Source organism: Bufo gargarizans, unplaced genomic scaffold, assembly GCF_014858855.1.
Source record: "Bufo gargarizans isolate SCDJY-AF-19 unplaced genomic scaffold, ASM1485885v1 original_scaffold_998_pilon, whole genome shotgun sequence".
Lineage (NCBI taxonomy): Eukaryota > Metazoa > Chordata > Amphibia > Anura > Bufonidae > Bufo > Bufo gargarizans.
Window position 1 is genome coordinate 44,196 of NW_025334788.1, and position 144,179 is coordinate 188,374.

Genomic DNA, 144,179 nt, shown 5'->3' on the forward strand with positions numbered 1-144,179 from the left:
TGCTTGAGGGTGTCAATGATGGCCTTCTGGACAGCAGTCAGGCCGGAAGTCCTACCCATGATTGCGGTTTTGAGTAATGAACCAGGCTGGGAGTTTTTAAAAGCCTCAGGAATCTTTTGCAGGTGTTTAGAGTTAATTAGTTGATTCAGATGATTAGGTTAATAGCTCGTTTAGAGAACCTTTTCATGATATGCTAATTTTTTTAGATAGGAATTTGGGGTTTTCATGAGCTGTATGCCAAAATCATCAATATTAAAACAATAAAAGGCTTGAACTACTTCAGTTGGTGTGTAATGAATCTAAAATATATGAAAGTCTAATGTTTATCAGTACATTATAGAAAATAATGAACTTTATCACAATATGCTAATTTTTTTAGAAGGACCTGTAAATAAAGTAGACAACTCTTTAGCATTGGGAAGTTTTTTTTATGGGATAAGATTACACATCTTCGAAAACCTGTCTATCACAACCCAAATGACCGACCTACCCTGGGAGGGTGGGAGGTCAGTGATAAAGTCCATAGAGATGTGAGTCCAGGGCCTCTGAGGAATGGGCATTAGGCAAAGCAAACCCGCAGGACGTCTCCTGGGTACCTTGACCCTAGTACATACGTCACAGGCAGAGATGAAGGCCACTACATCACGTGACCAGGTAGGCCACCAGTATACCCGAGATATTAAATGCTTAGTCCCCGCAATACCTGGATAACCTGCCAACACAGAACAATGAAATTCCTCCAGTACTTTTCCAGCAGGAAGATCACTGGGAGCTGAATCCTGACAACCAGCTATCTCAGTGGTCAAAGTGGTAAGCACAATCAAAGGAGGCAGAATATTTTCAGGCTCTGTAACAACACTCTGCTCCTCAGAGAAAACATCCTGATAGTCTTTAATAAACCCTGCTATGGAACCCTCCTCCATACCCAGGCCAGCAAGCTGAATAGACAGACAGTGACTAGAGCACTCGGAGCCCCACTTAATCAATTCTCCAGTACTCCAATCAAAATTTTGGGAATGATTCTTTAACCAGGGCAACCCTAAAAAAACATCAGACTGTTGTGCGGGGCTGCCACAGTACAAGCACAGACTGTTCTTTAGGCGATGCTCCGTCCGCTGCTGAGACGCCGCAGCGCCAATCTGCATAGAAATCTCAGATTCTGCAAGTGCTCTGGTGTTACTGACAGAGGAAGAAAAAGAGGAATAGACACTGACAGACCTCTCACGCTTGCATTCTCTTATATGCCTATCAAAACGAATAGCCAAAGACATCAAATCTTCAAGGGAACCTGGGGTGGGATAACTAACTAACAGATCTTTTTAGTTTGTCAGACAGACCCAGCCTGAACTGAGACCTCAGAACTGGATCGTTCCACCCAGAGGCAGTACACCATTTGCGGAACTCGGGTAAGGGACAGAAGCTGACTCTCAGCATAAGCCGCCCTATCCGGCTCATCATATAACAAGCCCAGAGATGAAAAATAAAACAATCAACAGAACATAATTCAGGGGAGTTAGGGGCCATGGAAAATGCCCACTCTTGAGGATCTCCCTGTAGCCATGACATAATAATGCCCACCCTCTGAACTTCCACCCCAGAAGAGTGAGGCCTAAGGCGAACGTACAGCTTACAACTCTCCTGGAATGTAACAAAATTTTTAGAGAACCTATCAGGAAGCTGAATCTTAGGTTCAACTGACATAGAAGGACTGAGACTCCTGCTGATAAAGCCTCTGTGCTAGGTCTTGGACTAGCTGGACAACACCCTCCATCTTGTTGGCTAGGGCTAGCATGGGATCCATAGCACCAGCACCCCCCGTGTTGGAGGGAAAAACTTTTTGGCCAGTTATACTGTCACGGCCGTAGGCAGGGACACGCACACACACAGTGAACCCTAACTTGTATCCAGACCACTGACTCTGCCTACCTGCAGAACAAGTCCGAGGTGACTAGTCCACAACTGGTCGACGTTCCCTATACTGGTAAGTGCAGAGATACAATCCAAGTGCCCACGAAACCGCAGGTACCTGTTCACACAAAGAACACTCAAACAAACATCAAGGGGAGTCGAGCCAGAAGCAGTCAAACCAGGAGATTGATACCAACAGAATCACAAAGCGGAAGGAGGGAGCAGTAACAAACATACCGGACAGGAAGAAGGTACAGAATCGCTAAACAGAGAGAGAGGTCAAGGTATAGCCGAGGTCAAATCCAAAAGCAACAGTTCAATACACACAGGTAGCAGAGCACAGCAAGGAAACCCTATAACTGGCAAAGGTGATTGCCAGTTGCAGCATTAAATAGCGAGCTAATCACCTGAGCGCTGATATTACCGGGGGGCGTAGCTCAGGTGTGACCTAAGGGGGCAGAGCCAAAGCGGGTGATCAAGAGGAGGAGTGGCCTATACGATGACATGAGGGGCGTGGTCTAAACAGCATGAGAGGGGCGTGGCCTAAACACAGAGTCACCGAGGGGCTTGGCATGACAGCATGTCTGGCACCGTGCTGCAGTGTCTGAGCCTCAGACTGCAGCACTGGAGCTCGGACAGGAAAGTTGGTGACAGAATGGGAAAATAATTCCTGTGACTCTAGCAGAGGGGATATGGTGGTGCTGTCTTTGAGGGGGAGAACACAGCAGAGAGTGAAAAGGGGGTAGATAGAGAGGATGATGAGGGTGCAGAAGTGGAAGGCTGAATGAGCCACTCAAAAAAGTCTGATGCATCCATTGACGTAATCGCACGCACCTTCTGCAACTTACCACTTTGGCTCCGCCCTGGTGTACCTGCCCGACCCCTAGCACCCCTGCGGAATGACCTGCCTCTTCCTCTGCCTGTCATTTTCAACATAACCCTGTGGCAAAAGTCCCTATACAAGAGCAGTATTTGTGTCACGACCCTTGGTCATGGTCGTGACTCTTGTGGCCGCATGCAGTTGCCTGCGGTCTTGGTGTTGTTGTCAATCACAGGTGAGGGCTATAGTATGTTGCCTCACCTGTGGTTGCCGCTGGCAACATTGGGTATGTGGCAGCAGAGCAGCCTGAGCGGTGCTAGGCAGCTTGCTGCAGTAGGCATGCGGTTGCACCTGGCAACCTCTCCTATAGGTGTGCCTTTTATCAGTATGCACGGGGTGTTATATGTGTTGTGTGCACTTCCCCTTTAAGTTGATGTTTTCCCTTCCCTGGTGTTGGAAGGGTTAACTTCCTTCCTAGTGTGTGTGTGCGCTGGGTGTGTCTGACTATTGGGTGTGACTTCTTGGCCCTATAAAGCCTCAGTGGAAGGCAGTAGTCAGAGAGGGTGCTTCAGCCATGCTTGCTAGAGACATCCTCCTGGTTATTTACCATCTGCCAGTGAGGGCCACCCTGGTGGTCATAAACTTTATGTCTGGTGTTAGTTTATGGTTTATGTGTTATTGCAGCATATGGTTTACTGGGTTCCCGTGTGATGTCTGTTGTGTGCTGTGTCCTTGGTGTTGGTTGTGGATAACAGCACTTGCACGTGGTTTCCAGGTTGTGTGTCTGTGGCAGGTAAGTTTGGTACTAGTCTCACTTACCTGTCAATGCCATATGTCTGTTTATGTTTCCCCTTCCTACGTAGCTTGGCCAGTGAGACTCCTGTTCCTCCGTGTCTAGGAGGAACGGGTCGTCTTACCCTGCTCCTAGTCCAGAGCCACCCTGAGGGCGAGCAGGAATATCAGGTTCCGGAGTATGAGCCCTCCTACCTTCAGGGTCGGCTCATACGGATAGGAGACAGGGTCAGAATTAGGGATGTGTAGGAGGTGACCAGCTCCGTAATTCTCTGTCCTGGCCTTGCAGCGACTCCATCTGCTGATACCGCATGGCTGAGGGTTTTCCCAATCCTCAGCCGTGACAATTTGTGGAAGAAGGTATATCACACCCCTGCTTCAGTCAGTTTTTTGGGGGACAACTGGTAAATCACACAAGTAGAAATGATGTGTTCCAATAGCGTTTGGCACTCTGTGTAGCTGCGGTAACGCAGCAAAACCTCAGACAAATGCTGCACTACCTAAATACATTATATAGAAAGTATATTATTGGTATATAACACCCCTGCTTTAACTACTTTTTGGGGGAGGCAACTGGTTAATCACACCAGTAGAAATTATTTGTCCCAATAGCGTTTGTCACTGTGTGTAGTGTCGGAAATGCAGCAAAACCACAAACAAATGATGTACTACCTAAATGCACTATATAGAAAGTATATTATTGCTATATAACACCCCTGCTTCAATCACAGTTCTTACGGGGCACATGGTTAATCACACCAGTAGAAATAATTTGTTCCAATAGCGTTTGGCACTCTGTGTAGCTGCAGTATAACAGCAGAACCGCACACAACTGCTGCACAATACAAATGCACTATAATAAAATGTATATGTTTGAAAGTATATTATAAGTATGCTACACCCCTCAGTAAGTCACACCTATTGATAGCACACCTATACCAGTCCTTAAAATGACTATGTGGCCCTATTAGCTTGTGTTTTGTGTCCCTAACAGTCTGTCCCTGCTCCACACAGCAACCTCTCTCTACACTGGTAAAAGACTGAATGTACAATAGTGGCCAGATCGGGTTTATTTATAAGGTAGGGGGTATGTCCATGTGCTGAAACGTCTCAATTGGCTGTCCTGTACCACCTGATGGATGTGTCATGGGTCAAAGTTCCTCACAATGTAAAAGAATATGGCACCGGCAGACATCACCATGTGTTCACCCGTTCGGCGAACCGCGAACAAGCAAAGTATGCCACAAAACGACCGCCGGGCGAACCGCAACGCCGTCTCTATGCCTGGGCTTTGGGTAACATGATATTACTGTTGTGCCGCTTTCCACATTGCTTTCTACCACACTGCTGGTTCCCTTCAGGCCTTTATTACTACAGACAATGCACAATGTCTACAGCTGCTGGGCAAAAAGACTGCCAATTCTCTCATCGCATCACTGACCTCATCCCCATCTAAGAGGCCCAAAATTATCCCACCTTCCCATATAAATCACCATCCCCTTCTCCATCACTTCATCCGTTGAGGAGCTAGAGCAGTGATGGAAGAAGGGATGAAAGGGTTAATGTGCAGTATGGCAGGATGTCAGGGGGATGCTTCAGAACACCCTCCTCCATCACCGCTTCAGTCACTGAACAGCTGGAGCAGTGATGGAAGAAAGAGGATGAAAGAGTTAATATCTACCCTTTCAGGGAGGGAACCTGGAGCAGGAGCGCTGCACAGCACTTCATATAAAGTAAATCCATTAAAGGCTAGATTTAACCAGAGAGGTTATCCTGATCAACCATTACATAGAGCTTTTAAATCAGCAGAAAATGCTTTGAGAGCGGATTTACTTAATCCAAGGAAAGGGAGAAAAGAAGAAATAGATCCAATTTTCCGTATAATAGGAACTTTTGACAACTGTAACAAAGAGGTCAGAGACATTTTGAAAAAATATTGGGAAATGCTCCGTCTAGATCCAGATGTAAAGGATATGCTTCCCACATATCCAGCCATCACATATAGAAAAGGAACATCTTTAGGAGATTTATTCACAGCCATTATACACCCATGAAAAAATTAGGCACATGGTTAGACAGAAGACCCCTTGGCATGTTTCAATGTGGAACATGTATAGCCTGTCCCTTTATCTGCCAAGCCAAAAGTTTTAGAAGTAATACAACTAATAAGATATATACAAGTAGGGACTACGCCAACTGTAAAACCACAGGAGTGGTGTATCTGGCCAGCTGCACCTGCGGACCTCAGTACATAGGAAAAACAAAAAGAGAGTTAAGAAGAAGGATTGGGGATCATTTGGGAGATATAAGAAATAAAAGAGATACAGCAATTGCTATAGTACATATTCAATTCTTCAATGATGGAAATGAAAAGGCAATACATTTTTGTGTGCTGGAGGTTGTACGTCCCTCACCTAGAGGTGGGGATCTAAATAAGAGGATTTTGCAAAAGGAGGCGGCGTGGACTCACAAGCTAAAAACTGTGAGCCCACTGGGCCTCAATGAGATGTTTTCCTTTTAGATGCTTTATTTGATCCCTCAGTGCATTAATATTTTTGAGGAGCACACTAAGAGACCCCTGTGTATATAATATAAACTGATCCGGCCGGAATAATGACTAATATCTGACCGTAAAAAAGGTCTAATAAGTATGATTTGATTTGTGGTGAATAAGGCTATCAATGGATGGATTGATGAAATTGAGTAATTAATCCCCCTTTCCTCTAAAAACACCATTCCCCATTTATATGTATTTAGATAATGGCCATCCCATGTTTTTTAATACCTGAGAATAACCTATGGTGATAAATCCGGAATAACATTTTATAAATAGAGAATTGTTCATTGGAATAATGTGCCAACTATGAATTAATATCCACTGCGGCCTTTTTATCTTTTATTGGGCATAAGAATTAGTGCTGGGCCTGTATAATCTAAAATAGGCCGGCTCTGGTATCCGGTTTGCGATCCAGATACGTTCCACGTGCGCCTTGGTGTGCATCTACTTCTGGTGGACGTACTTCTGCCTGCAGCCTGCGCCCGGACATGCGTACCAGATGCATTCCAGAGACAGTATGTATGCCTAGATACTTGCTGGACGCACTTCCGGGACGCGGTCTGATGACGTTACTGCGTTCCACGGCCCGACATCCGGCGGAGGATGACCTCAGGCTCTGCTTTTTGGAACGAACGCCATTTTGACACACCGGTATGGGGTTTATCCTAATAGCTTGGGGTATTTAAAACAGCAGTGCCGGACATCGATCTGGACTGCACATTTACATCTGGGAGGACCAGCATAAGCTATCTAGCTAGTGGCTATTAGGCTTTTTTTTCATCTGTTTATCCCCTGATGATTCTGTCACAACACGTGTGACAGAGGAAACGCGTCAGAAACTGTTTGTTTGGGAGAAATACGTTTTTTAGGGTTAGGTATCTAGGGTCAGCCACCGATAAGTGGGGTCGCTCTATTAGGGGCTGATTCTCCTAGTGTTAGGCGGGGGATTTCTCCACTTTTAGGCAGGGCTGTTACAGCACTGTAGGGTTATTATCTCCCCCCTTCCTATCTTCCATCCTGTTCTTTTTTTGAATATTCTCTACAGTGGAAGGACCATGCCTATAGCCTGATAAAGGAACCAGCAGCCTTGGAATCCGAGACCGTGGATCCGGCACAGATATCTGAAAACATTGCACATCAACACCGTGAGTGGTTGTAAGCAATTTAGTGTAATAACAAACATTATTACATGTTCTAAGGTGCTCTATACCCTATAAAAACACTCCGCTAGATAATCATCTGCAGTCATCTGAAACATATATTTTGTTTTGTGGGATTTATTTTATTGAATATCCTATATAAAAGTTAAGTTTTAAAGTAGGTTTAACCTTCCAGTGATTTACAGATAATATACCTAACTAATATGCATTAATACTACTGTGAATCAGCACTCCATATACTGTAAATCATTGCCCACCTTCTCCATCACCGATTCAGCTCCTGATGAGCTAAAGCAGTGATCGAAGAAAGGGGATGAAAGGGTTAATGGGCAGTATGCCAGGAGGGGACACTCCAGAACACCCAGGGTCAATTAAAAAACAAACATGCCTGCTCCCCAACTAAATTGGACTGCTATTTTTATTTTCTGGCTAATCCTTTTATACCAGAAGGTATGTTTTCATTGGTTCCACAAGTCACATGCCCTCCACTGCCCATTCACATTAAAAAGTAGGTTTCATTCACAGAATACAGCATAGTCAGCCAATCAGAGAAAAGTTCCCACGGTCATGAGAACCAATCAGAGAAAAGTTCCCAGGCAATTAAGGTTAATTGCCTTGTTAACACTTTAAGGACCTTGGGCGAGAATGCTCGTCCTAACTGGCCGGTACTTAACACACTAGGACAAGCATTCTCATTCTAGGGTTGACGCACTTCCCCACACGTGCTGCCGTGATCAGCAGCAGGGCCTCTGCTGTATCTGCCAGCATCGGTGAAAACACAGATGCCGGCGGATTAACCGTGACCGTGGCATACAGGGGGTTTGCGGCAGCTTGTACATCCCCATCGGGTCCCCTTGCTGCTGTGACAGGGTGCCGATGGTCGCTAGGGCAGCTTTGAACAGGCATCAGGACTGTTAGCTACGGAAACCCAGGAGATCCAGCCCCAGGGCTATGTCTGCTAGGCAACTGTCAGCATCTAACAGTGTAAGACACTGACAGTTTAATACAGCACAATACAGATGTATTGTGTTCTATTGAAACAGGGATCAGACCCTGAAATCTTGAAGTCCCATAGCGGGACAACAAATAAAGTGAAAAAAGAAGTAAAAAAAAAAGTTTTACCCAAAAAATGAAGTTTCAAGTAAAAAAAAAAAAGCGCCCTTTTCCCTAAATAAAGTAAAAAGAGAAATTAAAAAAATATGTAAAAAAAAGAAAAGTAGACATATTAGGTATCTTCACGTCCATATTGACCGGCTCTATAAAAATATCACATGACCCAACCCCTCAAGTAAACACCATCAAAAAAATAAAAACTATGCTAAAAAATAAACAATTTTTGCCACCTTACATCACTAAAAGTGCAATTCCAAGCGATCAAAAAGACGTATGCCACCCAAAATAGTACCAATCTAACCGTCACCTCATCCCGCACAAAATGAGCCCCTACCCAAGACAATCTCCCAAAAAAAATAAAAAAAATATGGCTCTCAGACTGTGGAGACACTAAAACATTGTTTTGTTTTTGTTTCAAAAATGCTTATATTGTATTAAAAGTAAATAAAAAAGTATCCCGCAAAAATGATACCCTACCTAAGAAAATCACCCAAAAAATCTAAAAACTATTGCTCTCAGACTATGGAGACACTAAAACATGATTAATTTTTTGTTTCAAAAATATTATTGTGTAAAAAAGGGACACTGACAGGCCCAATTAGCATATTTAGTTACATATATGTCAGTACAGGTCTTCTAAAGTCTATTAAAATCATCTAAGTAGCCCCCCTGTCCACCTTATAAATACCGAAATATAAAGTTTTATAACCTGTTTGTCCGGTCACCAATCTGCCCAAGGGGCGGCGTTTCATGTCAAAATGCGCCCAGCCAGCCGCTCCTAACTGCCGTTCTAAAGCCCCGCCCAGATCATCAATATTCACTTAGCTGGGCGGCGGCTACAACTCTCCCGACTCAAGTGCCCGACGCATGCGCATAAAGCAGAGGCTGCAGCTCTCTGTACGCAGGCGCGATGTGACCCCGGCCGGGCTCATGCGCTGAAGATTGGACGGAGGACGTGCCCAGAGGATTGAATGGGCCATGCGCAGGATCGTGAGTCGGGAGAGTTGTAGCCGCCACCCAGCGAAGTGAATATTAATGAGCTGGGCGGGGCTTCAGAACGGCAGTTGGGAGAGGCTGGCTGGGCGCATTTTGACATGAAACGCCGCCCCTTGGGCAGATTGGTGATGGGACAAGCAGGTTATAAAACTTTATATTTCGGTATTTATAAGGTGGACAGGGGGGCTACTTAGATGATTTTAATAGACTTTAGAAGACCTGTACTGACATATATATACCTAAATATGCTAATTGGGCCTGTCAGTGTCCCTTTAAATTAAAAACAAAGTATACATATTAGGTATTGCCGCATCCATAACGATCTGCTCTATAAAAATATCACATGACCTAACCCCTCAGGTGAACACCGTAAAATAAATATTAAAACAGTGTAAAAAGAGCAATTTTTTGTCACCTTACATCATAAAAAGTATTATAGCAAGCGATAAAAAAGTCATACGCACCCTAAAATAGTACCAAACTGTTATCTAATACCGAAAAAAATGAGCCCCTACATAAGAAAGTCACCCAAAAAATAAAAATAAACTATAGCTTTTAGAATATGGAGACACAAAAATATTTTTTTTTTCAAAAATGCTTTATTATATGTCGCGTCCGTAACAACCTGCTCTATAAAAATATCATGATCTAACCAGTCAGATGAACATTGTAAATAACAAAAAATAAAAACGGGGCCAAAACAGCTCTGTGCCTCACAAAAAGTGTAATATTGAGCAACCAAAAATCATGTCCCCTAAAATAGTACCAACAAAACTGCCACCTTATCCCTTAGTTTACAAAATGGCATCTCTTTTGGGAGTTTCTACTCTAACAGTGCATCGGGGGTCTAGAAATGTGACATGGCAGCTTAAAATTATCCCAGTGAAATATGCCTTCCAAAAACCATATGGAGTTCCTTTCCTTCTGCACCCTGCCGTGTGCCCTTACAGCAGTTTACGACCACATATTGGGTGTTTCTGTAAACTATAGAATCAGGGTAATAAATATTGAGTTTTGTTTGGCTGTTAACCCTTGCTTTGTTACTTAAAAAAAATTGATTAAAAAGGCAAAATCTGCCAAAAAAGTGAAATTCTGAAATTTCACCTCCATTTTCCATTAATACTTGTGGAACAGCTAAAGGGTTAACAAAGTTTGTAAAATCTGTTTTGAATACCTTGAGGGGTGTTGTTTCTAAAATGGGGTCATTTCTTTGGAGTTTCTACTCTAGGGCTGAATCAGGGGGTCTTCAAATGTGACATGGCAGCTTAAAATTATCCAAGTGAAATCTGCTTTCCAAAAAGCATATGGCGTTCCTTTCCTTATGCGCCCTGGCATGTGCCCATACAGCAGTTTACGACTAAATATGGGGTGTTTCTGTAAACAAAAGAATCAGGGCTATAAATATTGAGTTTTGTTTGGCTGTTAACCCTTTCTTTGTTAGTGGGAAAAAAATGTATTAAAATTGAAAATCTGCCAAAAAAGTGAAATTCTGAAATTTCATCTACATTTTCCATTAATTCTTGTGGAACACCTAAAGGGTTGACAAAGTTTTTAAAATCAGCAGTGCAAACCGAGTAACAACAATGGACATAACACAAATAAAATTGTTTATCAACAAATAAATAAATAAAAATAAATTAACAAAACTATAAGAATTAAGAACAGGGACAGCAGGGAGGACAATTCCCCGATGAGCCAAATAATAGGCACACATCGGACTACCATTATGCTTGTAATAACATTGTGAATAAACAATCAGGATTAAACAAGTAGCAGGGCTTCTGAAAAAGGAACAAAGTAGCTAACATAAGTTCAGTTCCAGTGCTGACAATGGATTTGCATCCAAATCCCAGCTCTAAGAATAATAACCTCCTCACCCCCAAAATTAAAAAGTAGCTACTTCTCACACAAAGATTGGGTTGGGTGAGCTAATTGTACTAAATAAAAGAGAAAATTGTCAAAAGTAAGCAAGGGAAAGTAAAATAAGATGGTCTGAAACGAAATCCAGTGAAAAAATAATTATATGTGTTTGATTCAGTGTTTTTGACACTTTTTACATAGCTATATAGGCCATTCTATTGAGCTTGGGTGGTTAATTGGTGATGACAGGGTTGTCAAAACAAAGTTTCACATTTGTTAACAAGGCAATAAACCTTAATTGCCTGGGAACTTTTCTCTGATTGGCTCTCATTACTGTGGGAAGTTTTCTCTGATTGGCTGACAATGCTGTATTCTGTGAATGAAACCTACTTTTTAATGTAAATGGCAAGGGGAGGGCATGTGACTTGTGGAACCAATGAAAACACACTTCCTGCTATAAAAGTATCAGCCAGAAAATAAAAATGACAGTCCAATTTAGTTGGGGAGCAGGCATTCTGCTTTTTTTTAAAAAAAAAATTGACCCTGGATGTTTTGGAGCATCCCCCGACCTCCTCTCATACTGCCCATTAACCCTTTCATCCCCTTTCTTCCATCACTGCTTTAGCTCATCAGGGGCTGAAGCAGTGATGGAGAAGGGTCAGTGATTTACAGTATATGGAGTGCTGAGCAGCAACTACAGTATGAAGTGCTGTGCAGCGCTCCTGCTCCAGGTTCCCTCCCTGAAAGGGTAGATATTAATTCTTTTGTCCCCTTCCTTCCATCACTGCTCCAGCTGTTCAGTGGCTGAAGCGGTGATGGAGGAGGGTGTTCTGGAGCATCCCCCTCAGCTCTTGTCATACAGCCCATTAACCCTTTCAACCTCTTTCTTCCATCACTGCTCTAGCTCCTTAACGACTGAAGTGGTGATGGAGAAGGGGGCAGTGATTTATACGGGAAGGTGGGATCATTTTTGGCCTCTTAGATGGGGATGAGGTCAGTGATGCGATGAGGGCATTGGCAGTGTTTTTTGCCCAGCAGCTGTAGACATTGTGCATTGTCTGTAGTAATAAAGGCCTGGAGGGAACCAGCAGTGTGGCAGAAAGCAATGTGGAAAGTGGCACAACAGTAATATTATGTTACCCATATAACTTGGCTTCTGTGCAATTTTGCTAGCAAATGTTGATTTGTTTTATCACTGCTTGATTCACTCCTATTTCCTAGGGGCTTGGACTTTGGGGAATGTGCCAAATAACACATTTACACATTGCTCATTGCCAGGGGTGATGATGGTGCAAACATTTTATGTACTGCCTGTCAACTATAGATGTTTGGCGCAAAGGGTTTAGGCCACTTAATTTGCTGATGGTCTAGAAATGATCCTCGCGCTCCTCTGTGGTCCCAGCATACAGTGGCCCAGCTTTCAGGTCGATCTGCCCCATTATTGTCGGAAATTTTGCCTTACATTAGATTGTAGTTATATGAGATGAGTGCTGAGTGCTGAAAAACTGAACAACGGACTCGTGAAAACGGACTGGAAAACACTGAAAAAGCCATACGGTCGTATGCAAGAGGCCTAAAAAGCAAGCTGGTTCTCAAGTGGGCTAAATATATATACTATACATACAGTAATATATACTATAAATATACTGAACTGAATTCAAATATATCCAATTTTATAGTTATTAATTCATCTTTGACTATCTAGAAGATATTAATAAATAATAGAGAGTAAATACATAAGATTACATAAAATTATAAAAAAAAATGCAAAAAAAATTACTGGAAATTGCGAAATACATAAAAAATATGAAAAATATATATGTCTGTCTATTTTGGTTCTATCCGCTATGATGAAACAATTCTAATATACATGATTTTGATAATTATTACTTCATATTAAGCCATCGCCAAGAAAATAATAGATAACAAATAGATAATACGAATTACACAAATACATTAAAAGCAAAACAAATCAAAAACGCACATATGATATTACACAAAAATGTATTGGTAGAACAAATCATACAACAAACAACATAACACAGAATAAAATAATTAGCAGCAATACATGAAGGTACTATGACAGTATTAGTTCACCCTGGTCATTCAAGGCCGCATTGTCACATCTACATAGGGTATACTGTGCCAGTTATTTGTTATGGTGCAGGGACGGCCAGGGCGTGCTCGCATCATCAGCGAGCGCGGCGGCGCCCGTTCCCATGGCAACCGCAAGGTCATGAGGCACTCTGTGCGGGGACGACCGTGCTGCGCTCACGTCATAAGAGCGCCCAGCGTCGCCCGTTCCTGGGGCAACCACGATGGGGCTGAGCGCCGAGCTGCTCACTTGGCGCTCGGCTGTATTGGTATTCTGGAGTCATATGACGCTGGCCACGTCACATGACTCCACTAGCGCCCTATTGAAACAGGCAATCTGCTGGCCACAGATTATCTGTTATTGCCGTCCTTCCTGCATTTTACTTACCTGGTGTTCTGATCATCTGCTCGTGTTTTGACTTCCCGGCTGTCTCATCCCTTGGCCTTGGCGTATACTCCTGGTTTTGACTTTGGTTCCTTCCTAACGATCCTCCGCTTGCTCCTCTGTACCGTGCTGCTCTCTTGGTTTTGACTCTGCATGTTTTACATTGCTTGTATGCAGGTCGGGATGACTCGTAGAGATCAGCGTCGCTGACATGGGGCTTGTTTCTATTGTGGAGAATCAGACCATTGAATTAACCAGTGCTCCAAGAAGCCTTCCTCTGATAAATCAACCAAGATGGGGGAGCCCAAGAACCAGGCATATCCTAATCTGGTCAAGAATAAGGTATTAGTGCCTATTACTATCTCCATGGTCAATAACAAATCTTTTGGTAAGGCCTTTATCGACTCTGGTTCCCTTCGTTCTATGCCCTGCCGTGTGGCTATATAGAGGCGGTGCGGAGAGGCAGTGGAAAAAAAGGAGCCCTTCGCACAAGTAAAAGAAAGAGAAAACACGTACTAGGTGCCAAATCCCTTAGTCACCAACCGCTATATAGCCATTTACGACCACATATGGGGTGTTTCTGCAAACTACAGAATCAGGGCAATAAATATTTAGTTTTGTTTGGCTGTTAACCCTTGCTTTATTACCAGAAAAAAAGGATTCAAATGGAAATTTTGCCAAAAAATGGATGTTTTGGCACCGTTTTTATTTTATATTTTTAACGTTGTTCATCCGAGGGGTTTGGTCAAATGTTATTTTTATAGGGCAGATTCTTACGGATGCGGCGATACCTAATATGTCTACATTTTAAAATTTATTTAGATTTTACACTATATTATCATTTTAGGAACAAAAAAAATATTCTAGTATCTCCATAGCCTGGGAGCCACGGGCGACTATCTAATGTAGGGGCTCATTTTTTGCGGGATGAGATGGCGGTTTTATTGGCACTAATTGGGGGTGCATATGACATTTTGATCGCTCGCTATTACAATTTTTGTGATGTTAGGTGACAAAAAATTGCTTTTTTTTACACGTTTTTTTTTTACGCCGTTCATCTGGGGTGGTTGGGTTAAATGTTATTTTTATAAAGAAGATTTTTACGGACGTGGCGATGCCCAATATGTATGGCTCTCAGACTTTGGAGACACTAAGCAGGCATCCTCAAACTGCGGCCCTCCAGATGTTGTAAAACTACAATTCCCAACATGCCCTGCTGATAGCTGTAGGTTGTCTGGGCATGCTGGGAGTTATAGTTTTACAACATCTGGAGGGCCGCAGTTTGAGGATGCCTGCATTAAAACTAATATTTTTGGGGAGAAAAAATTGTTTCCATGTCTCCAAAGTCTGAGAGCCATAGTTTTTTATGTTCTCTAGGGGACTGTTGGGGATTATAAAAATGTTGTACTCCATGGAAGTGTGATACTCCCTGAAGCAATCGATAACGCAGAGGCCCGGATGATCGGGGCAAGTGTCACATTGAGTGGTGGTGTCCTTCCGTATCCCCCTCTTGTGACACACTCTGCATCATTTTTGGGTTTGTCCCTTCTTTCCAGTATAAGGGACCACACCTGGAAAATGTTGGCCAGGGACAATCCGGGCGCCTCCAATTCTTGAGGTACTCCGGCCTGCTCTTTCCCGGTCTGAAAAGATCAGGTCCTTGAGGACTGCCTCATAGAATTGGAGGAATGTCCCTGTGCTGCCAGTGCTTCGGGATAGTACAAAAGCATTGTACAAGGCAACCGGTAACAAGTAGACCGCAACTTTTTTGTACCATGCCCGGATTTTGCACATGGCATTATATGGCTTGAGGACTTGATCAAAGAGATCAATTCCTCCCATATACCGATTGTAGTCGACTATACAATCAGGCTTGAGGACCGTTGCCGCAGTACCTCACACAGGGACAGGGGTGATGCTGTTACCGTGGATTGTAGACAGTACAAGGACATCCCTCTTGTCCTTATACCTGACCAGCAACAGGTTTCCACTGGTAAGGGCACGGGTCTCACCCATGGGAATAGGTACCTGGAGGGGGTGGGCAGGGAGGCCGCGCTGATTTTTCTGCACACTCCCACAAACGAATGTGGATCTGGCGGCGACCTGAACAAGGGAATGCTAGTATAAAAGTTATCCACGCACAAGTGGTAACCCTTATCTAGCAGTGGGTACATAAGGTCCCACACTAGTTTCCTGCTAACACCCAGAGTGGGGGGACATTCTGGGGGTTGAATACGGGAATCTCGCCCCTCATACACATGAAATTTGTAAGTGTACCCTGAGGTACTCTCACAAATTTTGTACAGCTTCAAGTGGCGGGGATGTAGGGTCTCAAAGCTAGAAAACAATAAATTTAGATTAAAGTTTTTTTTTTTTCCTAACTAACTTTTCCCTTCCATCCCTGCCTAACGGTGCCTCTCCCTTACTGACCCTAACCTACCTGGAGGGTGATGGGTGCAGGAGGGTGATGGGTGCAGGAGGGTGATGGGTGCCGACGACGGGGGGATCGCAGGAGCTGGTGAGGACGGTGCTGGATGGTGCAGGTGCTGAAACAGGAAGAGGAGGGGAGAGAGGAGCTCCGGGAGTTTGAATCTACCGCCTCTCTCCAGCACCAATCAGCACCCTGGACAGCAGCCATCAGCACCACGGCCAGCACCACCTCTCCCAAATGCTTGGACTGTGATTGTTGGTGTGTAATCACACCACCGATCACAATCTTTTTCCAGTTCATCGGGTCACCGGACACCCGAATGGAATGGAAACGCAGCAAACCGCAGGTCTGGTTTTCTGCGATCGCCAAGACGGGGTGGGGGTCACATGACCCCCCTCGGCGTTGTGACAGGATGCCCGCTGAATGATTTAAGCAGACATCCTGTTCCTTAAGGACTCGGGAACCATGCCGTACCGGTACGTCATGCGTCCCTAAGGGGTTAAGGTTGCCTCCAAAAAGTTTGCTCCTCGCTTTATAGGTCTGTATGAGATTACGGAAGTATCTTTTAGGTTGAAAATGCCTGAGTCTTTCCACATCCATGATGTCTTCCACAAATCTCCCATTAACCCCTTAAGGACTGGGCTAATTTTCACCTTAAAGAGGACTTTTCACCAGAATTAAACTTCTAAAGTAACTATACAGGCATGTAGAGCGGCGCCCAGGGACCCCCCTGCACTTACTGTTATACCTGGGCGCCGCTCCGTTCTCCCGCAATTGCCTCCGGTATCTTTACAGTTAGGCTCCACCCAGGGGAACCTGCCGGCGCCTCCTTCTCCCATGCTGCAGCGCTGGCCAATCACAGCGCTCAGCTCTCTCTCAGGCTATGAGCTGAGCGCTGTGATTGGCCAGCGCTACAGCATGAGAGAATGAGCCGACGGCAGGTTCCCCTGGGTGGAGCCTAACTGTAAAGATACCGGAGGCAATTACGGGAGAACAGAGCGGCGCCCAGGTATAACAGTAAGTGCAGGGGGGTCCCTGGGCGTTGCTCTACATGCCTGCATAGTTACTTTAGAAGTTTAATTCTGGTGAAAGGTCCTCTTTAAGGAACAAGCCATTTTTTGACCAGTGTCACTTTATGTCGAGATAACTTTTAAAGGCTTTTGCTTATCCATTCCATTCTGAGATTTTCTCATCACATATTGTACTTCATGACAGTGGTAAAATTAAGTCAAAAATTTTCATTTTTATTTATTAAAAAAATACCAAATTTACCAAAAATTTTGAAAAATGAGCAAATTTCTATTTATCTACTTTTATAATAGATAGTAATACAGCGAAAAATAGTCATTACTTTACATTCCCCATATGTCTACTTCATGTTTGGATCATTTTTTAAATGACATTTTAATTTTTTGGGGACGTTAGAAGGCTTAGAAGTTTAGAAGCAAATCTTGAATTTTTCTGAAAATTTCCAAAACCCACTTTTTAAGGAGCAGTTCAGGTCTGAAGTCACTTTGTGAGGCTTACATAATAGAAACCACCCAAAAATGACACCATTTTAGAAACTACACCCTCAAGGTATTCAAAACTGATTTTACAAAACGTTGTTAACCCTATAGGTGTGCCACAAGAATTAATGGAAAATGGAGATATAATTTCAGAATTTCATTTTTTGGGCAGATTTGCCATTTTAATCTTTTTTTTTTTTCCGCTAACAAAGCAAGGGTTAACATCCAAACAAAACTCAACATTTATTGCCCTGATTCTGCAGTTTTTTGGGGAGTTTCTACTTTTGGGGTGCATCGGGGGGGGGGCTTCAAATGGGACATGGTGTCAAAAAACTGTCCAGCAAAAACTGCCTTCCAAAAAACATATGGCGTTCCTTTCCTTCTGCGCCCTCCCGTGTAGCCATACAGCAGTTTACTATCACATATGGGGCGTTTCTGTAAACTACAGAATCAGGCCCACTGTACACGAACGTGTGCACTCCGTGGTGGTGCTGCATGCAGCAAAATGCGGCCGCAATGCACGAACACAGTCCGTGGGGCAGCCGCAGCAGATCACGGACCAATTCAATTTATTGGGTCCACGATCCGGGCATTCCGCAATAAGATAGGACATGTTCTATCTTTTTGCGGAACGGAAGTACGGGATGAAACCCCACGGAAGCACTCCATAGTGCTTCCGTAGGGTTCCGTTCCGTGCTTTCGTTCCGCATCCCCGGATTAGCGGACCCATTCAAGTGAATGGGTGCGCATCCGTGATGCGGAATGCCCACGGAACGGCACCCGTGTATTGAGGATCCGCAAATACAGTCCGCAATACAGCAACGGGAAGTACACTTTCATGTGCAGGAGGCCTCAGGGCAATAAATATTGAGTTTTGTTTTGCTGTTAACCCTTGTTACTGGAAAAAATGTATTAAAATGGAAAATTTGCCAAAGAATAGCTGTTTTGGCACCGTTTTTATTTTTTATTATTTACAACGTTTATCTGACAGGTTAGATCATGTGGTATTTTTATAGAGCAGGTTCTTACTGACGCAGGGATACCTAATATGTTTACTTTTTTAAATGGATTAAAGTTTTACACAATAATATCATTTTTAAAAGAAAAAAAATCATTTTAGTGTCTCCATAGTCTGAGAGCCATAGTTTTTTTCTTCATTTTTTGGGCGATTGTCTTAGGTAGGGGCTTATTATTTGCTGGATGAGATGACAGTTAGATTGGTACTATTTTGGGGGACATATGACTTTTTGATCGCTTGGTGTTGCACTTGTAGTGATGTAAGGTGACAAAACAAATGTTTTTTTAGCACAGTTTTTATTTTATTTTTTGGACAGTGTTCAGCTGAGGGGTTAGGTCATATGATATTTTTATAGAGCCTTTTTATAGAGCCGATCGTTACGGACATAGCGATACCTAATATGTATACTTTCTTTTATTTATTTAAGTTTTACACAATAATATCATTTTTGAAACAAAAAAAATGCGGTGATATCTAATATGTGAACTTTTCCTTTTTTTTTTACGTTTAACATAAAAAGGCATTTTTGAAACAAAAAAATCAGCTTTTAGTCTGAGAGCCATAGTTTTTTAAATTTTCTTGGGCGATTGTCTTAGGTAGGGGCTCATTTTTAGCGGGATGAGGTGACGGTTAGATTGGTATTATTTTGCCTTTTTGATCGCTTGGTGTTGCACTTTTAGTGATGTAAGGTGGCAAATAAATGGTTTATTTAGCACAGTTTTTATTTTATTTTTTTGACTGTATTTATCTGAGGGGTTAGGTCATGTGATATGTTTATAGAGTCGGTCGATACGGATGCAGCCATACCAAATATTTTCTACTTTTCTTTTTTTCTCTATTTTTTTTTCCTCTAAACTTTTAATTTTTTTTGTAAAACTTTATTTAATTAACTTTTATTTACACTTTATTTTTTGTTCCACTCTGGGACTTCAACTTTTGGGGTCTGATCCCCTTTACAATGCATTCCAATACTTATGTATTGGAATGCATTGGCTATATGAGTAAGACAGTGTGTATTACTCATACAGCTTTCTGCCTGTAAGATCCAGGGGGCTGGATCTCACAGGCTCTCCACCGGAAGGCAGCCACGATGCCTAAGGAAGGCATTGCGCTGCCTTTCATGCCATCGGTCCCTATTACAGCAGCATGGTGACCTGATGGCTTCCACAATCGCCGCCGGAATGACCCGTAAACGCTGCAAACCACAGGTCTGAAGTCAAGACCCCCCTCGGCATTGTCACAGGGTCACACGCGGCGGTGATCGGAAATACACAGGGCGTACAGGTACGCCCTGTGTCCTTAAGGACTCGGATATCAGGGTGGCCTGTGTCCGTAAGAGGTTAAGAGACATGTTGCACTTGTTGTTTCTTCACAGTCCGCTACGCCGCCGGTACAGGTTAATTACTCTTTGGAATTTGTGGTTTCCAAGATATTGGATGTTAGGAGAGTCCATAACTCTTTACAGTACCTGGTGCACTGGAAAGGCTATGGACTAGGAGGAAAGGTCTTGGGTACCAGCTAGGGATGTTCATGCCTCTAAACTTGTAAAAAAATAATATTGTGGAACATCCTGAGAAGCTGTCGTCTGGGGCCTTGTGTCTGGTGGCCCTGCATAAAACCGCAACCGCAAGGTCACAGGGTGCTCTGTGCGGGAACTGCCGGGGCGCGCTCGTGTCATCAGTGCTCCCAGCGTCGCCCGTTCCCGGGGCAACCACGATAGGCTGAGCACTGAGCTGCTCACTTGGTGCTCGGCTGTATTGGTATTCTGGAGTCATGTGACACTGGCCAAGTCACATGACTCCACTAGCACCCTATTTAAACAGGCAATCTGCTGGACACAGATTGCCTGTTATTGAGGTCCTTCCTGCATTTTACTTACCTAGTGTTCTGATCATCTGCTCGTGTTTTGACTTCCCGGCTGTCTCATCCCTTGGTCTTGGCGTATCCTCCTGGTTTTGACTGGCTCCTTACTGACGATCTTCCGCTTGCTCCTCTGGTACCGTGCTGCTCTCTTGGTTTTGACTCGGCTTATTTTACGTCACTTGTATGTTTGTCTGTCTTCCCTGCACTTACCTTATTTAGGGTTTGTCGACCAGTTGTCCCTTGTCTCTAGGACTTAAGAGGCAAGTAGGCAGGGACAGGGGTGCGGGTTGAGCTCAGTGGTCACTTCTCCACTCCCTGTGTGCGTGACATAATTATTATACACATATCACTTAAAATCTTATAAAGTGCACCTATGGACCCATCTAACTACAAATAATATTGCACAAGTCCCATAAGTAGCAATACCAGTAGCTACTGTAACCTTACAGAGATAAATCCCAACAGGAATTAACCTGATAAGTTGGAATGCTATCCCCTATACCTTGGTAAGGACAGAACAAACACCAATGAATCATAAGTGCAAAAAGTAGCATAAGAGAACAATACAGACCAGAGGCCAGGAGTCAACACCAACCCCGACGCGCTTTTCACCCTGCTTCCTCTAACACTAACACCTGTGAAAAAGAGGGAAGAAGATCGCATTTTTAGTAGTTCACGCCGAGTTCCTCCCCTAAGCTGGGCACAAAATCCTGCAAGATTTGCAATCACATGACCCATTTGCAGTCACATGGTGCATTCGCGATCACATGATCTATTTGTGATCACATGATAAATTTGCGACTACATGACCTATTCAGTCATGTGACCTCTCACCATCACATGACTCTGAGCACCGTTTTAGTGAAGGGCAATATGCCAATACTTGTATTAGAAGATGTAATTTGATCCCCCAGCTAAAAAGATTACTGTACAAAGTGCCTGACAGAAAAAGAAGGATCAACCTCATATTTTATGGGCAAACTAAGACATCCCCAAAAGAAAAAAACAAACAATGATATACCAATATCCTCTGGGCATTACAAGCCTACCCAGTCCAAAGGTAATTTATACAACAAAATACATAAATAATAAAGTGATAAGGTGCCTAATGATCTAAATATATTAAGATTGGTAATATAAGAAAAATAATAAACAATATGATGACAATACTACTACAAATAAATAAAATATTATTGCATGCCAATATTACAACAGCATATTGTCATGATTCAAACGACGAGGTGAATATATTAAAAAGTGCCGTGACAAAAAGTGTAAGTACTTGTGCCGCACCTGAGGGGTTAATAGTGGCAAATCGCAGCACGCATTCATAGAGGCTGGGTATGGCCGGCACCCGCAGCACAGCCTGCGTTTGTATTCAGGCATAAACAATATTAATTGGTGGCACAGTGCACCGAACCCCCCCCCAACCCCAGTATTATAAAGCAATCATTGGTGGCGCAGTGCGCCCCCAACCCCCCCTAAGTATTATAATCATTGGTGGCATTGGCAGTTCCGATCAGAGCCCCAGCAGTGTAAGCCTGGGGCTCTGATTGGTTACCATGGCAGCCAGGACGCTACTGAAGCCCTGGCTGCCATGGTAATCTCCCTGCTGCTGTGTGTACGATACACAGGACAGCAGAGAGAGTGTGACATCCTATTCACCCTAATAGAGCTCTATCAGGGTGTTAGGACAAGGGATGAAAAGATCACAGGTTCTAGCCCCTAAGGGGAGAAATAGTTAATAAATAAAATGTAAAAAAAAAAAGAAGGTTAAAAAAAAGCAACTAAATATTACGTTTAAATCACCCCCTCGCCTAATTTTACATATAAAATATATAAACAATAAAAAAAATTACATATCGCCACACCCGAAAAAGTGCGAACTATTAAAATATAAAAAAATATCTCCTATGCGGTGAACGCCGTAACAGAAAAAATAAAAAAAATAAAATGCTATTTGCCATTTTTTATTCACCTTGTTCCGCCAAAAATTAGGTTAGGACTGTTCTATTATGGTCCAGACGTTCCATAAAATCTGGAATGCACGTGGCTTTTTTGGTGTTTTATTTTTTTCACGTGGTATCAAGTATCGCAATACTTTTTTATGGTATCGAAATCGAGTCAAAATTTTGGTATCGTGACAACCCTAGGTAAGACGTGTGTTTTTTTTTTTTTTATTATACCGTAATTATTTGTATTTTAAATTTGGCGACTAAATTTTTCAGGTTAGGAGCCAATGGATCCTTGATATTTTTTTTTGTCTGGAGCCCTGCAAAGTGAGATGCAGTGTTTCATGCTAGTAGAAGGGTGCTACAAAGTGATAATGTGAGAACTAGCTATATACACAATACAAGCGGCATTCTTGCATAATAAATCCGTTGGAATATTGGTAAATCTCTTATTAGATAGTCGCAGTGATCGGCAAACTGCGGCTCTCCAGCTGTTGCAAAACTACAACTCCCACCATGCCCTGCTGTAGGCTGAAAGCTGTAGGCAGTCTTTGCATGCTGGGAGTTGTAGTTCTGCAACAGCTGGAGAGCCGCAGTTTGCCTATCACTGAGATAGGGTATAAATGATGAGTGGGTTGGATGGTAAGATACGCCCCCTAGAGGAAGCAAGTCGAAACGCGCGTCGGGGTTGGTTTTCCCTCCTGGCCTCTGGTCTGTATTGTTCTCTTATGCTACTTTTTGCACTTATTATTCATTGGTGTTTGTTCTGTCCTTACTAAGGAATACGGGATAGCGTTCCAACTTATCAGGTTAATTCCTTTTAGGATTTTTCTCTGAAAGGTTACAGTAGCTACTGGTATTACTACTTATGGGACTTGTGCAGTATTATTTGTAGCTAGATGGGTATATACTGTCATAGTACCTTCATGTATTGCTGCTAATTATTTTATTCTGTGTTATGTTGTTGTATGATTTCTTCTGCTAATACATTTTTGTGTAATATCATATGTGCGTTTTTGATTTGGTGTTTTGCTATATATTTCCGCACATATTGCAGTCCCCTTGGATTGCTATATTTGCTGGTTCAAATACATTAAAAGACAGAGCAGTGCGGCGCTGAGCACCACTACATCTCCAGCCCTGGGAGTAATGTACCCACAGTGATGCAATGCGCAGAGCAGTTCGGTGCTAAGCAGTGACAGTGATACAAGTAACATGCAGAAATCAGGGATTTTTAAAAATTTGGCACGCAGGCAGAAAGGGAGGGGGGACAGTCATGGGCATGTTTTGCATAATTCGGTATGTTAGTCGTGCAATAGAAAGGGTTCATATATATCAGTGAATAATTACATATAAAAAATGCATTTATTTAGTTTGAATTTATAATTTGGCTGGGCGGTATGCGTATAAGTGGAATGTCTGACTCCATCTTGTGTATCGCGCTGGTTGACAATTCAAATATATGCAATTTCCTACAGTTCCGTGCGCCATCTGCTGTTTACAAACACAAATTGCACGCAAAATCTTCTCACTATTCTACGCGCTTTGGTAGCTAATGAAACAGGATATCGCTATGCGCTCACGCGATTCTACTGTGATCGCTGGCGCTGCTACATCTGTACATATTATACCGCTTCTTACCGTTCTGTTACAGCGGCTGTGAGACCTGCACATACTAAGGCTTACTTTAAATAAGTGGGTACAAAACACAGAAGACATGCAAATATTCCATTCACGTGTCATCTCTGTTTTGGATCCACTTCTGTTTTTTGGGCATTAGCAATACTGATGGATTACTGACCAAATGCTGAGCGAGTCAAGGTGGATGCTCCACAGACAGGATCCGTTTTTGGGGTAATTATTATGACGGATCGAAGGAAGGGCAAAATAATCAGTGACGTCAACACAGACTTACTGCTGACACCCTCTCCACTCTGTCGGGGGGCTCTACTTATATAAGAATTTAATAGAACAGGTTCTGTAGACATCTATGTGGAATCAGCTGACGACGGTGTAAAAGGAGTGCGCTTCTTCTTGGCGCTAATATCGACCTGTAAGGCTGAGTTCATACTTGGGTTATTTGGGCAGTTTTGGCCCCCTAACTGCCCGAATAAGTGAGGTGCGCAGTGATTCTAAGAGCGATGCCTGTCATCTGCATGTCATACTGACTCACAGTATTATTTCACTACCACAGCAGACTCCCTATGCGTGTTACTGCAAGGCATAGTGTTCTAAACCACTATAAAGGCTCTCTGCAGCCAGGAAATAGCCATTTTTTTTACGCGATTCGCCACAAATAAATTCGGATCAAAACAAATTTTTTAAAAATAATTTGCTCATCTCTAAATATCACCAGTAATATTATTAGTAAGATCCTTTGATCTCCTAACTAATAGTGCCCTATCAGTTCAGCGTCCTATGCAGAGCTGGGTAATTGCCCCCCCTCCGATTGAAATTAACCCTACTTACTAATAATGAGATTAAAATACATTAAACTTCTTAAGGACCTGCGACGTACATGTATGGCACGTGTGGACGTGACTTAAGGACCAGCGCCGTAAATGTACGGTGGGCTGATTGGGCGGGTGCAGGAGCTGCTCCCGCCCGATCAGCGGCAGGGGTCCAGCAGTCACTGATAGCCGGACCCCTGCTGTATGCACCGGCATCGGTGAAAACACAGATGCCGGCGCATTAACCCTTGCAGGGCCACTGTCAGCGCTGACCGCGGATTGTGCGGGATCCTGTCGGGTGCGGGGTGGCCATTGGGTCCTCGCGCTGCTGTGATGGGGACCTGATGGCAGGGAAGGCAGCCCAATGCCTTCCTTAGGCATCGTGGTTCCCTTCCAGGACAGCCTGTGAGATCCAGCACCCTGTGTATTAAACTTACAGCCAATGCATTACAATGCCAAAGTATTGTAATGCATTATAAGGGGTTTAGACCCCCAACAGTTGAAGTCCAAGAGTGGGACAAAAAATTTAGTGAAAAAAGAAGTTAAAAAAATAAAGTTTTCCCCCCAAAAAGAAAAAGTTTGAAGTAAAAAAAAAATAATTAAGTAAAAGAAATCGTTAAAAATAGACATATTAGGTATCACCTTGTCACCTTACATCACTAAAAGTACAACACCAAGCGATCAAAAAGGCAATCTAACCGTCACCTCATCCCGCAAATAATGAGCCCCTACCTAAGACAATCGCTGTTAAATGTAAAAAAATGTAAAGAGTTGACATATTAAGTATCACCGTGTTCGTAACAACCTGCTCTATAAAAATACCACATGACCTAAACCCTCAGGTGAACTCTGTAAATAAGATAAAAATGGTGTCAAAAAGCCATTTTTTGTCACCTTACATTACAAAAAGTATAATAGCAAGCGATCAAAAAGTCATATGCACCCCAAAAACATACCAATCAAACCGTCATCTCATCCCACAAAAAATTAAACCCTACCTAAGACAATCGTCCCCCCCCAAAAAAAAATATTTATATATGGCTCTCAGAATGTGGAGACACTGAAACAGGGGTGGCCAACCCGTGGCTCTTGAGCCGCATGCGGCTTTTTGCTTCTTCAAGTGCGGCTCTAGCTGTGGAGGCGGGAAGCAGTCAGGCGGCTCTCTCTCCACCCCAAGCTCAGATTTCTTTTCCTGATCGGGCCCTGTTACTACTTTGCAGCTACAGCTCATTCTCCACTACGTCCTGATGCACACAGTGTGAGAACGTAGTATGTGGAGACACGCACTATGACCTGACGTTGTGCTCATCAGGTCACAGTGGTGAGTGTGTCAGACCTGCAGAGTAGCAGGTGCCCGAGCAGGAGCCCAGTGCCTGATCAGGAGAGGGAAAATATTTTTTTAAATTATAGAACTGAGCATGGGGCTCTGATCTATGCATGGGAGGTTCTGATTTGAGCATGGGGGGTCTGATCTGAGCATGGGGGTTCTGATCTGAGCCATGGGGGTTCTGATCTGAGCCATGGGGGTACTGATCTGAGCCATGGGGGTCCTGTTCTGAGCTATATGGGTCAGATATGAGTCATGGAGGTCCTGATCTGAGCCATGGGGGTCCTGATCTGAGCATTGGGGTCCTGATCTGAGCATGGGTATCATATCTGAGCATGGGGGTCATATCTGAGCATGGGGGTTCAGATTTGAGCATGGGGGTCTTGTTCGAGTATGGGTTGGTTAGGTCTGTGCATGGGAAGTCAGATCTGAGAAGAGGGGAGATCTGAGCACTGAGGGTCTGACACTGGGAGTCTAATTTGTGTTGTCTGATCTGAGCATTGGGGGTCTTATTTGGAGGTCTGATGAGGTTTTATTTTAGGTCAGATGAGGATTGGGGATCTGATTTAGGATTCTGATCTAAGGTCTGATGAAAAATATATTTTTTATTTTTTCTCTGCTAATGAAAAATAAGAAAAAAATATTTTTATCAGACCTCAGATCAGATGAAAAATATTTTTATTCTCTTAGTTTTCTGTATGAAAACCTAGGTGCATCTTGTAGAGCGAAAAATACAGTGACTCGTGTGTAAATGTATAGCTTGTGGCTCCTGGTAGTCATACAGTAAGTTGTTTTTTAGGCTCTTTGTGTCTGTAAGGTTGACCACCCCTGCACTAAAACATTATTTTTTTTTGTTAAAAAAATGCTGTTATTGTGTAAAACGTAAATAAATAAAAAAAGTATACATATTAGGTATTGCCGCATCCGTAAGAAACTGCTGTATAAAAATATCACATGAACTAACCCCTCAGGTGAACACCGTAAAGAAAATAAGATAAAAACTGTATAAAAAGCCATTTTTTGTCACCTTCTATCACAAAAAGTGTAATACCAAGCGATCAAAAAGTCATATGCACCCTAAAATGGTACCAATCAAACCATCATCTGATACAAAAAAAATGAGCCCCTACATAAGACAGTCGCCCAAAAATTAGAAAATAAACTATGGCTTTCAGAATGTGGAGACACTAAAAAATAATTTTGATTGTCATATTTGCTGTCCATAACAACCTGCTCTATAAAAATACCACATGATCTAACCCATCAGATGAACTTTGTAAATAACAAACAAAGGGTGCCAAAACAGCAAATTTTTGTTACCTTGCCTCACAAAAAGTGTAATATAGAGCAACCAAAAATCATATGTACCCTAAAATAGTACCAATAAAACTGCCACCTTATCCAATAGTTTCCAAAATGGTGTCTTTTTTGGCATTTCTACTCTAGGGGTGCATCAGGGGGTCTTCAAATGTGATCATGGCAACTTAAAATTATCCCGGTGAAATCTGCCCTCCAAAGACCATATGGCGTTCCTTTCCTTCTTCGCCCTGCCATGTGCCCATACAGCAGTTTACAACCACATATGGGGTGTAAACTACAGAATCAGGGCAATAAATATTGAGTTTTGTTTAGCTGTTAACCCTTGCTTTCTGAAATTTCATCTGCATTTTCCTTTAATTCTTGTAGAACAGCTAAAGGGTTAAGAAAGTTTGTAAAATCAGTTTTGAATACCTTAAGGTGTGTAGTTTCTAATATGGGGCCATTTATGGGTGGTTTCTGTTCCGTAAGAGCCACAAAGCGACTTCAGACCTGAACTGGTCCTTAAAGTGGGTTTTTGACATTTTCTGAAAAATTTCAAGATCTATTTCTAAACCTTCTAATATCCCCCAAAAATAAAATGTCATTTACAAAATGATCCAAATATGAAGTAGACATATGGGAAATGTAAAGTAATATCTATTTTAGGAGGTATCACTATCTGTTTTAAAAGTAGAGAAATTTACATTTTTCAAAATTTTGGGTAAATTTGGTATTTTTATCTTTCAATATATCTTTATTGAGATTTTTTTCTAAATCCAAGAAAATACAATGATCAGAGGGATCGTACATATCACCCGTGCAATGGGTTATATTATATTACACTAATATGCTCGTTTGCATGTACCAGGTGGAATCATGTACTCCAAAGATTACATCTGTACAATAGGTTAGTATAACATCAGTACAATCCAATGACCAGATCTTACAGAATAAACATGGAGAAATGGACAGAGAAACTAGAAAATAAATAAAGAAAAGGCAGAGAGGCAGACTCTGTGTAGAATATAGAGGCTTCTGAGTGTATATCAAGGCATAAGATAATGCAAGTAAGTAATGACAATGTAAACACCATATATGATTATTGGGGGTTAGAGACCATCTATTGATCACTGGGGTTACCACTCCACTGTGCCCACTCCCTTTCAAATTTGCGTACCGCAAAGTTTTTGTGTGCTAACCTTTTTTCAAAAGACCTAGTAGTGTCCACTGAGTTTATGATCTCCTGTATAGTCGGGATTGATGAACTTTTCCAGTTCCTAGTTATGGCCAACTTTGTGGCTAGGAATAAGTGCATGGCAATGGTCCTAAAATCATATGGGATCTCTGTAATGTTAATAAAGAGCAAGGCCAAAGCCGGGTCACTGTTTAGCTCACGGCCCGTTAACTTTGACACTAGCTGGAAGATGCTAGACCATATATCTTTTAGCAAGGGACAGCTCCATAATATGTGCATAAGGGACCCTCTGCCCCCACATCCCCTCCAGCACAGCGGCGCCAAGCCAGGATAAATGCGGCTCAATTTCAGAGGGGTGAAGTACCATCTGAGTAGAGTTTTCGAATATGCTTCAAGGTGAGATACGCATTTCAGTCGTTTAGTTGCATATGTGATAGCTGTGGACCACTGCGCTGGGGGGATGCTGCGACCAAGATCCTGTTCCCACGAGATAATGGGTGTGGTTTTTACAAATGAGTTTTTCTTGCCCAAGAATGTATATAGAGGACGGACTCCCTTCCACTTGGACTGTGTTAAGTTCCATTGGCACAGGAGTTCCGTATGTGAATGGACCCGTAGCGTAGGATTTGTGGCTAAGAGGTGGCAAACTCTCAAATACTTGTAAAAGTCGTTTTTGTGTATTTTGAACCTTTTTTGCAAGTTTTCAAAGGAGTCAAGATCCTCCAAATTTAGCAACTCCGCCACCGTTACTATTCCCTCCTTTTTCCATCCCTCTAGAGAGAGATCAGGGATAAGGTATTGCAACGCCTCTATTGGAGTGATTTTTGCTATGGAAACAGATGTCTTGTGCTCACCTCCATGGTATTTTTTCCAGGCTTTCAAAGAGGCAGAGATTAAATACGGGAGGGAGTGTGGTGATGGTTCCTTGAAAAGAGAGGCTAACAATATAGCCTTCAAATTATGGGTAGGGGCAAGTGTCTGTTCAATATTGACCCAATGTTTGGAACTATCCGCGACCCACCCTTCCTTAAGTTGGTGTACTCTAGTGGCAAGGTAGTAATCAAAAATATTTGGAAGATTTAGGCCTCCCACTTTCCTAAATTTGGACATTATTGATTTAGCGATGCGAGGTGGGCCCTTCTTCCAGATAAACTTATTCAGAAGTTTGTTAACAGTATTAAAGAAGGAGCTGGGAAGGTCCAATGGGAGAATTCTGAACAAATAAAGAAGCTTAGGGAGCACATGCTGCTGAAAGGCTGACACCCTGCCCAACCATGAAAGCTCTGTTTTCATTATGTTATCCAATTCTTTTTGGAGATCTATGAGGAAAATAGGAAAATTCGCTTCGTACAATTTTGGGATAGTGGGGGTAAGTTGGACCCCAAGGTATTGAACTCCTGATGTTTGCCAATCCCAAGAGTAGGACTGTTTTAACTGGTTCAGGGTATGATTGGGTATAAAAAGGGGGAGGGCTTGGGACTTGCTCTCATTAAGCTTATAAAATGACAAAGAGCCATATGTGTGTATGACCTTTTTTAGCTCATGGAGGGATACGGCCGGGTTGGTTAGGGAAAGGATTATGTCATCCGCATATAGTGAAAGAGTGTGTTGCCTATCACCAATCTGGACTCCCGAGATACTCCCATTTTGTCTGATAGCTTGTGCTAACGGCTCTAAGGATAAAATAAATATGAGGGGGGATAGGGGACATCCCTGCCTAGTTCCATTTGAAAGGATAAAGGGGTCTGACAGTTCCCCATTGGTCAAAACTCGAGCAGCAGGGCCCCTATACAATGCTCCTATAGCTTTGATGACATCAGCAGGGAATCCCATCTTTTGGAGCACCGAGAAGGCAAACGACCAATTAACTCGGTCGAATGCCTTCTCGGCATCCAGCGTAAGGAACACCGTGGGTACTCGCAGACTGTTGACTCTATCAAGAAGGTTTAATACTCTTCTAGAGTTGTCAGTGATTTGCCTACCTGCAACGAAACCCACTTGATCAGGGGCAATCAGGGACGGGACGATCTCCGCCAACCTGTTCGCCAGTAATTTAGCGTAGATTTTCAGGTCTAAATTTGGAATTTTTAATAAATAAAAATTAAATATTTTGACTCAAATTTAACACATGAAAGTGACTCATGAAGTACAATGTGTCACGAGAAAACAATCTCAGAATGGCTTGGATAAGTAAAAGCGTTCCAAAGTTATTACCACATACAGTGACAGCCTGGGATTTAAGGTGAGAAGTGGCTTGGTACTGAAGGGGTTAATAATAAAGATAAGACATTAGGTATTTTTAGGAATCGTTAAATGTGTGCATAGCCAGATAAACACAGCTATACCTCACCCCACCAGTGTGATCCATATCTCCAGGGTTTTATTTAGCATATAACTCAGTATAAATACCTCCCTGCGGATTCTCTATAATCATTCACTACAGCGCAGAGAGCTTCACATCATGTCCGGAGTTGCCTCTAAAGCTGCGCCTCTTGGCTCCATCAACAACCCAATAAAATTTAAGGATCAAGACTTTGAGAAACTGAGGGCAAAATGCTTGGCCTCTGGCACTTTATTTGAAGATCCAATTTTTCCCGCTGCTCCGGCCTCTATGGGCTTTAACAAATATGGTCCAAAGTCAGAAAACGTAAAGGGGCTCGTGTGGACGAGGGCTTCGGTAAGAACCTGTTTAAGACTAATGTCTATGTATATTCTTCTTCTTTTTTTTTTTTTTAGAGGAGGAGGTAGGAAACAAGTTAAATATGTGAAATGATATCATTACTGTACATTCTCTGAACTGATTCCTGTTCGGATTGCTCCCGTTGAATGTGCTGCTATTTTGACACCATGTTTTAACAGGTGAAGCTGAGCGGATTGATATATATATATATATATATATATATGTGTATATATATATATATATATATATGTAGGACGTGAAAAATAGCCAGCAGTGCTGCTGGCTATTTTTCACGTCTAGTACATTGGACCTAGGTGCTGGTCCACATTGGCCGGACGTGCACCCCCTGCTTATACAGTGTGCTGCTTCCTCACTTTCTTCAAATTATATATATATATATATATATATATCGTTAGTTTCAGTATAACTTGAGATGGTATTGGAGTCTGATTGGCGGTCTAACCAAGTGGGACTGCCCTCTGGACCTATTGTAAGGAGCAGGGATTGATACTGGTAAATCACAAGTTATACTAAATCTTTCCCCACAAAACTATATGAAACACCTTATCCTGTGTTGTAATATGCTGCTCACAGACAGCCATTACATACAATGTGACTGATGCACTGAACAATGTTACAATAAATTACACCTAATGTACGACGTGTGGGGGTGGGAGGGAATAGGACCCAACAATTCTCTATTATTTCCTGTGTCATGCTCCACCCTCTAGGGATCTTCAGTAGTGCATCAATTTTATTCAGACAGTTCTTTTAAGTAAACCTTTTTCCCTTGGCATACCTAAGGCTCCAGAAGTGCTAGTTTTCTGACTACATACATGTCACCGGGTACCAGTGGCGGATCCAGAGCCTGGTCACGGGAGGGGCACTTTCCCAGGCAATAGGAGATTATGGGGCCCCTGTGTCTCCGCTCACCCTCAAGCCACACCCACACACAGCCCAACCCATATATCACGCCCATACCTCTTACATCTAGTGACGTCTTATTTGATGTAGATGTTCTCTTTCTTCATCTTCTCCATTAAGCCCAGACCACCATGATGATTTCTTTCAGCCATCTTTCATCTCTGCAGAGTTTGACAGAAATCTTAGTTTCCTACTTTTCCTCCCACCTTCTCAACATCCTATCATGCCCCCCAATACTGAGATGCTGTGTCCCACAAAACTATACTGTAGAAACAGATAAACCCCTTGAAAATACTAGTTACACCCAGATAGCGCCCCCTTCAATAATAATTATTGGAACACAATTCTCTAAAAAATAACTGCACCCAGCAAATAGTGCCCCTGACACGAATAGTGTAAACATAATGTCCTCCAAAAATAACTGTGCTAAGCTGATACTGTGCCAGGGCTCCCCCACAGTAATAGTGCTCCCCAAAATCACAACAATAGTAATAATTCTGTGCCAGAGTGCACTTAGTAGTAATAGTGCTCCTACAGTGCCCCAACAGTAATTGTGTTCCAGAAGTAATAATGCTCCCATAGTCCCCCAGTTGTAATAAAGCCCCCTTATAATGTGCGCCAGTACAAAAATTCTCTGTTGTGTGGCAGTAAAAAAACAAAAAAAAACTCATCTTAGTGCCCCCAGTAGAGTCAATGTCGCCAGAGTGCCCTCATGTGATCCAATGACCCGTACTGTGTGCCACTACAAAAAACACTTTGTGCCCCCAGTTGAGCTAAGGTGGCCATATATTTTGTGCCAGTATAAAATACTCCTATATAGTGCCCCCAGAAGATGCCCCCATAGTGCTCCTCCCTGTCCTATATAGTGCCCCCAGAAGATGCCCCCATAGTGCTCCTACCTGTACTATATAGTGCCCCCAGAAGATGCCCCTATAGTGCTCCTCCCCGTCCTATATAGTGCCCCCAGAAGATGCCTCCATAGTGCTCCTACCTGTCCTATATAGTGCCCCCAGAAGATGCCCCCATAGTGCTCTTCCCCGTCCCGATAGTGCCCTTCATAATGTGGCAATATAAAATGCCCCTATAGACTGCCCCACACAGATACCCCCATAATGCTTCACTCCCCCCTTCCCCATAGTGGCACCAAAATGGGTGCCAGTATTAAATGCCCCTATATAATGCCCCCATAGTGCTCTTTCTTCCCTTCTCCATAGTGCCCCCCATAATGTGCCAGTATATAGTGCCCCCATTAGATGCCCCCATAGTGCTCCTTCCCCTTCTCCATAATGCCCCCCATAAAGTGCCAGTATATAGGGCCCCCATTAGATGCCACCATAGTGCTCCTTCCCCCCTCTCCATAGTGCCCCCCCCATAATGTGCCAGTATATAGGGCCCCACCCCCCTTCTTGCCATACTGTACTAAAAATAATTAAAACAATAAACACTTATACTTACCTTACTAACCATGACACTGCGATGCAATGCAGGCCTCTTCTGGCCTGTGTCCCGCTCTGTACGGCTCAGGCGGTGCGATGACATCATTGCGCCGCCTGCAACAGCCTCTGATAGGCTGCAGGCCTAGTGCCTGTATCCTATCAGAGGAACGGGCAAGGGAGACGCCTCTTCCCTGCCCAGCACCGTTTATCACATGAATATAGAGATAAGCACTTCCACAGTGGAAGCGCTCATCTCTCCCTGCCTCTGCCACCACCGCCGAATGGTCAGGAATGGTCAGTCTGCCCCTGGATCTCACTGTATTCTCGGGGGGGGGGGGGGGGAATTGCCCCCTTCTCCCCCGAATCCGCCATTGTCTCATACACATACAGCAACCCAGAGAAAGTCTGAGGGGACCAAGACAAAGCCTGTAAACCATTTATGCAAGTAAATGTTTATGCAAGTAAAACTGTTGAACTTCATCTCAAGGTCTGGACTCAAGTTATTTTTTCAAATTCCTCAATTATTCCCCCTATTTATTGCTTCGGAGCCAAAGCCTGGGGTCCAACGGTATCTAGGTAGGAGCATCGTGACACACATAAAGAGACATTTTAGGCCGCAACATACCACTCGGCATTTGCTACACCTAGGACGCGACATAGAGGGCCCTGGGACACGGCCGCCCCTCGCACACTCATGGTGGCTGGATCCTTCTTCCTTGCTCCCAGGGCTGTCACAGGGATGGTGTGCACCTAGTTGTTGTGACTGGCAACAGTCTCCCTGGGGCACACCCTATCGGTGTCTCCTGTCTGATGGATGGAGGGGTGCCTTGATGGTGTCGTAGTGCGGAGTTATAAGATGGGAGACAGGCAACCAAGTGCAGTTTAACAAAATGGAGAGTCTTTACTGAAGTGCAAAGGTCACAAACAGCTCCACACAAAATGGAGGCCCAGTTTCAACGAATACTGGCTAAAGCAGGGGTTATCTTTGGAGCCCACCTGAGATGTAATTTTTTTTTTTTAACAAGATGCAACTCCAAAACCAGCACTACAAATTAAGCAGGAAAGGGCTGCGAGAATTCAAAGGTACTCTAACCAGGGCTGTGAGGTCCAGCATCCATAAATGTGCATTACCCTCACAGGCTAAATCATTGCACTCCGTCTTACAGCTGCTCAACCACCTCAGGGGCAGTAATGGCCAGTTCGCATTGTTCGCCCGCGAACATATGCGGGCTGCCATCTTTTTTCACGCGTCCGGCGAGGCACAGGTAAGCCCTTACCTGTGCCTGTGCGTGAGCCGGTCTGAAAACAAGTGCGGTCAGCGGGAGCAGGCAGTTCCGAGAACAGCCACCGGGGGGCCTTCATCGGGCTGTTCTCTGAACTGTCTGCTCCCGGTGACCGCATTTGTTTTCAGACCGGCTCGCAGCACAGGTACAGGTAAGGGCTTACCTGTGCCTCGCCGGACTTGTGAAAACAGATGGCAGCCCGCATATGTTCGCGGGCGAACAATGCGCACTGGCCATCACTGCTCAGGGGTTCCTTATTTGCACACCACCTCAGGGGTTCACTAACTGGAGTCTGCTTTGGGTCTCAAACGAGCTGGTTCTGATTGTCAAGACTGGATGCAACTCCTTCAGCAGCGTGTCAGACTCAAGCTCAGACTGTGCTCTATGACTGACTGTACAGAGCGGAGGCCAAGCCCAGCATTTCAGAGGCATTGCTTCAGCTTAAAGCCCATGTCTATAGTAAAAAACAATGCAAACCTAATCTTCAGAAATATACAGCGCATTCTTCCAACTTCATCCACTAGCAGCGTCCTAGTGGATCACTGCAGGAACATGTCCATGGGACTTTCCACCGATAGTGATCTCATTAGCTGTGCTGTATAAATGTCTTTGCCGATGATTATAAAGTATTTTTAGGTAATGATTTGGGTTTATGAACTGCTGACAAAAAAAAAAAAAGTGTGTTTTATTTTACAGGCATTAAAGAAGAACCCAGTGTTTATCATACATGGGGCAGAACGTGAAGATATCCGACAGGGAGGCTTACGTAAGTGGAGCTGAATTCAATGAAATATGAAAAGTTAAAGATATATTTCAGATATAAGACATATAGATGACAACACTATATACTATAAGGGTCACTTACTATGCTGAAATACGCGTAAATTAAGCGTATTTCAGGCGCAGATTATTTGTGACTTCTGCCTGCTAACGGCAGGTCTAAAATTGCGGGCGTGGTGTGGGCGAGGAAGGGGACGGGCCGGCAGGCCAATCTCACTTACCATTTTCTATGCCTGTTTTAGACTTAGAAAAAGGTCTAAATGTTAGATAGCAAGGAAGCCATTTTACATTTAGAACTGGAGATGGATGCGCCGAAGTTATGGAGGGACCAGCGCCTCTTCATAACTCCCGCAGAACCACTGCTAGCTAAGGCTGCTTTCACACTAGCATTAATATTTTCCAGTTTTCAGATCCGTCATAGGGTCTCAATACTGAAAAAAAAAAAAAAAACACTTCCGTTTTGTCCCCATTCATTGTCAATGGGAACAAAACGTAACTGAACAGAACGGAGCGCTCCAAAATGCATTCCGTTTAGTTCTCATACTGAAGAGCAAACTGTAGCATGCTGCGGTTTGCTTTCCGTCCTGGGATGCAGATCAAGACGAATCCATCAAGATCCACAATGCAAGTCAATGGGGACGGATCTGTTTTCCCAGACACAATCTGACACAATAGAAAACGGATCCGTCCCCCATTGACTTTCAATGGAGTTCATGACGGATCCGTTTTGGGTATGTGAAAGATAATACAACCGGTTCCGATCATGACGGATGTAGATGGTTATATTATCAGTACTGGAAGCGTTTTTGCTGAACCATGACGGATCCAGCAAACACGCTACTGTGAAAGTAGCCTTAGGGGTTTATTAAGACCGGTGTCTAAAACTCTGGTCTAAATAAATGTGTCCCTATGTGTATAGACTCTGTATTCAGGACTTTATCACTTCCCTGTTTCTGTAAGAGGTCCTCCTCTAAAGACTGTATTCGTCTATGGACACTGGCTCCTATTTATTGCAATTACCATACCATGCCCTGCAGCGAGCCCCTGAGTCAGAACGGAAGATGGGAGTAGTAGCAGCCCTGATGATGATGTGTAACAGTGTACTCCCTTAGGCTGTTGTTCCCTGGGGTCGGAGCAGTGAAGGAACAGCAACCTTTTTTTCCCACAGAGCACTCCCTGTAGCAAGAGCCCCTGCCCAATGGTAATTTTGTTGTGCCCTTAAATGCCCATGTGGGTGCAAAGCAGGGCTTGAAATGGTGCAATGGCTAGTGTGCGGTGTTGGTAACCAGGCCAGATTGAACTTTACAAAAGTGTCTCTTTACTGTGCACTTTATAGGAGTTGTAGTACATCCAGCAATTATCTGTACACAGTGAAATTTCCCCCAGATGTTCAAGCATGAGCTAAGCAATTAGTTTGCAGCAATGTCCCTCTGATTAGTGTTGAGTGCGAATATTCGAATCGCAAATTTTAATTGCGAATATCGCCATTTTGAGAATGTGCGAATATTTCGAATATAGTGCTATATTTTCGTATTCGAAAAGAGCGTTGATCGCGAATATTCTAATCGTGAATTTATCATGACTATCGACACTTAGGAACATCCCTAGCAACCAATAGGAAAGTTGCCTACCCCTTGGTGTTGATCGCGAATATTCTAATCTAATTTTTATAATATTACATTGCCGATTTTTGCTATTTAGTAAATAATGACTGGAGATCACAAATTCTCGAATTTGCCATTTTCCAGTGTACTTAGTGCAGGGAGAGACGTCAGCAGGCGCTAGGGATAGTGCTAGGAAAGACTTTAAAACTTTTATTTTGCTGTATAGAAGTTCAGGGAGAGAATAGGGAGGAATCATTCCACAGCATTGAAGCAGAATAGAGTACAGTAAGGGAGGTTACAGCCTGGGTAATAGGAACAATCCTATTACACCTTGCTGCACTGACTGGGGATCCAAATTGCCAATATACAGCTCTGTAATTCCAGCAAACTGTTCTTATTAGGGTGCAAGTGCTGTTTGATACAGACATTAACAGGGTTTATTACAAGGAAATATTTATATGTCTTATTTGCCCTTGTGCGGTGCAGTTATATGTTCTAAAGCATTTTTTGGCTTGTATTAGTGGAAAAAAGGGCTTATTAGCCGTTGTGTGGTGAAGTGCGTAAATTGCAGCCCTTTTTGGTGTGTACTAGTGGCCAAAAAATATATATTATTTGCCATTCAGCATTGCAGTTATATGTTCTTAAGCCCTTTTTGGTGTGTATTAATGGCAAAAAAATATATACTATTTGCTGTTCAGCGGTGCAGTTATATGTTCTAAAGCCCTTTTTAGCATTTATTAGTCACAAAAAAAATATATTATTTGCTGTTTAGATGTGCAGTTATATGTTCTATAGCCCTTTTGGCATGTATTAGTGGCACAAAAATATATATTATCTGCCATTCAGCGGTGCAGTTATATGTTCTAAAGCTGTTTTTGGCATGTATCAGTGGTTAAAAAAGGGGCTTTTTAGCCGTTGTGTGCTGAAGTGAGAAAAGTGAGCATTTTGGGGTGCTTAAATTTATTTTTTAATTATTTATTTGATCTAACAGTATGTCAGACAGAGAAGTGCCAGGTCCTGCATAAGGGAGTGGCAGAGGCCTAAATGTTTCTGGTGCAGGCACAGGTCGCAGCAGAGTAAGGGGTCGTGGCAGCAGGAGTCGCAGCAAGAGGCCTGAGCTCCCGGTGTCATCTAGCGGTCGTGTCTTGAGCAGCAAACCAGGGGTTCCTGAATGGTTGACTCGGTCATCCACTTCGTCTCAAGTGACATCAGACACCAACAGCCAAGAGTTGGTGGGTTCGTCAGACACAACCCTTAGTTGGCATGGCCTGTGTCCTCACATGTCTTCAACCTGCCTCTGTCCTTTTCTGTTCCCTCAGTCAAATAAATATTATATGCTGTGGACTCAGCTCCACTATACGTTGCGTAGGAGCTGGTGTTGCGAGTGGTCAGGCTCCTAATCCAGAGACCATTGAGGGGGACATCAGTGATGTGCAAACAGTACTCGATAATGATGTAGTTGATCGCACTTGGGAGCCGGGTGAATTAGGGGCTTCCTCATCATCGGGAGAAGAGGATGGCTGCTTACCCGTGAGGCAACGGCGGAGCCAGCAAGTCACTAGCATGGCCAGGAATCAGCAGAGTGGCAGCAGTGGGCGGTTGGGAGCCATACGTGCCCAGGGTAGACCACCCGCTTCGCAGGAGCCTACCTGCCCGGAAAGTAGTGGTGCAGGGCTTCACAGAAGCAGCGGCGGTAGCAGTCAGTCAGTGCGTATTGTTGGGGGTAAAATCACCTACTTGGCGGTGTGGCAGTTTTGTTAAGCCGCCCGAGGAGATGAACATGTCCATTTGTAGAATCTGTGGGCAGAAGATGAACCGTGGCCAGGGTGCCACGGCCCTGTGTCAACATATGCAGCGTCACTATAAAGTGGCGTGGAAGAACCATGGCTCCGATGTGGTGGTCCAGCTTGCCGCAGAAACTGATCCATCACCCAGGGGCACGCACCCGATTTCAGGCAGTCAAGGCTCCACCACCTCAGTCGAAGGGAGCTGTCAGTCCTTTCCTGCTGGTCTAGATGCTCCTGCTCCTCCTACTACTCCTTGTCAGTAGTGTTGATCGAGCAACAAAGTGCTTGGGTGCTCGGGCTGAACACATTGGGATGCTCGGGTGCTCGGAGTATAATGGAAGTCAATGATAGAACCCGAGCATTAAATCAGGCACCACCTGCTCTGAAGAGGGGAGGGTGCCTGGTTCATAGGAAAAAGTCAGAAATTGATGAAAACACTACCCAAATGGTTCAGGAACAACATGGGGAGGATGTCTGCATGCATCTTGGACTCCCAGGTTGCTGCTGGGAACGATCTTGTTTCAGTAGACTGACAATTATACGCACAAAACCGCAGATAAAATCGATTTTAAATGGAAAATTGTTAGGAAACATTCTTTCCTGTTTATTTACTTGTATATAAAGTGCAAGTGCTGCCAAAAATTACAAGGAAGAGGCACTCCGATACAACCTGTATATCACATAATGGAGGGCCTCATTCACATTGTGGTGCAATATTTCAGGTAGTGGGACTCCTATACTCATAAAGCCTATGCACTAAATAAAAGGGCTGCCAAAAATTACAAGGAACCAGCACTCCAATACACCCTTTATTACACATAAAGGAGGGCATCACACACATCCTTGAAAAATTATGATTGATGGCCTGCTGATGACCCCCTAACACATTGTCATGGAACCATGAACCAGACGTACAACAAGAGATAAGTGGAAAATAAGAAGGTTTATTGAAGAGCAAGCCGTAAGCAAAGTCCGAACGGATGGCTAAACCGAAGCAGGGTCTTGCGGAGACAGAGGTCAGGAACCAGAAGGGTAGTCAGACGAAGCCAGGAACAGGAACCAACGGGGTAGTCAGACGAAGCCGGAATCAGGAACCAACGGGGTAGTCAGACGAAGCCGGAATCAGGAATCAACGGGGTAGTCAGACGAAGCCGGAATCAGGAACCAACGGGGTAGTCAGACGAGGCCAGGATCAGGAACCAGAAGAAGCAGCAGTCTTGGAAGCATGTGAACACAGGAGGACCAAGCAAGGAACTGAAGCCACAGACCTCCTATATATATGAGCTAGGCTTCCAGCTCCTCCCAGTGGGAAGGAGGAGCCGCAGGGTGGGAGGCTACAAGAAAACCCAGAAACCAAGATGGCCGCCAGCACATGTCAAACGAAGGGAACAGCCAGGAGGTAAGACCATGACACACATTAGGAGCAAGGACCTACTGGTGTCCATCTAAAACATTAGGGGCGAGGGCCTGCTGCCGAGCTGACCATCTACAACATTATAGGTGAGGGTCTGCTGCCGAGCTAACCATCTAAAACATTATATGCGAGGGCATGCTGATGAGCTGACCCTCTAAAACATTATTTGCGAGGGCCTGCAGGTGAGCTGACCCTCTAATATATTGTAGGTGAGGGCCTGCTGGTGAGCTGACCCTCTAAAATATTATTTGCGAGTGCCTGCAGGGGAGCTGACCCTCTAAAAGATTGTTAGTGAGGACCTGCTGGTGAGATGACCCTCTAAAACATTATTTGCGAGGGCCTGCAGGTGAGCTGACCCTCTAAAAGATTGTAGATGAGGGCCTGCTGGTGAACTGACACTCTAAAAGATTTTAGATGAGGGCCTGCTGGTGAGCTGACCCTCTAAAATATTGTAGGTGAGGGTCTGCTGCCGAGCTGACCACCTAAAACATTATGGGCGAGGGCCTGCTGATGAGCTGACCCTCTAAAACATTATTTGCGAGGGCCTGCAGGTGAGTTGACCCTCTAATATATTGTAGGTGAGGGCCTGCTGGTGAGCTAACCCTCTAAAATATTATTTGCGAGGGCCTGCAGGGGAGGTGACCCTCTAAAAGATTGTTAGTGAGGACCTGCTGGTGAGCTGACCCTCTAAAACATTATTTGCGAGGGCCTGCAGGTGAGCTGACCCTCTAAAAGATTGTAGGTGAGGGCCTGCTGGTGAGCTGACCCTCTAAAATATTGTAGGTGAGAGCCTGCTGGTGAGCTGACCCTATAAAATATTGTAGGTGAGGGTCTTCTGCAGAGCTGACCACCTAAAACATTATTTGTGAGGGCTTGCAGGTGAGCTGACCCTCTAAAAGATTGTAGGTGAGGGCCTGCTGGTGAGCTGACTCTCTAAAACATTATTTGCGAGGGCCTGCCAGTGAGCTGACCCTCTATAAGATTGTAAGTGAGGGCCTGTGGTGAGCTGACCCTCTAAAACATTATTTGAGAGGGCCTGCAGGTGACCTGACCCTCTAAAAGATTGGAGGTGAGGGCCTTCTGGTCAGCTGACCCTCTAAAAGATTTTAGATGAGGGCCTGCTGGTGAGATGACCCTAAAAATATATTGTAGGTTAGGGCCTGCAGGTGAGCTGACCCTCTAAAAGATTGTAAGTGAGGGCTTGCTGGTGAGCTGACCCATAAAACATTATTTGCGAAGGGCCTGCAGGTGAGCTGACCATCTAAAATATTGTAGGTGAGGGCCTGCTGGTGAGCTGACGCCCTAAAAGATTGTAGGTGAGGGCCTTCTGGTGAGCTTACCCTCTAAAATATTTTTTTTTAAGGGCCTTCTGGTGAGCTGACCCTCTAAAATATTATTTCCGAGGGCCTGCAGGTGACCTGACCCTCTAAAACATTATTTGAAAGGACCTGAAGGTTAGCTGACCCTCTAAATAATTATATGTGAGGGCCTGCAGATGAACTAACCCTATAAAAAATGATATGCGAGGGTCTGCAGGTGAGCGGAAGATTTAACCATATACCCTTTTTTGTGGTAGAAGGGGTGCATGTGAATACAGTGTATTGAGTACATTATAAAAAAACTGATTTAAAGTGCCTTTATGTTTATCAGCTCAGCTTTCCTCTGGTGAAGTCGAGAAGTCAGAGGCAATCCAGGCCTTGTTAATTTTTATAAGTGAACCTGTCAGCATTTTCAGTTGACAGGTGGATGCGCTTATCTGTTATGCCACCAGCAGCACTAATTACTTGCTCAGACAAAACTCAGGCGGCAGGGCAGGCCAGCACCTTCAAGGCGTATTTCGTGCCACATGTACAGCTTGGACATCCAGTAGTTGTAAGGCACTGAGGGATCATTGAGGACGCTGTCACGGTCTGCTATGTACTCCTTCACCATCTTCCAAAATGTTTCCTTCCTTGTGACAGTAGGCCGAGCATCAGGGTGAGGGTGCTGGTGGGTCATCACAAAACTGTCCCAGGCTTTGGAGAGTGTTGCCCTGCCTCTTTTAGAATTGCTATGTGTTCCCCTTGTCTCCCCTCCTCAGTTGCCCAAGGAACTACGGACTCTGCCGCCAGCGTTGTCAGATGGAAATTTTTGGAGCAATTTTTCAACAAGGAGCTTCTGATATTGCACAGTTTTGCTCGTCCTCTGCACCAGAGGAATGAGAGATGAGAAGTTCTCTTTGTAGCGGTGGTCGGGAAGGGTGAACACCCAGTAATCCGTGTTATCTAAAATGCGCAAAACTAGTGGGTCGCGGGAAAGGCATCCTAACATGAAGTCAGCCATGTGTGTCAGAGTGCCAACAAGCAAGACTATGCTGTGATCATCAGGAGGATGACTCTCAATCTCCTCATCCTCTTCTGCCCACACACGGTGAACAGATGGAATTAAACTTACATGGGTACTACCCTCTGTAGCAGAGGCAACCGTCTCCTCCTCCTCCTCTTCATCGTCCAATTCGCGCTGAGAAGATGAAGTGAGGGTGGTCTGGTATAACCCTGTATAATGTCTTCTTCCCCATTTCCACCTCTTCCACAGGCAAAGCGTCCGCCTTAATTGTGAGCAGTGAGCGTTTGAGTAGACACAGAAGAGGGATGGTTACACTGATAACGTTATTGCCGCTCACCATCTGTGTTGATTCCTCAAAGTTTTTTAAAACCTCACAGAGGTCAGGCATCCATGCCCACTCCTCGCTTGTGAATAGGGAAAGCTGACTGGAAAGACGACGACCATGTTGCAGCTGGTATTTCACTACTGCCCTCTGCTGTTCACAAAGCCTGGCCAACATGTGGAATGTTGAGTTCCAGCGCACGCTCACGTTGCACAACAGCCGGTGAGCTGGCAATTTTAAGCGATGCTGTAGTGTTGACAGACCGGCTGAAGCTGTCAATGTCTTGCGGAAATGTGCATACACGTGGCGCGCCTTCACTAGTAGCCTAGGCAAGTTGGGGTAGGATTTCAGAAACCGCTGAACCACTGGTGCTGCACGCGGATAATTCGGAGGTGGAAGTGGAGGAGGAGGCGGAGGAGGAGAAGTGGGGGTTGGAGCAACTAACGTAGGTGCTGGTGGAAAACCTGATTGATGAAGGACCCGCAATCATTCGGCGTCGGTAGCACCTGTGCCATCCCAGGGTACGACTCGCTCCCGGCCTCCACAAAGTTGATCCAGTGTGTCGTCAGGGTAATGTAGTGTCTCTGGCCAAATGTAACGCAGGACGGCCACCGACATCAGGCTGCAGAAGGCCTCAGTGTCCACAAGCCTAAATGGCAACATTTCCAGGGCCAGTAATTTGGAAAGGTGCTATGGCCTGTTGGTGGGTGGCTGGGTATTTGCGCTTGTGTTCAAATGCCCGGGGTAAGGACGTTTGGATGCTGCGCTGGGATAGGGAAGTGGATGTGGTCGCTGATGGTGCTTGCGAAGGTCCAGGCGCAGAGCGGGAGGCATCCGGGCCTGCGCCTTCGACAGGGGATTGGCCAGCAGCAAATAACATGGGGAAGAGGAGGCAGTGGTGTGACCCGCAGACACAGATTGTGGACCCAGGCGTTCGTCCCACTTATTACGTTGCTTGGATGCCATGTGGCAGATCATGCTGGTGATGGTGAGGTTGCTAGTGTCCATGCTCCGGCTCATTTTGGTACGGCACAGTACTACTATTCTTTTGTCGTCCGCACTTTCTTCAAAAAAGCGCCATACTGCGGAACACTGAGATTTTCTCAAGGGAGTGCATTGTGGAACAGTTGCCTGTTCAGTGGTGCCCGCCTTCTCCCTTTTGCCACCCCACTGCCTCTTCCAGCTGTTGCAGTGCTGCAGATCCCTCCCCCTCTGTACTGCTCTCCTTGCTCGGCTTGTAGCCACCTTCCCAGTTTGGGTCAGTGACCTCTTTGTCCAGAAGCTCCTCTTCCACTTCCTCACTCTGATCATCCTCCTGATTTGTTGACCTAACCACAACCTCATTGATTGACAACGGTGTCTTATCTTCATCATTAACCTCTTGAGACACTAATTGCCGTTGACTAATTGGCAACTGTGTCTCATCATCATCCACCTCATTATACACTAAATGCCGTTCCCCACCGTCATCTTCTTGTGACTGTGGATGCTCTAGAGGTTGGAAATCAGGGCACAAGATCTCATGTCCCTCTTCAAGCGTGCTTGGCGAGATGGCCAAATAAAATAATGGCAATGTAAAGAGCTCCTCGGAATATCCGAGTGTGGGATCACTTGTTTGTCCAGGCTCTCCATGGCGGATCAGGATGAGGATTGTGTTGTTGACCAGACTCTTGGCTACTGAGACTGGACTTGGTGGAAGACAGGGTGGTGCTTAACTGTCTGGAAGCATTATCTGCTGCAATCCAACCGACCACCTGGTCGCACTGGTCTGACTTCAAGTGTTGTCCTGCGCTGCCCTGCAAACTGGGACATGAAGCTAGGTATCGTGGATGAATGTTTTTCTTGTGCTCTGGCAGCAGGCACAGTATCAATGCGCCCAGGGCCACGGCCTCTGATTGAACCATCAGCATCACGGCCACTTCCCCTGTCTCTTATTGCTCGCCTCCTTCATATTAAATGTTATTTATGCTTGAAAGTATGTCACACATACACGTGGGATGCGCACAATTCACACAGGAGTTATGGCACGGATAATTTAACTGTTTGGAGTGGACACCGTCTACGGAAAAAGTACACTGGATGTCACTGATATTTTTTAGATCTGCACCCTTTACACGGGAGATTTGGCGCTAATATCACTGTCTGCAGCAGCCTAACATTTGCACGCTATTTAGTGCAGGATGCGCTAAAAATAGATTTTGCTGCCAAACACAATAGTCCTTAAAAGGACTTTTGGGTCTGTAAAGTCTTAGCTATTTAGCGCCGTTTGCGCTAAAAATAGATATTGCTTCTGCCACACACAATAGTCCTTAAAAGGACTTTTGGGTCTCTGAAACGATTTTCTGATAAAAACTATTCTGATAACACTCACTACACTGTCTGTCCCTTCATATGCCCAGCTCTCCCTGACTAAGACTGAGCCAAACACGCATCATGGGGTGCTATATAGCACCCGATGACGCGTTCCGGCCAGCCAATCACTGTAATGCCAGTAACCCACATGACTACGGCATTACAGTGAAGGCAGTACCCACCTGCATGTTTATTGGCTGCATAGCAGCCAAGAAACGTGCAGGAAGGAGTCTCGAGCATTGAGCTCGAGCACATGTGGTACTCGGCCGAACTGGTATTCGGCCGAGATGCTCGAGCCGAACTGGTATTCGGCCGAGTATGCTCGATCAACACTACTTGTCATTCATTCAGTCAGCGCCGATGTGTGGAGCTGTAACTACGGTCAGGGACAATACATGTCCTTTACGGCCCACTGGGTGAATGTAGTTCCTGCACAGCCACACCAGCAACTTGGCCAGGTGATGCCGCTTCTGCCTCCACGTTCTCACGCCATTGGTTCTGCGAAAATGTCCGCCTCTGCCTCCTCATCCTCCACCATGTCCACAGCCTCCACTGCAGGGACAATTCACAGTGCCCCTCTAGCATATCACATATACAGAGCATGGTGGTGTCATGCTGTTCTGCACCTCGTTTGCCTGGGTGAACAGAGTCACACTGGAGAGGAACTGCTCCATGTCCTTCATCAAGAAATCGAATCCTGGCTTTCTCCGCGACAACTGAAAATCGGAACTATGGTGACCGACAACGGGAAGAACATGATGTCGGTGCTGCATCAAGGAGGACTGAGCCATGCGCCCTGCATGGCACACATGTTGAATCTAGGTGTCAAGAGGTTTCTGAAGTCTTTCACCGATCTGCAAGACATCCTAAAAATGCCCAGGAAACTTTGCATGCACTTCAGCCACTCCGCAAAGGACACCCTCCTTGAGCTGCAGCGGCAGAACGGCATCCCCCAACATAGGCTTATATGCAACGTTTCCACCCTTTGGAATTCCATAAGTTGGACCGACTATACGAACAGAGAAAGGCCATAAACGATTTCTTGATGATCTAAGCGGACAGAAGTACTCCTCTGTGTAACTTCAATGTCAGCCAGTGGCAGCTCATGCGTGATACCTGCCATTTGCTCAGGCCTTTGAGGAGGTCACGTTATTTGTCAGTCGCCAGGACTACGTGATGAACAACGTCATTCCACTGCTTCATTTCCTGGAACAGATGCTGGTAAATCTGCCTCATCAGGGGACTGGAGACGTGGCGCCTAGATCTCATGTCCACATGAGCCCTGTGGGGGCTGAACTGGAGGGGGAGGAGGACATTGAGCACAAGCAATGTGTAGCGAAATGGGTGGTTTTTCTACACAGGTGACAGGAGAGGAAGAGCAGGAGCAGCCAGAGGAGCTACAGGGCGATAAGAAAGATGAGGCAGAGGACCCAGAAACACCTTGGAAGTATGCAGTGGAGATGGAGGCAGGGAGTCCCTCCAAGTCACTTGCACAAATAGCCCGATGCATGCTCACTTGCTTGCGTAGTGACCACCAAATTGTCACTATTCAGCAGAGGGATGACTTCTGGCTCTCCACCTTGTTGGACCCTCTCTACCAGTCCAAAATTGGGGCCTTTTTTACACCTGCTGAAAGGGAGGACAAACTGAACTACTATAGAGACATCCTATGTAGTCAGTTGACCACTGCCTATCAGTGCCATTGTCCATGAGTCTAGAGTCGCTGATGAGCAGCTTTCTTCACCCACCTTGTGAAGAACTACTCACCAGCAGCAGCTAGGACTGGAGCAGGACCCAGGGGCGTACATAGAAATCATTGGGCCCCATAGAAAGAATCTGAATTAGGTCCCCTAACCTTGCCCACCATCCTGGCCCATCCCACCTCCTGCCCTGGCTCCTCCCCCCATTTGCCAATAAAGAAATTTATACATGACGTACTGAAAACATTAGGGACACTGGCGTAATGAGAAATGACTGGGCCCCACAGGATATTTTTGAACGTGCCCCACAGCAAATTTTTGAATGGGCCCCCCCAGTTGTCTGGCACCTCTGACCAGCAGAGACCCTTGATTTCTTCCCTAATACAGTCCAATTATTGTCCAATAGACAAGTCATGGAAATATATGTATACTGTAATATGACATTTTAACACTGTCTATTGTCTATTGGACGATAGCTGGACTGTATTAGGGAAGAAGTCAAGGGTCTCTGCCGGTCAGAGGTGCCGGACAACTGGGGGAGCCATTCAAAATTTTCCTGTGGGGCCCAGTCATTTCTAATTATGCCAGTGAAACTTAATGATCCGGGTTGGGGTTAGAAAGATAGCGACTGGGGGCTGGGGCAGTTTTACTGTGTGGGCGGGCTGGCAGTGGCATAGGTCCGGACTGGCTGCAGGATGACTGTTTGGCTGGCGACACTGGCGAGGCGGGCAGCAAGTCACTCTCAATTTTGCGCCTGCTGCCTGCCAGCGAAACACTGGGCCAATCAGCAGCAAGATTTTTGCACACTCCTAATGCTGATTGGCCCATTGTGAGAAGCTGTGAAGGCGCACGAGCCGAGAGAGTGCTGCCACCTCCACACTATGTCACCTTGCCACTCTGTGGTCTCCTGATTCTGCTGCCACCTCCACACTATGTCACCTTGCCACTCTGTGGTCTCCTGATGCTGCTTCTGCCACTTCCACACTGTCATTGTGCCACCCTGTGGCCTCCTTCTGATGCTGCTGCTGCCACCTCCACACTCTGTCATTGTGCCACTCTTTGGTCTCCTCATGTTGCTGCTGCTGCCTCCACACTGTCATTGTGCCACCCTGTGGCCTCCTCCTGATGCTGCTGCCGCCACCATGCACTCTGTCATTGTGCCACTCTGTGGCCTCCTGATGCTGCCGCCACTTCCACACTCTGTCAGTGTGCCACCCTGTGGCCTCCTCCTGATGCTGCTGCTGCCACCTCCACCACCTCCACACTGTCATTGTGCCACTCTGTGGCCTCCTGATGCTGCAGCTGCTGCCACATCCACACTGTCATTGTGCCACTCTGTGGCCTCCCCCTGATGCTGCTGCTGCCACCTCCAAACTCTCTCATTGTGCTACTCTGTGGCCTCTTGATGCTGCCGCCACCTCCACACTGTCATTGTGCCACCCTGTAGCCTCCTCCTGTTGCTGCTGCTGCCACCTCCACGCTCTGTCATTGTGTCACTCTGTGGCCTCCTGATGCTGCTGCTGCCACCTCCACACTGTCATTGTGCCACTCTTTGGGCTCCTCCTTATGCTGCTGCTGTCGCTACCTCCACACTGTCATTGTGCCACTCTCTGGTCTCCTGATGCTGCTGCTGTCACCTCCAGACTCTGTCATTGGGCCACTCTGTGGTCTACTCATACTGCTTATACCTCACCACTATGTCATAGGGCCACTCTGTGGACTTCTCATGCTGTTCCCACCCTCCCCACTTTATGACTGGGCCACTATTTTGCCCTTTGGCCTGGCTGACATCATTATTTATTTGACCCTTCTACGGATCTGTCAGAAAGAAGGAAAAAGATGACGCACAACGGATCCTGTCTATGTAACAGCTGCAAGGCCTGCATGACATGATGGTCCCTGTGACGACATGGTGATCAGTTTGAGTTAAATGTGTATTGGTGTTGGATTATGTGTAATTATGCTATACTGTGTAACTTGTTTAGAAAAAGACTTTCAGCCCCCCCCCCCCCCCCCCCCCCGATATTACCCATTGTACTCTGAAGGAGTTCAGGACAATGACATTCTGGAAAGGTTTTTGCTAGGGCTGTCTGGGGCTCTTTTAGCAGCTGGACCCCTGTGGTGTGGTGCAGACAGAATTTCTGGGGGAGGGGAAGGAGGAAGTGATGGGATTACAGTTTTACCTGATCACTTTCTGTAAATAAGTTTGTGCAGATGCTCAATAAATCAGTATTTATTTCACCTACACAGAGTCTCGACCAGTGACTGGGGAAAACTGGGAGCTAAAGATCAGCCGTTTGCAATATCTACTCATCCTGAATACTGGGGGTCAGTCACAGTCCCTATTTTTCATCAGAATTGGCTTATAATTTGGCAGCCAAAAACAGGAGTGGGTACAAAACACAGAAGACATGCAAATATTTCATTCACATGTCATCTCTGTTTTGGATCCACCCCTGTTTTTTTGGCTTTAGCAATACTGATGGATTATTGACCAAATGCTGACTGAGTGAAGACGGATGCTCCACAGACAGGATCCATTTTTGGTGGTTAATGTTCTAAAGGATCAGAGGAAAGGCAAAATAATCAGTGACGGCAACACAAACTTACTGCTGTCACCCTCTCCATTCTGTCGAGAGGGCTCTACTTGTATAAGCGTTTAATAGAACAGGTTCTGTAGACATCTATGTGGAATCAGCTGCCAATGGTGTAAAAGGAGTGCGCTTCTTCTTGGCGCTAACATTAACCTGTAAGGCTGAGTTTACACTTAAGTTATTTGGTCAGTTTTGGCCCCGTAACTGCCCAAATAAGTGAGGTGCGCAGTGATTCTAAGAGCGACGCCTGTCATCTGCATGTCATACTGACTCACAGTATTATTTCACTACCACAGTAGACTCCCTATCTGTGTTACTGCAAGGCACAGTGTCCTACACAACTGTACAGGCTCTCTGCAGCCAGGAAAAAAACGTTTTTAAATGCGATTCACCACAAATAAATTCGATCGGACCAAATTTTTTCAAAAAATTTAGTGAACTGGCCAAATTGAATTGGCCATTTTTATTTTATTTTCCGTTACGCCATTCACTGTATGGGACAAGTTTTATATATTTTACTAGTACGGGTGTTTTAGCACGTGGCAATGTTGACTTTTTTATTAAGTATTTTGATTTTGGGGGAAGAGGAATTATTAGAATTTTTATATAATTTTTTATTTATTTTTATATAAAAAATTATATTATTATTTTAAAAAACAACAACTTTTTATTAGGTCTCCAAGTGGACCACAACACATAATCATCAGATTGCAATTTGTCTAGGGTAAGGGAATTTTTTCCATTATCCTATACAGAAATAGGTATATTACAGTTTAGTGCTGTCGCCGACCTGCCTGAACTGTAATATACAAGTAGTGAGCCTGGAAGCCTAAGGCGACTTTCACACTTGCGTTTTCCCTTTCCGTTTTTGAGATCTGTCATTGGATCTCAATGGTGGGGGAAAACGCTTCCATTTTGTCCCCATTCATTGTCAATGGGGACTGAACTGAACAAAACATAATGCACCAGAATGCATTCCGCTGCAAGCATAATTTTTCTGTCCGCGATGTGCGTAGCAAGATGGATCCACTCTGACACACAATGTAAGTCAATGGGGACGGATCGGTTTTCTCTGACACAATAGAAAACGGATCCGTCCCCCGTTGACTTTCATTAGTGTTCATGTTTATTTTTATAGATAATACAACTGGATCCATTCATAACGGATGCAGACGGTTGTATTATCAAAACGGAAGCGTTTTTGCTGATCCATGACGGATCCAGCAAAAACACTGGTGTGAAAGTAGCCTAATACAGGCTCAGGCTCATTTCTTTGAATGAACGCCTTCTCCCTGATCTCTGCAGCCCGTAAAAAGCACACTTCCGGGTTTCTGGCTTCTTAGATGCCGTGGTCACATTTGACCATGGCATCTGAGAGGCGAAATGTCCGCAATAGGCATTACTGATAGTTGCTGACAGCCACTCGTGTCTGCTGTATGAAGCAGCAGGCACCCACTAGTTATGGAGCTCACTCCACTCTGGAGCATGCTCCATCTTTAAAGACCCGTGTACATAGATGACGGATGTTGTGAAGGGGTTAAAAAAAAGAAAACAAATTCATTATTGCTGTTGTTCAGACTGACTCTAAATTATTGGAAACTAAATCGAAATACATAAGACATTGCCTCTGACCCTGGACTCTTTCTTTACACAGTTGACTGTTGGGTCCTCGCCTCCGTCGCATGTCTCACATTGAATCAAGATTGCCTCTTCTGTGTGGTTCCACCAAGTCAATCCTTTGACAAAGGCTATTATGCCGGGATCTTCCATTTCAAGGTACAGTAACTTCTTTATGTGACACAATGTAAATCTTCTGGGCCACAGTGCAAAGTCTTTACCAGGGCCCCACCTAGCATGTACCATTGATAATACTAGTATCATCTTTTATGGAAGGGGCGTCCTTGGGCACCCCCAGGCCCCAAAGTCTTGCAAGACTTTGCATAATAACTTCAGGAATTGATTTATAATGTAAAAAAAAATTGTACCTTGGAACCGAACCCGATATTCGGAAAATGTTTTTTACAGTCTAATTCATATTCTGAAGTTATTGTTATAGTTATTATGCAAAGTCTCGGGAGAAGGAATAACTTTGACTCATCGGAGCCAATACATTCTAATACTGTACGGAGCGCTCGCTCTGTTCAGTATTGAAACAAAGTTTTATGCGAATCGACTTCGGATGTTGAGGATGCTGTTGAGGATGCCTTCAAAGTTCTGGAAGTATTCCGGAATGACTGGCCTTCATGTCCTAAAGTAATGATGGACTGTCATTTCTCTTTACTTAATTAAGTGGTTCTTGACATAATGTGGAGTAGAACAGTAGAAGAGTAGAGCTAAACACTGTATAAAACTGCACAACTCAACTGATGGTCGCAAACACATTATAAAGGCAAGAAAGTCCATAAATTAACTGTTGACAAGCATACCTGTTAATTGCAAACCATTCCAGGAGACTACCTCATTACGCTGCTTGAGAGAATGCTAAGAGTGTGCAAAGGTGTCATCAAAGGAAAAGGGAGCTACTGTGAAGAACCTAAAATATAAAAAAAACAATCCTTTTCTGTTTTCTGTTTAATTCCATATGTGTTCCTTTATCATTTTGATGTCTTCAATATGATTGTACAATGTAAAAAAAAATAGAAATAGAAATGAAACCATAGAATGAAATCATGACCTATTATTAGGCCTAGTGGCCAGTGTGGAAATTGCAGGATTATATACGGTAATTTATAAAAATATATATTTTTAAATATCGATAGTAACATGGAAGATGTTTTTTGTTTTTTTTTAAATCACCAACATTTCTAAATGCAGGCGCAGATACAGGAGGTCCTAGTGCTTGCATCTGTGCTTGCGGTGAACGCTTTCCATAGAAGATACAGCCACCGCCATTTTGGAAAGCCATGGCTGCAGCAGTTTCTTTGCATGCATTACCCATGGGTACCAGGGTCTTCACCATGTAAGCTTAAAGTTATCCCATGACTAATGTAAAAAATTTAAATCAGAAATCATTTATAGAGATCAGTGAATCGAAGGTGACGAAGTGGAATTCGATCCGAATTTCAGGAAAAATTATATTCGCAACGAATATGAATTTTCTCACGCTTCATGGTAACGAATAGCATTTTTCCTAAAATGGCAGCTGCACGTGTGAGGACATGGAGAAAGGAAGTCTGGGAAGGCGGGATCACCTAGATTGACATGCATGCAGCCAATCAGCAGCCAGCCAGCCCTGTGATGTCACAGCCCTATAAATACGGTGGCCATCTTAGATTCAGACATTTGCCAGCGTTCTGAGTGCGGGGACAGGCATGAGAAGGTGTTAGGGAGAGCATTAGGAAAAACCTCATTGTGAAAAAAAAACTTAAAAAACTATTTAAAAGTGCAGAGAAAGGATAGGAGGAATCACTTCACAGCATCTTAGTGCGGGGAGAGATGTCAGAAGACGCTAGGGACAGTGCTAGAAAAGTGATTCACAAGTGCATAGAAAAGAAAAGGGAGGAATCATTTCACAGCACCTTAGTGCAGGAAGAGACGTCGGAAAGCACTAGGGACAGAAAAGCGATTTACAAGTGCAGGAAAAGATTATTTGGGGATCCGAATAGACATTATACAGCTCTGTCATTCCAGCAATTTGTTCTTGTTATTGGGGCGCAAGTGCTATGTTGAAAAGCCTTTAGTGGTCTATTTTAGTACAAAAAGAAAAATATATACGCATTTCACTTCTGCAGGTATATGTGGTGATAGGGTTTATTGGCCTATTTCAGTACTACCAGATAAATATTTCCGCAGTTCACTTTTTCCGTTATTTGCACTAAAAGCGTTTACTGGCCTGTTTCAGTCATTTCAGTTCTGCAGGTATATGTGGTGATAGCGTTTATTGGCCGATTTCAGTACAAAAATAGAAATATATACGCAGTTCACTTTTTCAGTTATTTACACTAAAAGTGTTTACTGGCCTATTTCTGTGCAAAAAGAAAAATATATACGCAGTTCACTTCTGCAGTTATATGTGGTGATAGCATTTATTGGCGTTTTTCAGTACTACCAGGGAAATATGCAATGGCCGGGTTCAGCGTCTGGGGGATCCCTTGCTCCTTCGAAGGATTCTACAAAATATGTCCCTCTTATAGAGCAAGTAAACGTGACGCAAGTTACAATTAAGCAGCGAGGACATGGAGTCCACTTTGTAGATGGTAGTGTTGGTACCCAGGTGTAGGATTGCCAGGGTGGTATAGAAGTGCCCACAATATCCCTGAAGGTGTTGTGTTGCACGTGTCACGGTGCTCCTTACCTGGATATGGTTGGATCCCAGACATAGTCGTCAAAAGCGATGCATAAACGATAGTCCTAACAATCCACAGAACTAGTCTTGGTTCCCAACAGGTTTTAGCAGGACTTTGAAAGGCAAACAACTTCTGCAAAACAAACTTATATCTGCTGAATCTGTAGCTTACTCTCTCAGCTCTGCTATGCTGTAACTTTCTCAGAAATGCTATGTCAGCAATATTAAATGGGAATGCTTTCCTTTCTGTTTGATGCTGTTGTACTAAGTCTGTCTCCCACTATGATCCTAGGAACTTCTTGTCCTAGCTGGATTTGAGGGAGAGCTCAGTCCCACCAGGGACGAGCATCCGCATTGCTCCCTTTAGCATGGAGCATAGGACCTAACTGGTTCTACCAAGATTGTACTTGCTCCTTGGAGGAGAGTATAAGAGAGCTGTAAATCCAGGTTCCACTCTCTGTAGAGTAGCACTGCCAAGTCTGCTGCCACCCGCTGGGTAACCAGATTATTGCATTAACAATACAAATGCATAAGAAGAAATGCACACTACATGGAGGACCTGAAATAAAGGCATAAGATGACATGGTTATTGCAGATACAGACAAAAGCAGGGTGTAGGAGTAGTAATGCCACTTAGGGTCATTACATTCCCCCTTACCTAAGAGGTAAGCCGCCCTCGGCTTGTGCTTAGGGTAAGCTCCAAGGGTACCCAAGGAAAGTTAAAGTGCTGCTTAAGACTATATATACAGTTACTAAACTGCTATAGTAACGGCTACCACAAGGTTTCTCTGCCCGTATGAGTAGGATGTCTAAGAACATTTTCTCTCTCAGGTATAACCAGAGAACCAAACAGGTGTGCACTAAGAGCTCATTACTGACTGACTTTTAGGTATCACGGCCGTTAACACCAAAGAGAGACCAGGGGTGTCTTTACTCTGAAGTCCCACCACTATGCAATGAAACGCTAGCAAATAGAAGGGTGGCATTATCCGGTATTCCCTTCCGGCAACAAGGTCTAATTATTCTTTACTCTTTGTCACCTTAATGATTAAAACAAATAGCTACACATTTACGTCCATAAGGCAAGGCCTAAAGCCTTAGGACACACCAAACTAGGAGGAGTGATCAGTTTCCTCCCAGATTAGCAGCGGGTTACCCTTACAAAGTGTTAGACCTGCTTGTGAATTTACCACTTGGTCCTACCTGTGCAGCAACAATACATTACAATATCATACCTAGGCTTTCTAGCTAACACAAGAGAAATATAGGACCAATAGTACTTTTAAGTCCTCAGAGGCAGTCCGTATGAGTAATAAAGCAAAATGCTAACTATCTGACTACCAATATAAAGTCCAGAGACGATTTAGAGTGCAAAAGAGGTCACATTGTACTCGTGAAAGAGTCCATACAATGAGATAAGGTGGTTAAACTTTGCTAAAACATTAAAACATTAGTGCAAAAATATCACAGTAGAAATCACAGAGCTCAAGTATACGTTTAAGTCTATACTTTGGGTGCTTGCTTGTCACATTGCAAAACAGGAACATATAATGCAAAAAGTCATTTGCAATCCACATGAGGTAGTAAAGTTATTTGTTATCCACATGGGGTATAGTTGAAGTTTGGAGTCCATGAAGTTCAGGCACAAAAAGGAAGGATAAAAAAGAAAATATAACCACAAAACAAGGGGCAAGTTTCTCAAGATGTGTCCATGGCTTGGCTCCTATTATCTCTATAACTAAACACTCGTTTCAAAGAAGTCCAGATAACGGGCAGGTGGGATACCTTTGTTGGTCCGTTGAGATCTCTGCAAGGACAGTTCCGAGTCTCCGGGGGTAGAAGTAGTGTCTGGGACTTGTGAAGGAGGATTGGCCACTGGACTTGATTCTGCAGATGCAGGGGTTGCAGGAATTGGCATCAGAACTCAAATTTGAGGCAGAGAGAACCAACTCTGTTGGCGTCTCGGTCACTTAAGGCAATGGTAGTTATAGTGATATATCCACTTCTCTTGGCTATTTCTGAACAGGTTCCTTCGGGCACCTCTTGAGCCGGTTGCGGTCTCATAGACCTCCAATGAGGGGACAGCCACGATTGTGTATGGTTCACATTCCCAGCGATTGTTCAGCTTGCTTACTGGGTGATTGTTTCTGAGCCAAACGTTGTGTCCTGGTTGTAAGGGCTCAGCATGTACATGTTGATCAAAGTCCTGTTTTTGTTTTTGCTGAGCTTTCTCTATTTTAGAGTCCACTATTTCTCTGGCACTTCTGATGCTCTTTGACCCACTAAAATTGGGGAAGGAGTGGTTCAGAGTCCGGCACAGGGATGTACAGGGCGAGGTCTGCAGGTAAATGGCCCTGTCTTCCAAACATTGTAGTATGGAGTGTAACCTGTGGAGGAGTGAGTTGTATTGTTGTACAGGTACACTAATTCAGGCAGTAGCAAAGGCCACATGGGTCTCTTGTGAGGTGGTACGGGCTTGAGCATATTGATCAGGGTTTGGTTCATCTTTTCACACAGGCCATTCCCCGGTGGGTGATATGCAGTGGTCCTCAGTTTTTTGCAGTTGTACAAAGCGCAAAATTCGTAGAACAACTGAGACTCGAATGCTGATCCTTGGTCAGTGAGAATCTTGTCAGGACACCCATATGGCAGAATGAAGCTTTTCCACAGCGCTGTTGCTGTAGTTTTGGCTGTTAAATCCTTCACAGGTAAACCAACATAGTGATGGACGAACATCGGCCAGGACGTTCCATGAACGCGAAAGCGCATTCGCGATCAAATATTTGCGAACCACGCGTTCGCAGCAGGCCCCATACACTTAAATGACAAAAATTCCCACAAAAAATATGTATTTTAATCAGGGGCCATTTTTATGCGTCTTAATGGAAAACTCTCAAAAATTTGTAATGCTGGAGCCTAGAACAATTAGATTTTAGGCCACAGGAGTACTAATCCTAACCCTAACCCAAAAAAATTAGGCATTCCCCTGACAGAAAAGAACAAGTGATTATGTGGCTGGAGGTATATTAGACAGTCAGTAGATAACAATTTTACTGTAGACCTGTGGAGTACAGGCCTAAAACATTAGGCATTCACCGGACAGAAAAGAACGAGTAATTATGTGGCTGGAGGTATATTAGATGGTCAGTAGATAGCAATTTTACTGTAGGCCAGTGGAGTACATGCCCCAAAAATGATGCATTCACCTGACATAAAATAACGAGTGATTATGTAGCTGAAGGTAAATTAGATGGTCAGTGCATAACAATTTTACTGTAGGCCAGTGGAGTACAGGCCCCAAAAATTATGCATTCACCTGACAGAAAAGAACAAGTAAATATGTGGCTGGAGGTATATTAGAAACTCAGTGGATAACAATTTTACTGTAGGCCAGTGGTGTAAAGGCCCCAAGCATTAGGCATTCACTGGACAGAAAAGGTCAAGTGATTATGTGACTGGAGGTATATTAGGCCGTCAGTGGATAACAATTTTACTGCTGGACAGTGGAGTACAGGCTCTGGGATGCCCTTCTGGGAGAAATATTTCTTTCCGGGGACCTTCTATTGCGGTGTGCCAATAGCCACAAATTTTCTAAAGGCCTCCGAGTCGACCAGTTTATATGGCGGTAGTTGGTGGGCTAGCCGTTCCGACAAACCAGCGGTCAGCATTTGGGCAAGAGGGTTATCCGGTCTAATCAACTTTTGTTTTTTGGGGCTACGAAAGCCTGCCTTATGCCAGATTAGCACGACAACAGCACGGTGGAAGGTGGAGTGGAGGACAAATGGTAGGAGAGAGGAGAAGGAGAAGAGGCAGGACGTGGAGCTTCGGGAGTGTGGCTTTGTGGGTTCTAACGGCGTTGCTCCTACTGGGCTCGGGGATGGGAGGCCAGGTGCCTTCTTAAAGCAGTCGTCCATAGGTGAGTGTTAGGCTTACCGCAACCTATGCGTTAACAGCACGGGCTGCAGATGGCAACACTATTGTCAGCAGCTGACACGTTAAATAAGCCCACACTGCGGAGCCATGTGCCGGAGTCCTGGCAGCGCAAGATGTGAGCGTGCATGGTAGATTGCTTGCTCCTGATACATTTGCAGTCTGCTTTTTGTCTCCTGTGCACTGCAAATTCTGCCTGCTTCTTCTCCTTCTCCTTCCTATCTGCTGCTCTGTCTCTTCCACTGAACTCCCCTCCTCTTCCTCTCTTCTGGGCACTCACGTTACAGCCATCGACACGTTATCATCGTTATCCTCACCACCACTGACATTAGAGATCTTGGAGTAGGCAGCAACAGCGGTCACCACCCTCCTTGGGCTGATCTGGGTACTGTTGTCAGACCAGTGGGTGGCGGCCGTTGCTACCTCCTCCACCTCATCCGATGCCAAGAATGGCTGCACATGAGTAAGGTCTGGGAATGGGTTGGAAAATAATTCCTCTGACTCAAGTGGAGTGGCTATGGTGGTGGTGGTGGTGTCTTTGGGGGTGCACACAGCAGAAAGTGAGGAGGGTGCAGATACAGAGGATGATGAGGGTGGAAAAGCTGAAGGCTGAGTGAGCCTCTCAACCAACTCTGGTGCAACCTTTGATGTAATGGCACGCACCTTCTCCAACCTTCCACTTAGGCTCCGGCCTGGTGCACCTGCCCGACCCCTACCACCCCTGCGAAACGGTCTGCCTCTTCCTCTGCCTGTTATTTTCAAAATGACCCTGTGCCAAAGTCCCTAGAGAAGAGCAGTATTTGTGGAAGCAGGTATATTGCAGGACTCAATAAGTATTCGATGGAAGTCAGTATATTGCACCCCTCAATCAGTATTTTGCAAAAACAGGTATATAGAACCCCTCAATTAGTATTTTGTGGAAACAGGTATAATGAACACCTGAATCAATATTTGGTAGAAGCAGGTATATCCCACTCCTTAATCAGTATTTTGTGGAAGCAGGTATATCAAACCCCTTAATCAGTGTTTTGTGGAAGCAGGTATATTGCACCCCTAAATCTGTATTTTGTGGAAGCAGGTATATCAAACCCCTTAATCAGTATTTTGTGAAAGCAGGTATATCGCACCCTTCAATCAGTATTTTGTGGAAACAGGTTCATAGGACCCCTTAATCAATATTTGGTGGAAGCAGGTAAATCGCACACCTCAATCAGTATTTAGTGGAAGCAGGTATATAGAACCCCTTAATCAGTATTTTGTAGAAGCAGGTATATCGCACCCATCAATCAATATTTTGTGGAAACAGGTATATAGAACACCTGAATCAATATTTGGTAGAAGTAGGTATATCGCACCCCTTAATCAGTGTTTTGTGGAAGCTGGTATATCAAACCCCTTAATCAGTGTTTTGTGGAAGCTGGTATATCAAACCCCTTAATCAGTATTTTGTGGAAGCAGGTATATTGCACCCCTAAATCTGTATTTTGTGAAGCAGGTATATCAAACCCCTTAATCAGTATTTTGTGAAAGCAGGTATATCGTACCCCTCAATCAGTATTTTGTGGAAACAGGTTCATAGGACCCCTTAATCAGTATTTTGTTGAAGCAGGTATATCGCACCTCTTAATCAGTATTTTGTGGAAGCATGTATATCACACCCCGAAATCTGTATTTTGTGTAAGCTGGTATATCAAACCCCTTAATCAGTATTTTGTGAAAGCAGGTTTATTGCACGCCTTAATCAGTATTTTGTGGAAACAGGTATATAGAACCACTGAATCAATACTTGGTGGAGGCAGGTATATCACACCCCTCAATCAGTATTTTGTGGAAGCCGGTGTATCACAGGCCTCAATCAATATTTGGTGGAAGCAGGTATATTGCACACGTCAATCAGTATTTTGTGGAAGTATTTATATAGAACCCCTTAATCAGTATTTTGTAGAAGCAGGTATATCGCACCCCTCAATCAGTATTTTGTGAAAACAGGTATATAGAACTCCTTAATCAATATTTGGTGGAAGCAGGTATATCGCACCCATCAATCAATATTTTGTGAAGCAGGTATATCAAACCCCTTAATCAGTATTTTGTGAAAGCAGGTATATCGTACCCCTCAATCAGTATTTTGTGGAAACAGGTTCATAGGACCCCTTAATCAGTATTTTGTTGAAGCAGGTATATCGCACCTCTTAATCAGTATTTTGTGGAAGCATGTATATCACATCCCGAAATCTGTATTTTGTGTAAGCTGGTATATCAAACCCCTTAATCAGTATTTTGTGAAAGCAGGTTTATTGCACGCCTCAATCAGTATTTTGTGGAAACAGGTATATAGAACCACTGAATCAATACTTGGTGAAGGCAGGTATATCACACCCCTCAATCAGTATTTTGTGGAAGCCGGTGTATCACAGGCCTCAATCAATATTTGGTGGAAGCAGGTATAATGCACACGTCAATCAGTATTTTGTGGAAGTATTTATATAGAACCCCTTAATCAGTATTTTGTAGAAGCAGGTATATCGCACCCCTCAATCAGTATTTTGTGAAAACAGGTATATAGAACTCCTTAATCAATATTTGGTGGAAGCAGGTATATCGCACCCATCAATCAATATTTTGTGGAAACAGGTATATAGAACCCCTTAATCAATATTTTGTGGAAACAGGTATATCGCACCCGTCAATCAGTATTTGGTGGAAGCCGGTGTATCGCAGGCCTCAATCAATATTTGGTGGAAGTAGGTATATTGCACCCCTCAATCAGTATTTTGTGGAAGCAAGTATATCGCACACCTCAATCAGTTTTTTGTGAAAGCAGGTATATCGCACCCCTTAATCAGTATTTTGTTGAAGCAGGTATATTGCACACCTCATTCAGTATTTTGTGGAAGCAGATATATCAAACTTCTTAATTAGTATTTGTTGAAAGCAGGTATATCACACCCCTCAATCTGTAATTCGTGGAAACAGGTATATAGAACCCCTTAATCAATATTTGGTAGAGGCAGGTATATCGCACCCCTCAATCAGTATTTGGTGGAAGCAGGTATATAGCACCCCTCAATCAGTATTTTGTGGAAGCAGTTATATCGCACCCCTGAATCAGTTTTTTGGGGGGCAACAGGTATATTACACCCATTACAAATAGTTGTTCCAATAACGCTTGTCCATCTATATACCTGCGGTATCGCAGAAGAAACGCACACAACTGCTGCACAATACAAGTGCACTATAATATACTTTCTATGTTAGAAAGTATATTATAGGTATATCACACCCCTCAATAATTTTTTTGGGGGGCAACAGGTATATTACCCCAGTTGCAATTAGTTATTCCAATAGCGTTTGTCCCTCTATATAGCTGCGGTATAGCAGCAAAAACGCGCACAACTGCTGCACAATACAAATGCACTATAATATACTTTCTATGTTAGAAAGTATATTATAAGTATATCACACCCCTCAGTATATCACACCTATCGATAGCACACCAATACCAGTCCTTAAAATGACTTTTGTGGCCCTATTAGCAAGCGTTTGGTGTCCTTAGCAGCCTGTCCCTACTCCACAAAGCAAAATGAGGGAAACACTGGTCCTTGGAGCCTTAGAAGCTTTGGAAACCTGGTGCTCAGTGTGTAGAGCTTCCTGCCGTGCAAATCGGGAGTAGAACATAGGCATTTCCACATCTTCCCACTGATCGTCTTTGGAAATGATTTCATTCTGGGCAGATAGCCTGGATAAGGCATCAGTGTTGTCATTAGCTTTACCTGTCCGGAACTTAATGGTAAAGTCGAAGTTTGCCAGTCTAGAGGCCCATCCTTGCTCTAGAGCTCCCAGACGCGCAGTGTTCAAATGAGCCAGTGGATTATTATGGGTATAGACGGTGAAAGGTGTGGCCGCTAGATAATCCTTGAACTTCTCAATTACAGGCCATAAATTCCAGTTTGAAGGAGCTATAATTGTGGTCATTCTGCTCCGGTTCTCGTAAAGATCTGTTGGTGTAGGCGATGACTCTTTCGGTTCCGGCTTGAGTCTGAGATAATACGGCTCCTAACCCTTTCTTACTGGCGTCCGTATAGAGACTGAATAAAAGGCTATAGTCAGGGTAGCCCAGGACTGGTGGTTCAGTGAGATTTTATTTTAGTAGTCAGAAAGCGGTCTCTTGCTCTTCGTTCCATTCTACTGGTATCTTAGCATTCTGGCTGCCTTTGGGATGACCCTTCAAAAGCTCTTGGATAGGCTCCACAACTTGAGCGAAGTGGGGGATAAATCTCATATAGTAACTTGCAAATCCCAGAAAGCTCTTGACCTCTTTGATGGTCTTAGGAGCAGGCCAGCTTTGTACGGCCGCTATCTTATTAGGGTCCGGTTTCACACCTTCCGCACTCACAACATGTCCCAGATATTTCACTTGGGGTTTGTGACACTATCAAGGTTTGACTTTCAATCCATGTTGAACCAGAGTCTGGAATACATCTGCTATATGAAGTAAATGCTCTTCATATGTCTTGGAGTAGACGATCACATCATCCAAGTACAGCAATACGGATTCAAAGTTTTTGTGTCCAAGGCACCTTTCCATGAGTCTCTGGAATGTTCCAGGGGCGTTGCACAGCCCAAACAGCATGTAGTTGAACTTGAACAGACCCATTGGGGTAGTGAAGGCTGTTTTCTCCTTATCTTCAGGCCCCATGGGGACTTGCCAATAGCCACTGGTTAGATCCAGGGTTGAGAAATAAGCAGCAGATCCAAGGGCTGCTAGAGATTCTTCAATTGGTGGCAGGGGGTACGCATCCTTGTGTGTAATGTTAATTTTGAGATACTCCACGCAGAAACTGATGGTTCCGTCCTTCTTCTTTACCACGACCAAAGGGGCAGCCCAGGGGCTCTGACTCTACTGGATGACATTGGCTGCTTTCATGTCCTAAACCATCTTCTTCACCTGCTGGTATAGGGCAAGAGGCACTGGCCTATATCTTTCTTTGATTGTAGGGTGAGTGCCAGTGGGAATAGTGGGTTTTATTAAGCTCGTCTGACCATAGTCCAAGGGGTGTTTACTGAAGACTTGGTGGTGCTCCTTGGCTAAGTCCAACACACCTTTAAGTTGTTCAGTAGTGGTGGTGGCATCTCCAATGTGTAGTTAGGCCCACCAAGGTTGTTCAAACGGATCTTTGGCTGCATCGGCTTTTTGAAGTGATTGCTGTGCAGCAGCAGTAGGGGAATCCAGGACGTCTTGTAGACGGACATGACGTAGACTCACCACTGGATAATATTTCTTTAGTTCCACATTTCATCACTTAGATTGACCAAGTGGATGGGTACTCTTCCACACGACACAGTGACCAGGCTCCTGGCAACTCGGACAATAGGGTGATCCTGTAATTGTAGGGGCTCCATGAGGGCCTGGTAATACTGACTTCGGACCCCGATGCAAGCTCGGCACCATATCAGGGTCTCTGCTCCAGGTTGAAGTCTAAAAGGTTCCCAATAACCTAGGATGGGTACCGTTTGGCCGTTAGTAGCTCTGATGTGGATCCAGGATTTTGGGGGCTGTGTCAATTGAGCTCCTTTCCGGCATATTTCGAATGCTGATCGGCGGATGGTAGTTACTTAAGATCCGGTGTCGACCAAAGCAGAAAACATTACTCCGTTGATGCTAACTTCAATCACAGGGCGGCCCCCCACATATCTAGGCATGAAGGCTGGATCTTTGGGGCCTAGTATTCTTCCTCCTGAGGGGTGGTCCTTGGCCTCCGGGGATATTCATTTAACTGCCAGCAATTATCTTCAGTGTGTCCATACTTCTGACAATACCGGCATTTCGGTTTTCTGGTGTGTCGATCCCGGGGGCTTGACAATGCACCGATTGGTCAACTTCGATCCTCTCGTGGACCAAGTGGAGGACATTCTCTCCATATTCTCAGCTAGGAGAGCAACTTGGGTAGTCAGGGCTGCCACAGCATCTGGGACAGGTGTCTGGGCCACACACTCTGCTATCTGGTTGTGGGTAGCGGATCGCAGACGGACGAGGCCTTCCTATCTTCAGGAAGTTCAGAGTGGGGATTTTCTCCCAGGATGTCAATAGCAAGCTCCTTAAAATCTAGGAACGGGATATCCAGGTGCTAGACCGACAGCATCTTCAGCTGGCGTTTGAGAGGTTTGTCAATGACACCTTCAATAAACTGCTCCCTGAGGATCTGATCTTGTCCCTCAGCTTCATGGGGCTCTAGCTGGATAACTGTCCGCAAAGCTTTTTGCAGGTATAGGGCAAAGTCTCTTAGCGACTCTGTGGACTGCTGTCATTTCCCAAAGAAATACATCTTCAGTTCAGAGACGGTCCACACTATGTCACCTTGCCACTCTGTGGTCTCCTGATGCTGTTGCCATCTTCACACTATGTCACCTAGCCACTCTGTGGTATCCTCCTGATGCTGCACCTCCACACTCTGTCATTGTGCCACTTGTTGGCCTTCTCCTGATGCTGCTGCCATCTTCACACTATGTCACCTTGCCACTCTGTGGTCTCCTGATGTTGCTGCCATCTCCACACTATGTCACCTTGACACTCTGTGGTCTCCTGATGCTGATGCTGCTGTCATCTCCACACTATGTCACCTTGCCACTCTGTGGTCTCCTGATGTTGCTGTCATCACCACACTATGTCACCTTTCCACGCTGTGGTATCCTGATGCTGCTGCTCCTGCCATATCCACACTATGTCACCTTGCCACTCAGTGGTATCCTCCTGATGCTGCTGCTGTCGCAAACCTCCAGACTCTGTCATTGTGCCACTCGGTGGCCTTCTAATGCTCGCCACTCTGTAGTCTCCTGATGCTGCTGCCATCTCCACACTATGTCACCTTGACACTCTGTGGCATCCTGATGCTGATGCTGATGCTGCTGTCATCTCCACACTATGTCACCTTTCCATGCTGTGGTATCCTGATGCTGCTGCTCCTGCCATATCAAAACTATGTCACCTTGCCACTCTGTGGTATCCTCCTGATGCTGCTGCTGTCGCAAACCTCCAGACGCTGTCATTGTGCCACTCGGTGGCTTCCTCATACTGCTGTCAACTCCAGACTCTGTCATTGTGCCACTCGGTGGCCTTCTAATGCTTGCCACTCTGTAGTATCCTGATGCTGCTGCCATCTCCACACTATGTCACCTTGACACTCTGTGGCATCCTGATGCTGATGCCATCTTCACACCATGTCACCTTGACACTCTGTGGTCTCCTGATGCTGATGCTGCTGTCATCTCCACACTATGACACCTTGCCACGCTGTGGTATCCTGATGCTGCTGATCCTGCCAGATCCACACTATGTCAACTTGCCACTCTGTGGTATCTTCCTGATGCTGCTGCTGTCGCCACCTCCAGACTCTGTTATTATGCCACTTGGTGGCATCCTCATACTGCTGCCAACTCCAGACTCGGTCATTGTGCCACTCTGTGGTCTTCTCATGCTTCTGCCACCTTCACACTCTGTAATTGTGACACTCTATGGTCTCCTCATGCTGCTGCCACATCCACACTCTATCATTGTGTCACTCTGCAGCTTCCTGATGCTGCCACCACCTCCAGACTCTGTCATTGTGCTGCTCTGTGGTCTCCTCATGCTGCTACCGCCTCCAGACTCTGTCACTGTGCCACTCTGTAGTCTTCTCATGCTGCTGCCACCTCCAGACTCTGTCACTGTGCCACTCTGCAGCCCAGCAGCTGTAAGGCCTGTATGGTCCCATCAGAATGCTCTTGTTATTTGGTAGCCAAAAGCAGGAGTGGGTACAAAACACATAAGACATGCAAATATTCCATTCACGTGTCATCTCTGTTTTGGATCCACTCGTGTTTTTTTGGGCATTACTGACCAAATGCTGACCGAGTAAAGGCAGATGCGGAACAGACAGGACCCGTTTTTTGTGGGTTAGAGGAAGGGTAAAATAATCAGTGGCGTCAACACAAACTTACTTCTGACACCCTCCCCACTCTGTCGGGGGGGGCTTTACTTGTATAAGTGTTTAGTAGAACAGGTTCTGTAGACATATATGTGGAATCAACTGATGACGGTGTAAAAGAAGTGCGCTTCTTCTTGGCGAACATTGACCTGTAAGACTTCATACTTTAGTTATTTGGTTGGTTTTGGCGCCGTGACTGCCCAAATAAATGAAGTGTGCAGTGATTCTAACAGTGACGCCTGTCATCTGCATGTCATACTGACTCACAGTATTATTTCACTACCAAAGCAGACTCCCTATGCGTGTTACTGCAAGGCACAGTGTTCTACACCACTATAAAGGCTCTCTGCAGCAAGGAAATAGTCGGGTTTTTTTTACGCGATTTGCCACGAATATATTCGTATCGAGACAAATTCGGCGAACCGGCAAATACAATTTTTTTTAAAATTTGCTAATCTATAATCATATAGTTTGTGACAATCTCTTTCTAACAAAGCCAGAACCAGCCCTGCACCTCACATGGATCCAGAGATCTCCCCATTAATTGCTCTGCTAGATTTATATCAAGCTAACAGCTCAAGGGGAGTGTCTTCTCTGCTGCAGCTAAGGGTGTGTGTCCATGCTCTCCCTATCACAGCTCAGGGGGCGTGTCTCAGCTCTCCCTATCACAGTTCAGGAGGCAGTTGAAGGATGAAACTGAGCATGTGTGGCCTTCTCAGTGAGCAGGTCAAAGAAATAGGAAAAAAAAAACACAAACTGTAGGTGGCCCTATACAGACACATTTTAATGAATTTTTAATTACATGCAATTACAAAAGTATTCAGATCCAGGTACTGGTTTTAAAACTGTAGAATATTTTTTGTGGGACGACCCATTTAAGAAAGACCTGACATGTTTTAGTGTTTATTATGCTATTATATATCAGTGTATGGTATTTGTACAAAGATAACTGCTGTCCATTGACCAGTTAGGACAAATGAACATCATAGAGTGGTCCCTGGCTTAAAGAGAACCTGTCACCAGTTTTATGGTGTCCTAAGGGCAACATAAATAAGTGACTAATTCTCTTTGAAAAATGCTGGGTCACTTTCTTTAATTGACCCAGTTAATCTGCCAAACATCTTGTATTGAAAAGCTCCAGCTCATAATGATGAGTCCTGAATATTCATGAGCTCCTGACTCTCCCCGCCTACCTGCTGCTGATTGACAGTTTTTTTCCATATGAATCAGCAGCAGGTGGGCATGGGAGTGGCTATAGCATGGGAGTGGCTGGACTCAAATCAGCTCATTAGCATGCGGCATCTTTGTGTGTATATTATGAGGTAACCATCTGTCACACCAGTAAGTGAATACATCTAAGGTACTTTTTAGTAGTTAATGATTGTATATAATTAGTTAGATTATAATCAAATATCCACATGACAGGTTCCCTTTAAGTCCCCCTATGTGACTTAGAATGGAGAGGCTCTGTGGATGATCGCCATGTAATATGACTTTTGTAAGAATGGCCACAGCTTCTCAATGCAAAATCAGCTGTTTGCCAAGGTGCTGGGAGATGATTGCCACATTGTCTCTTGTATGAAAAAGACTGTCTGTGATAAGAAAAGGGAGACAATTGAGCCTAACCAAATATTCTGGCTTTATTACAGTTTTGGCAGTATGGACAATGGATTGAAGTGGTAGTCGATGACATGCTGCCTATAATGGATAAAGATCTCAAGGCTGCTAGGTCCAATGCATCTCATGAGTTCTGGTGCCCACTTCTGGAAAAAGCCTATGCTAAGTAAGTGCAGTGAAAATGAATGTCACCATCCACTCACAGAAAAGCTGGCCCTGCTCAGCATATTCCTCATATTGATCAGAATATAAGTATACATGTATCGCCCGTCAATTTGCTCACTGTTGTAGATGGTGCTCAGTGATTATATTAGCAGAATCATAAATCCATATAGTCCACAGGTAAAACAACCGTGGCACTCACTAATCCAACCAAATTCTTCTTTAATGAGGCACGGTCAGTAATATGGAGGAAGATAATCTACAATCGTTTTGCATGTATTCATAGTTTGTAAAGGTCTCTGCATCTCAAAGACATCTCCTTCATAAGCAGAAGAAGTCTTTTGAGACGTGGCCGCAACAGAAAATCCCAGGGGACGTTCGTCTTCAATGCATCTCTTTCTTTATTTCTTAAGTACAGATACAAATAAAGGAGCTGATGAAGGCTGGACGGGCCGATACAGGTCCTCTATATCTATCTGTACTTATGAAATAAAGAAAGAGATGTTTTGAAGACGAACGTCCACTGAGATTTTCTGTTGTGTCTACATTGGAGTGATTCCCTTCCCGTGCTGACGTATTGGAAGTCAGGTGTTGACCACTTTTGCAATTTATCTTGAGACGTGGCGGCCTTGACAAAGCTTGGATACACGCGAAACAGCCATAGGCTATTTTGTTCCACGTGACTAACCGTGCCTCAATCAAGTTGGATTTGGTTGGCTAAGTGGGATCCACCGTTCATTATTCTGTGGACTACTGTATGTTTATGTGTGGCTTTGCAGAGACAGGGATGGGGGCTAATCTCACCACATTGTGCAAAAATTACACACAGAAACTTGCTAGGGAACACTGTCTCTTTCTGCATTCCTTTCCCTACGGCTTTACACTGTAGGTGTCAACTGAATGCTGCAGGCTTCTAGCTATGCCTGTCCTGAATTTTCGTGATGGTGTTAGGACGTGTTTTCCACCACTTTGCAGCCGAGTCTTACTAGCTTGATTGCTTCATCACACTGCTGACTCTAATATGCTGTTGCTTGCAATTCATTTGTGGCCTACAACCCTGCAGTCTCCATGGGGCAATTATATCCTCCTAGATGAGCTACCTCTGTGGTCCACCTGGGGCAATGACATCCTCCTTGATGAGCCTCCTCTGTGGTCCACCTGGCCTGGAGGAGCAAGAAATGGATCACATGCTCCGTCACGCCTCACTCTCTTCTCTCAGACTGTAGACTGAATCTCTTTTGCTCAGCCCCACCCTTGGCAGAAAGTGAGACCAGCCGACTCCTACCAAAAGGAGAGGAATGGAATGGTAAGTTCCATTCCTGTTGCCAAACATTGACAACTGTAATCCATCTGCTGGGCAACAAAATGTATTGCATGAACGGTTACATATTATGAATATTACAAAAGCAATACATTCACATTGCATATAAAACAGTAAACAATTGCAGATACCATGGTAGAACCCCCAGGTCTGGGGTACTACATACTTAACGGTAGCTAATCATTGTATACACTTACGTACTATATTTCTGCATATAGAGGTCTATTGCATAGAGGAGGCATTATATCTAGAGATGAGCAAATTGAAGCTGACAACGTAGAATTTGTTCCGAATTTAAGGAAAAATTTGATTCGCACCAAAGCTGAATTTCCTCGCGCTTCATGGTAACGAATCGCAATTTTTCTTAAAATGGCCGCTGGACGTGTGAGGTCATGGAGAAAGGAAGTCTGGGAAGGCGGGATCACCAAGATTGACATACATGCATGCAGCCAATCAGCAGCCAGCCAGCCCTGCGATGTCCAGCCCTATAAATAGCAGCAGCCATCTTAGATTCTACCATTTGCCAGTGTACTGAGTGCAGGGAAAGACGGCTGCAGGCACTAGGGACAGTGTTAGAAAAAAATAATTAATTGTGCAGAAAAAGCGCAGGGAAAGGGAAAGATAATTCAAGGTGTAGGGAAAGAATAGGGAGGAATCATTCCACAGCATTGAAGCAGAACAGGGTTCAGTAGGGGAGGTTACAGCCTGGGCAATAGGAACAATCCTATTACACCTTGCAGCACTGACTGGGGATCCAAACTGCCATTATACAGCTCTGTAATTCCAGCAAGCCATTCTTATTAGGGTGCAAGTGCTGTTTTATTCAGCCTGTAGCAGGGTTTATTACAAGGAAACATTTCTGCATCTTATTTGCCCTTGTGCTGTGCAGTTATATGTTCTAATGCATTTTCGGCTTTTATTAGTGGGACGAAAAGGTGAAGTGCGAAAATGCGTAAAGTGGCAAAAAATATATATATTTGCCGGTCAGCTGTGTGGTTATCTGTTTTAAAGCCATTTTTGCCATGTATTAAATAATGAGAGAAAAGAAGAAATGAATCACACATCCACTGCTAATGCTATGATCTCCTCCCTGCATTCCTGCAGGAGACAGCACCGAATAGCGCATGTGTACTACCTCCATGCTACATGCTAAATGAGGCATGATTTGGTAGCTAGAAGCAGGAGTGGGTACAAAACACAGAAGACATGCAAATATTCCATTCACGTGGGTGACTAAAATAATAGACGGTGGAGGTGCAGTAGACATCGCATATCTAGATTTTAGTAAGGCTTTTGACACTGTCCCACATAGAAGACTTATCAATAAACTGCAGTCATTGAGCATGGACTCCCATATTGTTGAGTGGATTAGGCAGTGGCTGAGGGACAGACAACAGAGGGTTGTAGTCAATGGAGAACATTCAAAACAAGGTCATGTTACCAGTGGGATTCCACAGGGATCTGTACTGGGACCAATTTTGTTTAATATCTTCATAAGTGATATTGCAAAAGGCCTCGATGGTAAGGTTTGTCTTTTTGCTGATGACACAAAGATATGTAACAGGGTTGATGTTCCTGGAGGGAAACGCCAAATGGAAAAGGATTTAGGAAAACTAGAAGAATGGTCAGAACTCTGGCAACTGAAATTTAATGTGGATAAGTGCAAGATAATGCACCTGGGGCGTAAAAACCCAAGGGCAGAATATAGAATATTTGACACAGTCCTGACCTCAGTATCTGAGGAAAGGGATTTAGGAGTAATTATTTCAGAAGACTTAAAGGTGGGAAGACAATGTAATAAAGCAGCACGAAATGCAAGCAGAATGCTTGGATGTATAGGGAGAGGTATAAGCAGTAGAAAGAGTGAAGTGCTTATGCCGCTGTACAGATCACTGGTGAGACCTCACTTGGAGTATTGTGCGCAGTACTGGAGGCCATATCTCCAGAAGGATATAGATACTCTAGAGAGAGTTCAGAGAAGAGCTACTAAACTAGTACATGGATTGCAGGATAAAACTTACCAGGAAAGGTTAAAAGACCTTAATATGTATAGCTTGGAAGAAAGAAGAGACCGAGGGGATATGATAGAAACTTTTAAATACATAAAGGGAATCAACTCGGTAAAGGAGGAGAGCATATTTAAAAGAAGAAAAACTACCACAAGAGGACACAGTTTTAAATTAGAGGGGCAAAGGTTTAAAAGTAATATAAGGAAGTATTACTTTACTGAGAGAGTAGTGGATGCATGGAATAGCCTTCCTGCAGAAGTGGTAGCTGCAAATACAGTGAAGGAGTTTAAGCATGCATGGGATAGGCATAAGGCTATCCTTCATATAAGATAGGGCCAGGGACTATTCATAGGATTCAGATATATTGGGCAGACTAGATGGGCCAAATGGTTCTTATCTGCCGACACATTCTATGTTTCTATGTGTCATCTCTGTTTTGGATCCACTCCTGTTTTTTTTTTTTTGCATTAGCAATACTGATGGATTACTGACCGAATGCTGACCGAGTGTAGGTGGATGCTCCACAGACAGAATCCTTTTTTGTGGGTTATTGTTCTGATGGATTAGAGGAAGGGGAAAATAATCAGTGACGTCAACACAAACTTACTTCTGACACCCTCTCCACTCTGTCGGGAGGGGGGCTCTACTTGTTTAAGCATTTAATAGAACAGGTTCTGTAGGCATCTATGTTGAATCAGCTGACGACGGTGTAAAAGGAGTGCGCTTCTTGGCGCTAATATCGACCTGTAAAGCTGAGTTCACACTTGAGTTATTTGGTCAGTTTTGGCCCCGTGACTGCCCAAATAAGTGAAGTGTGCAGTGATTCTAAGAGCGACGCCCTTCTGCATGTCATACGGACTCACAGTTTTATATTACTACCAAAGCAGACTCCCTATACAAGTTAGTGAAACGCACAGTGTTCTACACCCCTATAAAGGCTCTCTGCAGCTAGGAAATAGCAGTTTTTTAACGCGATTCGCCACAAATAAATTTGTATCGAAACAAATTTATTCGAAAAAATTTGGCGGACCGGCAAATCGAATTTTTGAAACATTTGCTCATCTCTAATTATATCCTCAACAGAATACAGGGATTTAAATTTCACAGTCCCTCCCGTGACAGGGGTCAGATCTAAGAGACTGGCTGCACGTGATATGATCTTACAGCCTCTTTGATTTCAATTGTTTCTGTGTTGTTGCTGGTTATGACCACACCTCTTGTCTCAGGTGTAGATTAAGTGGTCATTCCCACTCCTCTATTTAGTCTGGTCTCACCCATAATGCTATGCAGTTGATATCTCTTTCTGGTTGTGGACATGCTGCTGTTTGGTTCTCCTCTGAGTTCCTGCTCGTTCCCTTTCTTTGGAGTTAAGTGCCCTATTCCCTGTAACTGCACCCCGGGCATAAAAGGGGTTAAAACCGTTTAGGCGACCTTCCCCTTCCAGAGCTACAGGCACAGCTACTTACAGAACACCAAACTCCCGAACGGCATTCAAGGGAATGCTCCAAACTCCAAACGGAACCTCACGAATAGCTGCTAGCAGACGAGCAGGAAACGCACCCAAGCGGCTTACACTCCTAGCAATCAGTCTCTAACAGCATACTGTAAATCTCTTCAAGAACGAGACCAAGCTCTGTGTTGAGGGTAAAGCAGTGGACAGCCAGAGCTGTGTGTTTATTGTTCTTATATATCATGCTTACACATTAGTACCACCCACAGGGTTTTGTAAGACAACCAGTAGACACTCCCAGACAAAAACCTCCCCTCTGCCTGTGATACAATTACCTCACACAATAGGTTAATGTACAGTTGCAAGAAAAAGTATGTGAACCCTTTGGAATGATATGGATTTCTGCACTAATTGGTCATAAAATGTGATCGGATCTTCATCTAAGTCACAACAATAGACAATCACAGTCTGCTTAAACTAATAACACACAGAGAATTACATGTTACCATGTTTTTATTGAACACACCATGTAAACATTCACAGTGCAGGTGGAAAAAGTATGTGAACCCCTAGAGTAATGACATCTCCAAGAGCTAATTGGAGTGAGGTGTCAGCCAACTGGAGTCCAATCAATGAGATGAGATTGGAGGTGTTGGTTACAGTTGCCCTGCCCTATCTGGGTTTGCTTTTCACAAGAAGCATTGCCTGATGTAAATGATGCCTCGCACAAAAGAGCTCTCAGAAGACCTATGATTAAGAATTGTTGACTTGCATAAAGCGGGAAAGGGTTATAAAAGTATCTCCAAAAGCCTTGCTGTTCATCAGGCCACGGTAAGACAAATTGTCTATAAATGGAGAAAGTTCAGCACTGCTGCTACTCTCCCTAGGAGTGGCCGTCCTGTAAAGATGACTGCAAGAGCACAGCGCAGACTGCTCAATGAGGTGAAGAAGAATCCTAGACACTAAACAATGGATTTCATGGGAGGATACCACAGAGGAAGCCACTGCTGTCCATAAAAAACATTGCTACACATTTACAGTTTGCACAAGAGCACCTGGATGTTGATCCTGTGGACAGATGAAACCAAAGATGAGTTGTTTGGAAGAAACACACAACACTATGTGTGGAGAAAAAGAGGCACAGCACACCAAGATCAAAACCTCATCCCAACTGTGAAGTATGGTGGTGGGGGCATCATGTTTTGGGGCTGCTTTGCTGTGTCAGGGACTGGACGAATTGCTATCATCAAAGGAAACATGAATTCCCAAGTTTATCAAGACATTTTGCAGGAGAACTTAAGGCCATCTGTCCACCAGCTGAAACTCAACAGATGATGAGTGTTGCAACAGGATAACGACCCAAAGCATAGAAGTAAATCAACAACAGAATGGCTTAAACAGAAGAAAATATGCCTTCTGGAGTAGCCCAGTCAGAGTCCTGACCTCAACCCGATTGAGATGCTGTGGCATGACCTCAAGAAAGCGATTCACACCAGACATCCCAAGAATATTGCTGAACTGAAACAGTTCTGTAAAGAGGAATGGTCAAGAATTACTCCTGACCGTTGTGCACGTCTGATCTGCAACTACAGGAAGCTTTTGGTTGAAGTTATTGCTGCCAAAGGAGGTTCAACCAGTTAATAAATCCAAGGGTTCACATACTTTTTCCACCTGCACTGTGAATGTTTGCATGGTGTGTTCAATAAAGACATGGTAACATTTAATTCTTTGTGTGTTATTAGTTTAAGCAGACTGTGATTGTCTATTGTTGTGACTTAGATGAAGATCAGATCACATTTTATGACCAATTTGTGCAGAAATCTATATCATTCCAAAGGGTTCACATACTTTTTCTTGCAACTGTAATTATCACAGGCAGGAGAATACACAGTTTTATACAATGTCTTCTGTCCTGGAGACAATTGGGGAGTAATTCAATTTTCTCTCCTGGACAAAGGGAAATCGCCAATACACATGTGGGCACAATAGGACAGAAATCACTATTCAAATATACAATGTCACAACCATTTCAGTAAGCATAGACATTAAACATATCCCCAGATAGCTTCGGTCTGAGTGCATTAAATTATTAGGTGAATGGCACTCAGACTACACAAATACAGTTCAATTGCCATGGAGTTTAAGTTTAGCATGGGCTGATGAGAGGGCCCATAATCCTGGGGCAAGAGGCTGGCAACCAGGCTTCTCCAGCACCCAGTGGCGAGGTTGGTTTCGCCACATTCCCTAATTCATATTTGTTGTATTCCCCTGTCTTTTGGTATTGGGTCGGAGAGAGTCTCTTCAACTGGGAAGGAACAGGTCGCCTTTTGTCCTGACACTATTTACAGGGCCATTTAGGATAAGACTGGCTCTTGGATCCTGCGTATGAGCATTCCTACCCATCGAGGTCTGTTCATACTGTTAGTAGTCAGGACTCAGGGTAGGAATTCACAAGGAGGTGACCTTTCTCTAATTTCCAGGCCTGGTACTTCTTCCTTTCACTTCTGTGTTCGGTATGGAGTTTACTACCCACACCGCGCCGTGACAGTAAAACAGGAAAATGGAAAGTGGAGAGAGAAGGGGACTGAGAGCTGTCAGGAGGGATGTGATTGGTCATGATGTAATCCTAGAGTTCACAGGAAGTCACACTGGAGAGACCGACGTCCTGTATGCTCCTTAAGAAGGGAACTTCTATTGTAATCCTCGAAACACGTCAAGCTCATTTCTTCAATAAATACCTTCCTTTTTCTGGAGTCCACTGATCCATTTTGTTGAACGGACAGAGTGTTTGATATTCTTCAGGCGACCTCGCCGATGGAGGTGAGGGATGCAAGTCCGGGCTTTGCCAACATCTGACTGTCTTAAAAAGCCAGCTGGATGGCAGTAGGCTGTGTCTGTGTGTGTGAGGCCTGTGGCTGGATGTCGGCTTGCGACCTGTCTGGGAGGACAGGTCAACAAACACCATAACTTGTCCTTCTTACACAGTACCTGCAGCACAGTGTCTCAACTGAACTTGACATTTTTATGCGGTACCGGTGGCACGGTGTGAATTGAACACCAGGACTTAAAACCTAAGGTGACTTTGTTTGTTTTTGTTAACCTGCCATGTGTGAATGAACACAGAATTTTTGGTTAAGAACTGTTTTGTGCCTCTGTACTGCGTCCGCTCAACCTGCTTTCCAGAGCGAATCCCCACACACTTCTATAAGAATCCCTAGCTATGTTAATACACAGTAACTCTATATATGGGAACTTGGTTCCTCTTTCTTTGTGTCCTGTTTACACATCAGACTTGTGCTCACATGTCCAGGTTCCCATAATGAAAAGGTTCAAAATGTACGTAACAAACTGAGACAAATGCCAGAATGCTTATTTAACTATCTTTATCGTTACACTGTGCCTTCCTGTGAAAAGATTCTAAAGCTTTTAGTATGGTTGCAGTCTTCTAGAATTGATGTCTTGCAAATTTTCAAAACACAGGCCTAATCCCTCCGTTACATGTAACTGATTGTAAGCTCCCTCTATGGGGAATCACTGAACCCAGAATTTTAGCATTTAAATGTCCTTTAACACAGGCCAATGATTGAGTGAATAAACATTCCTACAAATGCTCGGTCCTGGTCACTGCCACATGTGAAGATCCCAAGTGATCAGCCAAGTGAGAAAATTCAGCCGATCACATCTTTTTTACAGGAATAAAAATAATTGGTTATTGGCAGCACATCGCCTCATGTAAACAGGGTCTGCTACCAACAATAATTTCACTGTATGTGCCCACACACGCTCTTCTTCTGTATCTACTTCTTGTTTTTGTTTGAAAAGATGCATTAAAATGTATCATGTGAACATGTGTCTTATTTAACATCAAAGAACACACTAATCAGTGACACTTATTCTCCGCAGGATCAATGGATCGTATGAAGCCCTTGATGGTGGTCATGCTAGTGAATCACTTGTGGATTTCACTGGAGGGGTTTGTGAAAGATATGAAATTGTGAAACCTCCAGAAGATTTGTTTCAGAGAGTCAAGAGGACACTGACAGAAAAGAGCTTGACTGCTAGTAACACAGTAAGTTATTGAAAGTCTTAATTTCCACCAGTGCTCCATAAATGAAAGTGTTATTCCTAGTACAGGGCACCAAAGAGAGAATCCGTGTGTCATGCTCATCCCCTAGGCCCTGCTGTAGACATAGTGCAGTCTATCAGTTTTACCTGAGCAGAACTTAACGCCCAAGCACCAAATCCCTTTTTAAACTACCGATGGAATGGGATGTCTGAAGTCTTCCCCACACCAATCAGATACGTATTTATGACTGATACTCAAAATAGGTTATCAAAATTTTTCTTCTGTAAAACCTGATTAACAACTGGGAGAGTTACTATTCCACTTGTCAATGAGGTGTGTCCTAAAAGAGGATGACACTGTCCAATTAGTGCTGGACCATGTGATCACATTTTTATACGACTTACTCCTCTCTCACCATTCAGGGCACAGACACGCTTCGCCAAGCTAAGTGTGCGGATGTGTGGGGCAGTTTGTCCATTTTGTTGGGCGTCAATTAAATATTCAAATGGCCAATAGCTATCTAATGTGTATTTCCAACCTTATAACCTTCAAATTTAGATGGTCAAATGGTTGGGTGTGGAACCATTTGACGCACTAAACCCCACACTGAACATAGGGAAAGGGGAAAGGAAATAAGGTCTGAAAGGAAGGGAAGGAAGATGGATACCTCCTAGTGAAAACCCTACTCAAAGCCCTGACTGACTACCAGTATGAACAGACCCCAGAGGTAGGTGAGTTTATACACAGGCATACCTAAAGTCCTATCTAACCCTAAAGGACCCTGGTACTAATGACAGGAATGAGACAACCCGTTCCTCCAAAAGAAAGGATGAACGGGAGTCTCCCTAATACAAAACAATAAGGAAATGCTACACACAGAAAAGTCAAAATAAAGTACAAAAGGGAAAGGTAACACTTAACTTCCAAGAAGCTATGGCAGCACCAGTACCTTAGCCGAGATCCAAACACCAGGTATTCACAGGTACAACTGAAGCTATTAACCTCTCAGCATTGTGGGAGAAACAACTATAAATAGGGAAAGTAAAATGACCACAATAGCAACACCTGAGAGTTAAGGGTGTGACCAGTACCAGAAGCAACACAGACGCCTATTGATCCACAAGGTAAACATGTCAAATCATACCACATGTTGCCAGTCTCAAAGATCTCCTCGCGGGGAAGTCCGTATGTCTCGGTACGTCTGTGACACCTACATTTGCATGCTTGATTCAAAGAAGCTTTAGTGACACTTACTATTTTTTCTCTGCAGCCGTTTGTCCAGGGTGTAGGAGAAACTATTGACAAAGAGAATATGGTTGCAGGACATATGTACTCTATAACCGGAGCAGAGGAGGTGAGGACACTACATACTTGACTAGAGTCCTTTTGATCTTGGTAGTGAAATAATTTTATGTTTATTCAAACTATCGCTGTGTGCTTTCAAGGTCACCTGTGATAAAAAAGTGGTTCAAATCATCCGAATGAGGAATCCCTGGGGTGAAACTGAATGGAACGGGCCCTTTAGTGATAAGTATGTGGTCTAGATATTTTTCTTTTTCATTTTTAATAGTCACAGTGAAACCTCCACAAAAGATAGGATCAGATTCCCAGCACCCACTGCAATCAGCTCTGAGGAGCACCGTGGCCTCTTAATAGTATACTAAGAACAGTGCCATAAAGTGTATTGTGGCTGTTGTTGGTATTGGCGGTCAATCCCATTAATAATTAAAACAACAGGGATGCTGAACAGTGTAGTAAACTGGAGCACAGCAAACGAAGGCTACTTTTAACTAGTGTTTTTTGTGGATCCGACATGGATCTGCAAAAACTATTCTGCTACAATAATACAACCGCATGCATCCGTCATGAACGGATCCGGTTTCATAATGTCTTATATAGCCATGACTAGTGTTGAGTGCGAATATTCGAATATCACATTTTTTTCGCGAATATCGGCACTTCGCTAATTCGCGAATATTTCGAATATAGTGATATAAATTCGATATTTCGAATATTCTTATTTTTTTTATTGTTATATTTTTTTCTTTCCCACTTCCCTAAAGTTGTTCTTACCTGTCCTTTGGATTCCTGGCTTCCTGGCTGCTCCAGTCAGTGCCCGTTGCCGCTTCTGCCGACTTCCGTGCTCATGGAGCGTCCCCATCACCATGGGAACGTCTCCATATACTAGAATGTACTGTCGGATTTGAGAATTACGTTGAAATCGCAATTCGATTTTTTCAAGTTATAATAATAGAATTTTGATTTTAACTTAGCACTGCTATATTCCATATTCGTTAATTCTAGCCTAATATGGACTATAGCAGTGCTAAGTTAAAATCGAAATTCGATTATTATAACTTGAATTAATCGAATTGCGATTTCAACTTGGACCTGGTTTACTATGGTTGGCTTGGTAGAATTAGCGAATATGACGAATGTATTCGTCATATTCCACAAAACGAAGATAACGAAGTATTCTGCATCTTCGTTTTAGCTACCTATTCGTCAAATTCGCTAATTGTAGCAATCATATAGGAAAGTTTACTATAGAGACAGCTAAGTTTAATTCGCTATGCGATTATATTACTTTGCTTTTTTTTATAAATAGAATAATTATAATAATTATCAGGTATTATAATTATTCTATTTTTTTTTTTAAAGCAGTCATATAATCGCATAGCGAATTAAACTTAGCTGTCTCTATAGTAAACTTTCCTATATGATTGCTAGAATTAGCGAAGTTGACGAATAGGTAGCTAAAACGAAGATGGAGAATACTTAGTTATCTTCGTTTTGTGTAATATGATGAATACATTCGTCATATTCGCTAATTCTACCAAGCCAACCATAGTAAACCAGGTCCAAGTTGAAATCGCAATTCGATTAATTCAAGTTATGATAATCGAATTTCGATTTTAACTTAGCACTGCTATATTCCATATTAGGCTAGAATTAACGAATATGGAATATAGCAGTGAAATTCGATTATTATAACTTGAATTAATCGCATTGCTATTTCAATAGGAGAGTAGCCTTTAAGTTACAATCGCAATACGCGATTATTTAAATCGCATATTAATTGCGATAACAAGAATAATGACGAATATTCGATTTCGACGAATATAAAACGAATATTCTATCGAATATTCGCGAATTTCGTCGAAATCGAATTGGGCACCTGCCGCTCATCACTAGCCATGACGGATCCGTCATGACTACCATTCAAAGTCGATGGGGAACGGATCTGATCCTATGATGGATCTCAATAGAGGAATTGAAAACGCTAGTGTGAAAGTAGCTAACTACCATTTAGCAGCTATAAAACATCAGGTCATCAGTATCTATTCGGTGGAGTCTGGCTCCCAGCTGTTGGAAGGGGTTGCAGCACTTCGGCATATTCCCTGGCCTATGATGTCCTTCATCACATAGCCTTCCTGCAGTTGAGTCCCATTCAGGTAATGGGATTGAGACATTCAAAGAAAATGGCTAGCTCACAGTCAATTTGCATATAATATATACTTAGTCGAAAAACAATAAAATACACATAATAATACAATTAGGGATGAGCGAACTCGAACTGTATAGTTCGGGTTCGTACCGAATTTTGGGGTGTCCGTGACACGGACCCGAACCCGGACATTTTCGTAAAAGTCCGGGTTCGGGTTCGGTGTTCGTCGCTATCTTGGCGCTTTTGTGACGCTTTCTTGGCGCTTTTTGAAAGGCTGCAAAGCAGCCAATCAACAAGCGTCATACTACTTGCCCCAAGAGGCCATCACAGCCATGCCTACTATTGGCATGGCTGTGATTGGCCAGAGCACCATGTGACCCAGCCTCTATTTAAGCTGGAGTCACATAGCGCCGCCCGTCACTCTGCTCTGATTAGCGTAGGGAGAGGTTGCGGCTGCGACAGTAGGGCGAGATTAGGCAGATTAACTCCTCCAAAGGACTTGATTAACTGATCGATCTGCAGCTGTGGATCATTGAGCTGCTGATCCTCAATTGCTCACTGTTTTTAGGCTGCCCAGACCGTTTGTCAGTCACATTTTTCTGGGGTGATCGGCGGCCATTTTGTGTCTTGTGGTGCGCCAGCACAAGCTGCGACCAAGTGCATTTAACCCTCAATGGTGTGGTTGTTTTTTGGCTAAAGCCTACATCAGGGTGAAGCTGTCACACCAAGTGCATTTAACCAGCAATAGTCTGTTCATTTTTTGGCCATATACAAAATCAGGGGCAAGCTGCGCCTGTCACCAAGTGCATTTAACCCTCAATGGTGTGGTTGTTTTTTGGCTAAAGCCTACATCAGGGTGAAGCTGTCACACCAAGTGCATTTAACCAGCAATAGTCTGTTCATTTTTTGGCCATATACAAAATCAGGGGCAAGCTGCGCCTGTCACCAAGTGCATTTAACCCTCAATGGTGTGGTTGTTTTTTGGCTAAAGCCTACATCAGGGTGAAGCTGTCACACCAAGTGCATTTAACCAGCAATAGTCTGTTCATTTTTTGGCCATATACAAAATCAGGGGCAAGCTGCGCCTGTCACCAAGTGCATTTAACCCTCAATGGTGTGGTTGTTTTTTGGCTAAAGCCTACATCAGGGTGAAGCTGTCACACCAAGTGCATTTAACCAGCAATAGTCTGTTCATTTTTGGCCATATACAAAATCAGGGGCAAGCTGCGCCTGTCACCAAGTGCATTTAACCCTCAATGGTGTGGTTGTTTTCTGGCTAAAGCCTACATCAGGGTGAAGCTGTCACACCAAGTGCATTTAACCAGCAATAGTCTGTTTATTTTTTGGCCATATACTACATCAGGGGCAAGCTGCGCCCGTCACCAAGTGCATTTAACCCTCAGTAGTGTGGTTGGTCAAGCTGTGACACCAAGTGCATTTAACCAGCAATAGTCTGTTCATTTTTTGGCCATATACTACATCAGGGGCAAGCTGCGCCCGTCACCAAGTGCATTTAACCAGCAATAGTGTGGTTATTTTTTGGCCATATCCCAGTCTAATTCTGTCACTAAATCCATACCGGTCACCCAGCGCCTAAATACTAGGCCTCAAATTTATATCCCGCTAAATCTCTCGTTACCGCTGTCCTGTTGTAGCTGGGAAAGTTATTTAGTGTCCGTCAAAGCACATTTTTTGTTCTGGGTTGAAGTACAATTCCCAATTTAGCAATTTCATAATTTAGTGGTTTCTGCTATATCAGAGCTATTTGAAATCTATCCCTAAAAGGGTATATAATATTCAAGGTGCACATTGGGTCATTCAGAATAACTTCACACACACCCGCTACTGTGTATTTTCAAGTCTAATTCTGTCACTAAACCCATACCTGTCACCCAGCGCCTAAATACTAGGCCTCAAATTTATATCCTGCTAAATCTCTCGTTACCGCTGTCCTGTTGTAGCTGGGAAAGTTATTTAGTGTCCGTCAAAGCACATTTTTTGTTCTGGGTTGAAATACAATTCCCAATTTAGCAATTTCATAATTTAGTGGTTTCTGCTATATCAGAGCTATTTGAAATCTATCCCTAAAAGGGTAGATCATATTGAAGGTGCACATAGGGTCATTCAGAATAACTTCACACACACCCGCTACTGTGTATTTCCAAGTCTAATTCTGTCACTAAACCCATACCTGTCACCCAGCGCCTAAATACTAGGCCTCAAATTTATATCCTGCTAAATCTCTCGTTACCGCTGTCCTGTTGTAGCTGGGAAAGTTATTTAGTGTCCGTCAAAGCACATTTTTTGTTCTGGGTTGAAATACAATTCCCAATTTAGCAATTTCATAATTTAGTGGTTTCTGCTATATCAGAGCTATTTGAAATCTATCCCTAAAAGGGTATATAATATTCAAGGTGCACATTGGGTCATTCAGAATAACTTCACACACACCCGCTACTGTGTATTTCCAAGTCTAATTCTGTCACTAAACCCATACCTGTCACCCAGCGCCTAAATACTAGGCCTCAAATTTATATCCTGCTAAATCTCTCGTTACCGCTGTACTGTTGTTGCTTGGAAAGATATTTAGTGTCCGTCAAAGCACATTTTTTGTTCTGGGTTGAAATACAATTCCCAATTTAGCAATTTCATAATTTAGTGGTTCCTGCTATATCAGAGCTATTTGAAATCTATCCCAAAAAGGGTATATAATATTCAAGGTGCACATAGGGTCATTCAGAATAACTTCACACACACCCTCTACTGTGTATTTCCAAGTCTAATTCTGTCACTAAACCCATACCTGTCACCCAGCGCCTAAATACTAGGCCTCAAATTTATATCCTGCTAAATCTCTCGTTACCGCTGTACTGTTGTTGCTGGGCAAGATATTTAGTGTCCGTCAAAGCACATTTTTTGTTCTGGGTTGAAATACAATTCCCAATTTAGCAATTTCATAATTTAGTGGTTTCTGCTATATCAGAGCTATTTGAAATCTATCCCTAAAAGGGTATATAATATTCAAGGTGCACATTGGGTCATTCAGAATAACTTCACACACACCCGCTACTGTGTATTTCCAAGTCTAATTCTGTCACTAAACCCATACCTGTCACCCAGCGCCTAAATACTAGGCCTCAAATTTATATCCTGCTAAATCTCTCGTTACCGCTGTACTGTTGTTGCTGGGCAAGATATTTAGTGTCCGTCAAAGCACATTTTTTGTTCTGGGTTGAAATACAATTCCCAATTTAGCAATTTCATAATTTAGTGGTTTCTGCTATATCAGAGCTATTTGAAATCTATCCCTAAAAGGGTATATAATATTCAAGGTGCACATTGGGTCATTCAGAATAACTTCACACACACCCGCTACTGTGTATTTCCAAGTCTAATTCTGTCACTAAACCCATACCTGTCACCCAGCGCCTAAATACTAGGCCTCAAATTTATATCCTGCTAAATCTCTAGTTACCGCTGTACTGTTGTTGCTGGGCAAGATATTTAGTGTCCGTCAAAGCACATTTTTTGTTCTGGGTTGAAATACAATTCCCAATTTAGCAATTTCATAATTTAGTGGTTCCTGCTATATCAGAGCTATTTGAAATCTATCCCAAAAAGGGTATATAATATTCAAGGTGCACATAGGGTCATTCAGAATAACTTCACACACACGCTTCTGTGCATTTCCAAGTCTAATTCTGTCACTAAATCCATACCGGTCACCCAGCGCCTAAATACTAGGCCTCAAATTTATATCCCGCTGAATTTGAATACAATACATTGGGCCAAATAATATATTTGTTGTTGTGGTGAACCATAACAATGAGAAAAACATCTAGTAAGGGACGCGGACGTGGACATGGTCGTGGTGGTGTTAGTGGACCCTCTGGTGCTGGGAGAGGACGTGGCCGTTCTGCCACATCCACACGTCCTAGTGTACCAACTACCTCAGGTCCCAGTAGCCGCCAGAATTTACAGCGATATATGGTGGGGCCCAATGCCGTTCTAAGGATGGTAAGGCCTGAGCAGGTACAGGCATTAGTCAATTGGGTGGCCGACAGTGGATCCAGCACGTTCACATTATCTCCCACCCAGTCTTCTGCAGAAAGCGCACAGATGGCGCCTGAAAACCAACCCCATCAGTCTGTCACATCACCCCCATGCATACCAGGGAAACTGTCTCAGCCTCAAGTTATGCAGCAGTCTCTTATGCTGTTTGAAGACTCCGCTGGCAGGGTTTCCCAAGGGCATCCACCTAGCCCTTCCCCAGCGGTGAAAGACATAGAATGCACTGACGCACAACCACTTATGTTTCCTGATGATGAGGACATGGGAATACCACCTCAGCATGTCTCTGATGATGACGAAACACAGGTGCCAACTGCTGCGTCTTTCTGCAGTGTGCAGACTGAACAGGAGGTCAGGGATCAAGACTGGGTGGAAGACGATGCAGGGGACGATGAGGTCCTAGACCCCACATGGAATGAAGGTCGTGCCACTGACTTTCACAGTTCGGAGGAAGAGGCAGTGGTGAGACCGAGCCAACAGCGTAGCAAAAGAGGGAGCAGTGGGCAAAAGCAGAACACCCGCCGCCAAGAGACTCCGCCTGCTACTGACCGCCGCCATCTGGGACCGAGCACCCCAAAGGCAGCTTCAAGGAGTTCCCTGGCATGGCACTTCTTCAAACAATGTGCTGACGACAAGACCCGAGTGGTTTGCACGCTGTGCCATCAGAGCCTGAAGCGAGGCATTAACGTTCTGAACCTGAGCACAACCTGCATGACCAGGCACCTGCATGCAAAGCATGAACTGCAGTGGAGTAAACACCTTAAAACCAAGGAAGTCACTCAGGCTCCCCCTGCTACCTCTTCTGCTGCTGCCGCCTCGGCCTATTCTGCTGCTGCCGCCTCGGCCTCTTCCTCCGCCTCTGGAGGAACGTTGGCACCTGCCGCCCAGCAAACAGGGGATGTACCACCAACACCACCACCACCACCTCCGTCACCAAGCGTCTCAACCATGTCACACGCCAGCGTTCAGCTCTCCATCTCACAAACATTTGATAGAAAGCGTAAATTCCCACCTAGCCACCCTCGATCCCTGGCCCTGAATGCCAGCATTTCTAAACTACTGGCCTATGAAATGCTGTCATTTAGGCTGGTGGACACAGACAGCTTCAAACAGCTCATGTCGCTTGCTGTCCCACAGTATGTTGTTCCCAGCCGGCACTACTTCTCCAAGAGAGCCGTGCCTTCCCTGCACAACCAAGTATCCGATAAAATCAAGTGTGCACTGCGCAACGCCATCTGTAGCAAGGTCCACCTAACCACAGATACGTGGACCAGTAAGCACGGCCAGGGACGCTATATCTCCCTAACTGCACACTGGGTAAATGTAGTGGCAGCTGGGCCCCAGGCGGAGAGCTGTTTGGCGCACGTCCTTCCGCCGCCAAGGATCGCAGGGCAACATTCTTTGCCTCCTGTTGCCACCTCCTCCTTCTCGGCTTCCTCCTCCTCTTCTTCCACCTGCTCATCCAGTCAGCCACACACCTTCACCACCAACTTCAGCACAGCCCGGGGTAAACGTCAGCAGGCCATTCTGAAACTCATATGTTTGGGGGACAGGCCCCACACCGCACAGGAGTTGTGGCGGGGTATTGAACAACAGACCGACGAGTGGTTGCTGCCGGTGAGCCTCAAGCCCGGCCTGGTGGTGTGTGATAATGGGCGAAATCTCGTTGCAGCTCTGGGACTAGCCAATTTGACGCACATCCCTTGCTTGGCGCATGTGCTGAATTTGGTGGTGCAGAAGTTCATTCACAACTACCCCGACATGTCAGAGCTGCTGCATAAAGTGCGGGCCGTCTGTTCACGCTTCCGGCGTTCACATCCTGCCGCTGCTCGCCTGTCTGCGCTACAGCGTAACTTCGGCCTTCCCGCTCACCGCCTCATATGCGACGTGCCCACCAGGTGGAACTCCACCTTGCACATGCTGGACAGAGTGTGCGAGCAGCAGCAGGCTATAGTGGAGTTTCAGCTGCAGCACGCACGGGTCAGTCGCACTACAGAACAGCACCACTTCACCACCAATGACTGGGCCTCCATGCGAGACCTGTGTGCCCTGTTGCGCTGTTTCGAGTACTCCACCAACATGGCCAGTGGCGATGACACCGTTATCAGCGTTACAATACCACTTCTATGTCTCCTTGAGAAAACACTTAGGGCGATGATGGAAGAGGAGGTGGCCCAGGAGGAGGAGGAGGAGGAGGAGGAAGAGGGGTCATTTTTAGCACTTTCAGGCCAGTCTCTTCGAAGTGACTCAGAGGGAGGTTTTTGGCAACAGCAGAGGCCAGGTACAAATGTGGCCAGCCAGGGCCCACTACTGGAGGACGAGGAGGACGAGGATGAGGAGGAGGTGGAGGAGGATGAGGATGAAGCATGGTCACAGCGGGGTGGCACCCAACGCAGCTCGGGTCCATCACTGGTGCGTGGCTGGGGGGAAAGGCAGGACGATGACGATACGCCTCCCACAGAGGACAGCTTGTCCTTACCCCTGGGCAGCCTGGCACACATGAGCGACTACATGCTGCAGTGCCTGCGCAACGACAGCAGAGTTGCCCACATTTTAACCTGTGCGGACTACTGGGTTGCCACCCTGCTGGATCCACGCTACAAAGACAATGTGCCCACCTTACTTCCTGCACTGGAGCGTGATAGGAAGATGCGCGAGTACAAGCGCACGTTGGTAGACGCGCTACTGAGAGCATTCCCAAATGTCACAGGGGAACAAGTGGAAGCCCAAGGCCAAGGCAGAGGAGGAGCAAGAGGTCGCCAAGGCAGCTGTGTCACGGCCAGCTCCTCTGAGGGCAGGGTTAGCATGGCAGAGATGTGGAAAACTTTTGTCAACACGCCACAGCTAACTGCACCACCACCTGATACGCAACGTGTTAGCAGGAGGCAACATTTCACTAACATGGTGGAACAGTACGTGTGCACACCCCTCCACGTACTGACTGATGGTTCGGCCCCATTCAACTTCTGGGTCTCTAAATTGTCCACGTGGCCAGAGCTAGCCTTTTATGCCTTGGAGGTGCTGGCCTGCCCGGCAGCCAGCGTTTTGTCTGAACGTGTATTCAGCACGGCAGGGGGCGTCATTACAGACAAACGCAGCCGCCTGTCTACAGCCAATGTGGACAAGCTGACGTTCATAAAAATGAACCAGGCATGGATCCCACAGGACCTGTCCGTCCCTTGTCCAGATTAGACATTAACTACCTCCCCATAACCATATATTATTGGACTCCAGGGCACTTCCTCATTCAATCCTATTTTTATTTTCATTTTACCATTATATTGCAAGGCTACCCAAAGTTGAATGAACCTCTCCTCTGCCTGTGTGCTAGGCCTAAATATATGCCAATGGATTGTTGCAGTGGTGGCTGACGTGAAGCCTCATTCTCTGCTATGACATGCAGACTGATTCTCTGGTGACATGAAGCCAGATTGTCTGTTACGGGACCTCTCTCCTCTGCCTGGGTGCTGGGCCTGAATTTATGACAATGGACTGTTGCAGTGGTGGCTGACGTGAAGCCTGATTCTCTGCTATGACATGCAGACTGATTCTCTGCTGACATGAAGCCAGATCCTCTGTTACGGGACCTCTCTCCTCTGCCTGGGTGCTGGGCCTAAATTTATGAAAATGGACTGTTGCAGTGGTGGGTGACGTGAAGCCTCATTCTCTGCTATGACATGCAGACTGATTCTCTGCTGACATGAAGCCAGATTGTCTGTTACGGGACCTCTCTCCTCTGCCTGGGTGCTGGGCCTGAATTTATGACAATGGACTGTTGCAGTGGTGGCTGACGTGAAGCCTGATTCTCTGCTATGACATGCAGACTAATTCTCTGCTGACATGAAGCCAGATTGTCTGTTACGGGACCTCTCTCCTCTGCCTGGGTGCTGGGCCTAAATTTATGAAAATGGACTCTTACAGTGGTGGGTGACGTGAAGCCTGATTCTCTGCTATGACATGAAGACTGATTCTCTGCTGACATGAAGCCAGATCCTCTGTTACGGGACCTCTCTCCTCTGCCTGGGTGCTGGGCCTAAATATCTGACAATGGACTGTTGCAGTGGTGGGTGACGTGAAGCCTCATTCTCTGCTATGACATGCAGACTGATTCTCTGCTGACATGAAGCCAGATCGTCTGTTACGGGACCTCTCTCCTCTGCCTGGGTGCTGGGCCTAAATTTATGAAAATGGACTCTTACAGTGGTGGGTGACGTGAAGCCTGATTCTCTGCTATGACATGAAGACTGATTCTCTGCTGACATGAAGCCAGATCCTCTGTTACGGGACCTCTCTCCTCTGCCTGGGTGCTGGGCCTAAATTTATGAAAATGGACTCTTACAGTGGTGGGTGACGTGAAGCCTGATTCTCTGCTATGACATGAAGACTGATTCTCTGCTGACATGAAGCCAGATCCTCTGTTACGGGACCTCTCTCCTCTGCCTGGGTGCTAGGCCTAAATATCTGACAATGGACTGTTGCATTGGTGGCTGACGTGAAGCCTGATTCTCTGCTATGATATGAAGACTGATTCTCTGCTGACATGAAGCCAGATTGTCTGTTACGGGACCTCTCTCCTCTGCCTGTGTGCTAGGCCTAAATATATGCCAATGGATTGTTGCAGTGGTGGCTGACGTGAAGCCTGATTCTCTGCTATGACATGCAGACTGATTCTCTGGTGACATGAAGCCAGATCCTCTGTTACGGGACCTCTCTCCTCTGCCTGGGTGCTGGGCCTAAATTTATGAAAATGGACTGTTGCAGTGGTGGGTGACGTGAAGCCTGATTCTCTGCTATGACATGCAGACTGATTCTCTGGTGACATGAAGCCAGATCCTCTGTTACGGGACCTCTCTCCTCTGCCTGGGTGCTGGGCCTAAATTTATGAAAATGGACTGTTGCAGTGGTGGGTGACGTGAAGCCTCATTCTCTGCTATGACATGCAGACTGATTCTCTGCTGACATGAAGCCAGATTGTCTGTTACGGGACCTCTCTCCTCTGCCTGGGTGCTGGGCCTGAATTTATGACAATGGACTGTTGCAGTGGTGGCTGACGTGAAGCCTGATTCTCTGCTATGATATGAAGACTGATTCTCTGCTGACATGAAGCCAGATTGTCTGTTACGGGACCTCTCTCCTCTGCCTGGGTGCCGGGGCCTAAATATCTGAGAATGGACTGTTCCAGTGGTGGGTAACGGGAAGCCAGATTCTCTGCTATGATATGAAGACTGATTCTCTGCTGACATGAAGCCAGATTGTCTGTTACGGGACCTCTCTCCTCTGCCTGGGTGCTGGGCCTAAATTTATGAAAATGGACTCTTACAGTGGTGGGTGACGTGAAGCCTGATTCTCTGCTATGACATGAAGACTGATTCTCTGCTGACATGAAGCCAGATTGTCTGTTACGGGACCTCTCTCCTCTGCCTGGGTGCCGGGGCCTAAATATCTGAGAATGGACTGTTCCAGTGGTGGGTGACGGGAAGCCAGATTCTCTGCTATGGAACCTCTCTCCAATTGATTTTGGTTAATTTTTATTTATTTAATTTTTATTTTAATTAATTTCCCTATCCACATTTGTTTGCAGGGGATTTACCTACATGTTGCTGCCTTTTGCAGCCCTCTAGCCCTTTCCTGGGCTGTTTTACAGCCGTTTTAGTGCCGAAAAGTTCGGGTCCCCATTGACTTCAATGGGGTTCGGGTTCGGGACGAAGTTCGGATCGGGTTCGGATCCCGAACCCGAACATTTCCGGGATGTTCGGCCGAACTTCTCGAACCCGAACATCCAGGTGTTCGCTCAACTCTAAATACAATAATAAAAAATAATAAAACACAGTCACGTTCCCTTTTAAATACCTAACATGCAGAGCTCTATAGCATTAGTATATATAAGCTAAAAAACGGCTGAATTGTAATTACAGTTAATAACCGTTCTCATCGGTGCATCCACTAGACAACTTTGTCTCCGGTTGTGTCCTTTTTTTGCGGTGGAATAATGTCCAAATACAACATATACTAGGTAATAGTCAATATGCTAGTGCTCCTGTGCTTGAGCTGAGACTCGCGGTACTATAGAAACTTAATAGAGGGGGCAAACTCCAGTGTATACTGCTCGCGAGTCTCCCCATTCTGCAATCCGCCGCTCGGCCTACTGAACTTGCGCCTTTGTGTTTGTGCTGGGACTTGAAGTTGATGTCTGTTACTCCACCTTCCACAGTCCAGAGCAGCCAATACACCGATGAACAACGGGCTGAGCGGTGGACTGTGGAAGGTGGAGTAACAGACATCAACTTCAATTCCCAGCACAAACACAAAGGCGCAAGTTCAGTAGGCCGAGCGGCGGATTGCAGAATGGGGAGACTCACGAGCAGTATACACTGGAGTTTGTCCTCTCTATAAAGTTTCTATAGTACCGCGAGTCCCAGCTCAAGCACAGGAGCGCTAGCATATTGACTATTACCTAGTATATGTTGTATTTGGACATTATTCCACTGCAAAAAAGGACACAACCGGAGACAAAGTTGTCTAGTGGATACACCGATGAGAATGGTTATTAACTAAATGATTTTCCTATTTCATGACGTAAAGTCATAGTTTTATTAAAGACACGGAGGCGAGTATTGCTTTCTCCTTCTTTACTTTCCACCAATAGCAGCAAAGAAGAAATTTACATAATCATAACAATAAAGGACACTCCCCGGATAGATCCTATAATAAGCAGTGTCCACTTCAGTATCTTCCTCTTTCTTTGTATCCACGACACCAACCGCATAACCGTAACTGGAACCGCAACCGGAAACTGGAACTAGACCCCAGAACCGACCACCATCCTGGTCCATCAAACTGTAGAATCAAGCCAACTTGGCTAACATCTCAGGAAACCTGGAACAACGTCGAATTCCATACTCGGTGGAAAATTCTGCCTGAAACAGAGCAAATAATATAGCCAGTGTAAGAAAACAGGCAGAAAATGAACCAGATCGACCCTGGCAACGGTCGTACACCGTAAGGCCGCTGATAAAGAGAAACATAAATAATCAATAAATAATCAAAAATATAAATATACGTAATAAATAACAACAAAAGACAAAGTAAACAGTCCAATAGTAATCATACAATAAAAGGGCGGGCAGGTAAAACCCGGGGCGGACAATACTCGCCTCCATGTTTTTAATAAAATTATGACTTTACGTCATGAAATAGGAAAATCATTTAGTTTTACATCAAGACACGGAGGCTCATATTGCAAGTTCAAAGTTGATCAATAATAGATGAGAACACATAAGAAGGCGGTCGGAAGTAAAAATCCCTAAACATAGAGGCCCTAGACCAACCAGCCAAACGCAAAATGTCCTCCAAACGAGCCCCCAAAACAGCCATAGCAGTGGCAGCCGCGCCCCTGGCCGAATGAGCGGTAAAGACCGCTGTATCAATCCCCGAAAGGGATTCATCCAATGCGCCAAAGTGGGACTAGTCAACGGGCCAAAAGGATGCCGAATAGAGAGGAACAGCTGTGGGACGTCCGCAGAGCGGTGAGCCCGAGTGCGCAACTCATATTCCCGCAAGCAGGCTACGGGACAGAGCGCCGGGGAAGACGGGAAACAGGCATAAGAGCCAGACCGAATATTGGTCTTGGTGCGCCGCGTAATGTTAAATGTGACGCCCTCGGGAGAAAAAGACCTTGCATCATGGTCCAGAGCCCTGACATCGGAAACCCTCTTACAGGAAATGAGACAAAAGAGGGTCAACAACTTAGCCGACAGCTGACGGAGGGAAAGAGCCGCGTTCTCAGGCCACGCAGAGAGGAAGGAAAGAACCAGGGAAACGCCCTACGTAGTGGCGAAACGAGGCCGAGGCGGCCGAGCCAAGCGTGAGCCACGCAACAGGCGCGACACCAAAGGGTGTTGTCCCGCCGGAACACCATCAAAACCCAGATGAGTAGAAGAAATCGCCGAACGAAACAGATTAATGGTCCGATAAGCCTTACTCGCTTCAAAAAGCGACGTAAGGAATTGCAACAGGTGGGTCACAGGCGCCGAAATGGGATCCAGGTCCTGTTCCACGCACCAGCTAACCCAAGATCTCCAAGCTGCCCGGTAAGATTTTCGGGTGCCGGGTGCCCAAGCGTTGTCCAGGAGGCGTCTAGTTGTCTCAGAAATGCCCTCGACCTTTCCGGGAGTCCTGAGATTCGGCACGCCAGAAGTTGAAGGGAGCCGTCGACTAGAAGGGGATGTGGAACGCCCAGAGGGCCCTGGAGGAGATCCGTCCGACCCGGGAGGAGGAGAGGCACATCCACCAGGAGTTCCAGGAGGATCGGATACCAGGCTTGAGTACCCCAGAAGGAAATCGCCACCACTAAGTCCGCTCCCTGACGACGCGTCTGTAACAGCATCCTCGGAATCATGGCAAAAGGTGGAAATGCGTAATGAAGAGCGGACGACCAGTCCTGAAGAAACGCATCCACCGCCTCCGCTTCCAGATCCGGGCGCCAGCTGAAGAACCTGGGCAGGTGAGTATTGAGCCGTGATGCAAAGAGGTCTATGACGCAAGGACCCCAGGTGTATGTGATCGTGGAGAACATCTCCGGCGCGAGCCTCCAGTCGCTGCCGTCCGTGAAGTACCGGGAGCTCCAATCCGCTCGGTAGTTGTGAAGACCCGGAAGGTACTCCGCCTGTACCATGATGTCCCTGAAAAGACAGTAGGACCAGAACTCCTTCGCCAGTCGAGCCAAAGTAGCCGACTGGGTGCCGCCCAGGTGATTGACATAGCGGACCGCCGACACATTGTCCATGCGCAAGCGGATACACGCGTGGGCGATGCCATTGGAGAAACTCCGGATGGCAAAAGAACCCGCCAGAAGTTCCAACACGTTGATGTGAAAACGGCTCTCGACCTCTGACCACCGGCCTCCCGTGGAAATACCTTGGCAGTGGGCACCAAAGCCCTGCAGACTCGCATCCGATTCCACCGTGAATTCCGGTTGAAAACCGAAAATCGCTCTGCCGTTCCACGCCTCCAAGTTGACTATCCACCAACAGAGCTACTCCCGAGCCTCCTGATCCAGAACCACCAGATCCGCAAAGGTGGCACCGGCGCGAAGGTGGGCGATCTTCAGTCGTTGCAGAGCCCGATAATAGAGAGGAGCGGGGAACACCGACTAAATTGAAGAGGCCAACAGGCCAATAATGCGGGCCAGATGGCGCACCGACAGGGAGGTAGCCGAGAGGGCGTGCCTCAACTCCTTGCGGGTCGCTCGCAATTTCTCCGTCGGACGACTGAGGGACTCCGCAATCTAATCCACTGTAAAGCCCAGGAACTCCATCCGCCGAGATGGCGTGAGAACCGACTTCTCAGGGTTCAGCAGGAATCCAAGGTCTGTCAAGAGGTTCGAGGTCCACTGGAGATGTCGCAGCAGAGTCGACTGACATTGATGCATGACAAAGATGTCGTCCATATAGATGATGAGACGCACACCCCGACTCCGCAGCCAGGCTATGACAGGGCGTAGGAGTTTGGTAAAGCACCAAGGTGCTGACGACAGGCCGAACGTGAGGCACGTGAAACGCCACACTTCGCCCCTCCACAGGAAACGCAGGAGATCCCTGGACGTAATGGCAATCGGGACCGTCAGGTATGCGTCCTTGAGGTCCAACTTCACCATCCAGTCCCCTGGAATTAATAAGTCCCGAAGGAGGTGGATCCCCTCCATTTTGAAATGGCGATATCGTACCACAGCGTTCAGGGCGCAGAGATTTATCACTGGTCGCATCTGACCGCCCTTTTTCTGAACTAGAAAAATGTTGCTGAGGACACCCCCGGGGGGCCTTTTCTATCGCGGAACGGGTGCAGACCCATTCATTTTCAATGGGGCTGGAATATTCTGTCCGCATCCGCATTTGCGGATCCGCACTTCCACATCCGTGCTTCCGTTTCCTCAAAATAATAGAACATGTCCTATTCTTGTCCGCAATTGCGGACAAAATTAGGCATTTTCTATTGTAGTGGCGGCGATGTGCAGTCCGCAAATTGCAGAATGCACATTGCCAGTGTCCGTGTTTTGCTGATCCGCAAAACACTAACGGACGTGTGAATGGACCCTAACAGTAAATATCATATTCAAATTGAGTCTAAGCTAGCCATTTTCTTTGAATGTCTCAATCTCATTGCTTGAATGGGACTCAACTGCAGGAAGGCTATGTGATGAAGGACATCATAGCCCAGGGAAGAGGCCGCAGTGCTCACCTAAGTGCTGCAACCCCTTCCAACATCTGGGAGCCAGACTCCACCGACTAGATACTGATGACCTATCCTGAATTCATATCAAGTTACAAGAGAAGGTTTGTGTAACACATGTTAAACACATTCATAGGGAGTCTATAAGAGTGTCCTTCTGGCCTCCGTCTGGCCAACATACATGAGTATATTACATAAGAAAGGCATGTAATTCTGTAATAGGCTGCACTATTGCACATAATAAAATATAAATAACATAATAAAAAAAAGTACATCCTAAAGATTTCTCTTTTTACAGTGGGACACCCTGTGGATATGTTAAAAGTACAGTAGGTCATAAACGTGATGACAGGGGCATAGCTATCAGCGGTGTAGAGGTGGCAGTTACACATGGGTCTGGATGTCTGTGGGGGCTCAAAGGTCCATCTGCCACATAAGAAGACATCAGTATTATAAATGTCACATGATAATTGTCTTTATGTCATCAATTAGACTTGCATGTAAGTGTAGATGTCCAGCAGCTGGGACTCTCGAAGATCTTGATCAGAGAGCCAGCCACATCTGAGTGAGGATAATACCACCCTCCAAGAATGTCAGTCATTCCTCCTGTGCCCAGGAGACCCAGTGGGGAAGTGAACCTACTGACCCTTACTAAATAGATGTGCAGACTGAGCCGAAAGTGTCTGTTCATGGGAAGTCGGCAAAGACAGCTGTCAGCCCTTGGCCTTTTTATGCTTGTGGTCGGCTTTTTCCAATATAATGTTTGAGTATGCTGGCCGCGTGTGACGGAAGGTTTCCACTCCCTGGACTTTAGTCTTTGCAAATTAATGTCTAAAAGGGAATTTCCTGATTTTCATGATTTCTTCTTGTCCTCTCAGATCCCCGGAGTGGGGGAAGGTGGCTCCTGACGTAAAAGCAAAACTCTATGTTCAGAAGGAAGATGGAGAAGCTTGGTGAGTTATCAGCTTGTATCAAGCATAAACAACCTCTAGAGCACAGACTTCCCAAGTTCCACTTTCAGCTCTTCCAAGTCAGGTCCTTGTTCCCACTATAGGTGGTGCTCTGCATCCAAGCCTTTTGCAAATGTCCCACAGAAGAAAAACACATAAGCGGCACTCACCAGAGATGGTGGTTTTCTTTATTCCAAAATTCTCACATTACATCGATATAGGCATGGGGCAGTCCGCGATGTAATGTGAGAATTTTGGAATAAAGAAACCTATCTCTGGTGACTGCCGCTTACGTGTTTTTCTTCCATGGGACATTTTCAAAAGAGCTTGTATCAAACAGTCTGCCCCATAAACACTACCTGCTCGCTGCCCCTTCATACAGGGTCTTGCCAGGTGTATTCATTACCAACTGCCTGTGACTACTGTTTATATGGCCAGGCAAGGGTGCAAAAGGTAAAAAATGTCTTAACTTTTTTCTTTATTTCATAATATCAAAATAACACAGAATCAATAATCAGTATAGAAATACAGTTATATTTACCTAGATAAATCCACAAACTGATCCCACTCCTTAGTAAGAGCGAGAGAGAAAAAATACATACTGTTTATTTGAAATAATCCTAAAACCAAACCATATATCTATCAAGGGTGACAATTTAACCAATATTCAATTCCATCCAATCTCCAAAACCTGCAGCCTTAAAGGGGTTGTGTTGTGTTAATATTGAAGAACTATTCTCAAGATAGGTCATCGATATCTGATTGGCGGGGGTCTGACACCCGGGACCACCGCCAATCAGCAGTAAGACGAGGAGGCGGCGCTGCTTCCTCGTCATTACACTACGTTTCGTCTCCAGTAGCGTGGTGAATTGAGCGGGTACTTGTATTACACTCCATTTCCGAGGCGAAGTGCAGTGCAATGAAGAGGAATCGGTGCTGACATAGAGCGCCGCCTTCTCTTCAAACAGCTGATCGGTGGAGGTGCTGGGTGTCGGACCCCTGCTGATCTGATATTGAAGACGCATAACCTTTAACTCCTTCTTGATTATAGAACTGAGAGAGGCATGTTACCCCAAATCTTTCTCAGATGAACTCCAGATATTCAGAGACTCCTAACCAAACTCTATATATCATGTTTCCTGTAATAGCAAATGTCTTCCTTACCCCTTCCAGGGGTTAAATAACTCTGCAGCATGGGGAAGAGCCATCACTATACCATCGCTCGTCCATGTGTAGGACGGCGGTGTGCCGGGGGGCAGATCATTATTACACAGCACGATCTGCCGCCGGCATGCTGAAAGATCTGAATTGCCAGATGAACAAGCGTGTAATCGGAGGCAGTATTAGATTGCCAGTTGATTTATCGTTTACACTTAGATGGTCATCCTGGTGGTAAAAAAAAAGCGCACGCAAGATGATTTTCTTTCCTTGGGAGATAACTCTTTAGATCTGGTGGATGTACTACAACTCCCAGTAAGGAGAGACTTGTTCTTTTCTACAAATGGCCTGGTTACTGACTCCGGCACTATATGTGGGCCACAGCACCTATATCTCCTGCCTAGCACCAGCACCAAACCCACAACACCAAGGGCACCCCAACTACCAATATGCAGGAGCCCCAACATTAGGTTATGCCCCAAGGGAAGAAAGGGTGCGTCCTTCTATCACGGCCCTGTCCCTAGGGAGCATCAGTGTGAGGATCGCCACTGTGAATAATTATTGCAACCAGTATCACTACCATTCCCATCATCCTCTCCTCCGGGGCATGCAGCATAAATGTTACTAAAACAGGCATGCCAGGAGAGGTGATGGGTCCTCTTTAAATTTGGAAAGTTGGAAATTTGTGAAACACATAGTTTTGGTTGTTTGCAGGATGCCCTTCGAGGAGTATAGGAACAGGTTTAAAATATTGGAGATCTGTAACCTCCAACTGAGCGAGGCGTGCTCTGGTGACAACTTTAAGTGGTCCCTGACAGAATTCAATGGAAGCTGGAAGAAGGGAATCAGCGATGGAGGGAGGAAAGGTTTGGGTAAGAATGTGTGTTCTCCGAAATCATGCCTGCCACCGTCATACGTTATACAGATGTCTACAATCCCACAACGCATCTTATGAAGTGAGTCCATCCTTTGTGTACTACACAACCAGGAGGATTACTCCCAACTCACTGCAGGCAGTTTTAGGGTTTTTTTGGTCATTTTTTTTTTCATCCCCACTTTTCCAAGAGTCATAACTTTAATATTTTTATGTCAACGTGGGCATTTATTGTACCATATAATGTATAGTGTTGATCACAAATATTCTAATCGCTAATTTTTATCGTGAATATCGTCACTTCGACAATTCGTGAATATATATTCTATATATTCATAATCGCAAATATTCTAGATTTTTTTTTTCATCAGTAACCTCCCTGCTTGCTTGTGGGCCAATGAGAAGGCTGCAATATCTTTCTCTGAGCATAGCAACATCCCTAGCAACCAATAGGAAAGTTGCCTACCCCTTACTATATAAGAACCTCCCCAGCAGCCATTTTCTGCAGTTTTTTGCAGTTCTGAGAGAGAGAGAGCAGTGACATTGCTGTGCTCTGTGCTTTGCTGACTCATCTGGATCCTTATTCAAATACATTAGATAGTTGGTTAGCTCATATATATAATACAGATAGTTAGTGGGAGATAGTCAGTGTAGGTTAGATAGTGATAGAGTGTGGCTGATAGGTTCCAGTGCAGGGTGTTGGGTAGTGTGATTGGAATAGTGCTACATGAAAAATGTAGCAAAATTGAGCCGCGCCTGTATTGCACGCGCAATACGCGCATATTACATTGCCGATTTTCACAATCAAGAAAAATTTTGACTGGCGATCACGAATTCTAGAATTTGTGAATTTATGGTGAATATTAGGCCAAAAATTCACTAAATATTGCAAAAACTAATATTGCCTATGCTGCTTATCAATAATAATGTACCGAGAAACATGTAAAAAAAATTATAGGTTGGGTAAAATTGGGAAATTTAAACACACAATTCTTCCTTTTTTTGAGGTTTTGTATTTATGACATTTACTATGCAGTAAAACTAACAGGGTCACTTTATTCTGGGGGTCAGTACGAATATGAAGAGACCAAATGCATAGACTTTCACTACAATCACATAGTAAAAACATTAACCCCTTGACAACATGCATCGTGCATGTACAACGGATGTCGTGTCTTTAAAGATGGTGCCCGCCCCGGAGTGAGGTGGGAGCCGTAGCTGATGGGTTTTTGCTGTTTCACACAGGAGACGCCTGGGACTAATGTCTGTGATAACATTGCCGAGCTGGCTTTTCCCAGATAGAGGAGAGGACCGTGTTTTGAAATTGTTTTCATTTTTTTAAATATTATTTAAAAATGTCTTAATTATACTTGGGAAAATGTGATTGCCAAAAGTGGTCAACCCTTTTATACATAAATAGATAGGATCTAACAGGAGAAAGTATCAGTGCCTGGAATATGAAGTACTACATCCACTACTATTCATATATTATTATCCTTCACTGTTATGTTATTTCACACTCAGCCGGATTTAGCACCAACCCCCAGTACCGGATACAATTGAAGGCTAAAGATGGTGATGCCACCAAGAAACGCACTCTCGTTGTGTCTCTGACACAGAAGAATCGAAGGAAGAATAATATGAAAATGCTTAACATTGGCTTCTATGTATATAAGGTTGTTGGGAATTTTTGTTATTATTATTGTTATTATTTTTTATTATGTTCCACTTCTGAAAGGAACTCTCTGGCCACTGCACACTGTTATGCCTAATGCTACTACTACTACTATTATAACCACTACTACTACCCTACTATCACTACTAATACTTGTACTACAACTACCTCACTACCACTACTACTTCTACCACTGCTACCACCACCTTTTCTTACTACTAATTACTACTACTACTATCCCACTACTATTTCTACTATCCCACTATCACTACTACTTCTACTACTACTACCCCACTACCACTTCTACTACTACTAATACCACTACTAGTACTGTCCCACTGTTATTACTACTACTTCTACTACTACTACCACTACTGCATCTACTATTTCCACTACTATCAGCAGTACTGCTACCACTCTACTACTACTCCCACTGCTGCTACTTCTACCACTACTGCTACTATTACCACTACTACTACTACCACTCCTACTTTTACTACCACTACTACTACTGCCCTAGTCTTATTACTACTACTTCTACTACTACCACCACTACTACTATGTCTACTACTACCAGCAGCAGTGCTACTACTACTCTACTACCACTACTCCTATTATTACCAGTACAACTGCTGCTACTACTACCACTATTACTACTACCACTAACACTACTACCACGAACACTACTCCTATTACTACTACTACTACTAGTACTACTACTTCCACCCTACTATCACTAATGTTACTACTACTGCTGCTATTACTACTATAACTCTGCTACCATTACTACTACTACTACCACTACTACTGCAACCACAGCTGCTACTAAATATCACTATATAAATAGCCAATAAATAGAAATATATTGGATAATGGATTCATTTTACCATCCATGTAGGCTTTATTACATTTTTCTTCCGCTATGTGATACTTACACTGGATACAGAGATAATGGTAACTGATGCTAATGTTACACTATTACTCTATAGTCATCATTGTGTTCTCTATACAACAGGTTCTACCTTCAGACAAAAGTCCTCTGGGGAAGGAGTTCCTCAATAAAAACAATCCGGTTTTTGTATCTGATTTTATTACTTACCGTGACGTATCAGGTCAGATGGAGCTTCCTCCAGGGGAATATGTCATTGTGCCAGCAACCTATACCGAGTCTCAAGAAGCTGAATTTTACCTCCGTGCTTTAACAGAAAAATAAGACAGAGCATGGTAAGTACTGTATGCAGAAATGACTTCTGTTACTTTGGAATCACTTCTGTAGATTGAAATTCACTCACTTTCGTCCAATGATACATATTTACATAGACCATTCCCCCAAACATTGCTCACCTTCTATATCCCAATCACACAGTGCTTATATCCTTCATCACACCTTGTAAAGAATACAGACCCCAGACCAGACCCAAGAAGAAACAATCTACAAAATAATTACCAACCCCAGAATAACTCTGGATTGCACCTTGAAATACAGATGACAGACCAGACTGCAGAGTACATATAGGTCCCAGAAAAACTTGGAATGCCCCCCAAAATAGAGACCTAAGACTAGACTACAGACTAACTACAGACCCCAGAATAAATACAGGCCTCAAAGACCCTAAATAAATTTAAACTCAGACAAGACCCCAAAAAATGCAGATATTAAACCAGCCACCCTAATCTAAGACCGAGGTCAGACCTCAGAAATAACTACAGAGTGACACCAGACCACTTAGAGTGGTCGTCCAGTTGGTACAACATTTTTATGTGGCTTACAGTAGGTTTAAAGTAAAAAAGACACCATACTTTCATTGATTTCCCTGCTGCCATTCTGAAGCTGCTCCAGTCTTACTGCTGGAATCCGCCTTATTAAATAGGGACCTTAGAATAAATACAGACTGACTAAAAGAATATATAACTCAGATCAGACGCCAGAAAACAAACCAAACAGAAAGCGATCCAGCTCCACTGGACTGCAAATTAAAATCTCCTTCTTTAGTTAAAACTAGAGATGAGCGAAGTTTAGAAAAATTAGATTAGGCCAGAAATTTGATTTTTTTTAAATTAATTCTAGTGTTGATTGCGAGTATTCTACTCACAAATTTTTATCGCGAATATCGGCACTTCGAGAATTCGCGAAGATGTAGAATATAGTGCTATATATTTGTAATTGCGAATATTCTAGATTTTTTTTCCCATCAGTAACCTCCCTTCTTGCTTGTCGGCCAATGAGAAGGCTGCAATATTTTTGTCAGAACTTAGCAACATCCCTAGCAACCAATCGGAAAGTTGCCTACCCCTTTACTATATAAGAACCTCCCCAGCAGCCATTTTCTGCAGTTTTTTTGCAGTTCTGACAGAGAGAGCAGTGACATCGCTGTGCTCTGTGCTTTCATCTGGATCCTATTCCTTATATAATTACATTAGATAGTTAGCTCCTATATAATACAGATAGTTAGTGGGAGATAGTCAGTGTAGGTTAGATAGTGATATAGTGTGGCTGATTCCAGTGCAGGGTGTTAGGTAGTGTGATAGGGATTAGGCCCCTTTCACACGAGCGAGTATTCTGCGCGGGTGCAATGCGTGATGTGAACACATTGCGCCCGCACGGAATCCGGAACCATTCATTTCAATGGGGCTGTGTACATGAGCGGTGGTTTTCACGCATCACTTATGCATTGCGTGAAAATCGCAGCATGTTTTATATTCTGCGTTTTTCACGCAACGCTGGCCCCTTAGAAGTGAATGGGGCTGCATGAAAAATGCATCGCATCCGCAAGCAAGTGTGGGTGCAATGCGATTTTCACGGATGGCTGCTAAGAGATGTTGTTTGTAAACATTCCATTTTTATCACGAGCATGAAAAACGCATCAATGCGCATTTCACTCGCGTGATAAAAACTGAACAACTGAACGCAATCACAAACAAAACTGAATGTACTTGCTTGTGAAATCGGGCAGTTTTCACTGAACGCATCCGCAACGCATCAGGACCTAATGCGGACACGCTCGTCTGCAAGGGACCTTACTGTTTCTCTGCTGTCCATACCTACATGCTACAGACATAGTGCTGTGATGTCACAACAATACTTAGTGCACCAATCAGTAATATCTACTCAGACCTAATAAAATGTGAAGTTGCATGTATTGCGCAAAAAAATATGCACATCATTAGTGCCGATTTGCACAATTGCGAAAATAATAGCTGGAGATCCAGAATTCTAGAATTCATGAATCTATTGCGAATATTAAGTGAAAAATTTGCGAAATATCACAAAAATTAATATTGCCTATGCCACTCATCACTAATCAATTTGTCACAAATCACGATCAATCAGGTAAACCCAGGCCACTCTGCCTAATCCTATTCATCCCACTTGGTAAACCCCAATCACAGTGTGAAAGCTTGGAAGTTAAACTGCAGGGAGATTGCAGGGAGAGTGTATCGACATGTGCAGTACGCTATAGTGCACCCACTTTCAAAGTTAATCCTTTCTGTAGGTACTGTGCTATCAGTATTATAGGCAGATGTACTTTATCGCCATATGCATCACGTTGTAGTCCACACACATTCAAAGCTAATCCGTTTTGTTAAACAAAAAGAAAAGCATACAGCAGCCTTCAGTAAAGCAAAAAACCTGTGTGCACCGCTGCAGTCCAATGGTTCTTTAGCTGAACAAAATAAAGAAATGGAGGCAGCGCCCTTCTGTTAGCTGTAGATTTACTGTGTGTCAGTATTACAGGTCAATGTTAGCGTCAGGTCTAATTTATTGCTGTGGATTTAACAGCACAGTGCCCCAAGATTCAAGTAGTGGCTCCATAACACAGTGGGAAGGGTGGCAGCAGTGGCAGTGAAAATAGTGGCCCCATAACACAGTGGGAATGGTGGCAGCAGTGGCAGTGAAAATAGTGGCCCCATAACACAGTGGAGAGGGTGGCAGCAGTGGCAGTGAAAATAGTGGCCCGATAACACAGTGGAGCAGGTGGCAGCAGCAGCAGTGGCAGTAACAATAATAGTTGTGGCCCCAAAACAGAGTGGGGATGGAGTCGAACAGCTGTGGCAGAAACAGGGATAATAGTGGCCTTGTGACAGACTGGGGGGGGCAGCAGCAGTAGCAGTGACATGTGTTCGCATCACTGTTTATTTTTCCGTTCTACTGATTCATCAGAAGAAAAGAAAACTAAAAGAAAAAAAAAAAACTAATCCAGTATTTTGAGAATCCATAAAGCCTCTTTCAGACGGTCAGTATTTAGTCAGTATTTGGCATCAGTATTTAATCAGTATTTGTAAGCCAAAAGCAGGAGTGGGTCCAAAACACAGATGAGATGCAAATAATTCCATTCCATTTTATCTCTCTTTTGGAGCCACTTCTGCTTTTGGCTTACAAATACTGATTAAATACTGATGCCAAATACTGACTGTGTAGTTGTGTATAAAATTATTGACCATTTATGTTCTCATCCTCCTCTGCCAGTTCATCCCCCTCACGGCTCAGGTGGCCATGAAATGTAGATTGCATGTCTTCTGTCCCCTCTCCAATTATATTTGTCAGCTTCCCCTCCAGGACGTGAAGGAATGGATTGACATCAATCATCCTGTAGTTCTGCCCACTGACAAATAAAGGGGCCTCCTCAAAGGGCCTGAGCAAATGACACTTGTCACACACGAGATGTCATTGAATAACGCAGAAGTTACACCAGAGAGTAGACCCGTCTGTCTGCAGCATTAAGATATCGCTGACCCTCTTCTTTTGTTTATAACGGCGGTCTACCATATGGAGTGTGGAGTTCCAATGGGTAGAAACGTTGCATATCAGGCGATGTTGGGGAAGAGCATTTTGCCTTTGTAGCTCAAGGAGGGCATGTTTTGCACAGTAAGAGTGGCTGAAGTGCATGCACAGTTTCCTGGACATTTTTAACAGCTCTTGCAGTTCAGTGGAAGACTTGAGGAACGAGGTGACAATGAAATTGAAGATATGTGCCCCCCCTAATGCAGTGCAGACAAAATGTTCTTCCTATCTCCAGTTGCCGGGGAGGCAGCCAGTGTTTGATTTCTTTATTGATGACACTTACCAGTTCCTCTCGATGTGGCTCCGTTCGCCAAGGCAGGTGCAGAACCATGCGACAACTCCTAGCTTTGCACAGATCATATGCTGGAGGACCTCTGTGAATTGCCATCACCTGGCCTTCTGGTGGGACAGAACCTCATTTACCCAGTGGGCTGTGAACGACATACATTGTCCTTTACCATAGTTGCAACACCATAAGTTAGCACTGGCGTGAACTCTTTAAGACGCCTAGAGGCCCATGGACTGGCAAACCTTCTGCTTAATGTACGTGTACAAGGCTGATACAGATTTTTTAGAGAGGTAATGATGACTTGGGACTCTCCACCTTGGCTTGGCATAAGCCATCAGTTCTCTGAAATGTGCAGAGTCAACTACATGGAAAGGGAGGGACTGTAGTGCCAGCAACTTGGCCAGGTGCACGTTCAGCTTCTGCACCATTGGATGAGGGCACGCATACTGTTATCTTTTTGCAATCGCTTTGGTGATCGATAGCTGTCTAAACAAGTGATGAGGAGGAGCATCAAAAGCAATAGACAACATTGAAGTTGACGGGAAGGAATGACAGCTTCCTTCTGGTGATGTTGTCGAGCCCTGACTGCTGGAGAGGGGGTACATGCCAGTGGGAGATATAGCAGTTGGTGCATCAAGCTGTAACACTAAATGAGTGGCATGGTTTTCCCACACCACTTCAGGGTGATGCTCCCTGACCTCTTGCAACATGTGCTCCCACCCGATTGTCATCAATGGTAGTCAGCAGCAGACTTCTCCTCCAAGTCTGTGCTGGCCTGTAACTGCTGACTGTTCTCACAAAGCTCATCTCTGTGAAAAGCAGAGTACAGACAGCAGCATACATTACTTGGCTAGCAGAAGGAGCAGCAAAAACAAGAGGCAGGTTCAGGACAGGTGAGGGCACAAAAGCAGTTCCTAGGCCATGCCAAGTAAGCTTGGTGTCAGAAGAACCCAAGATTCCTGGCTGTGTGTACCTGTTGTCACTTGAGATGATGTTGAAGCCCGAGTCAAACATTCCAGTACAGTTGGATTGTTGGCCAAAATGGATGACAGTGGCAGCTCTGGCCTGTTTCTGTGGCTGTAACAACCCACTTCTTCTGCTGCTACTTGTGCCAGCTACAACAACATTTTTTCTACTGCCTTTCCTTTGGAGGGCCCAGGCAACTGTCTGTTGGCCATAGTAACTGAACTGTAATGTAACGGATTAACTAAGAATGTGTCTGACGCACAGTAAGCCTATGTGTAAAATAACAGATTAACTATAAATGTGGCAGCAGTTGAACAAAATAAACTATATATTAGACCGCCCTTAAATATTGAGTCTGACGCACAGTAAGTCCATGTATAAAATAACTGATTAACTATGAATGAGATGCACGCAACCTGCAGTCTCCCTACTTTCTCCCTATGGTCTCCCTACAGTCTCAAAAAACTCTCCCTACCATATCCCTGCACTGCCCCTGCACTCTCCCTATCCAATATTCTTTTTCAAACAGTTTTCAGCAACATCTGCGGGATGGCTAGCTGCACGGCATTATGGGTGATCTCGCATTTCCAGGCTTCCTACTTTCACTTTGTAACACTTGCAGCTGCCATTTTAGAAAAAAACTAAAAAAATTGTTACCACGAAGCGCAAGGAAATTTGGATTCGCTGCAAGTCTAATTTTTCTTGAACTTCTGATCGAATTCCACATTCGGATGGTTCGATTCACTCAGCACTAGTAAAAACATTAGAGTCACAGGCAGTGTTCCCTCTAAGCCTTGGCAGCTGCTGAGCGGGGTCGGCTCAGAGCTGGGCACAGCGCCATCAAAGGTGGGCGATAGGAAAACCTAAGATAATTGTCACTTCAAAGAGCATACAAACCTCAGCGCCATCCCATACAATACAGTATAGTCCTCTCTGTGATCACTAGACATTGCTCTCCATATAAAAATCATACAGGGAAAAAAAAATCTTTGATCCAGAGAACTTACATAGAAAAACTAATAACCAAGAGGCTAAACAAAACCCAGTTTCTGACCCTTATGTTAAAACATAACTTTCATTTGATTGCTCTAATACCTAAACACCTAAAGGAAAAACATAATTTAAAAAAGCTGCTGTTTCTCTAGATGACCTTATGTTGATAGTAGTGGTAATAGAGTCTAAAGGGTCTATTAAAGCATCTACACTATTTTTACAAATCATTGAGACTCTATTAACACTACTATCAACATAAGGTCATCTAGAGAAACAGTAGGTTTTATTTTTTTCCTTTCTCTTTAGGTGTTAAAATGGAACTTTAATTAGATTGCTCTAACACCTAAACACCTAAAGGGGGAAAAAAGAAAGACTGTGCTGGGCTGGCGGCGCTGCTTTTGCCGTGGGCTGTGGCAGGGCCGGGGTGAAAAGGGGAGAAAAATACGTTATAAAAAAGTCTGATAAATACCAGTGTGAATGAAGGACTGTTAAAAGGGGTTAATAACTACTGAAGACCCTTCACAGTAGTTATTAACCCCATTAAGCAGTCCCCCAGTCACAGTATTTCTTAACCACTTCAGCAGTCCTCCAGTCACAGTATTTATTAACCACTTCAGCAGTCCCCCATTCACAGTATTTATTAACCACTTCAGCAGTCCCCCATTCACAGTATTTATTAACCACTTCAGCAGTCCCCCATTCACAGTATTTATTAACCCCTTCAGCAGTCCCCCCTTCACTGAAGAGGGGACTAGTGAAAGGGGTTAATAAATACTGTGAATGGGGGACTGCTGAAGTGGTTAATAAATACTGTGACTGGAGGACTGCTGAAAGGGGTTAATAACTACTGTGAAGGGCCTTCAGTAGTTATTAACCCTTTTAACAGTCCTTCATTCAGACTGGTATTTATCAGACTTTTTTATAACTTATTTTTCTCCCCTTTTCACCCCCGGCCCTGCCACAGCCCACAGCAACAGCAACGCCGCCAGCCCAGCACAGTCTTTCAATTTCTTTCATACCAGACACGGCTGAGACGTAAAGCTGCCTAGGCTACCACTTAATCCAAAACCACTACCTCAGCGAACTCTGTGCCCACGCTCCTCAGAGTTCCCTTCCTTCTCCCACGAATCCTGCAGCGCCAATAAGTGCGCGAACAGCGCTGCGGTGTGTGTGTGACGTCTGACGTTAAAGAACACAGTGACGACTGACGTTATGTAGGCGCGCCCCGCTGTGCTGAGCTGCACAAGACTACGAGGAGGACGTCGGCGCCGTCACGCACATGAGTCTGACGAGTGACGACAAGAGCTGGCATTTTGCCAGCAGCGTTAGCGAACTAGGCTGAGTGAGCGGGCATTATAAAATTGTGAGCGGGGCCACAATAATTGCTGCGCGGCCGCCCACCCGCGCAGCTTAGAGGGAACACTGGTCACAGGTAACAGTAGTGAGTACAAATGACGTGTTTCGATCGACTAAGCGATGTTCAACATTAATCTTAAACGTGTACACGTTATGATAAGGATCGTTTAGTCGATCGAAACACGTCATTTGTACTCACTACAATTACCTGTGCCTTTTTAATATTCTATATAAAGGAGATTAAAAAAAAATTTCCGATGGAGCTGGATTGCTTTCTGTTTTGCTTCTATTACTTACTCTCTCTGGGGTGGTGTCCATGCATCTGGATCATCCCTTGGCTTGATAGCTGGTGAATATACTACGCCAGAATACAAATCCTTGAATATCTAGATACCCCAGAATAAATACAGACCCCAGACCAGACCCCAAAACAAATAGACCTCCAGAATAATGTAAGATTCCCTAAATACAGTTTCATATTAGAATGATTTAGTTACAATATACTAAAAACTTCCTTGAAAGAGTTCCTATGGTAATCGAAAAAGTCATGAAACGTTATTGAGAACATGGTGGAATGAGCTGGTTATTGCCGCCAGGGTGAAATTGTGATCCTGGCTCCATCTCTAATGCAATGTTACTTTTATGAATTAATCTTTTTATTTTCGCAGTGGCTAACCACACTATTGGCCTGAGGATAGATCCACAGATACGTTGATAAGAAAGAAAAGATGCTTGGCCTCATCCTGTAATCAGCACATTCTCAGCAGATTCCTATTATATCGTTTATATGCATAAATGTTGATTATTTCAATACAATTTCCTCTGAAATGCAGAATCTCCTCTTGTGTGAACCAAATGTCTCAACATAATTTCGGGTCAGATAGTTTTGTAGCTGAAAAAAAGAAATGTTTTACATAATCATAAAATGACTAACTGTCTGAGCTATTCTCTTCAACCAAACTTGCAGATTTTTTATAGGTTTCTTTGCTAACAGAGCGGTAGCTAGACTTCCTTAAAGGGGTTTTCCCGTGAAAATTGTCTACAGTTTTCACTATCACCTGCATCTGAATACTTTTGTAATTGCATGCAATAAAAAATTGATCATTGCCACTATGTATCTGCATAGCACCACCTGCTGTTTTTTAATTTATTATTTCTTTAACCTGCTCACTGAGATGGCCGCACATGCTCAGTTTAATCCTTCAACTGCCTCCTGAGCTGTGATAGGGAGAGCTGAGACACGCCCCCTGAGCTGTGATAGGGAGAGCTGAGACACGCCTCCTGAGCTGTGATAGGGAGAGCTGAGACTTGCCCCCTTTAGCTGCAGCAGAGAAGACACTACCCTTGAGCTTTCAGCTTGATATACAGTACAGACCAAAAGTTTGGACACACCTTCTCATTCAAAGAGTTTTCTTTATTTTCATTATTTTTGGCATCAAAACTAGGAATTAACACATGTGGAATTATATTCATAACAAAAAAGTGTGAAACAACTGAAAATATGTCATATTCTAGGTTCTTCAAAGTAGCCACCTTTTGCTTTGATTACTGCTTTGCACACTCTTGGCATTCTCTTGATGAGCTTCAAGAGGTAGTCACCTGAAGGAACCCTTCCCTGTAACATAAGAAGATGCAAAACCTGTTCCTATATAATGACAACAGATAAAATCCGGATCCCCAACACACAGCAGGATATAGGATCCCTGGGACATTCACATGTTCTACATCCAATGTTGTTTATCTGATTCTCTGCACTAAATGTCCTGTTGGAGGCCTCTACGTTGGGGATTTATGACACACTACAAGATCTAAAGAGTCTTCTATAGACATAGTTGGGGCACCAGGTCTTAAAAAAACTGAATATAGAGCAATTAAAAATCATATGTATCCCAAAATAATACCAATAAAATTGGCACCTTATCCCGTAGTTTCCAAAATGTTGTCACTTTTTTGAGTTTCTACTGTAGGGGTGCATCACAGGGGCTTCAAATGGGACATGGCATCTAAAAACAGGTTCAGCTATATCTGCCTTCCAAATCTGCCGTGTGCCCGTACAGCAGTTTACGATCAAATGTGTGGTGTTTCTGTAAACCACAGAATCAGGGTAATACAGTAAATATTGAGTTTTATTTGGCTGTTAACCTTTGCTTTGCTACTGGAAATAATTGATTAAAATATACAATCTGCCCAAAAAGTTACATTCCGAAATTTCATCTCCATTTTCCGTTAATTCTAATAATAATAACTATTATATGATGTATCACTATCTATTATAAAAGTAGAGAAATTGAAATTTGAAAATTCGGGAATTTTTCTAAATTTTTGGTAAATTTGGGATTTATTTCACAAATAAAGGTGAAATATATTTACTAAAATTTATGACTATCATGAAGTACAATGTGTCATGAGAAAACAATCTCAGAATTGCTTGGATAAGTAAAAGTGTTCCAAAGCTATTACCAGATAAAGTGACACATTTATTGATTTGATTTGCAAAAAATGGCCTGGGCAGGAAGGTGAAAACAGGCCCAGGGTTGAAGGGGTTAATGCAAATGTAATAGTGCAAGCTATGCTTAATACTTATACATGCTATTTGTATTCTTATAGTTTTACCAATCAAACAATCCTGTTCTACCAATCAATCAACAATCCTGCTTACCAATCAATTGCACACTTGTACAATCTGTTGACTAATAAACAAGTTAGAATACAAAGAAGAGTCACTTATTTGGAAGACAGGAATGGTTTATGCTAAATGTCAGACTGCACACTGTGTATGAACACAGAACAGTAAAACAGATGCTAATCACCAGCGATAGTGGATCTGACTATATGGAGCCTTGTCCTGCGCACAAGGTTGCAGCGGCTGCCAAGAAGTGAGAGTGCAGCCCGATCTAGACCACGCTAAAGTCCGTTTCTACATAGACTGAGTCCGCACAGAGACATTAGGCAGCCAGCAAAAGGCACACAATATCTGCTAGCCAGGCATCATCATACAGGACCAGGTCACGAGAAAGCTGCTCTAGCAAGTCCTTGATAAAAGTAAAGGCTGCTCTCGTACATGCAGAAGCTGAGGCTGCAAAAGTAAGGTCTTCCTTTGCTGCACAACAGATGCAACTAAAGAAAGAGAGCATGCCTGCAAGTGTCACTGGAAAAAGAGACAGCATGCCTTCAAGCGTCACTAGAAAAACTTGCCGCAGAGAAAGAAGCAGCAGCCACAGTAGCCAAAGCAGAGTTCCTAGAAGCCATGCAGTTCCTCGAATCTGAAAAACACAGCGAAGTACTCGGGCAAGACCTATATCAACAAGATCCAGCACAGCGCGTTTCATAATATGTCCATCAGCATCCTAGGACAGATGACAACTATGATTCAGCATACTGTATCAGCCAGCCTATACAGAGTGTCAAAGATCCTACTTCGAACCACAATACCTCCAGCAGGATGGTGTGCGACAAATCGGTGCCAGCCACAACTGCTTCCCTACAAACAGAAGCTACAACCTTCGCTTTGACTTAAAGGGACAACCTTCGCGTCAGAATGGTATTATACAGACTTCCCTAAGCCAGAAACTAAAAGGTATGGTGATACACCACACATGCAGCATAGCAACAATGCACTGGATAGTATTGGCACTAACCAGGCCGCCATGGACTTCACTAAGTTTTTTGCTAAACAGGAGCTGGTAACCAAAGGACTTATAAAGTTCACTAATCGTCCCGAGAACTAAAGGGAATGGCGAGCCTCCTTCCAAAATGCCATAAGGGACTTAGATCTTTCCTGTAGTAAGGAGTTAGGGTTAGAATCCAAGACATTAACATAAACTATTCGGGCAAATGCCTAAAAATGGCGTGGGAAAGACTTGATGAGTGTTATGGGTAAATTGAAGCTATAGAAAGTGATTTATATAAGAGAATTGATAGTTTTCCCAGAATAGTTGGTAGGGGTTACCAGAAACTCAGGGAACTCAGTGACTTGTTGATAGAGGTACAGGTTGCTCAGGCAGAAGGAGATCTGCCAGGACTAGCATTCCTGGACACCGCCAGAGTTGTCAATCCAATTGTCCAAAAACTCCCTTATAATCTACAGGAGAAGTGGATCACACATGGTTCCCATTATAAACAGTTTCATAATGTACCATCCCCCTCCTTCAATGTGTTTTTAGACTTTGTTACTCAACAGGCAAGGATTGGAAATGATCTCAGGGGGGATGGGAATGGTCACGGTTGCCATGAAGAGACGGCGGACGACTCTCTTATAGCCCCATAACGTAATGAATGATAAAGTTTTAACTTGGAATGTACGCGGTTTAGAAGATAGGAAAAAACGGGTTATAGTTTTTGACCTGATTACTCGACATCTCCCCGCAATAGTAGCACTATTGGAAACAAACGCATCACCAGAGACCCCTGATTACTTAATAAAGAAATGGGCGGGGTACCAGTTCCACTCCAGATTCTCGTCCTACTCCCGCTGGATTAGTGTATATGTTCATAGGAATGTTGACTATGTGCCGCTGGAACAATTGATTGATTCAGATGGGAGATTTATCTTTCTCTATGGAATGGCAGGAAGTGCATTCTAGCCCTCCGATATATCCCCCCCCCCATTTGCTATGACAGTCCTTAACCAGTTGATTGTGTTCATGTATAATAGAAAGCAGTGCCCAGTGTTGGTATACGGAGATTTTAACTGTGTACTAGACCCTGAACTAGACAGAATATCCACTGCCGCAAAATATAAGCAGGGAAAATATTCTTTACTTCGTGGGTTTTGTGAGGAAACAGGGTTAAATTACATCTGGCGATAAGCAAGTCTTTTCCTGTTTTAGTAAAACATATACAGCCATGTCCAGAATTGATATTGCTCTGGCTAATAGTGAGATGCTCGCCTTAACCTTGAAAATGAAATACGAGATTCATGGAATCTCGGATCACTCACTGATCCTACTGGACATTAAGATGGGGGGACAACCCGGTACAGTCAGACCGTTTAGACTGAATGCTCACTGGTTAACCATTATAAAAGACACAGAGAGGATAAATAAGGAACTTGCCTATTTTTGGCGAGAAAATATTGGTACAATGCATATCCACTTTGTGTGGGACGCAATGAAGGCATATTTGCGTGGGCTGTACTACGGTATAATTAAAAAGAAAAGAACAGAGTTCTTTAAATAGGAAAAAAGCTTGGAAGAAAATGTAAAATATCTGGAAGGTAGGATTAGAATAAATAATGATGAGAACGTGCGAGCCCAATTAAAATCCACTAAAGATCATTATATAAACTATATGACGAAAAAGGCACAGAACAAACTGTTTTTCCAGGGATATGAGCATTTCTGTGAGGGAGGTGCCCCAGGCAAACTGCTTGTCTCTATAATATCCAATCAAAAGGCCTCCAAAAAGATCAGACAAATCCAAACAGGTGAAGACTGTAGACCTGAAACAACTGTGGAAATTGAGGGTGGATGGAAATAAAATTGAGGCCTATCGACCTATATCTCAATGCAGATTATAAGATAATTGCCAAAGTTCTCGCAAACAGACTAAAAAGGTAATTACAGGCCTAGTTCATATAGATCAGACGGGGTTCATCCACCAGGCGACAAATTCAGACTAATATACGGAGGACTTTTCTGAACGTGCAGATGGGGGGGGGGGGGACCGCTCCATCCTGTCCCTAGATGCCGCCAAGGCCTTTGACAGGGTGGAGTGGCCCTTTCTTTGGTAGATCATGCACAAGATGAACTTGGGTAAAAAGTTTATCGGATGGGTGAAAATGTTATATAACGACCCAGTGGCCAGAATTAATATTAATGGGGTGATTTCCCCTGCCGGCTGTTTGCAGCGGGGCACACAGCAGGGTTGCCCACTTTCCCCACTTCTTTTTGCAATTTTCATGGAACCCCTGGCATGCAGAATCAGAGCTGATCAGGGTATTGTGGGATTCGGGGGAAGGGGGGCGGGGGATTTGACTTCTAGCGTATCATGGAATGCGGGCGGTAGTCGCCCGCCGCCTCTGTGACAGCCGTGGCCAGGCTTGGGGGGGGGGGGTGGAATAGGTCTGTCTTATACGGGAGGAGGGAGATTAGTATTGCCTCAGGGCATTTCTTCATTTTTTCTTTTTATATGTTAACTGGCCTATTTAGGCCAATGTGTCTTAATTCGTTAGTATTTATGCAATTGGGATTACATATTAGGAGATGTAAAAGACATATATACTATGCTCCTTCCTTCATATATATTTGTATAATTTTTTTTGTTCAGAAAAAATTAACAAAGATATTTAAAAAATATATTAAAAAAATTGGATCAAAAGCTGAATCCGTTTAAAAAGGCAGTCTGCAGCATTTGATTCCAGGTTCGCTGCCAAATGAAGCTTTCTGCTGTTGGTTCTGGCTCTCAGTGAACTGGCTAAAGGGATGCTTCTGCTTAATGAGATTGTCTGCTTGGATCACTTACCTTCTGATCCTTTAATTAAATAAAAATCAAGGTAGCTTGACAGAAAAAAAAAAAAGACTATTGTGACTGACAGCAGCAATATATATTTTTAGCGCATCCTGCACTAAATACTGAGTAATAGGCTGCGCGGACAGTTAAATTATTCGCGCTACATCTCCTGTGTAAAGTGTGCGCAGCCCTAAAATATCAGTGACATCCAGTGTACTTTTTCTGTAGACGGTGTCCGCTGCAGACAGTGACGGGGACGTGCGATCAGGCAAAAGTTATCTAGAGTCAACAGCAGGCCCGCGCCCAGAATGTTTGTGATGGTCAGCTCACCTGCGGACCCTTGCATATCTGTGACATACAGTGTACTTTTTGCATAGGCGCTGCGAACAGTGACATTACTTGTGGTACCTCTCCTGTATAACTTTTCCTAATCCAAAATGCTAATGACATTCCCTGTAATTTTTTATTACTCCAATAACAGGGCCTCTTGAGTGGTTGCTGAAGCCATCTTCCTGGACTTTACTTAGACTTTACCCCCCTCTTCTTCAGACCGGAATTTCCCACATCGTACCATGCCCTCTGGAAGATGTTGTCAGTATCAAATTTTTCCCTCTATTCTGCCACCCACAGTCTAGCAGAGCTTGTTTTTTTCATAAACACTAACTTTCTACCGAGCCAACAATGTATAAGGGACTCTTCTGTCTCCCCTTTGCTGGAGAACTTCTTCTTAGCTTTCTGTCTTGCTTCTATGTCAGATTTTTTCTTAGGTCCATGATCTTTAACTTCCGTAACCTTTACAGCTGTGTTTTCCATGGGGAGCTCCCACCTCCTTCTCTTGTTGGACATCCGGCTGGTCAGTTTTATACCACCTTTCAGCCATTCTGGTGTCACCTGGTGTTCACACTCGCTTTGTTTCTTTATTCTATCAACAGATAGCATCTCTCTTTTTCCTTTACTCCCCCCAGGGATTAGCTTCAGGATTTGGCTTCAGTTTCAGAGACCTCTGCTTCTTCAGTGGCTTTTTCCACTTTGGCAGACTCTCGTTCAGCCTCTTCTTTGATCTCTGCAACATCTGAGAATTTCTCCTACTCCAGCTCATTGGCCTTAGTTTCTTCAGCCTTTGTCTCTTTGGAGTCTCCATTCACTTTGTGAGCCTTCTCATCCTTCTTGGACATGGTATCATATACCTGCCCTCTTAACGCCTCCTTTTTCTTCTTCTCAATGTTGTAAGGTACTGGGGACACCAGGGTCTTTAACAGACTCTTTGTCTTTTGGCAGTCCCTAGAGAGGGTCACCCAGGACATTGTTCTCCATTCGTGCAAGCTCCAGGAGAGCCATCTCACAGTAGTAGACAACATCTGCATGCTGGTCGTCTGTCTCCTTGTATTTTCTTCCCCAGCAGACCGCTGGCTTTCTGGAAGACATTGAAGGCAGAGAGAATATCTTTCATGACCAGGTCCTGGCTACTCACTACCACGAGTCTCTTGGATTCAGAATCCATATCAGCTACATTACCTGGTTCCGCAGAACCATCTTCCATCTTCTCTGCCTCAGCCAGCACCACGGCACCACCATCTCCAGACCCATTCTTAACTGGCTCTGGATTAGACTTCTTGGTATCTTTCAAAGGAATCTCCTCTTCAGGTTTCTCATTTTCCTTTGATTGAGCCAACCTGTCTTCTCGAGAAGCACTCGTCTCTAACTCTTCAAGTTTAGTCCTCATTTTTTCCACCTGCTGCTCGAGAGCACGCTTAGACTTCTCCAGCTCATAGACGTTCTTCCCGACGTCATCCTTTGAGCTCATGAGATCTTCCATCTCTGCTCTGAGTTGCCTGTTCAGCCTCTCAAATTCATCTTGCTCCTCAAACGCTTCTTCAAGGGCTCTAGCCAAGGAGAGGGCCTTGATCTTCTCCCGAACATCAGTCTCCGCTCGGTCACGTTCTTCGGCATACCGGGCCAAGGTATTTTCCTCTTCAGCCAGGAGCTTGTCAAACTTCTTCTCTTTCTTCTCCAACTTAGACACAATTTGTCTCTGGTGGTCCAGGACCACCATCCGATCACGCAATTCTAGATCAAGTTGAGCAATCCTGGCTTCCAAATGTCTTTTCTCCTCCAAGAGAGCAGATTTTCCTGAAATGGTGTTTGAGAACTCATCAGCCATCTCATCTCTTTCCTGCTCCGCATGACGTCTGGATCGCTCAGAAGCTGCAAATTCCTCTTGAAGTTGGAGAATTTCCGCTTCTATGTGTGACTCTAGATCCTTTAGTTCATTCATCTCTTTCTGAGTCTCCTCCTTTGACTCTTCTGGAGCTTTCTCCAGTTGCTCTGCGAGAAGAGCTAATCCCTTCTCTAGTGTATCTAGGGACTGTGCAGAGCGGGCGAAAATATCTTCAAGTTTGCAGCCGTACTGACCTGCCAGGCCCAGCTGGTATTGAGCCTCTGCCAGCAGTCAGTCATGCTCTTCTACATGCTATTTTTAGTTGGTCAGACCTGCCAGGAAGTCTTCCACTGCCTGGGTCTAATTCTCAGACCCTATCCTGACATCTCCCCATGTATCTCTCGTCACGTCAGGTATAACTGTCGTCTGGTCGCTACTAGCAACTACCTTAATTTTGCAAGACCATGACATGGTAGCTTCCCTCTCTAAGTTGCTATCGGTTACAGCACATACGTCATATATGAACTCTGACCTCTAGGTGCACCGATGAGCCAATTCCCACATTGGACACCTCCCCAGCAACCAAAGAACCCCGTGGAGACTGTATATCCACCTCTGTTACGTGTGGTACCCCCCTCTAGGACTGCCACGCTGTTCTGCACGTTCACCACAGTAGATTCGCTCCACTCTGTGCTCACAACATTTATCCGCACTTCTGCATTATTTACATGTTTACCTACAGGGGGCACTTCTCCCCTGTCCATAACCTGCAATGAAAAAAGCATGTCATCATCATCATATATTTCACATGACATCACATTTTCATTATGCAATTACGCAAACTTGGTACAATCACCTTGCACCTTATTAGCACCATTGTTTCTAATGGTCACTTCATGTAAAGGGCTAGGTACCAGTTCTGCAGGAGTTTTGACACTGACTGCAGAAGTGTTTACACTTTCCCACACATCACAGAACAAAGGAAAATCATGGCCCAACATTTCCTCATGTATAAGCACTTTTGCATTGCCAAGTTCATCAGTCTCAGTTTTCACCAGGGTTTCACCCTCAGTGAGGACCACCGGATAGTCCATAGTATCTGCATTATTGTCCCGAACATTTATCATTCTACCAGTCTCAGGTTTTACTACCTTTTACCCGGGCTAGCATAGGATCTCAGATTTTCGCCATCCCAAATCTAGCCTTGGTCATAGGCACTTCCGGCAACACAGGAACATTCTCCCTTGCAGATTCCTGCGAGGGAGCAATCACATCAGGCTAACCCGCCTGTTCAGACACAGCATTTTCCACATTGTCACACATTTTCGTAACAGTTTCTCACCTTGGTGACATATTACCCACTGGCCCAGCAGGTAGCCACTGCCGCCGGCTCAATGTCACTGGGTCGGCTACACAACTGGGTCTGCTACACAAGGGATAATCGGAATGATCTTACCAATTGTCGTCACAGATTCGGCACTCACAGGAGATGAGGGTAGTCCAGGAATATCTCCAGCGCAGTCATCACCCTTCTCCTCAATGAAGTAGTTGCTAAGAGAAATGCATTGGCCTTGACTCCAGTCTGTTTCCAGACGGTCAGTCCATCTGCATCCTTTAAGACTTTGCGCACACATGCAAGAAACATAGGATCTCCTGAGAGCCGCCCTGCTCTCTATGTCCTTTTCTTTCCAACGGTTGCCCTTGGCAACGGGACATATCTTTTGTTCTGGAACTCCAGGGGCGTGGAGAAAAATAAATAAATTTACTAAAGGTCAATACGAAGACAATAAAGAAAGTGAAGATAATTGAAGATAATGGCACCAAAGCAAAATCGGCACTCCATAGTTCTGGCAAAAACAGGGCAGAAACCTAGAGACCACAAAAATTGATCACTATTTGAAATCTCCTCATGTCATGACAAGAACTGCACGAAAAGGGAAGCAGGATGGAGGTTTGAAATTTTTTTTTTACTGGCCTCGGACCGGAGGAAGCAGTGATAGTTGGAAATGGTCCGCAGGAGGAATAGGGAGAGAGGGCTGAGGAATCTGAGATCCCTTTGATAGAACTTTCTCCATTAGAAGAGATCTTAGCTACGGTTAAAAATAATGGAAAAGTGATATAAGACTAGTGTTGAGCGCGAATATTCGAATCGCGAATTTGAATCCAGAATATCGGCACTTATCAACATCCCTAGCAACCAATAGGAAAGTTGGCTACCCCTTAGTGTTGATCACGAATATTCTAATCGCAAATTTTTATAGCGAATATAATACATTGCCGATTTTTGCAATCAAGTAAAAAATGACTGGAGATCACGAATTCTGACATTTTCAAATTTATGACAAATATTTGGCCAAAAATTCACAAAATATTGCAAATTTGAATATTGCCTATGCCGTTCAAAACTATACAAGACATCTCCAATAAACTCAGTGCAGTCTGAAGAGAAATGTGACTCCATCTTGTTCCTGCTCTCAATATGTAAAAGATTGTTATAAAATCTCACCCACGCACTGTTTCAAGTTGGAAAGTTCCCCCCGCTGTGAGTTAGGTTCACTAACCCAGAACTAGTACAAACGTTCTTGCCTTATTCAGAGTCATTCGGCACAACTGCGTACATTCTTATATGTGACTGATTAAAACCTATTCTTTTTGCTTACTGCACGTTCACATACCATATAAGGATGTTCTGGTAGTATGTATATGAGCAACAATGTGTGTCTTTTATGATTCGTTTAACGCTGTTGTTATGCAAACTTTTCTACTGCCTATATAAGGCCAAGCAATAGCATAATAAAGTTAGAGTATTTCTCAGAGATACCTGTGTCTGTGTCACATTATTGCCAACTGAGAAATATCTCTCCTTACGTCAGTGACATCAAACCAAGGTGGTCGTAGAGGTCCAGAAAGGTCCAAATCCATTCAGTCTGGGGGCTCCGTCCGGGATAGAGAAAGCCATCCTCATATCCGGTAAGAGAGACATCCCTTTTGTCCACTGCCCTGTCCGAGGGAACTGGCCACATCTCTACCCGTGACTATTTTTTGTGTATCTGGGATACATTGTTAAGCCTTAAAAATAGACTCTGGGGGTTTATAACAAGTACTTGGAGTACTTTCATGAATGAGGCCGGCACTTGGAGTGCCACGCACGGCAAAGGATCTCAGGGAGATCTATCCGTAAGTTGTTTTGTGTCAGGGACTTGTTTTGTGTCAGGGATTACATGCAATAGAACATTCTCTGGGAGACCTGACTTACCTTGGTTTGACGCATACCTATATTTAGAGTATAAGATACATAGAGTGTTAAGATTCATCTGTTTGTGTGAGAGCTATTGTTCTGGTGGTAAGTGTAAGAACATATCTCACTGTAATATTATCACTTTGGGCCTCCCTGACTACAAACTCACATTCCACATACAGTACAGACCAAAAGTTTGGACACACCTTCTCATTCAAAGAGTTTTCTTTATTTTCATGACTATGGAAATTGTAGATTCACACTGAAGGCATCAAAACTATGAATTAACACATGTGGAATTATATACATAACAAAAAATAACAATAAAACAACTGGAAATATGTCATATTCTAGGTTCTTCAAAGTATCCACCTTTTGCTTTGATTACTGCTTTGCACACTCTTGGCATTCTCTTGATGAGCTTCAAGAGGTAGTCACCTGAAATGGTCTTCCAACAGTCTTGAAGGAGTTCCCAGAAATGCTTAGCACTTGTTGGTCCTTTTGCCTTTACTCTGCGGTCCAGCTCACCCCAAACCATCTCGATTGGGTTCAGGTCTGGTGACTGTGGAGGCCAGGTCATCTGGCGCAGCACCCCATCACTCTCCTTCATGGTCAAATAGCCCTTACACAGCCTGGAGGTGTGTTTTGGGTCATTGTCCTGTTGAAAAATAAATGATGGTCCAACTAAACGCAAACCGCATGGAATAGCATGCCGCTGCAAGATGATGTGGTAGCCATGCTGGTTCAGTATGCCTTCAATTTTGAATAAATCCCCAACAGTGTCACCAGCAAAGCACCCCCACACCATCGCACCTCCTCCTCCATGCTTCACGGTGGGAACCAGGCATGTACAGTCCATCCATTCACCTTTTCTGCGTCGCACAAAGACACGGTGGTTGGAACCAAAGATCTCAAATTTGGACTCATCAGACCAAAGCACAGATTTCCACTGGTCTAATGTCCATTCCTTGTGTTCTTTAGCCCAAGCAAGTCTCTTCTGCTTGTTGCCTGTCCTTAGCAGTGGTTTCCTAGCAGATATTCTACTGTAAAGGCCTGATTCACACAGTCTCCTCTTAACAGTTGTTCTAGAGATGTGTCTGCTGCTAGAACTCTGTGTGGCATTGACCTGGTCTCTAATCTGAGCTGCTGTTAACCTGCTATTTCTGAGGCTAGTGACTCGGATGAACTTATCCTCCGCAGCAGAGGTGACTCTTGGTCTTCCTTTCCTGGGGCGGTCCACATGTGAGCCAGTTTCTTTGTAGCGCTTGATGTTTTTTGTGACTGCACTTGGGGACACTTTCAAAGTTTTCCCAATTTTTCAGACTGACTGACCTTCATTTCTTAAAGTAATGATGGCCACTCGTTTTTCTTTACTTAGCTGCTTTTTTCTTGCCATAATACAAATTCTAACAGTCTATTCAGTAGGACTATCAACTGTGTATCCACCTGACTTCTCCACAACGCAACTGATGGTCCCAACCCCATTTATAAGGCAAGAAATACCACTTATTAAACCTGACAGGGCACACCTGTGAAGTGAAAACCATTTCAGGTGACTACCTCTTGAAGCTCACAAAGAGAATGCCAAGAGTGTGCAAAGCAGTAATCAAAGCAAAAGGTGGCTACTTTGAAGAACCTAGAATATGACATATTTTCAGTTGTTTCACACTTTTTTGTTATGTATATAATTATACATGTGATAATTCATAGTTTTGATGCCTTCAGTGTGAATCTACAATTTTCATAGTCATGAAAATAAAGAAAACTCTTTGAATGAGAAGGTGTGTCCAAACTTTTGGTCTGTACTGTATATGTGCGACAAAATTGTAAAACCATGGCGGGTGTGTCGACACAATATCACAGAGGCAAGTTACGTCCTTGTGCCTTTTTCTCAAAGGTGGTTACGGCATCCGTCCAAGGAATGCCGGCCTGTCTGAGATCTCTTGCAGCCTGTGCTATGATGATTTAGCAATGGGACATGAGACTATCCTGTGCACCACACATGATGTAGTAGGCCTTTTCAAAGGCATACACACACAGCACATGTCCGCATAGAGACTATCTGGATATGGGATTCAACTCCTTAGCAATCCCTCCCTCCAAATCAAATATGCAACACACACCTCAGGTCCAGCACCTATCTTGAATGCCCTATTAGGACTTAAAGGACCTGAGGATCACTTGACAGAGGCACATGATTGCATACATGTCATAAAACTTTTAGAAGCCATAAGATTGCCCTAACAGATTGCATTTGTCCACTGCAGGGCGCATACTGGTGGTAAAGATCACGTGTCCCAAGGCAATACCCTGGCAGATGCGGAGGCCAAGAAGGCTGCACTGATGGCCCCGGCCACATTGCAAATGGTGAATTTAGTACCTCCCCTTACTTGAGTTAACTCAGATGCTTGTGGATCTCCAGTCCTCAGCTACTGACAATGAAATGGCCGATTGGTGTTATCCAATCTTGCAGAAGAATCCTAGGACAGGATTAATCTGCAAAGAGGGGAAACCATGCATAGCACAGCACAGCTCCCCTCTGTTCATTGCACATTTTCATGGAGTAGGACACAACAGCATTCAAGCAACACAGATGCTGCTAGCACAGAATTTCTATATTACAGGCATTAAACAGTTAGTGTCAGATTATGTGGGAAGGTGTATCACATGTTTGAGGAACAACCCAAACACCAATGTCAAAGTCCCTTATCAACACCTTGATTACCCCACCACTCCTTTTACACATTTGCAGGTAGACTTCACACACATACCTAGACAAAAAGATAAACAAGAATATGTAACCAGATTGATTAAAGCCCTAAGTGAAATTGAGGAAAAAGTTGCTTGTAAGTCTCCTTGTCTTCCACAGGAACCAACTCACCCATTCCAAGTGGGAGATATTGTGCTGATAAAGAAATTAAATAAAGGAAAATTCGCAGGAGACTTCACCTACGGACAACCGACTACAGTGGTAACCGTGACCCGCACAGCTGTACTTACAGAAGAAGCACCTACCTGGGTCCACGCCACCAGAGTAAAACTGGTAAAGGAGGCACCCCAAAAAGAGGTAATAACGGGGACAGACAGTCCTGACCTCGAAAAAGGACTAAGTGAGGTACTAAAGGGAGCAGACAGCTCTGACTTCCACCAGAATGCACTCCCTCAATTCTGGAAGATGGCACAGACGGTCCACTTGGACTGTGGGGATTACTGATGATCCTAATGACTCTGCCAGAGGATAACAAAGCTGAAGTTGCTATAACTCAGAAAGGTGGAATCATGACCTTCTGGTACAATTCCTCCAATACTCAAGTTGCAACTTCTTCCTTTTGTTTATGCAGCATAATGAAGTGCAGTCCTTCCAACGAGATGCGGCAACCACTATAAGAATGGACAGGCTTATATCTGTATTACTGACCCTTATTGGGGTAATAAATGCGCATACTGGGGGTCAGTAGGATGGAATACAGGAGAAGACTGGGGGTATAAACCACAGAATGCCCTTAATCTAAAGGATAAGAATTGTAATTCCTTGATTAGTAGAATGACAATTATCAACGGAGGGGACTGTCACATAGATGTTAGCCTATATCCTACAGGGTGGGCATGCCCTAAGATGGTGTCTGAGATGAAAATAATTATAAACATAGAAAACCCTAACAAAGGTGATGATTGAGATTACGTGCTTAGATGGTACTTTCACAACATGGGGGGTGGGGGGGGGGGGGGGGTGGCAGAGATTCAATGGTCACCAAACACTTTGAAATAAGAGATATGTGTCAATCCTCATAATGGAATACCCTCAGAAACAAACATACCCTCTAAAATCCCATATACAGTCACTAGGAAACATACTGGCTATTTCTGACCCTACCTATGAGGAGCAGAAACTGGGTTCTCTGATGCCAACCACCAAAGGTTAGAATGGATGAAGTACAGTGCAGCTTCAGTAAATAAAAGTTATTGTTATATTTGTGGGGCTGCAAAGCCACATTTAGGGACTGTACCCCTGAACCTTCCCCCCCATTGTAGAAGGATGCTTCCTTGAACTCTTTACTAGCTCCACCTCCAAGAATTCTTCTTGTGAGCATTGGAAAACAAAATACCCTGTCCTCACAAAAATACCAAAGACAGGGGAGGAAATACACGTTTACCCAGGAAATTACACCTGTTACAAGGGAGGAAAAACAGGGAGGTTCTTGGGAAACTTGAGTAGAGGGTATTGCCACAATTACAGCCATGAAAACATTAACACGACCCAAGGCCAGGTGCAATCATTGGGGGACATATATTAGATATGTGGAGACGGGAAGATAATCATAAACATACACATCTTCACTGAAAATGAAAAAGACACGAACACACATATACGCAACCGTTGCGCCCTCCCAAAAGGTAGCTTTAGCCCACACGTGTATATTGATGCAATCGGGGTCCCAAGAGGGGTCCCTGATAAATTCAAGGCCAGAAGTCAGATGGCAGCAGGATTTGAATCCATAATTCCCCACATAACAATCAACAAAAATGTAGACTGGATCAACTATATTTACTATAATGAACAAAGGTTTGTAAACTACACCAGGTATGCGTTACAGGGTGTAGCAGAACAGTTACAGGCAGATTCCATTATGACATTTCAAAACCGCATGGTACTCGATATGATACTTGCAGAAAGAGGTGGTGTCTGTAAGGTATTGACGGACCTCTCATCATGCTGCACGTTCATACCCAACAACACCGGCCCTAATGGTAAGGTCACGCTGGCAATAAAGAAACTCGAGGATTTATCAATCAAGCTCAAAAGAAACTCAGGTATCGATAACCCTTGGGATCAGTATTTTGGCTGGTTCACTACCTGGAAACAGGCACTTGTACAGTTGGGAATCATTATCCTGATAATTATTATAGTAATAGCAACAGTTGCAACATGTATAGTCCTGATCAAAAGTTTAAGACCACTTGAAAAATGGCAAAAAATCTTATTTAGCATGGCTGGATCTTAACAAGGTTCCAAGTAGAACTTCAACATGTAACAAGAAGAAATGGGAGTGAGACAAAACATTTTTTGAGCATTCAATTTAATGAAAACAACAAATAAACTGAAACATGCTGTTTTTTAGCTGATCAAAAGTTTAGGACCACACCTCCCCCAAAAAACTAAACGCCCCCAAAACAGAAATCCAACTTCCAAACATGAACTCAGTAATAAGTAGCTCCGCCGTTATTGTTTATCACTTCAAAAATTTGTTTCGGCATACTTGATGCAAGCGTTTCCATGAGGTGAGTGGGAACATTTCTCCAAGTGGTGAAGACAGCTGCATATAGGCCATCTACTGTCTGGAACTGTTGTCCATTTTTGTCCAACTTCCCTTGCCATCCATCCCCAAAGGTTCTCAATTGGATTTAGATCAGGGAAACAAGCAAGATGGGCCAAAAGAGTAATGTTATTCTCCTGGAAGAAGTCCCTTGTCTTGCGGGCATTGTGTACTCTAGCATTGTCCTGTTGAAAAACCCATTCGTTACCACACAGACGAGTGCCCTCAGTCATGAGGAATGCTCTATGCAAACATCTGGACATAGCCAGCGGCCGTTTGACGCCCTTGCTCTTCCTGAAGCTCCATTGTTCCACTGAAGGAAAAAGCACCCCAGACCATTATGGCGGCCCCTCCACTGTGGTGCGTAGAAAACATCTCAAGTGGGATCTGCTTGTCATGCCAGTAACGTTGGAAACCATCAGCACCATCAAGATAAAATTTTTGCTCATCAGAGAATAATACTTTCTTCCACCTTTTAATGTCCCATGTTTGGTGCTCTCTTGCAAAGTCCAAACGAGCAGTTCTGTGGCGTTCAAGGAGACAAGGTCTTTGAAGACGTGTTTTGTTTTTGAAGCCCTTCAGTCTCAGATGCCGTCTGATGGCTATTGGGCTGCAGCATCAGTAAGGGCCTTAATTTGGGTCGAGGATCGTCCAGTGTCTTGACGGACAGCCAATTGGATGCTCTGGCTCAGTGCTGATGAAATTTTTTGGGGTCTTCCACTTTACTTTTTTGTTCCATAACCCACAGGATCATTTAAGAAATTCCAAATGACTGTCTTACTGTGTCCCACCTCAGCAGCGATGGCGCACTGTGAGAGACCCTGCTTATGCAATTCAACAACCCAACCACATTAAAAAAGGGAGAGTTTGTTTGCCTTTGCCATTACAACGTGTGACTACCTGACAGAGATTGACAATGAATCCACATCTTTGCACAGATTTGGCCTTTTAAAGGCATGTGGTCCTAAAATTTGGATCAGCTGAAAAACAGCCTATTTCAGTTTAATCGTTATTTTCAATTAATTGAATGCTCAAAAAATGTTTTGTCTCACTCTCATTTCTTCTTGTTGCATGTTGAAGCTCTACTTGGAACCTTGTTAAGATCCATCAATGTAAAATATGATTTTTTGCCATTTTTCAAGTGGTCTAAACTTTTAATCAGGACTGTATCATACCATGGGTACGGAAACTGATAATGAAAGGAGTATCAAATATGTCATTTTATGAGACTCTGCTGCCTAATCCTGAAGACAACTCACATGAAGGATATAGAGAATATCTGGCGGTATACAGGGAAAAGGGCAAGGGTAAGAACCATATTATCTAAGAAATTTGGTTCTAAAAGGGGATTGAAGAGAAATGTGACTCCATCTTGTTCCTACTCTGAATATGTAAAGAATTGTTATAACATCTCACCCACGCACTGTTTCAAGTTCCCCCGCTAGGTTTGCTTATCTGTCCCAGGACAAACGTTCTTGCCTTATTCAAACTAGTACAAACGTTCTTGCCTTATTCAGGGTCATTCGGCACAACTGCGTACATTCTTATATGTGACTGATTAAAACCTATTCTTTTTGCTTACTGCATGTACACATACCATATAAGGATGTTCGGTAATATGTATATGAGCAGCAATTTGTGTCTTTTATGATTGGTTTAACGCTGTTGTTGTGCAAACTTTTCTACTGCCTATATAAGGCCAAGCAATAGCATAATAAAGTTTTTCTCAGTGATACCTGTGTGTGTGTCACGTTATTGCCAACTGAGAAATATCTCTCCTGACGTCAGTGACTTCAAACCAAGGTGGTCGTAGAGGTCCAGAAAGGTCCAAATGGTTTCTCAGTCCAGTTGGACATTTCTTTAATAAGGGAATATATTACAAAAATTAGGGACATAGTTACTGAAGAATCTGTGGGCGTCCTACAACATGATGTAAAAAAGGCAAACTCTGACTTGGTTATTTTAAGGACAGATTATAACCGCTTACAAAAAAAACTTGTTGACCTGGAAGATAGGTTAAAGACGTTGCAACATGAGAATTGTAGGTCTTCCTGAGGGCTCAGAGGAAAAGAACTCAGTTGTAGAGATGTCACGAACATAAAATTTTCCGTTCGGAAACTGCGAACGCGAATTTCTAAAAATGTTCGCAAACGTGCGAACCGGGCGAAACGCCATTGACTTCTATAGGCAGGCGAATTTTAAAACCCACAGGGACTCTTTCTGGCCACAATAGTGATGGAAAAGTTGTTTCAAGGGGACTAACACCTGGACTGTGGCATGCCGGAGGGGTATCCATGGCAAAACTCCCATGGAAAATTACATAGTTGACGCAGAGTTGGATTTTAATCCATAAAGGGCATAAGGCAACTTTCACACTTGCGTTCGGGGCTCCGCTTGTGAGTTCCGTTTGAAGGCTCTCACAAGCGGCCCCGAACGGATCCGTCCAGCCCTAATGCATTCTGAGTGGGTGCGGATCCGCTCAGAATGCATCAGTCTGGCACCGTTTGTCCTCCGCTCAGCAGGCGGACACCTGAACGCTGCTTGCAGCGTTCGGGTGTCCGCCTGGCCGTGTGGAGGCAAACGGATCCGTCCAGACTTACAATGTAAGTCAATGGGGACGGATCCGTTTGAAGTTGACACAGTATGGCTCAATTTTCAAACGGATCCGTCCCCCATTGACTTTCAATGTAAAGTCAAAACTGATCCGTTTGCACTATCATGAACAAAAAAAAAAAATAATGTTTTTTTTTTTTTTGTTCATGGTAATGCAAACGGATCCGTTTTGAATGGATCTAAGCGTTTGCATTATAGGTGCGGATCACCAGACGGATCCGCTCCGAACGCAAGTGTGAAAGTAGCCTAAATCACAACAGCGTGGTTTAAAACATCCAGTGTGTGTATACGATCGGGTATGATGTTGTATCGATCGGGTAGTGTAAGGGTTACGCCCGCTTCACAGACATTGACAGACCAAACTCCCCTTTTAATGCACCGCAAACAACCGCAAACAGTCCTTTTGCCCAACCGCAAACTCCCCATTTGCACAAGGTTGGATACCAAGCTAGCCATGTCCCGTTGATGTCATTGAAGGTTTCTTCCTCCACCCAGCCACGTACAACACCAAGGGTCCCCGAAAGGTGAATTGAATTGATTTTTCGAATGGGGAGATGGTTAAAAAAACGCTGGCTCCCTCCCCTTTGTTTGAATCCACGGTCACTGCGTCTGCGCCGTGCAATTTACTGTCACACCCGATATGAGTGCTATTTTCTATACTTCTCGCTTCTCATCAGTTTAATCCCTGTTACGTCCCCAATCTGGGGTCCATTTAATAAATGGACTTTTCGTACAGGGAGATGGTTAAAAAAACGCTGGCTCCCTCCCCTTTGTTTGAATCCACGTCACGGTAACTGCGTCCGCGCCGTGCAATTTACTGTCCCACCCGATATGAGTGCTATTTTCTGTAGTACTATTCTCATCAGTTTAATCCCTGTTACGTGACGTCCCCAATCTGGGGTCCATTTATTAAATTGATTTTTCGAACAGGGAGATGGTTAAAAAAACGCTGTCTCCCTCCCCTTTGTTTGAATCCATGCCACGGTCACTGCGTCTGCGTCGTGCAATTTACTGTCACACCCGATATGAGTGCTATTTTCTGTAGTACTATTCTCATGAGTTTAATCCCTGTTACGTCCCATATCAGGGTGGGATTGCCTTTTGTGAAAAAAAATTTAGGCCGGGTACCTTCGACTGCCTTCACAGTGACAGACCAAACTCTGATACACCAAACTGAATTGATTTTAGGAAACGGGAGATGGAAAAAGCAGCTTGGTCGGTCCTCTTACTCCCAAGTTGGGGCACTGCGCGTGCACGGAGCAATGTGCTGTGACACCCTATATGAGTGGTGTCTTAACTAGTACTATTCCTATCAGTTTAATCCCTGTTTCGTCCCCTAACTATTAAGAGACTTTATTATGATTTTTTTATTTTATGTATTAAAAACAGACCCATACAAGTTAAAAAAATAAAATAAAAGCAGCGGCCGGAAAAATTGATGTTTTCAAGGCAGAAAGGTGACTAAAACATTGCGGCTTGAACCCTAGTTGGTGGCGGAGAATTCACGAAAGTCATCCGGTATGCAGACATTAAATACAGCAGCGTGGGGACCATTTTGAGGCCAAGGCATGTCATCACATCAGGCCTTTTGTTAGTTAAACGTATCCCCTACTGTCAGTTCCTTTGGGATCCATGCCTTATTCATCTTAATGAAGGTGAGGTAATCAACACTTTTTTGACCGAGGCGACTTCTTTTGTCAGTGACAATGCCTCCTGCTGCACTGAAGGTCCTTTCTGACAGGACACTTGAAGCGGGGCAGGCCAGAAGTTCTATCGCAAACTGGGATAGCTCAGGCCACAGGTCAAGCCTGCACACCCAGTAGTCACGGGGTTCATCGCTCCTCAGAGTGTCGATATCTGCAGTTAAGGCGAGGTAGTCTGCCACCTGTCGGTTGAATTGTTCTCTAAGGCTGGATCCCGAAGGGCTGTGGCGATGTGTAGGACTGAAAAAGCTCTGCATGTCCTCCATCAACAACACATCTGTAAAGCGTCCTGTCCTTGCCGCCGTTGTTGTGGTAGGAGGAGGATTTCTTTCACCTCTTCCCCTGTTAGATTTCCGTTGTGCTGTGACATCCCCCTTATAAGCTGTGTAAAGCATATTTTTTAGTTTGGTTTTGAACTGCTGCATCCTTTCTGACTTCCGGTAATTTGGTAACATTTCCGCCACTTTCTGATTATTCCGGGGGTCTAGTAGCGTGGCCACCCAGTACAGGTCCTTCTCCTTCATCCTTTTTATACGAAGGTCCCTCAACAGACATGACAGCATGAAAGACCCCATTTGCACAAGGTTGGATGCCGAGCTACTCATTTCCCGTTCCTCCTCCTCACTGATGTCATTGACGGTCTGTTCTTCCCCCCAGCCACATACAACACCACGGGTCCCAGACAGGTGACAACAAAGAGCACCCTGGGATGCCTGCTGTGGTTGGTCTTCCTCCTCCTCAAAGCCACATTCCTCCTCTGACTCCTCTTCCTCATACTCCTCTTGCAGCGTTGCCGCAGGTCCGGCAAGCGATGATGACAAGGCTGTTTCTAGTGGTAATGGTGACCACAACTCTTCCTCTTCACGCTCATCTACAGCCTGATCCAGCACTCTTCGCAGGGCACGCTCCAGGAAGAAAACAAATGGGATGAGGTCGCTGATGGTGCCTTCGGTGCGACTGACTAGGTTTGTCACCTCCTCAAAAGGATGCATGAGCCTACAGGCATTGCGCATGAGTGTCCAGTAACGTGGCAAAAAAATTCCCAGCTCCGCAGAGGCTGTCCTAGCACCCCGGTCATATAAATACTCGTTGACGGCTTTTTCTTGTTGGAACAGGCGGTCGAACATTAGGAGTGTTGAATTCCAATGTGTCGGGCTGTCGCAAATCAAGCGCCTCACTGGCATGTTGTTTCACCACTGAATGTCTGAAAAGTGCGCCATGGTCGTGTAGGAACGCCTGAAATGGCCACACACCTTCCTGGTCTGCTTCAGGACGTCCTGTAAGCCTGGGTACTTAGACACAAAGCGTTGTACGATGAGATTCAACACATGTGCCATGCACGGCACATGTGACAACTTGCCCAAATTCAATGCCGCCAACAAATTGCTTCCATTGTCACACACCACTTTGCCGATCTCCAGTTGGTGCGGGGTCAGCCACTGATCCACCTGTGCGTTCAGGGCGGACAGGAGTGCTGGTCCGGTGTGGCTCTCTGCTTTCAGGCAAGTCAACCCCAAGACAGCGTGACACTGTCGTATCCGGGATGTGGAATAGCCCCTGGAGAGCTGGGGGGGATTCAGTTGATGTGCAGCCAGACGCCGCAGCAGAAGAGGACTCATCCGAGGAGGTTTTGGAAGAGGATGGAGTAGGAGGAGTAGAGGAGCTGGCAGTAGGCCTGCCTGCAAGTCGTGGCGGTGTCACCAACTCCGCTGCAAGGCACGCATTCCATGCTTGGCAGCCGTCAGCAGGTTGACCCAATGCGCAGTGTAGGTGATATACCTGCCCTGACCATGCTTTACAGACCACATATCAGTGGTCAGATGGACCCTTGCCCCAACACTGTATGCCAGAGATGCCATGACTTCCTTTTCAATCACTGAGTAGTGGTTTGGGATTGCCTTATTTGAAAAAAAAAATCGTCCGGGTACTTTCCACTGTGGCGTCCCAATAGCGCCAAATTTTTTAAAGGCCTCAGACTCCACCAGCTGGTATGGTAAAAGCTGGCGGGCTAAGAGTTCCGTCAAGCCAGCTGTCAGACGCCAGGCAAGGGGGTGACTCCGTGACATTGGCTTCTTACGCTCAAACATTTCCTTTACAGACACCTGACTGTGGGCAGATGAGATGGAACTGCTGAAGGTGAGAGGCGGAGTGGCGGGTGGTTGAGAGGGGGCAAGGAGGACAGCAGTGGTTGACGTGGCTGAAGATGCTGGACCAGGAGGAGGATGGTGGCTTTGAGCTTGTGTGTTGCTTCTACTCGTCATCATGTGTTGATACCATAGGCGTTTGTGATGTGCGATCATGTGCCTTCGCAAAGCAGTTGTACCGAGGTGGGTGTTAGATTTCCCACGACTCAGTTTCTTTTGGCACAGGTTTCAAATGGCATCGCTGTTGTCAGAGGCCGACACACAAAAAAAATGCCACACTGCTGAGCTTTGCAATGACGGCATTCTGGTGGTGGCAACAGCATGCGTTGATTGGCGTGCTGTCTGGCTGACCCCGGGTGCCGATACATACTGTCTGACTGTGCCACTAGCTCCTTGCGACCACCTCCCCCTGCTTCCAACTCGTCTCCTCCTTATCTCTGTCTCTCCTTCTGAACTTTCCCCCTCTTCTTCTTCTCTTCGAGCAGGCACCCACGTGGCATCCACAGACACATCGTCATCATCAACCACTTTACTTGTATCTGACACCTCAGCAAAGGAAGCAGCAGCGGGTACAACATCATCATCATCATCACACTGTACGTCCATGTGTGTAATGCTGCCTGACTGAGACATATACCTGTTATCTACATCCCCTGGCAATAATGGTTGCGCATCACTCATTTCATCCAACTGATGTTTAAATAACTCCTCTGAGGGATCAAGTGAAGCGGCTGTGGTGGCTGTGGTGGTAGTGGCGGCGGGCGGGAGAGTGGTGACCATAGCTGAGCTGGAGGAGGATCGTGCGTCAAGGCTCTTAGTGGAAGCTGGTGAAGATTGGGTGTCCTGTGTAAGCCAGTCAACTATTTTCTCCGAATTTTTGGGGTTCATGGTACGTGGCCTCTGAACACTGGGCATTATTCCAGGGCCAGTGGAAATCACAGCACCACGACCACAACGGCCCCGGGGTGGCCTGCCTCTGCCTGACATTTCTTTTTAGATAAGTGGTTTATGCGTGCAAGGTACTGTGCCACCCTAAAGTTGTGGGCAGTGGGCACAGTACAGTCTGTGTGGGTCTGACACACATGGGCTTGCAATTTGCAAATGTGATTATATCACAGAAAAAAATGTATAGAACTTTTTTTTACCTGCAAGGTATGAGTGGAGGCCTAGCCACTAGCCAGTGGACACAATACAGTCTGTGTGGGCCTGACACACAAGGGTTTGCAAATGTGATTATATCACGGAAAAAAATTAAATAGATCTACAAGGTATTTGAGTGAATGACACCCTGTAACGGTATGAGTGGAGGCCTAGCCACTAGCCAGTGGCCACAATACAGTCTGTGTGGGCCTGACACACACGGTCTTGCAATTTGCAAATGTTATTATATCACAGAAACATTTTTAATAGAATTTTTTTATCTGCAAGGTATTTGAGTGAATGACACCCTGTAACGGTATGAATGGAGGCCTAGCCACTAGCCAGTGGTCACAATACAGTCTGAATGGGCCTGACACACACGGTCTTGCAATTTGCAAATGTGATTATATCACAGAAACATTTTTAATAGAATTTTTTTATCTGCAAGGTATTTGAGTGAATGACACCCTGTAACGGTATGAGTGGAGGACTAGCCACTAGCCAGTGGGCACAATACAGTATGTGTGGGCCTGACACACACAGGCTTGCAAATGTGATTATGTCACAGAAAAATATTAAATTGAAATATTTTTTTTTATCTGCAAGGTATTTTCTGTCACACCCTGTATGAATGGTGTACTGTGCACACAGTGCTGTCTGTGACTGAGCCTGCAGCCTCTCACACACGGGCAGCCAGGCAACTGCAATATATATATATATATATATAAAAAGCACACTGATGTACCAGCCCTGAAAAGGGCTTTTTGAGGTGGGTGCTGTCTGGACGCTGTCCTTACAGCAGATGAGTCTGTGGACAGAACAATGCCCTAGCTAATGCTTTCCCTATTGAATCAGCAGCAGCAGCACTGTCCCTCCTCTCACTGTGAATGCAGCTTCAGAATGAATCTAAAATGGCTGCTGTCCAGGAAGTGGGAGGGTCTGGGAGGGAGGGTCTGCTGCTGATTGGCTGGAATGTGTCTGCTGACTGTGAGGTACAGGGTCAAAGTTTACTCAATGATGATGTATAGGGGACGGACCAAACATCGCATATGTTCGCCCGCAGCGGCGAACGCAAACAAGCAATGTTCGACGGGAACTATTCGCCGGCAAACTATTCGGGACATCACTAGCCACCACTACTTTTCAAGGCGAGCCATCCCTTCCCTTCACAACCAAGTAGGGGACAAAATCAGGTGTGCACTGCGCAACGCCATCTGTAGCAAGGTGCACCTGACTACGGATACGTGGACCAGTAAGCACGGTCAGGGCCGTTATATCTCCATAACAGCACACTGGGTAAATGGTGGCTGGGCCTGAGGCGGATAGCAGTTTGGCGCATGTCCTTCCACCACTGAGGATTGCAGGGTGCTTCAGTTTGCCTCCTGTTGCTTCCTCCTCCTACTCTGCTTCCTCATCCTCTATCAGCTCCTCATCCGGTCAGCGTAACACCTTCACCACCAACTTCAGCACAGCCAGGGGTAAATGGCAGCAGGCAGTTTTAAAACTTATCTGTTTGGAGGACAAACCCCACACAGCGCAGGAGTTGTGGACGGGCCTTGAACAACAGACTGATGAGTGGTTTGTGCTAGTCAGCCTCAAGCCCGGCCTGGTGGTGTGCGATAATGGGCGAAATCTCGTAGAAGCTCTGGGACTAGCCGGTTTGACGCACATCCCTTGCTTGGCGCATGTGCTGAATTTGATGGTGCAGAGATTCCTTAAAAATTACCCCGTCATGTCAGAGCTGCTGCATAAAGTGTGGGCCGTCTGTGCGTGCTTTCGGCGTTCTCACCCTGCTGCTGCTCACCTGTCAGTGCTGCAGCGTAACTTCGGCCTTCCCGCTCACCGCCCCATATGCGACGTGCCCACAAGGTGGAACTCAACCTTGCACATGCTGGCCAGACTGTGCGAACAGCAGCAGGTGATAGTGGAGTTTCAGCTGCAGCACGCACGGGTGAGTCGCTCGGTGGAACAGCACCTCTTCACCACCAATGACTGGGCCTCCATGCGAGACCTGTGTTCCTTGTTGCGCTGTTTCTAGTACAAGGCCAGTGCCGATAACGCAGTTCTCAGTGTTACTATCCCACTTCCATGCCTCCTTGAAAAAACGCTCCTGGTGATGATGGAAGAGGATGTGGCACAGGAGGAGGAAGAGGGATCATTTCGTATGGTTTACAGCCAGTCATTCCCAAGTGGCTCCGAGGGTGGGTTCCTGCACCCACAAACCCAAGTTACACAATTGTCCAGCCAGGGCACAGTTCTGGAGGATGAGGAGGTGGAGGATGAAGAGGAGGAGATGGAGGAGGAGTAACCATGTTCACAGCAGGGTGGCACCCAGACCAGCTCATGGCCATCACTGGTGCGTGGATGGGGGGATACAGAGGACACAGACGATACACCTCCCACAGAGGACAGCTTTTCGTTGCATCTGGGCAGCCTGGCACACATGAGTGATTACATGCTGCATTGTCTCTGCAACGACTGCTGAGTTGCCCACATTCTAACTTGTGCTGATTACTGGGTGGCCACGCTGCTGGATCCCCATTACAAGGACAAAGTACCATCCTTAATTGCGTCACTGGAGCAAGATCGTAAGATGCGCGAGTACAAGCGCACGCTGGTAGACTCGCTGCTGGTGGCATTCCCACCTGACAGCGGGGGCACAGTGGAAGCACAAGGTGAAGGCAGAAAACGAGGAAGAGGTCGCCAACGCAGCTGGGGCACCGCCACCACCTCAGAAGGCAGGGTTATCATGGCCAAAATGGGGAAAAGCTTTGTCAGCACGCCACAACAACCAGCACCACCAGCTGATATGGAATGTCTTAGCAGGAGGCAGAATTTCACCAACATGGTGGAGCAGTATGTGTGCACACGCCTAAACGTACTGAATGATGGGTCTGCTCCCTTCAACTTCTGAGTCTCCAAATTGGGCACATGGCCTGAGCTTGCCCTTAAGCCTTGGAGGTGCTGGCCTGCCCTGCAGCCAGTGTATTATCTAAACGTGTGTTTAGCACGGCAGGGGGCGTCATTACAGGCAAGCGCAGCCGCCTGTCCACAGCCAATGTGGACAAGCTCACGTTCATTAAAATGAACCAGGCATGGATCCCTCAGGACTTGTCTGTACCTTGTGCAGAATAGACATGTATACCGGCACTAAGCAGCCATTGTTATACTGCAGTACAATTGTTCATGTTTGTATTTTGGATATTTCACACTCTTTTGGAGTGTACCTTGATTTTACTAAATTTAATTAAAACCAAAAACCTGTGTTGGCTATCTCGTCCTCCTCCTGCTTCCACCTTCTCCGCTACGTCCACCGCCTCCTCAAACTCCTACATCATATGGAACTCCACCTCATAAATCCATTATTTTTTTTGTACGTGTTTTATTTTATATCATTTCACTACTTTGTCATTTACATTTTTGGGTGAAATTCACCACTTTTGGTGTGTATAGTACCATTGCTATACCTAGTAGACCGGTAAAAAAAAAAAAATTGTCAGTTACATTTTATGGTGAAATTAACAAATTTTGGGGTGTATAGTACCACTGCTATACCTAGTAGACAGGTTAAACAAAACAAAAAAAATTGTCATTTACTTTCTCAGGTGAAATTAACCAATTTTTGAGTGTATAGTACCACTGCTATACCTAGTAGGCCGGGTAAAAAATAAATAAATTGTTATTTACATTTTAAGGTGAAATTCACCACTTTTAGTGTGTATTGTACCACTGCCATACCTAGTATACCGGTAAAAAAAAATAAAAAAATTGTCAGTTACATTTTATGGTGAAATTAACAAATTTTGGGGTGTATAGTACCACTGCTATACCTAGTAGACAGTTTAAACAAAAAAAAAATTGTCATTTACTTTTTCGGGTGAAATGAACCAATTTTGGGGTGTAAAGTACCACTGCTATACCTAGTGGACAGGTAAAAAAATAAAATAAAATTGTCAGTTACATTTTATGGTGAAATTAACAAATGTTTGGGTGTATAGTACCACTGCTATACCTAGTAGACAGGCTAAAAAAAAAAAAATTGTCATTTACTTTTTCGGGTGAAATTAACAAATTTTTGGGTGTATAGTACCACTGCTATACCTAGTAGGCCAGTTAAAAAATAAATAAATAGTCGTTTACATTTTAGGGTTGTGCTGCCTTTGCAATGTATATTACATGCTTGGCACTCAGTAGTGTCTGTTTCTTTAAGACCCTCCATTTTCTTGAAGCCTAGAGGCGGGTCTTCTCTGTACTCTCTAGGGCTTGCTGGGACATATCCTGTTCAGTCCAGCTCTGGCTACTGTAGTGACCAGATCCACAGGACATCTTAAAGCTATTACAGATTGCAAACCTGACGAACACCAAAGCCTTTTTACCACACATATAATCTCATATCATATTAAATGAACACTATTGTACACATTCCTGTTCATTATATCTCAGTAAAGATTGCATCAGTTCAGCAAACCAGCGCATCTTTCATTGGGATTCGGTTTATACTTGATGTTAAGCTGTGTACCTAAAGCAACACACAGCCGAGACATTACAGTAAAAAAGCTTTAAAACGTTGTCAGAAGCAGTTAAATAGCTTTGAATCGTCCTCCGCAGTAAAAGGACTAATAACTCCTTTCAGCCACGTGGAGTGAAATGAAAGTGAAACTAATTTCTCTCACTCACTACAACACTGATACTGCCTGTGTCCAGTCATCATCATTATCTACGCTGCCAGCTAAATCAAGATGCAGAACACAGGGAACAACACTCTGACAGTTAACCCTCAATGCTCCTATAAGGAAGATGACACACACAGCTTGCCAAGAATCAAGTCTAGATACACAACACTGTCTAGAGCATCCAGTCAAACAAATCTGACTTCAGCTAGCGCCGATTCAGCAAGATCTAAGCGTACTAGTTCTAGACGTTCAGGCATCACCAGTCTGTCATCGGCTAGCGACAAAGCGACTAAGGCAAGAGCAAAAGCAGAGGCAGCTTGCGCCATGGCTTCTTATGCGGAGCAGGAAGCTGAATTGATGAGAGAGCAAGCAAAAAGTGAATCTGAAGCACTTAAAAAGAAAGCAGAAGTGGAAGCATCTTTACACTTACTCAAACAGCAGAAAAACGCAGCAGCAGCCTTAGCCGAGGCAGAAGTTTTCACAAGGGCTGCTGAAGCTCAGTTCGATGGCATAGAAAACCAGATGTCATCCCACAGCGCAATCCAACGCACCCGTGAGTACGTACAGTCACAAGCAACCATGTACACTGACCAGCAGTCCAACTACGCACCTAGGTCTTCATTGACTCCACCAGTAATAAGCAACTTTGATACTACGCAACATTGCAAGACTAAAACAGAATCTCAGTGTGGGAAGTCAAGTGGTCGCATGCTTAAAGACCAATCTGCCAACCCTCCAAGAGTGCAAACGGATGCTCGCGTACTCCCTCCTCAAGCAAATACAAGTCTGGATTATAGCAGAAAGACTTACAACAGACGAGAACAACCACCTAAACAAAGTGGATTCAGTCAAGCGCCTCATCAGCCTTACCAGCCGCAACCATACCCTGAGTTTACACCCGAGAAGTATTCGCCAAGTGCTATAGAAGTGGCAAAATTCCTGATGCACCGTGAGATAGTGGGCGCTGGTCTCATGAAATTCGATGATCGTCCGGAAAACTACTGGGCCTGGAAGTCATCTTTCCTGAGCGGTACCCAAGACTTAAACCTGACAGAGAAAGAAAAGCTTGACCAGCTTGTCAGATGGCTAGGTCCAGAGTCCACTGAGCAAGCCCAAAGGATCAGATCAGTACATGTTCATGACGCAGCAGCAGGACTTGCAATGTTGTGGCGGAGACTAGAACAATGCTATGGATCACCTAAAGTGATCGAGGATGCTCTTCTGAAAAGGATAGAAAACTATCCAATAATAACAAATAAGGATTACCAAAAGCTGAGAGGTTTGGGAGACCTACTCTTAGAAATAGAAGCTGCTAAGTCTAGTGGATATCTGCCAGGTCTCTCATATCTGGATACAGCACGTGGAGTTGAGCTCATAATCGAGAAACTTCCTTACAACTTGCAAGAAAGGTGGGTAGCTCAAGCTTCAAGATACAAGAAAGATCATCGAGTTGCATTTCCACCGTTCGCCTTCTTTGCTGAATTCATAGAAGACCAAGCTGAAATACGCAATGACCCAAGCTTTGCTTTCCTGACCAAGAGAACGGCAAGGTTCCCAAAGGTAGAGCAGAAACCTCCAGGGCTTTACAAAGAACGGAGAGCAACAGTTTCTGTAAGGAAGACAGAAGTTCTGCCTGAATCTGCAGCTAATCAGGAAGACAACACAAGGAAGAAAGTTGAGGAGTCAGACAAAATATGTCCTATCCACAATAAGCCTCATCCACTAAGAAAATGTCGCAGTTTCAGACGTAAGACGTTAGAAGAGCGCAAAGCTTATCTTAAAGACAATCGCATTTGTTTCAGATGCTGCGCTTCAATTCAGCATCTTGCAAAAGACTGTACAAAAACAATACAATATGCAGAGTGTAACAGTGACAAACACTTGTCAGCACTGCACCCGGGACCACCACCATGGAAACAAGAAGTTCAAGCAACTCAAGAAGATCATGGTGGGGAGCAAGGAGAGAGTACAACGCCAGCAGTAACCTCAAAGTGCACTGAGATCTGTACAGAGCAGGGCCGCTCAAGATCGTGCTCCAAGATATGCTTAGTCAAGGTGTATCCAGCAGGTTTTAGAGAAAAAGCAATCAAGATGTACACAGTCATGGATGAACAGAGTAACAGATCTCTGGCAAAAACAGAATTCTTTGACCTCTTCGGTGACAAAGGAAGTCCAACTCCATACACCTTGAAGACTTGTTCTGGAGTTGTAGAGACAATAGGGAGAAGAGCAAAAAACTACATCATCAAGTCATTAGATGGAAAGACAAAGGTGACTCTACCTACCCTCATAGAATGCGATGAGATACCAGACGACAGGTCAGAGATACCCACACCTGAAGTTGCTCGTCATCACCCTCATCTGGTGCGAATAGCAGACCAAATACCAGAACTAGATCCAGATGCTGCAATCACCCTTCTACTTGGGAGAGATATTCTCAGATTGCACAAAGTCAGAGAACAGTACAATGGGTCACACAATGCACCATTTGCACAACGCCTTGATCTCGGATGGGTCATCGTTGGAGAAGTATGTCTAGACGGACTGCACAAACCATCAAAGGTAAATGTCTACAGAACACATCTGTTGCAGAATGGTCGTACATCTTGTCTTTGCCCATGTACCAACAGTCTACACATTAAAGAGAGATTAGATAACCCAACACATCATCGGAGTATCCAGAGGTGCATGGAAGACTTAGCCTCAACTGGAAATACAGATGAACTGGGTTGTAAGGTGTTTGAAAGAACACGAGACGACGACAAGCCAGCACCCTCGGTAGAAGATACCCTCTTCCTCGAGATCATGGACAGAGAAGTCTACAGAGACAAGTCAGGCAGCTGGGTAGCCCCTCTACCCTTCCGGTCACCACGCCATCGCCTTCCTGTCAACAAGGTACAAGCAGAGAAACGCTTCAGTTTGTTGCAGCGCACTCTACAAAGAAAGCCAAATATGAAGAAACACTTCCAAGCCTTCATGCAAAAGATTTTTGACAACGAGCATGCAGAAAGGGCACCACCACTACAAGAAAACCAAGAACACTGGTACTTACCAATATTTGGAGTGTATCATCCTCAAAAACCAGGTCAGATACGTGTAGTATTTGACTCTAGTGCGAAGCACGAAGGCATCTCACTAAATGACGTCCTTCTCAGCGGACCTGACCTGAACAACACACTCCTTGGAGTACTCATCAGGTTCAGGAAAGAACTTGTAGCAGTAACAGCAGATGTACAACAGATGTTCTACTGTTTCTTCGTTCGAGAAGATCACCGAGACTACTTAAGGTTCCTGTGGTATGCAGACAATGACTTTAACAAAGAAATCATAGAGTACAGGATGAAGGTACATGTGTTCGGAAACAGCCCTTCCCCAGCTGTAGCTATCTACAACCTGAAACGAGCAGCACAGCAAGGTGAAAGACATGGTCAAGAAGCCAAACAGTTCGTCATGAAGAACTTCTACGTGGACGATGGACTTGCTTCTTTCTCCAGCAACGAAGAAGCTATTAACGTCCTGAAAAGTACAAAAGAAATGTTGACAGAATCCAACATAAGATTAAACAAGGTAGCTTCCAACAGCTACAGAGTCATGGAAGCATTTCCAATAGAAGACCGTGCTAAAGACCTCAAAGACTTAGATCTAGAAACAGAATCACCACCCTTGCAAAGAAGTCTTGGGCTTAGTTGGGACTTAAAGACTGACAGTTTCACCTTCAGGGTCTCCAGAGAAGAGAAACCATTCACAAAAAAAGGTGTCCTATCTACAGTCAACAGTCTTTATGACCCCCTGGGATTCGTAGCACCCATCATCATGCAAGGCAAAGCTTTTTTGAGACCGATCACTACTGAGCAGGCACAAATTGACTGGGACGTACTTCTTCCTGACGAGAAGCGAATGCAGTGGAAGGTGTGGAAAGACTCATTGTTAGAGCTTGAACAACTCTACATTTCAAGACCGTACGTATTTGTTTCCTTGTCTGCTACAAAGAGGAGAGAATTATGCGTATTCTCTGACGCTTCCACTATGGCTATTGCAGCTGTAACTTACCTCAGGGTAATAGACACTGAGGGACAAAGCCATGTTGGGTTCATCATGGGAAAATCTAAACTAACTCCCAGACCTGCTCACACTGTCCCACGTCTAGAACTTTGTGCTGCTGTCTTAGCGGTAGAGATGGCAGACATGATTACGACTGAACTGGACATTGAGATCCATGCAGTGAACTTTTATACGGACAGCAAGATTGTGTTAGGATATATTCACAACACTTCAAAAGGATTTTACACATACGTGACCAACAGAGTGACACGTATCAGAAAGTCTACAAGTCCAGATCAGTGGCATCACATCAGCACAGACAAGAACCCAGCGGATCATGGGACAAGATTGGTGTCAGCCGCTGTACTCAAGCAAACTAACTGGTTCGTAGGTCCATCGTTTCTTGGTAAGCCAGAAATCAAAGAGACTACTCAGGTAGAGACCTTTCAGCTCATAGAACCAGATCAAGACAAAGAGGTAAGACCTCAAGTTGCAGTTTGCAAGACTTTAGTTACCAGAGACAGTCTGGGCGCCCATAGATTTGAAAGGTTTTCCAGATGGAAGTCACTGACTCGTGCAATCGGAAAACTTATCTGTCTAGCCAGATACTCCTCCAGAGCTACTAATACTGATCAACGTAGCAACGACCATCTTGAACAAGCCAAGGTCGCGATCATCAAATGCATCCAGCAGGAAGTCTTTAAAGAAGAAATTCAAAGCCTTCTGAAAAAGGAAGAGATTTCTCAACACAGTTCGCTCAAGAAGTTGAACCCTATCCTCGACGAAGATGGAGTACTAAGAATTGGAGGTCGTTTGTCGGCAGCGGATATGACTATCCAAGAGAGACATCCCTTCATCATACCTAAGAATCATCACATCGCTCTTCTTCTGGTAAGACACTATCACGAGCAAGTTGCACATCAAGGACGACACTTCACTGAAGGAGCAGTGCGGTCAGCAGGATTGTGGATCATAGGAGGTAAGAGACTAGTCTCCAGCGTGATCAGCCAATGCGTTACCTGTAAGAAGATTAGAGGGAAACTTGAGGTTCAGAAGATGTCAAACTTACCTGCAGACAGACTTGCTTCAGATCCTCCGTTCACTCACGTAGGTCTAGACGTTTTTGGACCATGGAACATCTCTTCTCGCAAGACTAGAGGAGGCAGTGCCGAAAGTAAACGTTGGGCTGTTCTGTTCTCTTGCCTGAGTACTAGAGCAGTTCATATTGAAGTGATTGAATCTTTATCCACTTCAAGTTTCATCAATGCCTTGAGAAGATTCTTCTCTATCAGAGGACCAGCGAAATTGATTCGTTCAGACCGCGGCACAAACTTTATTGGGGCCTGCAAGGAGTTGAAAATCATCTCTACAGACTCTGAAACAGGTTCCTATCTTCAAGATCAAGGATGCACTTGGACTTTTAATCCTCCACACGCATCGCATATGGGAGGAGCATGGGAGAGGATGATTGGAGTAGCTCGTCGTATTCTGGATGCCATGCTCCTGAAGGTTGGGTCTACTCGCCTCACTCATGAAGCTTTGACTACACTAATGGCTGAAGTCGTGGCCATTATGAACGCCAGACCTTTGGTTCCAGTGTCTACAGATCCAGAGATGCCATCAGTCTTGACACCCGCAATGCTGCTGACCCAGAAGATGGAACCAGTGACAGCTCCCACTGGAGACTTTGACCTCAAGGATTTGTATACTAAGCAATGGAGACAAGTTCAAAGCCTTGCGGACATTTTCTGGAAGAGGTGGAGACAGGAATACCTGGTGACACTCCAGCCACGCAAGAAATGGCAAGATGACAAACCCAACTTACAAGTTGGAGACATTGTCTTATTAAAAGACACTCAGGCCCACAGGAACGAATGGCCTATTGGACTCATTGTGGGGACTGATCCTAGTGGTGATGCTAGAGTTAGAAAAGTTGAAGTTAGAATTGTTAGACAGGGCATTCCCAAGGTGTATGCTAGGCCAATTTCTGAAGTAGTTTTACTTCTGTCCAAAGGTTAGTGGCATAACCAATGGTACGCCAGGTGGGGAGTGTGCTGCCTTTGCAATGTATATTACATGCTTGGCACTCAGTAGTGTCTGTTTCTTTAAGACCCTCCATTTTCTTGAAGCCTAGAGGCGGGTCTTCTCTGTACTCTCTAGGGCTTGCTGGGACATATCCTGTTCAGTCCAGCTCTGGCTACTGTAGTGACCAGATCCACAGGACATCTTAAAGCTATTACAGATTGCAAACCTGACGAACACCAAAGCCTTTTTACCACACATATCATCTCATATCATATTAAATGAACACTATTGTACACATTCCTGTTCATTATATCTCAGTAAAGATTGCATCAGTTCAGCAAACCAGCGCATCTTTCATTGGGATTCGGTTTATACTTGATGTTAAGCTGTGTACCTAAAGCAACACCCAGCCGAGACATTACAAGGGTAAAATTCACCAATTTTGGTGTGTATAGTACCACTGCTATACCTAGTAGACAGGTTAAAAAAAAAATAAATTGTCAGTTATATATTCTGGTGAAATTCACCAATTTTGGGGTGTGATGTACCACTCCTATACCTAGTAGACCGGAAAAAATAAAAAATTGTCAGTTACATTTTTTAGTGAAATTCACCAATTTTTGGGTGTAATATACCCCTCCTCTACCTAGTTGACAGCTTAATAAATTTCAATAGTTTTTCTGTTAAATTCTTGGGTTGACATTATACAATTTTAGACGTGAATAAACACCTGCTATGCATAGGTGACAGGGAATACAATTTTATAAAGTATTCAGTAATTAACACCAAGCTCATTTTCACCTTAAGGACCAGGCCATTTTTTGCAAATCTGACCAGTGTCACTTTATGTGGTGATAACTTTAAAACGCTTTGACTTATCCAGACCATTCTGAGATTGTTTTTTCGGCACATATTGTTTTTCATGACACTGGTAAAATTAAGTTAAAAAAATAAATTGTTATTTATAAAAAAATACCAAATTAACCCCAAAATTTTTAAAAATGGCAAATTTCCAAGTTTCAATTTCTCTACTTCTATAATACATAGTAAAACCTCCAAACATTGTTATTACTTTACATTCCCCATATGTCTACTTCATGTTTGCATCATTTTGGGAATGATATTTTATATTTTGGGGATGTTACAAGGCTTAGAA

The 144,179-nt window shown here is 44.4% G+C and overlaps 1 protein-coding gene across 1 annotated transcript; it reads left to right on the plus strand.

Annotated features, from left to right (window-relative positions):
- The first annotated feature begins 31,147 nt into the window (after nt 1-31,147).
- LOC122924302 (calpain-8-like) lies at nt 31,148-108,638 on the plus strand. The gene is made up of 12 exons (XM_044275254.1): nt 31,148-31,405; nt 35,748-35,817; nt 51,584-51,705; nt 67,758-67,891; nt 76,571-76,736; nt 78,004-78,087; nt 78,179-78,264; nt 95,358-95,432; nt 97,302-97,459; nt 98,986-99,137; nt 100,152-100,360; nt 108,192-108,638. Exons 1-11 carry the CDS (start codon nt 31,190-31,192, stop codon nt 100,347-100,349), a joined length of 1,461 nt encoding a protein of 486 aa, XP_044131189.1. The 5' UTR covers nt 31,148-31,189; the 3' UTR covers nt 100,350-100,360; nt 108,192-108,638.
- Nucleotides 108,639-144,179: the final 35,541 nt, after the last annotated feature.

Coding starts and splice junctions, on each gene's coding strand:
- LOC122924302 (XM_044275254.1), top strand. CDS start 31,190: ATGTCCGGAGTTGCCTCTAAAGCTGCGCCTCTTGGCTCCATCAACAAC. Junction 97,460..98,985: donor TGGAGGGAGGAAAGGTTTGG/GTAAGAATGTGT, acceptor TTTCACACTCAG/CCGGATTTAGCACCAACCCC. Junction 99,138..100,151: donor TTGGCTTCTATGTATATAAG/GTTGTTGGGAAT, acceptor TCTATACAACAG/GTTCTACCTTCAGACAAAAG.